General features: G+C 33.9%; 19 protein-coding genes, 1 long non-coding RNA gene and 7 pseudogenes across 33 annotated transcripts; 13 read left to right on the top strand and 14 right to left on the bottom strand.

Moving 5' to 3' along the window:
• Positions 1-255: 255 nt before the first annotated feature.
• LOC120214907 (beta carbonic anhydrase 5, chloroplastic-like) lies at positions 256-2,668 on the bottom strand. Of its 4 annotated transcripts, none has more exons than XM_039212710.1 (9): positions 2,438-2,668; positions 2,270-2,337; positions 1,608-1,757; positions 1,476-1,524; positions 1,299-1,412; positions 1,139-1,192; positions 938-1,020; positions 716-818; positions 256-627 (listed from the first exon to the last, which is right to left on the bottom strand). In XM_039212710.1, the coding sequence occupies exons 1-9, from the start codon at positions 2,492-2,494 to the stop codon at positions 427-429; spliced, it is 879 nt and encodes a 292-aa protein (XP_039068641.1). In that variant the 5' UTR covers positions 2,495-2,668; the 3' UTR covers positions 256-426. The 4 variants fall into 4 exon arrangements, with proteins under 4 accessions (XP_039068641.1, XP_039068639.1, XP_039068643.1 ...); XM_039212708.1 differs by having other exon boundaries at positions 716-821; positions 2,438-2,666; XM_039212712.1 differs by lacking the exon at positions 2,438-2,668 and adding an exon at positions 1,881-1,942 and having other exon boundaries at positions 716-821; positions 1,608-1,780; positions 2,270-2,323.
• Positions 2,669-5,199: 2,531 nt separating this feature from the next.
• Positions 5,200-8,023, top strand: LOC120215033 (annotated as a pseudogene).
• Positions 8,024-9,782: 1,759 nt separating this feature from the next.
• LOC120214906 (GATA transcription factor 28-like) lies at positions 9,783-12,463 on the top strand. 2 transcript variants are annotated; one of them, XM_039212706.1, is made up of 7 exons: positions 9,783-10,192; positions 10,535-10,618; positions 10,720-10,853; positions 10,941-11,057; positions 11,227-11,332; positions 11,897-11,968; positions 12,081-12,463. In XM_039212706.1, exons 1-7 carry the CDS (start codon positions 9,857-9,859, stop codon positions 12,189-12,191), a joined length of 960 nt encoding a protein of 319 aa, XP_039068637.1. In that variant the 5' UTR covers positions 9,783-9,856; the 3' UTR covers positions 12,192-12,463. The 2 variants fall into 2 exon arrangements, with proteins under 2 accessions (XP_039068637.1, XP_039068638.1); XM_039212707.1 differs by having other exon boundaries at positions 12,093-12,463.
• Positions 12,464-13,746: 1,283 nt separating this feature from the next.
• Positions 13,747-18,876, top strand: LOC120214901 (synaptotagmin-1-like). 2 transcript variants are annotated; one of them, XM_039212700.1, is made up of 12 exons: positions 13,754-14,089; positions 14,835-14,933; positions 15,044-15,094; positions 15,201-15,324; positions 15,876-15,994; positions 16,107-16,208; positions 16,442-16,516; positions 16,863-16,939; positions 17,036-17,282; positions 17,373-17,723; positions 18,205-18,336; positions 18,699-18,876. In XM_039212700.1, exons 1-12 carry the CDS (start codon positions 13,979-13,981, stop codon positions 18,825-18,827), a joined length of 1,617 nt encoding a protein of 538 aa, XP_039068631.1. In that variant the 5' UTR covers positions 13,754-13,978; the 3' UTR covers positions 18,828-18,876. The 2 variants fall into 2 exon arrangements, with proteins under 2 accessions (XP_039068630.1, XP_039068631.1); XM_039212699.1 differs by having other exon boundaries at positions 13,747-14,089; positions 17,036-17,723.
• A 577-nt stretch (positions 18,877-19,453) lies between these two features.
• Positions 19,454-20,986, top strand: LOC120214911 (coiled-coil-helix-coiled-coil-helix domain-containing protein 10, mitochondrial-like). Of its 2 annotated transcripts, XM_039212718.1 has the most exons (5): positions 19,454-19,576; positions 20,003-20,065; positions 20,172-20,255; positions 20,359-20,540; positions 20,732-20,986. In XM_039212718.1, exons 1-5 carry the CDS (start codon positions 19,558-19,560, stop codon positions 20,828-20,830), a joined length of 447 nt encoding a protein of 148 aa, XP_039068649.1. In that variant the 5' UTR covers positions 19,454-19,557; the 3' UTR covers positions 20,831-20,986. The 2 variants fall into 2 exon arrangements, with proteins under 2 accessions (XP_039068649.1, XP_039068648.1); XM_039212717.1 differs by lacking the exon at positions 19,454-19,576 and having other exon boundaries at positions 19,957-20,065.
• Positions 20,987-21,282: 296 nt separating this feature from the next.
• LOC120214909 (gamma-glutamyl peptidase 5-like) lies at positions 21,283-23,882 on the bottom strand. The gene is made up of 4 exons (XM_039212713.1): positions 23,510-23,882; positions 21,808-21,963; positions 21,558-21,725; positions 21,283-21,466 (listed from the first exon to the last, which is right to left on the bottom strand). The coding sequence occupies exons 1-4, from the start codon at positions 23,819-23,821 to the stop codon at positions 21,365-21,367; spliced, it is 738 nt and encodes a 245-aa protein (XP_039068644.1). The 5' UTR covers positions 23,822-23,882; the 3' UTR covers positions 21,283-21,364.
• A 4,081-nt stretch (positions 23,883-27,963) lies between these two features.
• LOC120214902 (methylmalonate-semialdehyde dehydrogenase [acylating], mitochondrial-like) lies at positions 27,964-33,838 on the bottom strand. The gene is made up of 19 exons (XM_039212702.1): positions 33,731-33,838; positions 33,535-33,632; positions 33,300-33,371; positions 33,024-33,185; positions 32,843-32,921; positions 32,567-32,721; positions 31,916-31,979; positions 31,667-31,746; positions 31,272-31,337; positions 30,709-30,759; positions 30,329-30,480; positions 30,164-30,254; positions 29,504-29,584; positions 29,061-29,138; positions 28,897-28,932; positions 28,761-28,804; positions 28,595-28,673; positions 28,344-28,434; positions 27,964-28,241 (listed from the first exon to the last, which is right to left on the bottom strand). The coding sequence occupies exons 1-19, from the start codon at positions 33,834-33,836 to the stop codon at positions 28,135-28,137; spliced, it is 1,692 nt and encodes a 563-aa protein (XP_039068633.1). The 5' UTR covers positions 33,837-33,838; the 3' UTR covers positions 27,964-28,134.
• A 4,647-nt stretch (positions 33,839-38,485) lies between these two features.
• LOC120215034 lies at positions 38,486-39,240 on the bottom strand (annotated as a pseudogene).
• A 3,129-nt stretch (positions 39,241-42,369) lies between these two features.
• Positions 42,370-53,423, bottom strand: LOC120214910 (MADS-box transcription factor 23-like). Of its 3 annotated transcripts, none has more exons than XM_039212714.1 (9): positions 53,346-53,423; positions 52,894-53,131; positions 48,783-48,858; positions 44,899-44,960; positions 43,288-43,387; positions 43,147-43,188; positions 42,976-43,059; positions 42,702-42,850; positions 42,370-42,588 (listed from the first exon to the last, which is right to left on the bottom strand). In XM_039212714.1, the coding sequence occupies exons 2-9, from the start codon at positions 53,073-53,075 to the stop codon at positions 42,576-42,578; spliced, it is 708 nt and encodes a 235-aa protein (XP_039068645.1). In that variant the 5' UTR covers positions 53,076-53,131; positions 53,346-53,423; the 3' UTR covers positions 42,370-42,575. The 3 variants fall into 3 exon arrangements, with proteins under 3 accessions (XP_039068645.1, XP_039068646.1, XP_039068647.1); XM_039212715.1 differs by having other exon boundaries at positions 52,894-53,109; positions 53,346-53,393; XM_039212716.1 differs by lacking the exon at positions 43,147-43,188.
• On the top strand, positions 43,100-48,872 carry LOC120214915. 2 transcript variants are annotated; one of them, XR_005524910.1, is made up of 2 exons: positions 43,100-43,435; positions 48,335-48,872. It is a non-coding gene; the product is annotated as an uncharacterized LOC120214915 (long non-coding RNA). The 2 variants fall into 2 exon arrangements; XR_005524911.1 differs by having other exon boundaries at positions 48,366-48,872.
• Positions 53,424-57,439: 4,016 nt separating the features above from the next.
• On the bottom strand, positions 57,440-59,345 carry LOC120214917 (oligopeptide transporter 4-like). Its single transcript, XM_039212721.1, has 5 exons — positions 59,171-59,345; positions 58,821-59,073; positions 58,543-58,725; positions 58,179-58,432; positions 57,440-57,864 (listed from the first exon to the last, which is right to left on the bottom strand). The coding sequence occupies exons 1-5, from the start codon at positions 59,248-59,250 to the stop codon at positions 57,504-57,506; spliced, it is 1,131 nt and encodes a 376-aa protein (XP_039068652.1). The 5' UTR covers positions 59,251-59,345; the 3' UTR covers positions 57,440-57,503.
• A 4,153-nt stretch (positions 59,346-63,498) lies between these two features.
• LOC120214918 lies at positions 63,499-66,504 on the top strand. Its single transcript, XM_039212722.1, has 5 exons — positions 63,499-63,562; positions 63,656-64,674; positions 65,195-65,274; positions 65,588-65,852; positions 65,951-66,504. The coding sequence occupies exons 2-5, from the start codon at positions 63,918-63,920 to the stop codon at positions 66,208-66,210; spliced, it is 1,362 nt and encodes a 453-aa protein (XP_039068653.1). The 5' UTR covers positions 63,499-63,562; positions 63,656-63,917; the 3' UTR covers positions 66,211-66,504.
• A 1,693-nt stretch (positions 66,505-68,197) lies between these two features.
• LOC120214919 (heat shock 70 kDa protein, mitochondrial) lies at positions 68,198-71,554 on the top strand. Of its 2 annotated transcripts, XM_039212723.1 has the most exons (6): positions 68,198-68,405; positions 68,977-69,038; positions 69,133-69,211; positions 69,315-69,881; positions 69,952-70,572; positions 70,727-71,554. In XM_039212723.1, exons 1-6 carry the CDS (start codon positions 68,331-68,333, stop codon positions 71,351-71,353), a joined length of 2,031 nt encoding a protein of 676 aa, XP_039068654.1. In that variant the 5' UTR covers positions 68,198-68,330; the 3' UTR covers positions 71,354-71,554. The 2 variants fall into 2 exon arrangements, with proteins under 2 accessions (XP_039068654.1, XP_039068655.1); XM_039212724.1 differs by lacking the exon at positions 68,198-68,405 and having other exon boundaries at positions 69,023-69,038; positions 69,128-69,211.
• A 1,551-nt stretch (positions 71,555-73,105) lies between these two features.
• LOC120214920 lies at positions 73,106-74,758 on the bottom strand (annotated as a pseudogene).
• Positions 74,759-75,690: 932 nt separating this feature from the next.
• LOC120215035 lies at positions 75,691-77,341 on the bottom strand (annotated as a pseudogene).
• A 1,786-nt stretch (positions 77,342-79,127) lies between these two features.
• LOC120214921 lies at positions 79,128-82,360 on the top strand (annotated as a pseudogene).
• Positions 82,361-95,425: 13,065 nt separating this feature from the next.
• Positions 95,426-97,029, top strand: LOC120214835 (phosphatidylinositol 4-kinase alpha 2-like). Its single transcript, XM_039212637.1, has 2 exons — positions 95,426-95,818; positions 96,746-97,029. Exons 1-2 carry the CDS (start codon positions 95,757-95,759, stop codon positions 97,002-97,004), a joined length of 321 nt encoding a protein of 106 aa, XP_039068568.1. The 5' UTR covers positions 95,426-95,756; the 3' UTR covers positions 97,005-97,029.
• A 2,829-nt stretch (positions 97,030-99,858) lies between these two features.
• LOC120214923 (polyol transporter 5-like) lies at positions 99,859-101,832 on the bottom strand. The gene is made up of 3 exons (XM_039212726.1): positions 101,589-101,832; positions 101,150-101,496; positions 99,859-101,059 (listed from the first exon to the last, which is right to left on the bottom strand). Exons 1-3 carry the CDS (start codon positions 101,728-101,730, stop codon positions 99,944-99,946), a joined length of 1,605 nt encoding a protein of 534 aa, XP_039068657.1. The 5' UTR covers positions 101,731-101,832; the 3' UTR covers positions 99,859-99,943.
• A 5,014-nt stretch (positions 101,833-106,846) lies between these two features.
• Positions 106,847-109,847, bottom strand: LOC120214922 (urea-proton symporter DUR3). Its single transcript, XM_039212725.1, has 8 exons — positions 109,513-109,847; positions 109,288-109,395; positions 109,117-109,212; positions 108,968-109,050; positions 108,673-108,893; positions 108,331-108,593; positions 108,017-108,255; positions 106,847-107,864 (listed from the first exon to the last, which is right to left on the bottom strand). The coding sequence occupies exons 1-8, from the start codon at positions 109,687-109,689 to the stop codon at positions 106,958-106,960; spliced, it is 2,094 nt and encodes a 697-aa protein (XP_039068656.1). The 5' UTR covers positions 109,690-109,847; the 3' UTR covers positions 106,847-106,957.
• A 695-nt stretch (positions 109,848-110,542) lies between these two features.
• Positions 110,543-112,697, bottom strand: LOC120214833. 3 transcript variants are annotated; one of them, XR_005524904.1, is made up of 3 exons: positions 112,516-112,697; positions 111,374-111,984; positions 110,543-110,757 (listed from the first exon to the last, which is right to left on the bottom strand). XR_005524904.1 is itself a non-coding variant. In XM_039212634.1 (2 exons), exons 1-2 carry the CDS (start codon positions 111,961-111,963, stop codon positions 111,419-111,421), a joined length of 321 nt encoding a protein of 106 aa, XP_039068565.1. In that variant the 5' UTR covers positions 111,964-112,695; the 3' UTR covers positions 111,357-111,418. The 3 variants fall into 3 exon arrangements, 1 of the variants encoding a protein (XP_039068565.1); XR_005524905.1 differs by having other exon boundaries at positions 111,374-111,636; positions 112,516-112,694; XM_039212634.1 differs by lacking the exon at positions 110,543-110,757 and having other exon boundaries at positions 111,357-111,636; positions 111,861-112,695.
• On the bottom strand, positions 112,404-112,540 carry LOC120215051 (annotated as a pseudogene).
• A 2,444-nt stretch (positions 112,698-115,141) lies between the features above and the next one.
• On the top strand, positions 115,142-116,310 carry LOC120214827 (UPF0496 protein At4g34320-like). Its single transcript, XM_039212628.1, has one exon. The coding sequence runs from the start codon at positions 115,165-115,167 to the stop codon at positions 116,308-116,310; it is 1,146 nt and encodes a 381-aa protein (XP_039068559.1). The 5' UTR covers positions 115,142-115,164.
• Positions 116,311-118,015: 1,705 nt separating this feature from the next.
• Positions 118,016-121,143, top strand: LOC120214924 (annotated as a pseudogene).
• A 153-nt stretch (positions 121,144-121,296) lies between these two features.
• On the bottom strand, positions 121,297-123,958 carry LOC120214925 (4-hydroxy-3-methylbut-2-enyl diphosphate reductase, chloroplastic-like). The gene is made up of 10 exons (XM_039212727.1): positions 123,602-123,958; positions 123,328-123,524; positions 123,030-123,209; positions 122,759-122,890; positions 122,580-122,654; positions 122,391-122,496; positions 122,207-122,301; positions 121,850-122,035; positions 121,646-121,732; positions 121,297-121,563 (listed from the first exon to the last, which is right to left on the bottom strand). The coding sequence occupies exons 1-10, from the start codon at positions 123,855-123,857 to the stop codon at positions 121,498-121,500; spliced, it is 1,380 nt and encodes a 459-aa protein (XP_039068658.1). The 5' UTR covers positions 123,858-123,958; the 3' UTR covers positions 121,297-121,497.
• A 1,032-nt stretch (positions 123,959-124,990) lies between these two features.
• On the top strand, positions 124,991-128,507 carry LOC120214927 (protein TIC 62, chloroplastic-like). Of its 2 annotated transcripts, XM_039212728.1 has the most exons (13): positions 124,991-125,200; positions 125,614-125,731; positions 125,817-125,889; positions 125,975-126,014; positions 126,172-126,348; positions 126,443-126,524; positions 126,653-126,725; positions 126,824-126,934; positions 127,012-127,164; positions 127,236-127,363; positions 127,597-127,782; positions 128,067-128,154; positions 128,240-128,501. In XM_039212728.1, exons 1-12 carry the CDS (start codon positions 125,026-125,028, stop codon positions 128,122-128,124), a joined length of 1,374 nt encoding a protein of 457 aa, XP_039068659.1. In that variant the 5' UTR covers positions 124,991-125,025; the 3' UTR covers positions 128,125-128,154; positions 128,240-128,501. The 2 variants fall into 2 exon arrangements, with proteins under 2 accessions (XP_039068659.1, XP_039068660.1); XM_039212729.1 differs by lacking the exon at positions 127,597-127,782 and having other exon boundaries at positions 128,240-128,507.
• A 1,760-nt stretch (positions 128,508-130,267) lies between these two features.
• Positions 130,268-134,333, top strand: LOC120214928. The gene is made up of 4 exons (XM_039212730.1): positions 130,268-130,459; positions 131,141-131,838; positions 131,977-134,006; positions 134,095-134,333. Exons 1-3 carry the CDS (start codon positions 130,279-130,281, stop codon positions 133,474-133,476), a joined length of 2,379 nt encoding a protein of 792 aa, XP_039068661.1. The 5' UTR covers positions 130,268-130,278; the 3' UTR covers positions 133,477-134,006; positions 134,095-134,333.
• A 150-nt stretch (positions 134,334-134,483) lies between these two features.
• On the bottom strand, positions 134,484-137,973 carry LOC120214929 (inositol-tetrakisphosphate 1-kinase 2-like). Its single transcript, XM_039212731.1, is given in 11 exon segments — positions 134,484-134,798; positions 134,905-134,989; positions 135,085-135,140; positions 135,245-135,421; positions 135,515-135,532; positions 135,535-135,638; positions 135,867-135,954; positions 136,038-136,158; positions 136,763-136,795; positions 136,962-137,043; positions 137,513-137,973. Coding segments are annotated over 11 exon segments (984 nt in total). The 5' UTR covers positions 137,644-137,973; the 3' UTR covers positions 134,484-134,709.
• Positions 137,974-138,456: the final 483 nt, after the last annotated feature.

Here is a 138,456-nt window from a genome sequence, read left to right on the forward strand (position 1 = left end):
TTAATCCAATACTGTAAAAAGATATTATATCAATTATAATAATAATAATAATATTATTATTATTATTAAATCGTATTGAATTATAAAATTTTCACCATAAACTCGATCCCACTCCTTTATAGCATAGGCAAAACTGTTGAAGGCAACATACTAAACTTTATATATGTATAATCAAATATCATATTGTTACCAAGTGAATTAAAATTACAATATGCAAACATATTATTACAGCTAAGTACATATTGTTACCAAGTGGATTAAAATTACAACATGCAAACATATTATTACAGCTAAGTAATTATTCCTTGGTATTACAAGGAATAAACATTATTATCTAACGTGGACGATTACGAATCAAGCAAGTTCTACAGAGAACGGAAAATGTCAAAAGCAAAAGATTAAAAGTTGAGATGGATCGAGAAAGTTTTAGCACCAAAATGATCGGTCCTTCACCACGGCTCTGTTTTTTCCATCGGTAATGCTTCGCTTGTAATCCAATGTCCATTTCTCGAACGTACAGTCGACAAAGTCGTAGTATCCGCCGTGCAGAGAAAGCACCCCTTTCTTCACCTTTTCTTCTATCCATGGATAAGTTAGCAGGTTCAACAGTGAGTTGTTGATTGATGCCTGAAAAAAAGAAGAATATCATCGAATCCCGAAGCGGAATACTCGTGTTGGATGGAACATGATCGAACTAAAAGAGAGTAAGAAATACCTTCTCACAGTGTGTGCATTGCTGGTCAAAATCGAGGTTCGAAGCAGTGGCCTTTGTGCTTAGCTTTGCGTTCTTTCCGACGATAACCCAACTTCGGATAAAGCTACTGAAACAAGTGAGTTTATGTAAGTAAGCAATGCATACGGAATTACTTGCTCGTATCTGAAGATGTTAATGGTAGATTAGATTGCTACATAAAAGGTGTTCTTTTTTTAACTAAACCTTGAATCTGCTTCATCTTGCAGGCTCATGAGGGCACGAATGCCGCCACAGCAGCTATGACCGATGATTAAAATGTTTTCAACCTGCAAAAGTGATATCGTTAGATGTCATTATACTTCCAGAGGTGGCATAACACAGAAATATAAAGATTAAAAAACCGTAAAAATGGGGCAGGGAGGGAGATGGGGAGGACAGAATTACCTCGAGCGTATTCACGGCAAACTCCAATGCAGCATTAGTTTCTGTTGGTCCACTCTGCGCAAAACAGAAAAGGAATGAAAGATGAAAAGAGAATTTACAATATCAATTCCCAAGTGCAGATACCGTAGAACTGAAAAGCAAAAAAATTCATTATGTATACCTCAAACGTGGGCACCATATTCGCAACATTGCGAACCGTGAAGGCTTCTCCTGGCTCGAACCCCAAGATGTTAGAAGGGCATACCCTTGAATCTGCACAAGCAATCACCATGAACTGTTCTAGAAATGGTTAGCAAATAACAACCACAATGAATCACTGGAGAAAAAACATCATTACTTTAGGAGCTTGACCCTCGGAGAGTGCTTGATAGTGTTCCGAGTTTTCCCTGCTCAAACATAACATCCGATCAACGGACATTCCAACTTGTAATTCAAAGCTAAAACAACTTGTTCGAGATTTGCAGCTTACATATACTTCTGCCTTTTGAAGCTAAGGAATCCATCTTTCAATTTGTCAAACAACTCACATCCACTTTCCATTTCCACTAAGCTCTCTGGTTTGTCACGAGTTAGTGCCGGAGGCTCTGCCGAGGCCTTCAATCTCACACCTGTGTTGCTCCTACAAATGTCCGGGAAAGACATTTGTGGCAGCATAAAACGGATTTATCAGTCAAACCGAATCAACAAGAAACCATACCGGCATACAGCAGATGAGTTAGAAACAAATCGGAAATCAGCTTATCTCTTAAGAGTCAATCCAGAAACTTGCATTGTAGTCGTAATCTTAAATTTGTATAACTTGTCCTATAACAAATCATCAAACAAGACGAAATCAGAGCTCGAATCAACTCACACGAGATTTTATCGAATCCTTCACTAATTTAACTTAGGCATGAATGAATAACATACAATTGTAGCTTAAGTGACGAAATCATTTGAATCCATTCAGATCCACAACCTTAATCCCCAATCCCCAAATCAATTCTTAACTTAATTGATTAACTTATCAACAATTCAACACCATACCTATGAACATAGAACAATATTAAGCATTCGGAGCTACATATCTCCAAGAAACACAACAAATCTGCGATTTTAAACAATGGGAAAACGATTAAAACAATCCCTAACCTGAAAGTAGTCCGAAATCTAAACCAGGTCGGTTGAATCTCCCCACTTTGGACCCTGGAATCAAAGATCTGCTAACAAAGAAAGTAAACCCAGATTCAAGAACATGCACCTTCAGAATTTAAACGATTCAAGAGAGGGGAAATGGAGATAATGAGTGAAGGAAATTACCTTCGGTGAACTTGATAAAGGGTGTTTTGAAAGAGAGGTAGGTGCGAGAGCTGCCATTGAAATCTGATGGATCTTAAAAAAGCTAAAGAAAAAGATGAGAGAGATCCCTTAAAAGGGTAAAGAAGAGTGCTTTGATGTTGAAAAAAAAAAGAAGGAACTAGAGGAAGAAACAGTGAAGAATTAGCAGAGAGTCATTCAAAGTATATAGCAAACAACAAGGAAAAAGCTTGAGATTGATCCAACTGTCCTAACCTCCAAGAAAGACGGAGAAACCTATGTGAAAATAACTATAGTTGTAGTAATAAATATGAATTAATAAAAAAGTAATGGAAAGCATGTTTTTTCAGATATCACCAAAGACGTTTATTTTTTATAATATTATTCATACTTATTTTATTAATCACAATTATGTGACGGAGAAAACTATGTGAAAATTTAAACTTTTAATTTTAATATTTTAATAAATTTAAAAATTATTTTATAAATTTAATAATCAAAATAATTATTTAGTGCACCTATGACCTACCTTACCCAAAATATCGTTGGATTTGGTACTACTTCCCAATTTGGAACACTACCTGACCGATCCTGACTCTACTGTTTGGATTTACTACTATTTGAATCGGTGAAATATTGACACGTGACAAAAATTATTCACTTATAAATACCTAATTTATTATAAATAATAATATTTTTTTGATTTTGTCATAAGAAATTATGAGTCCTCGATCTTTTAATCAGAAATAGATAAAAAAAAATTATGTCAACAGATGCAAATTTATAAAATTATAAAAATATTTAATTAATAAATATATTTAATTTATATGCAAATTTAAATTTTTTAAAGATATTATTGCACTATTCAATCTATCCTTATGTCTTGAACTAATTAATGCTGGACTTAGTTTACAACTCGACTTCAAAAAACATCCGATTTCTCATTTTAGGAACTAAATTTATTTTATTCTAATTTAATATTTATATTAAAATTTGCATTTTATCTATGTTTATAAAAATAATAATAATACAAACATGTAAGTGACACATTTTGATTATATGTCAATAAATATTTATACTTATAAAGAAAATTGATAGTAAAAAATGTACACATGACATATTTTGATTAGATGTTAATAAATTTTAAAATGATGACATCTGTTTTTTGTATTTTATATTTTTGTTTATTTAATTCTTTTTTCATCTTATCAAATAAAATAGAAACTTCTTTCTTTATTTGTTGTAATTCCGGACTTCGTATTGATTAATTCGGATCGACCTGCGTGGTACACGATATCAAATTACTTACCATTTGAGCTAAAATAAAAACTTCTTTCAATATAAAGAAATAAAATACATTCCATCATATAGAATGAAATGCCTTTTTTATTTTTACTTTTTTTTTCTTCCTTTATATATAAAGAATGGTTAGAATAATTGATGTATTGGCCGCCCAATAAGCATCAACCTTGAGTTTTTAATTTATTGATGGTTATTAATTCTCAATTTATATGTCTCAGTTGTTGATAAATTATTAAAAAAATTACTAAAATGATTAAGAAAATAAATTTAATATTAGTTTAGGGGGTAATTAACTCATTTCCTTACTACACATCCTATTTATATTTCCTTTTTATTTATTTTAATATTTCTTAATATTTTCTTCAAATTTATAAATATTTATATATAATTTCATTAAGATTTATATATAAATTATTAACACGAAAATCATAGAAAATTATAACACTTTAAATACATGGAAACACACAAACACAATATGGATATATACATGTTTTTTTCCAAATTATATTTGAGACCCTTAATTTTTTTTTTTAAAAAAAATAATGTGATTCATGAATTTTTTTACACTCAAGATGATTCTTAAACAGTTAAATTACAAAAAGAAATTAATTTGACTTTTGATCAACACAACCAAACATTGACTGTTATGATATCGACGTGACACTTTACGGTGGATGATACATGATATAAGAATTAAATTATAATTTTTTGATCGAATTTAATGGTCAAATGTTCGAGAATTAATTTAATTTTTTAGAAAAAAAATTAAAAATCGCTGTTATTTTATATAATGATAATAGTTAGTTCATATGAAAATTATTTAGTATGTTACCGTAGATTTGTAATAGCGTGAGACAAATCATTTAAGATAGATAGATATATAAAAAGAAATGATTTATTTATTAAGTGAAATTTTATAATTTTTTTAGATTGTTAAATTAATAAAGTCTGATGACTGTGATTAAAATTTTAAAAAAATTGAGGATAATTCACTTGCTTTTTATAAAAAGTTACTCACGTTAATTTCCACAATTTATTTTCAGTCCTTCAACCTTAATGATTATATATATATATATATATATATATATATATATATATAAAACAAAGATTAATAAATTTTATATTAATTTATAATCATTAGATTAAGAGAGACGGTAATTCAACTTATTAATAAGTGAATTAATCTGTAAAACCCCAACCTAGGACGTGTTGGTCTCAAAACTGTTCATGCATTGCATCCCACGTGGCTGAAATAGCGTGAATTTAGTAACTTTCCGAAAGCTCTGCTCTCTCGTTAATTTCCCGCTAAAGACCTGTTCCTCAACACTAGCAAGAAGAAAACACTTCTGTCTATCTCTCTCAAACATACATACACAGTACAGAAGAACATAATTCAAAAGAAGAAAGCCTGAAATCTCAGAAAACGAAAAACAATAGAGATCAAGTTATTCAGCCATGGATGAATTGAAGAGTACGATGTGATAGTTCTAGGGACCGGCCTTAAGGAATGCATTCTCAGTGGCGTTCTCTCCGTTGATGGACTCAAAGTACATGCCCTTCGATTTAATCAATTTTTCATCACTTTCTTCGTCTCATTTCTATCTTCTGTTTGGTTCGAAAGAAAATATGCAATCTGGGTTTTCCTTTTACGAATCAGTTCTTCGTATTATATTCTACATGTTCTTTTTGCCTATGACAGGTACTGCACATGGATAGGAATGACTATTATGGTGGAGAGTCGACTTCTCTTAATCTTGTGCAGGTCATTGTTCTTTGATGAATGAAACCTTTGGTTTTTTGTCTGACGTTTTCCTTTACTGTACTTCAGAATCTTGTCTTTCTTTCTTTCTTTTGATATGGCGTAGCTTTGGAAACATTTCAAGGGAGATGATAAGCCATCAGAAAAACTGGGAGCAAGCAGGGATTATAATGTTGATATGATGCCCTAGGCATGTATGCATGCATGCATGCATGTATGTACGTACGTAATGAAAATGCTTTCATTGATTGGTTTCACAGTTCATGATGGCCAATGGAAGTTTGGTTCGTATTTTGATCCATACCAATGTCACCAAGTATCTTAACTTCAAGGTTGTGGATGGTAGTTATGTGTACAATAAGAAAAAAGTAAGAGTATTGTATGTATGTATGTATGTATGCATGTATATATCTTAACATTGTTCTATTGCCTGCAACAAGCTAAAGGAATTACCATAACTTATAGGTCTACAAAGTTCCGGCGACCGATGTTGAAGCACTGAAATCACCGATGATGGGGATGTTCGAGAAGCGCCGAGCCAGAAAGTTCTTCATTTATGTGCAAGACTATGATGAAAATGATCCAAAATCTCATGAAAAAATGGACCTGAATAAAGTTACAGCCAGAGAACTTATCTCGTGTGTATCTCATCCTTGTTTCCCTCTACATAGAATGTTTGGGATTTCATTTTCCCTTTTGAGAAGGGGTGTTTTCCCTCTAATTTTATGCTGTTCGAACTCGGGTATCCTACACGGATATGTTAATCTTTAGAGGGCGAATCCTCGTAACAATGTCCGAGTAAATGTTCGACACATGGTGTCGGACATAGGTACCTAAGAATATTCTTACGTATCTGCTCATATTGTAAGCTAATTTTTGCACTGCAGAAAGTATGGGCTTAAAGATGACACAATTGACTTCATTGGTTATGCCTTAGCACTCCATAAGGATGATAGTTACTTAGATCAACCAGCTCTGAGTTTTGTCAAGAGAATGAAGGTAAAAAAAGTTTCTTTTGCATCATAGTTTCGTCTTGGATCTACAGTCGATGGTCGATTCTTTAGTTTATGCCCATATCGTTCCGTTTTAGCATTATATTCAGTGTATTTTTGCGTTTGTTTTGTGAAGCTTTATGCAGAGTCGTTATATCTATCCACCATATGAACTCGGCGAATTGTCTCAGGTGAGTCTTATCTGTCGTTTATGCTTTGAGTTTCATAGAAAACTTGTTACCGTGTCTCTATCGGCAGACATTTGCGCGTTTAAGTGCTGTTTATGGTAGTACTTACATGCTCAACAAACCAGAGTGTAAGGTGAAGCATTTCGAAAACTCGAATTTCGAACTCAGTGGACATCATTCTTAACGTTGGCTACATGAACCGAGAACCGAGTTAAGCTCTTCGGGTTCTGCAGGTAGAATTCGATGCTGATGGGAAAGCTGTTGGTGTGACTTCTGAAGGATAAATTGCTAAGTGCAAGAAAGTTGTTTGTGATCCATCTTATTTGCCTGATAGGGTAACCTCTAATGAAACCCTGCCCTTTCTCTGTTTTTCTTTCATGGACAAGTATGCATCCTCGAATGTCGATCATGTCGCCTTTCTTCGTTCATTTGTTTTCCAATGCAACAGGTTAATAAGGTCGGGAAAGTTGCTCGTGCCATCTGTATAATGAGACACCCTATACCTGATACCAACGAATCACACTCGGCTCAGGTTATTCTGCCTCAGAAGCAAATCGGTCGTAAATCGGACATATGCTACTAACTTCCTCAGCCAATTTCTAGTCCTTTTGGTTATAAGTCCTCAAACAAGTGTTATAAGCCCGTGATCTCTGCTGGTACCTTTTCTTCTGCTCATATGCTCATAATGTAGCTCCTGAAGGAAAGTACATTGCTTTCGTCTCAGAAGAAGCCGAGATCGACAACCCCGAGGTGGAGTTGAAGCCCGGTGTCGACCTTCTGGGAACCGTCAATGAGATATTCTACAACACTTACAACAGATACGTTCCGACCAACTATCATTCAGCCGACAACTGCTTCATTTCTTCTGTAAGAAAACTTCTATATATAACTCTATTACACCATATGACATGCAAAAGAACCTTAGGACTACTCAATCTTATTGATTCCAAGTCTTGAAAATTTCTTGCAGAGTTATGACTCAACGACTCACTTTGAAACCACTGTGAATGATGTGATAGAGATGTATAGTAAGATTACTGGAAAGGTACATGTTGTTGAGTTCATATATATATACACACACACAATATACGTATATGTTCGATTATATCATTCTGATCAGGGACGGAGTTAAAATTAGACAAACGAGAGGGACTAAATCGCCCAACTTCAACCGTTTCAAGAGACACATTCCTATGCTCTCATGTGGGGTGGAAGATGAGTCAAGAAACCACCTTTTCTTTGAGTTTGTTTTTTCAGGAAAAATTTGGAAGTGGATCCTAGAGCTTTGTGGCAAGGACAAGATGGTGCTGTCTTGGGAGTTCAAGCTCTCTATTTATCTGCTTTCTAATATATTTAAATTAATTTGTAAAATAATTGTTGAATTGACACGTGAAAGCATGGAGTAATTATACAAAAATATATCAATTTGATATTTGATATTTTTTAATTAAAATACTTTTATAATAAAATTTATTATTGTTTAAAGGTGGTCTTGTGCCATTAACTTATAGTGTTGGCTATACTGGTAAAATATATTGTATACTTAAAAAAAGATTGATGTATCAAACGTTGAAATGGGCAAATTTGGTTAGACAATGTGATGAAAAATTTCCTTTGTTATATAAGTGGGGGAGAATTATTATTTTTAGATAATATGATTGTTACAATGTATGTCGGAGGATGTTCGGATGACATAACGATTTTGAGAAGACGTCTGAATGATATGACGATTTTCCTCTAACTGCATATATGTTCGAAAATTTACAATGCTATAGTCTTGCCAAAGATGACATCTTCTAAAAGTCGCCGTATCGTTTGAGTGTCTTCTAACGTATACTATAACAATTAAATTATCTGATAAAATAATTCCTCACACACCTCTACATAATTCTTTTATCAAATTATTTGACTGATTGTGTTGGTTGAAATAATATTGTTGAAAAAGATAATTATAAATTTTGAATATAAATTAAAATACAAATATAAAAAATATTTGATTGGACTAAAAAAATAATTCAAATAAAATTAAAGTCGAGTTAGTCAAAAAGAAGTTTCGACTCAAATTTAATTAAAGTAAATAAATTAAGCAATGTTTGATAATTAATGGGAAGCCCGTTGACTTGACTTTTTTTTTCAATTTTTTTAATTATATTTAGAGTAGTAAATGAATCGAGTCTGATCAAATATATATTTATTTATGATATTTTTATTTAATTTTAATTTTATTTATATTTTTTTTTGAAAATTAATTTTATTTATATTTGATTGTGGTTGTTAATAATTTTATAATATTATTCATATCCGTTTAATTTTTTATGAATTCCAATAAAAATATATTATTCATTTAACACATTCGTAAATATACATATATTGGTGTAGTTTATTTTTACATACTTAGGGGATGTTTGTTTACTTCAGAATGATTAAACGCTAAATGATTCAGAGACTCTGAATGGTTTGACTCTGAATGTGACATGCTGTTTGATAACTGGCTCTGAATGATTCAGAATGTACTTCTGTGCTGAATCATTCTACACTGTTTTGCTGAATAAGTCAGCATTGAATCATTCAGAGGTACGAAACAAACGCGCTGAATGATAAACGGTTCAACATTTAGAACTGAATCAAATTTTGAATATAAATTCACTTTGTGACATAACAGATTCGTAATTTATAAAATTAAAGGTTATCTTTTAACGGATTCGTAATTTAAAAGTTAAAGATTATTTTCTAAAATAATAGATAAAGTATTTTTCTTGAATAATTATCTGGATCAAATTGGGAAAAAAAAGGTGTCACTCCTTGGTTGCTCTATCATAACCCGTCCCTTTCCTAAAGTGTAGAAATTGATCACCACTCTACGTCAGTGTGACCTATTCAGGTGCCCTTCCACGTGTCTTCTAGTGGTACAAACCGTAAATATCATCATGCCATTGGCTTTTCCTTAACATACCCCATTCTCCTCCTTCCTCTCCCAATCTCTTTCTTTCATCTTTCTCCTCTCGCTTCAATTGAAATAATTTTCCTTTAACAGAAACTTTTTAAATTATAATAAATTTATTGTTTTTCAAGAAGGTATTTTCGCCGAAGTTTTCAGTTCTGTCCCATGTTTTTTAATTATTGTTTCCCCCTTTTTGATATTTTATAGTCAAAAGTTTGTGATAATTCGGATGCACAGGGAATGGCGAATTTGAACCACCAGCAGATATCCATGTACGATTCAGGTGCCATGAACTTACAACAGAACCTGGAAGAAGAGCAAGATGATGACGTTCCTAGAGGCGGCGGCGAGGGAGGCGGTGGAGGTGAAGAATCGGTGGATAACCCTCAGATCGGATACCAAGAAAGCAGCGACGTTCTTACTGTTGTGAATAATGGCATGGAAGAACCTTCTCATGTCCATATTTATGGTAAAGGATCTGATTTAGCCGGTGGTTCCGGTAATGCTGGCGCTGATCAGCTCGCCCTCTCATTTCAGGGGGAAGTCTATGTGTTTGATTCGGTTTCTCCTGATAAGGTTCGTTACCTTTTCGCATCTGGGTTAAGGTTGATTGCGTTTATTAATGAGATTATTCGTTAATTTGGTGAACTATTTAGCCATTTTTTTTGTGTTTTAGTGATAATAATTTAGCTGAAAATCATTGGTTTTTGCATCTTTGTTATGAGGAGGTATAATAATTCCCTTTACTCAAATGATGAAAGGTCCTGTTCCATTTCGCCTCAATTTATATACAGTTTCTTATAAGTCATGTTTAGCTTGTCTGACTGTTATGCTGTGCGTTTGTTTATGATGTTTCAACATCGAGTCGTGTTCTTATGTTGCATTGATGGTCTAATTCTTTGTATTTGGTCTTTTCAGGTACAGGCGGTATTGTTACTTCTAGGTGGATATGAAATCCCTTCAGGCATTCCTGCAACGGGGGCAGTTCCTGTTAATCAAAGGGTATGCCGTAGACTAATGGTTTCTGTTATCTTGTAATGAATTTGTTTAGGAGGGTTCTGTTTCGTTTCATGGTTTGTACTTCTTTTATTGCGTTATCCTAGGGCATGGGTGACTTTCCGGGGAGGTCGGTTCAACCACAGAGAGCTGCTTCTTTAAATCGGTTCAGGCAGAAGAGGAAAGAGCGGTGCTTTGATAAGAAAATCCGCTATACTGTGCGGAAAGAAGTGGCTCTCAGGTATTCAGATGATCAGTTTCTCTACTTTCTCCACTTGGAGCTTGTTTTTTCAAGCCATTTTCTAACATGCTAGATGTGGTTTGTCAGGATGCAGCGCAACAAGGGGCAGTTCACATCAGCCAAGGCAGTTTCCGATGAAGGAGCGTCAGCCTCTTCAGGCTCAAATGGGACGCCAGGTTCTGGACAAGATGAGCAAGAAACCTTGTGAGTAGCTTTTCCTATGATCGGATTTTTCTTTCAGTCTATAACTGGACTGGTGTTAGACCTCACTTAACGATCGTACTCCAGGCCAGGTGATTATGTTGCTAATATAAGGGAGTTTTGTAGATATCTTCTTTAATTTCCTATTGTTTGGCATAAATTTTCTGTGTAGATGTAGGCACTGTGGAATCAGTTCTAAGTCCACCCCTATGATGCGGCGCGGACCTGCTGGTCCAAGGACGCTTTGTAATGCCTGTGGACTCAAGTGGGCAAATAAGGTTTGTGAAATCACAAAATAGTTTTTTTATAAGTCTGTTCCTCGTTTGACTGCATGCAGGCTCGAGAGATCATACAACGAGATGGTTGAGACAATCCACTCACTTTTCGATAATCATGTGTTCTTTGTGATTATAATGATATTTACTTGCACAAGGTTATGATAAATCCTTGTGATTGTTAGAACAACATATCTCTGAAGTATGACCTGTAGTGAGGGTAAGCCATGGACCCTCTTCGGCCCTATAGGTTTGCTATTAGTGGCTCGAGTTTCTTCGCTCGGAACTATAGGAAAAGCATCTTTATTGGGTGCATAATCAAGCAAACCTTAAAAGTTTGTCAAAAGCCTAAGTTTCTTACTCAATGATCTATCATAACAATCTCGGTTCTTAGACGAGAACAGGCAATAAAATCAAAATTTTAAAAGATTTTAACATCGAGATTCTCGTTTCGTACTTGAAGTCTAGTAACTTGCAGAAAACAACCCATCTCTTAGAAAGTGATAAATCTTCCATAATCTTTTGTAATTTCTTTGGTTTAGTCAATTGGGAACTATTGATTTGCAGGGTGTTTTGAGAGACCTTTCAAAGGTCTCCACTGCAGCAATCCAGGATGCGACTGCGAAGACCACCGAGCAGGTATTGCCAACTCATAAACCAATATTGATCATAGCTATTCATTACTCATTTTCATCTAGTTTTTGTTCCCCAAAGTAGTCTATAAATCTTATTAAATCGTGTTACTTAACGGGGTGTTTATCAGAGCGATGCTGAAGCTAATGACGCGGAGGCTGTAACTGCAACTACAGATGTTGTATCTTCATCGAACGGAGATAACTCCACCGTCACCACCGAAAGATGAGCGGCCAGTTCACTCGTTTACAGTGAGTGTTATGTTACTTACTGGTTGGTAGGCAGATGTCAAACTTTGTTGTAAAAAACGGGTTGGTTTGACAACTGTATATATATGGTTTTTCATTGTTTCGCTCATTCTGTAAAGAATTGCGGAATCGTGAGATAGCGAGATACAGCCTAATCAGTGTCTGTAACTTAGGAGTAAGAAAAACAGAACACCGAGTGTTCATGTTAGAAATTGTTCTTCCATGTCTGCTGAAATGGCAGCTTGTTTTGATCTTTTCCTTTCTCTTGTCCACACAATTCTCTGCTCATCGTCTTCTCGACAACTATAAATGGTCAAATCGTATCGGATCATGGCCGATTCGGTTCATTATCAGTCATGTCGGGTTCGTTAGCGTTCATTAGGGGTTTAATTGTTAATGACCGAAATGAAAGTTTTTCTTTCTAATGGCAATAATTAAATTGAAAGATTGTTTTTGCACAAATGCATTCTTCTCTCTAAGAAGAAAATTTAGTCTCTACGACTTCAATTTTTTTTTTAAATTTTATATGATTTTGATTAATATAATAATAAATTTAACTTATAATGTTCACATATTATGTTAATTTAATTATGATTTTATAAAATTCAACATATGATTTACACATTTGTAAATATAAGACTAAAGTTATTAAAATTTTTAGAACTAGGATCAAAGTAACATAATATAGAAACGTGAAAGGTTATTTTCTTTTAAAAAACTAATTTATTTAATTTTAAAATTAAAAGAACCTAATAAATTTTTTTATTCGAGAAAAATTCAAATTGTTCATGATTATAAGATATTAATATGTTGAGTTGACTAATATGAATAGATATGTGTCTGCACATCTGATTTTGGTGGGCGAGTTTCCTAACAGAGATTTTTTATACACAAGAATTCGAACTTGAGACCTTACTTAAGCGATATCAAACTACTTACCACTTAAATCAACCCCTGTTAGTGATTAATTATATTCTAATATAAGGATATCTCAAGCTTAATACATATTTTCAATTAATTTATTTTTAGGTTATATAATATATATAATGATAATTATACTTATTTTTCATTTCTTTTACTTTACTCTTTTTAATATTTATATACAAATGTTGGTGGAATCCTAATTCGGCTTGTATACTTTGATTTTAAGTGCAATTATATGTAATTTAGAGGTTCAAAAGAAATAGATAATTTAAGTATTGTGTAAAAATAATTTTATATAAATACATGTTAAATATCGTAAATTTTATTTTTTTTAATTTAAATATATATTAATTTTGAGATGAATTATTTTTATTTTATTTTTCATTTTTATAATATTTAAATATTTTAAATAATGATAGTTAATTAAATTTAAATACAATAATAAAATTTTATCAATATTGACACAATTGTATCAAATACAGGTTTGAAATACATTATAAATGGTAACGTTGATTAACTGCGAGTAGTAAAACGGTCTTATCAGGTTTAATCCAAGTTTAATTACCCGGTTCCTTAGTGAATCCCAAGAACCGTTTTCTTCATGGAATCCATCGTCTCCAACAAGAGCACTCAACCGATAGATCTTTCTCTTTTTGCCGTTTTGCATCATTTTTGAACTTCCATTTTTCCCTAAAGAAAAACCCATCAAAAGTCACTGATCGCTTTCACCGCCAGCGAACTCGCGAGTTGTTCTCGTTGAAGTTGGAGAAACTTTTGTGATTTAGGGATTGTTTGGTATACAGGGGAGACTTAAAAAGGAAGTTAAGTGTTTGTGTTGGAACTGATGGGGTTTTTAAGTACTATTTTGGGTTTATGTGGTTTTGGAGTTGGGATTTCAGCGGGTCTTGTTATCGGTTACTATCTCTTCATCTTCTTTCAGCCTAGCGATGTCAAGGTACTCTTTGATCTCTCTCTCTCTCTCTCAATATATATTGTGTTAAATTTAGTATAGAACGTATTTATGCTTTCCCCTCTTTATTAGATTCAGTTCTTAATTGTTTTTCAGCATCTTTCTTTGTTCTGTATCAAGTTGATTTGTTGTGAATGTTTGATGCCTATTATTGTTGCTGATTGACGGTGCTAGGAATTGTTTCTTTTAGTCACTTTGCATACCTTGAAAGGCTGTCGTAACTGGTGGAAGCTGTAGCAATCAAATGCAAGTGAAATAATATGGGATTAGTCACATATGCACTTTCATTGTTTGAAATATTACTTAGTTATGATTCTAGTAGCAGGGTCCCTAGAGTGTAGCTTAACAATAATAGACAAAGTTTCGGATGACTTGGACATTATTTTTCTCGAAGTATCCATTTCTGTCACCCAAGTTTGATCATGGCTGAATTTGGGTACGATGATATAATCCTCCTAAGAACTAAATACGTGAAATCTAGGGGAAAACTGAACATACTCGTGTTAGGCGCAACTGTGTTCGACACTTGCACCCAAGTTTGAGTAAAATTGCCTCACCTACTCATTCTTTTTTCATTTGTTCATGGTTAATGAGGAAAAAACAACATACACGGAGAGCTGAAGGAAAGAATTTATATCATATATGTGCTGCGTTTTGTCAATATTTTATACCTGCTAGCTTTATTTGCAATTTTTTTGGAGTTCATTTAGGCCCATGTTTGCTTTATCAGGATCCTGAAATCCGTCCATTGGTTGAGCAAGACTCGGAGACTTTACAAAGGATGCTTCCAGAGATACCGCTATGGGTAAAAAACCCAGATTATGATCGTGTACGTCAATGTTATTAGTCTCTGTCACATTCTTCCAGGCCCTTCTACGTATGCTTTACTGTCTTGTATCATGTTAACTGCATTTTCTTTATGTTATGGTGTATGTGAAGGTTGACTGGGTAAACAAGTTTTTGGAATATATGTGGCCTTATCTTGACAAGGTTTGACTCCTGGTCCAAACAAACTTTTATTTTAATGGCATCTTCTTACTTCTTTACATGTTTGTTCTCGGGTCTTTTCCCATATACTTTTTCTTACTCCTTGTAGGCCATTTGCATGACTGCCAAGAATATTGCCAAACCCATAATAGAGGAGCAAATTCCCAAGTACAAAATTGATGCTGTCGAATTTGAAAAGCTTTCATTAGGATCTTTGCCGCCAACTTTCCAAGGTTAGTCAATCAATTACTTCTCAATTTTAATTCCACCTCTTGCAAAGTTGCTCTGTTTGTCCTTTTATTTAGAAAGGTATTAGCAAGAGAAACTGGACTGTAATATGCATGAATAATCATTCGAAATGTCGCTTTCTAGGATCAATTGCTATGATGTTTGCTAAATTGTTGAATATCTCAGTTTTTCAGAGACAAAAAAAGTGGTCATTATTTTTTTTATAGAAAAAAAGTGGTCGTTATCTGTGCTAATCCAAATAATATGATCCGCGTACTGAGATAAGTTTTGTCTCAGTTAAAGTAAAAGGTATCCCCCCTCCCCAACAGAATACCCCAACTCATGCACACACACAAAAACTATAGTTTTTTTTTCCAGAATGTTTATAGGTTAGAGCAACATACTCTTAGAAAACCTTGTTGCTTAATTCTTGGACCAGTGAGCCTAGATTTTAAGGTCCAAAACTAAATTTTGCAGCTTTTACATAATTTCTTCTTTCCTTTTTTTTCCCCCACAGATTTTTCGCTGACCTTGTTGCTCTTCTTCCCCTTGATAGGTATGAAGGTGTATGTCACAGAAGAAAAGGAGTTAATTATGGAACCATTAATAAAGTGGGCTGCAAATCCTGATGTTACTCTTGCTGTAAAAGCATTTGGCCTAAAGGCAACTGTCCAGGTTGTTATTTTGTCCTATCATCTAGGAGAATATTTTTTTGACAGTTACTACTTGTGTTAAGAGAGGATAGAGTAGGTTGTTTGTTAATTGTGTGTTGCTTAGATGATTTCAGGTTGTGGATTTGCAAGTGTTCGCTCTACCACGTATTACCTTAAAGCCTTTGGTTCCAAGCTTTCCTTGTTTTGCAAATATCTTCGTGTCCTTGATGGAGAAGGTTTGAGATCATGGTTGGAATTAAATTCTATTTCTATTGTTTAGATCTTTGATGCATCTGATATTTTCATTTGACTGAGTATTTTTAACTGCAAATTCTGTGCCCATGTCAGATTTGCCTGTTATTAAACGTAATTAGTCTGTACAAGGAAATTAATGTGACAGTATTTTTAACTTTTTGATGAATCATGATTAGTTCCCTTTTCTCTTAATCATTTGTCTTCTAACCTGCAGCCATATATTGACTTTGGATTGAAGCTTATCGGGGCTGATCTCATGTCCATACCTGGTCTTTACAGGTTTGTCCAGGTAAAATGCCTTATGATGTTCCCTCTAAATCTCATTTCCTAGTTTCTTACTCGAGTACTTGATATACATGGCTTTATTATATGTTTGAAAGTGTGTTTCTTTTACCAAAAGTTCAATCTGTTTAAGGCATATTTTTTCTTTTCCCTTTAGATGCACAATTTTTAGCATAGAAGTTGGACCTTTCGTTAGTGATGAATACATTTGTGCTAACTTTTTCAAGGATGACATTATATTTTGTAGAGATAGGGAAAACATCTTTCCAAGGCCTCAGCTGTCGACTGTTGTTATCTATATGATCTTATAGTTTATTGCTTTGGATTTTACAAAAGGGATGCATGTGATGCAGGAACTCATCAAAGATCAGGTTGCAAACATGTATCTTTGGCCTAAAACCCTGCAAGTACCAGTTCTGGATCCATCAAAGTATGTTTCAAGGATGCTCTCCTATTCTATTATGACTTATTCGGTCATTTGTTTCTTTCACTCCATTGGTCTTGGCTTATAAATTTGAACTTGCAGAGCTTTTAAGAGGCCTGTAGGAATTCTCCATGTGAAAGTTATAAGGGCAATGAAGCTAAAGAAAAAAGATATTTTGGGTGCATCAGACCCTTATGTTAAAATAAAGCTAACTGAGGATAAGCTTACATCTAAGAAAACTGCTGTGAAGCATAAGAACCTGAACCCTGAATGGAATGAGGAACATAATATGATTGTCAAAGATCCCCAGACCCAGGCCTTGGAGCTTCATGTTTATGACTGGGAGCGGGTAAGATTTACAATTTTTTTTCTTTTTAGTTTATTTGAAGTTCTATCATTTGTTTCTATTGTTACCTTAACTATTTATTCTTGTTCTCAGGTTGGGAAGCATGACAAGATGGGAATGAATGTGGTTCCTTTGAAAGAACTTACTCCTGATGAGCCCAAAGTTTTGACCCTTGAACTTCTTAAAAATATGGACTTAAATGATGCTGAAAACAAGAAGTCGCATGGGCAGCTTGAGGTGGAGCTAACATATAAACCCTTCAAAGAAGATGAAATACCAAAATCTTTTGATGAGTCAAAATCACTGCAGAGGGCTCCTGATACTACACCTGATGGTGGAGGAGTGCTTGTAGTCGTTATCCACGAGGCGCAAGATGTTGAAGGAAAGCACCACACGAATCCATATGTGACAGTTCTTTTTAGAGGCGAGAAGAAAAAGACTAAGGTATATTATTGACAGTAGCATTTAAAATTACCTTCTTTTTAGAAATTAGTATCTCCCTTTTGCTTGCTAAATTTATTTGCAAAGTTCAAGAGTTATTTTAAAAGGAACTTCATAGTTCATACCTATAAAACATTATGCGACATTGTCTTTACCTTTACCCTAATTTTAATATCCATTATTTGTTCCATATTCATCTGTTATTTTAAGTTCATGCAAGGGTGCTCACTGGTTCCTTCATAATTACATCCATTCTTGTAGAATTATGTTTATTTGAAAAAGAATCAAAGATGGTCGGTAAGCTTTTAAAGATCGATTCAACTGGATGAAAATAGATGACGATTGTAGGAGGATCTTTTTAGATATTCATGGTCTTCTAAGATAGAATAATCGCAATACTGAGACCATATAATAAAATGTTCTGAGATTTTTGTCAGTTTGTATTTCCTATAAATGACATGTTTTTCAAATTTTATTGGTACAGCATGTAAAGAAAAACAGAGATCCAAGATGGGAAGAGGAATTCACATTTATGCTGGATGAGCCTCCCGTTAACGATAAATTGCACGTGGAAGTTCTCAGCAGTTCGTCAGGGATTGGCCTGCTGCATCCGAAGGTGAGATTTTGCATCATTGCGGGCATGCTTCATAGCAATCAATTTATTATGTTTCAAAATTTCAGTTTAGCATTCTATAGGCATGATTATTGTTGTCCGGGTGTTGATATTTCATCTTTGTTTTCCTTTTATTGAGATTTGGAAGATCATATGTCGGATGTGTGATACGTGAATGAGCTGTACTGAGATTTATGTGGTTCGAACACCGAATACATATAAATAAAATTATAGTTGATATTTTACACAGAGACATGCTCATGTATACATGTATTTGTTTCTACTGTTTTTGACATTTGCAGGTTTTGTTTTCCCCGGTTTCGCAATTACGTGACTGACGGGATTAATTTTTTGTATTGCAACAGGAAACACTAGGTTATGTCGATATAAATCTTTCCGACGTTGTTAACAACAAAAGAATCAATGAGAGGTACCATCTGATAGACTCGAAGAACGGACGGATCCAGATCGAGTTGCAATGGAGAACTAAATGATTCCATTTCTTGAATTCAGGATTACACCATACATACATACAGACAGACACAGAGAAAACCCATATCTTAAAAATCTTAGATTTGTATTTGAGATTAGGCTTCATTGTTACTTGTTTGTTTTCTGTACATCAAATGAATGTAACAGTGATAATACTACTCACAATAGCACCAAAAATGGAAAGACTGGACCGTAATTTGTTTGTGCTTTTGCTTTTCCCTTCTCATTTGAGCTTTGTTTTGCCTTTATTTGACTACCTCTATCTAATGGTCATGGGTCAGATTGGGATTTTGACCCACTTATAAAACTAAATAAAAATTTATTGAATTTGAATTAAATATTCATCCTTAATTTCAACCGTCAACATAAAAAAAATTATATGAATAATTATACGTCATTTATTTTTATTATTCATATATCAAATTGAATAATAAAATATCTAAAAATATAATATTTGTTATTATTTTTATATTTATGATATAATAAATTAATCTCATTAAATTATAAATAATTATTATATCAAATATTAAAGTAATATAAAATAAAGTTTTAAATCTGCAATTTATATATAGTATAATGACTAATAACATAATATGACCTAAGTGCATTTCCGGGGCTTTTGGGCAATCAACAGTTATCGTTCTCTTATATAATAGAAGCCCCTAACCAGCTAAACCCTCATTCCTTATAAAACCCCGAACTCGCCGCCGCCTACATTTGACAACGGCCACCATGCCTCGCCGAAGCTCCGGTTAGTTTCTCCTCTCCATTCTTTCAGATCTATGCTTAATTTGAACATTTTCTTTGCGTCTTTATCTCTAATTTATTTGTATTTATGTGCTAGCTTCCTGTTCCACCTGTGTTCTAGGGTTTTCTGCATTCCTTGATTTTTGCTTATTGGGTTATTTGGTATTGTTTTCATTTTGATACGTTGCCAAATTATCTAGTTTTTTTTCTTTAAAACTGAGCTTGCTATAGAGTAGTTTCTTATCCTTCTGTGATTATTTCATGTTTGAGCTTGTTATTTGAACATTTCATTGTTATACAAATGAAGTACCTTGGATTTGGAGGTGATAAATGATTGTTGATTAATATGTTAATGTTGTATCTGTTATTTGTGGAATTTCTGTATTCCCCCCTTGTCTTATGTTCCCATTTTGTTCATGCTGTTTTGCAGGAAGGTCTGCTTCTCGCCCAGCCCCTCGTCCTGCTCCGGCACGCAGCCCACCACCTCAACCAGGTAACTATTCTTATTATATTTAGTGTATGATTTACATTGTACACTCGATAAGTGGTTCTCCGATTGAGTTTCATGTTTAATTCTGTTTAATAATCTTCCGTTGCAGCTCAACATGCACCTCCTCCAGCCCCTGGTCAAAGTGGAGGTGGGGGATCCCTTCTTGGAGGCATAGGCTCAACCATAGCTCAGGGTATGTGAATAGATCTCCTTCTGAGATGCTGGGCTATTTGCTCTTACGCGTTTAATGATTCATCGTTCTCATTTTAGTTGATTATTTTCTTAATCTTTTCCAGGCATGGCTTTTGGCACTGGAAGTGCTGTGGCCCACAGGGCTGTCGATGCTGTTATGGGTCCTCGTACTATTCAACATGAAACTGTGGTTTCTGAGGCTGCCACCGCCCCTGCACCAGTGGCCACTGCCAATAGTTTTACTGGGTCTGATGCATGCGGCACACACTCTAAGGCTTTCCAAGACGTATGTGAAACTTCACCCTCAATTACTCAGTTACTTGATAATTCTATTGTTCATAAGACTAGAAGTTTTTGCATGCGCTGGCTCACCAGAACTTTGAATCGAAATCAGGGTTTTGATTCCGAGTTTTAACAGCTTCGGAACGTCTGGCAACACAAAATGTACTGATATACGACCGTTTGTGTTTCTTGTAGTGCCTGAACAGCTCTGGAAACGAAATCAGCAAGTGCCAATTCTACATGGATATGCTGTCCGAGTGCAGGAGGAACTCAGGATCAATGTTGGGTGCCTAAATTTATGCCCACATTTATTGCTCATTCAATGGGATGTTAGATCTGGACTTCACTTTTGTTCATCTATGTTTCCCTTTTGTTGATGATAAAGCTGAACAACTCCCCTCAATGATTCAATAATATCTATGAATACTCTTAAGTGAATACTTATTTTTACAGCTTTAACCTTGATTTTACTATTGAAAGCATCTCAAGTATGATATTATTTTACAGGTTCAACCATGAGATTATTATATAGACTTGGGTTACTAGTCTATAGTTTATTTTTAGAGATAAAATTAATAACTCATCTTACTTTATTAAATGGAATAAATATAGTATTCACATATTATTTTGAAAGTAAATAGTAAAACCTGCAAATTTTATTAACTTAGAGAACAAACCAAAATCAAAGTTTGAAACTAAGCACAGCTCTTTGTTTTCTAAGCGTATATCCGTGCCAAATCTCAGACTCCCTAAACTTGTTAAAACTTCTCAAAAAAGGGTTCCTATTTACAATTCATCTCTCTGAAACTGAATTTTTCAAAGTATAAATCATAACCTACCCTTGAGGAAACTGGTGCACAGTTTCTTCCATGCTTCCTTATCAGGCTCCACTTTCACCAGCCTCGCCTTCAGTACTTCAGCATACGATTCCTGCATTATATATACAGATTGTCAATACTTTCATTCAAATCACTAAAACCATCAAGGAGCTTGGAATTGATCGGATGGCGGATGTACATACTTCGATAAAACTACGCTGCAATAGACGGTCAATCAGGTGGAGAAGAATGTCTTTGGTGTACTCGGGGTGGCCTTGGATGCCTAGCATATGATCACCGTACCTAAACATCTCGACACCTGTCTTCTCGGACCATGCTATCACCTCCGCCTTCGGTGGAAGTTCTCTAACCTATAAGCATATTAACAACAAAGATGTTTCAAACACATGTAGACATGTTTCAAACATAACATGAAACAAAGATGTTTCAGACCTCGTCACGGTGGCACTCGATCACCGAAAGAGTGGTCGGAATTTTCAGAGATGAGAAGAGCTTCGATGAAGACGATGACAAATGAATAGATGTCAACCCAATGTCCCACCCTGAGATGGCTCGGCCTGTTTTTCCTCCCAATGCTCGACTAAGAATCTGAATCAAATAGCAAAAACTAAAGTTAACAACCACAAGCATACACACATTTTCGTTGATCTTATCAATGAATTAAACAAGGAACAAAACTGAAAAAAAAGGATAACAATTCCATGAACAAGACAGAAAAAAGAACACAAGGAAGTGGCAAACACGTTTTTTGCACGAGTTGAAACTTATTCTGCCGACATTGTAATCTGCTATGTGCATATTTTTGTAAGGCAAATATTAAATGCAGAAGCCCCACACCTTTAAATCAGCCATTGTCATACATCATTAAAGAATTAAACAAGGAAGTCTGATATTAAAATGGTGGAAACTAGTGGCTGAGAATGCCCAACCAGCATCTGAGTAGTCAGTATTATCAAGAGTATTTTCAATTATATATTCCTTTAGGAAATGCTGAACTTACAAAACTATAGAATCCAGAGTTCTTCGGGATTACGAAAAGATTTGATTGATTCCACATTTATACGATAAAAACAGTAAATTATATACCTAACCCAAAGGAAAAACAAACAATGTATTTTTTTTAATAAATTTGAGTTGAATATAAGATAATATATGTTTAAAGTGTTTCAATCATTTGACAATGAAGATTCATATGCCTCCATACATTGTGTTCGAACTTAAAATCTCAAAGAATAAAAATAAATCTCTTTACTACTGAAATCACTTAGTTCGTGTTGAAACAAGCAATGTCTCATGTGCAACAAATGGCTCATATTTAAGTGCAGGCTATTAAATTACCTTCCCTCCACCTAAGCTTTGGTCCCCTTGTGGAAATAAAAGCTAACCTCTACTCATCTTGCAGAGGATCTTTCCAATAAAACAAAAAATAGAATTCACATGATGCACAGTATAAAATTCATTAATTATATAAAACCTACAATAAAATTTGTATGTCAGTATTATTTTTAAAAAAATTCATAAAAGAATAAAGAGTTTATTTTAATCAAGACCAGCCATTTAGATTTATTGATTATAATTTATACAAAATTAATGAATTTTATACTGTGTAAGTATATTCTACTTATAAAATTTCATGAATGCAGCAGAATATTGATCTAATTATATAAATATAATATAACAAAATACATGCATATAGTGTTCACAAAGCAACTAACATTACATGCAAGTTAAATTTAATTTTATATATTTAATTTCTGTTTAAAATATTAAAAGAAATTATCCAAATTTCTATATTTTATATATTATATTTTATTATATTCTAAATTTTGTATTATGTTTGAATTTGGATTTAAAATCAAAGACACTTCTACTAATATCAAGTTAATAAAAATCTCTAATTTAGAAAACTACTAAATCTATCGCATAATAATAAAAATATCACAAATTTAAGTTAAAACTATTAAATCTATCAAGAATTTAAGCTAATAATAAAAATATTAAGTCCATCGCAAATTAGCTGACTGATTTTCATCCATACAATCTGAAACTGTCGATTTCGATTCATTTACAGCTAAGATTTCCCCGAGAAGATCACCAAAGAAAATCACGAATCCGAAGGGAGGAAAAAAAATACCTGATGACCAAAGCAAATCCCGAGAACTTTTTTATTCAACGAATCCAATTTGTTCAAAAGAGCAATCAACTTGCAGATCCAAACATCGTTCCCGTGCGCATCATTGCAACTCCCGGTTATAACGAATCCATCAAAATCAGCGATCCCATCATCATCGGGGAACTCTCCATTGGCCACCTTGAAAACCTCCCAAGTCTCGCCTTCCTCCGCCAGCATTTCGACGAAAACGCCGTAATAACCACCGTACCTCTTTTTGACGTAATCGGAATCCTCCGCGCATAGAAGAACAGCAAATCTCTTCCCACCACCCATGATAATTTCAAAAACAAAACAAAAATCAAAATCAAATCAAAATCAAGCTCCCTCTCCTTCTCTTGATAAATATATATATTGAAGGCTTAAAGGTTTAGCCTATATAGAGAGAGGAAGAGATCAAAATTTTCTCTCTTATAATCTTCAGAGTGGAGGTGTTAAAGACTGAGATTCACTGTTCTTCTTCGTGTTCTTTTATAGGATTGTTGAGACTTTGAGCGTTTTGGAACTTTAATATAGCAAGGTTTAGGTCACGTTAATTACAAATATGACCTCGCTGGATTGTTCACTTCCACGAGTATTTTACATTATAGATTATTGAATTTAATTTTAGTACTATATAAATTATAAAATATAAAATCCTGTTATTAAAAAATTAAATCATTTTTTATTAACCTAAAAGTGAGTACAAAATAATATATGTTCTAAATACTCTCAATTATTTGATAATAAACGTTCAATCACCTATTAATCATTGAGGTAAGTTGATTCGTGTATTAAATCATATATTCTAATATCATTAAATAATTACCAAAAAAAATGAATTGACATTTCTCTTTAACATATATTTTACGTATCATCTTCAAATATTTTTAAATTTAAGTGAATTGATGATGATTCATTATCAAAATTAAATTTAAGTGAATTTAGTTTTTTAAATTAGCTGACCTTATTCCCATATGTAATGGGGTAAGGGAAGGTAGAATAGTAGGCTGCTTCCAACGTCAGGTTGAGAGTAGCTTCCGTGGGAGACCTCCGGCAGTCAAAATTATGGATTACCCACCGTAGGACTCGATCCACAACCACAAGTTTAAGAGCCTTGCCCTTCCAGCTCAGTTGGTAGAACGCGAGGCTCTTAACCTTGTGGTTGTGGGATCAAGTCCCATGGTGGGTAATTTCATAATTGCCGGAGGTCTTTCACGAAAGTTGCTCTCAACCTAGCGTTGGTAGTAGCCTACTACCCTACCTTCCCTTACCCCATTACATATGAGAATATGGTCATCTTAGTTTTTTAAAATTTTACGTTGATGTATTATCTTTAATTCGTTAATGGTAAATAGAGTAAATATATTAAACATCAAGTAAAAACACGTTTTAGATTAGGGTTACTAAAACCTTTTTATTAACTTAATTAATACTTTATTAATTTTAAAATAAATGTTTAATAATAAGAAAAGGTTCAAATAATTCATTACTCATTTGAGGCACAAGAGTTATTATTTTTCGAGAGAAACCAGAGAGAAATGAGTGAGGAAAATTATTCTGTTTTGTGGGGAAAATTGGATTTAGGGTTTGAAATTATTTTATTTAACTAAAATTGGGTCAGATTGACCTATGGTTCCATGAAATCACACTGTAGTGTTGTTACACGGTTTGCTTTGATAGGTTAGAGTTTTCCTTCGTAAAATTGAGTGATTCAACAGATTGAATGGTGATGGAAAGAAAGAGGAGATGGTGATCAGGATTGTAAATGAGATAGAGATGGGTCATGACTTACTATAGACTGATTCGGTCAAAGTTTGGTCAACTCTCTAATTGAATTGACTCGACTCGAATTCTTAACGAACCGAAGCGAGCTACTTGATATCCGACTCGAAAACCTCATGAGAAACTTGAATAAATAATATATTAAAATTTTAGATTTTTAAATTAAACTATTGTTAATATTAACATTCGTATGTTGTTATTTTTTAAAGTATAATATAAGACTTTCATATACTTAAGGTTTAGGTTCGAGTTTGAGCATTAATTGAGGTAAATTTAATAATATTCAGAGTTTGACTTGGCTTGTTTACAGTCGTATTGATGATTAAAAAATTCACATTAATCAACAATCATTTGTCAGGTAGCGATGGAGGAGATCTCGTGGTTGAAATAGAGAAGGTAAGGGGAAAATGAAAGAAATAAAGGAAAACTAAAAGGAAATGAAAGAAGAGAATGAAGAGAGATGATAAGACGAAGAAGATGAGGGAAGGTCGATGAGATGTCTCTAGTCATGAATGAGTCTATCATCGTCGACATACATCTTGTAGACATTATTATTTGAATTTGAAATTTCTAAAATGGACAATATTTAATTTATGATTGAGATTGATTGAAGAGTTTATTAGTAATTGATAATCAGGGTTCGTCATATGGAAGTCAATGGGAATTACAATATCAATATCTAATTCAATCATGTCCATCGCTCTTGACAATTAAATTAATTAAATAATTAAGTCGTAGATTAAATTATTTGGGGCATCGATTATGTGTTGAGTAATGATCTTTCATAGAATCCAAGAGCACTGCTTAATTTTCGTTTTTTTTAATTTTCAGTCCATTATTTTTCTTTGTACCGGTTGAATATTATAACATATCATATGAAAATAAAATCTTTAAAAAAATATTTAAATTTAACAGTCAAAATTGATTAAAAGATTTGTATACCCATTTCCCCCCCAAAAGTATAACATATTTTATAAACCAAAACCATTTTAATGAGTAATAATCTTTTAATCTAATGATAATATATTTTTGTGTTTTGTGACATAGGAAACGGTTCAATCACTAATCAACCCTTTCTATTTTCTCCCATTTTTTTTATAAATAAAATGCCATTTTTATGAATAATAATTTGTAAACCCCTTTAATTTAAAAACTCGTATACCCATTTTACATTTTAAAATATACCAATAGTCACTTGCAATCGTTGAATATAGATTATGATTGAGTTACGGTAAAGACAATTTATCAATGATTCATTATTATTATATGTATTTTTATTTTTTTTAATTTTTTTTTGAAAGGGAGCTTTGTATGTATTAGTAAGGGCTATATACAAAAACAACCGTACGGGTTTCATTAAAAAATCTCCCTAAACATAAGTAGAAGATCGAAAAGTTTCTCTCCCACAGGAGCAAGATCAACGATGTTTATTTTTTTACCGTTGATAATAATGTTTATATATCGTTTATCTGAATTGTTTGATTGAAATTTTAGCGTTTTTCTTATATGTTCATGTTATTTTCTTCAATGGCTAATTTGTACACATCGATAATATACAAAAATATTCGACTTAAAAATTAATTTTTCATTTCAATTATTTGTATTATTTGGTATTGATTTCTATTAAGTGACAAATAAAGGGGGAAACACCCCACAATGCAATTTGGTAAACCTTCAAATCCCATTCACATGGCTTGGCTGGCTTCATCCTATCTACTTGCATTCTTTCTATCTAAACAAACAAATTAAAATATTGATATTTTTCTTATCTTAAATTGGAAAGAGTTCTTTTCCATTTTCTCTCCCAAGCTATTGTATTTTTTTATATTTTTATAAAATAATAAATTAAACAATGATAATACAACGTAATAATTTATAGTGATAACATAAAAAATAATTCATGAATTAACTCAGTTGGCTAGCACAGCTTAGAGGTTAACAAAGAACCAGCCCTGCGAAGGCAATGTTGGTTCAGGTTCGGCGGTTAAGGAACATCGGAAACATGGTTCAAGAAGTAATACTCAGGGAAGCCAAAAGAAGCAAAACCTCCCAAATGCCAAGTATCTGATGCTTCTTCAGTGGCGCCTATGAACTCTGACCCTCCCGGAAATAATGCATCCACATGCTACAGGGCAGTGAATCCTGAACCCGAGACAGGCGAATGTCATCTGCCGAAAGAGGAATTGGGGAAGTCGTTACCAACAACTAATATGACGGGAAATCCAGTAAAATCAAGTGAAAATGTACGAGGTCAGCAACAGGTTGGAAAGGAAGATGGTGAGACTAAAATTCCTCAGTTCCGGTGCACCATATGCAACATAACCTGCACTCGATCAGAGGACTTGAACTGTCATCTCTTGGGAAGGAAGCACTTGGCCCGGATTCAGAAGCTAAATAATCTTCAAAAAAGGTAACTTACTTGAGTCGAGCTTCAAATCTCCACAGCCGTGAAACTTGAGAAACAGGTCATCTCGATTAAAGTTCTTTTTCTACTTTAGCGGTTTCTTAGTTTTCAACGAGTGATGTAGACATTTATCATCCAGAAGTAGTTTTTATAATAGTTTAAAATGAAAATGCTTTATCCCCAACCACTATAAACGTGGTGAGACCAAAAATGTGTCCGCAACCATAATTTAAATGCTTCGGCCTTACATAAACGAAGAGAAGCTCAGCAAACTATTGTTTTTTCTGAAGGTACTAGTTTTACTTCAACATTAAGAAACATTATTTCCGCCCTAAAACGATTTTCAGCATTTGTCCCCATTTATCTGGACATTAGTTCATAGCAGACAGGGAACTCCTGAAAGAACAATCCGACATCATGATTACAACTTCTGCGACGTTGGCATCGCTAGGGAAACTCCGCTAGGTAAATCCTTCCATTGTTGAGTCACTGTTTTAATCTGCGTGAAAAAGTTAACGCCAGCCTTCCCTGCAATTAAAGATGAGTTTCCAAGTCATAAAGTCAGGTAAAAATGGAGAGGGTATCAGCGGATGTTGAGTTGAACCGTGTTAGTGATCATGTATATAATACCGTAAAAGTTAAGGTCACCCGCGAAAGATGCCTTGCTGCCAGTAAATGAGAAAAACGGCAAGGGAACTGGTATGGGAACATTGATGCCAACCTGAATATAATCAAAGCAACTTAATGATATGAACTTTTACAGCAACAAAGCAATGATCTTCAATCCTATCATGTTTCGAAACAAGTACTTCTATAGGTTATCTACTTGTAGCTCTGAACAATTTTAGATATATCCTACTATATTTCACCTATAGTTTTACCTGCCCAGCCTCGATCTCTGTCTGGAATTTCCTTGCTACAGCACCGGAAGTAGTGAATATAGAAGCACCATTACCATATCTGAAACAGAGCACAACTCACAAGTAAAACAAATATGAACATGTAACTTAAAGAAGATCAAAAGAGGGAGTCTGATTCAGGATGTACTTGTTTCGATTAACAATGCTTATCGCGTCGTCCAAGCTGTCAGCCTGGACATGGGGAGTGAAAGAAGAAATAGTTGGCAATAGTTAAAAAAGGAAAAAGTATGATTAGTGAAGAAATAGGAAGGGAAGTAACTCACCTTCATGCAAATAAGAACTGGGCCAAAGATTTCCTCCTGCACAGGCCGAAATAGAGTGGTCAGGTATCTTCTATGAATGTCGGTCATTTTACCCACCCACTCCTGGTATTTTTATGGATCACAAACTAAACAATGCATTACAAGTCAAAAACAGAAATGAATACCTTATAACACTCCATGTCAGCTGTGACATCAGATAAAATTGTAGGACCAATAAAATTGCCTTTCTCATATCCCGGAACCTATTTTGTCACTCATAAATAGTTAGTAACATGTTTTCGTTGAAAAGTGTGAAAATCTAGTTAGCAACAGGGAAACAAAGTACGAACGATCTCTGGATCATTTGAAAAACTTTGGTAAACCAGAAAATCATTTGGATTGTTGTAATAATTCAAACTTTTTGGATTATTTCAATTCTATAAATTATTTTCAATCCCTACTGCGAACAGGCCCAAGACAAATCAATTTTTAAGTGGTTCAAAATATCCAACGATTTTATGCGCTTTTGAAGGATTATTCAATCTTGAAGATAGAATATGCTACCATCTATATGATGCCAAAAGTGAAAAGTTGTTGAGAAAATGAATATGGTAGAAACATTAAATACCACAATATTTCTCCCATCAAGCAGTAGTTTGGCTCCACTATCAACTCCTGATTGAACTAATCTGCATATTCGTTCTTTAGCCTGCAAATGTGAAAGAATTCCAACGAAAAAAAATTCAAGGATCCAAACAAATAGAAGAATGAATTGAAGGCATTAAAAAGGGCATCATAATTGGTTTGATTAGCTCCCATCCCCCTAGATAAATTCAAGTTGGCTCAGGCTCCAACTTTTTGCTGGAATTCCCAGCTTCTAGTCAGTGTTTTTGATTCTTCTAATAATATATTATACCGGTCGCCTTCAATAACCTGATCATGATGAGTGGTCTGAGCTCATCCTTGCATAGTCTGTACTTGAAAGTTCTTAGTGTGTCATTTCTTGGAGATATCTGGATTACTCTCTCTCTCTCTTTTGGCAATAAAAAAGGTGTATGGATGAAAGATAAGATAAAAGGGAAGAAAGATCTGTGCTACGAAAATAGGCAACCCTGTGACGGACCTGACACCTTGATACAGGTAGGCCTAGGATAAATAATAGATTTTATATTGTCCTCCCAGAGAAATAGGGCATTTCAATTTGTCAGAAAAAAAGTTTAGGAATGATATCTAGTATTGTGCTAGCGGTAGTACAGAAAAGGTGGGAAATATCTGAAACACACATTACCTCTTTGCTAATAACTGGACCGAGGTCTGCATCAGGTTCGATTCCAGCATTCACTTTAAGACCTTTGGCATGTTCTACCAGGTCATTCACCCTGGAAAAGGTCAGGATCCCCCTTAATCATAGCTTCAAAAAGTTACCAGCAAGATGGGAGGAAAAAAACAATACCAAGTTTCTGAGTCACCAACAAAGACTACTGTGCTAAGTGCCATGCACCTTTGCCCGGCAGCACCAAAACCAGCAGCAAGTAGAGCATTTAGTGTAGCTTCCTTGTTTGAATCCGGCATGACAATTCCATGATTTTTGGCCCCCATGTTGGACTGAGAAGAATAATTATTAAGATTTAAGTTTAGTTCAACTTTAGATAGTCATAGAATTTGTTAAGCATCCAAACTGTTATCAATCGGATAGTTGAATGCCAACCTTGTATAAGGAAATTGCAAATTGTAAACTTAACTGATGCCAGATATGGTAGCTTAACAGAAGTAATCCTGTCACTAGGAGATATATTGTGTAGTGCTTACCAATGCAAGTTAAATGCACTTTACCTGTACACGTTTTCCTTTAGCAGAAGCTCTTCCGTATATGTGCATGCCAGCCTTCCGAAAATAAAAAAAACATCAAGAATAATATAACCAACATAATGAACTGCTTTGTGAAACATCAATGACCTTTCACGAATTGCAATAAGAAGTCAAGGACAGAAACTAGACATCATAACAGTCATATCACAACAGAAATAGGCATGATAACTTTCCTACCAAGTACAAAAAAAATACAATTTATGCAAAGGCAGATGGGGCCGAAGAAAATTAACATAATAAATAGTTGATATCTTGAAAAAACCTAGGGAATCATCAGAAAGGGAAAAGTCAAAATTTAGCCATCCAAAGTGCAGAACATGTGAAGAGCAGATCCTAGGAGAACCAAACAGTAACACCTACTTCATTGAAGACATAAAATGTTTAACAAAAGAAGCCAAGAAATGGAAATCGGTAAAATAAAACATCAGTTTTTCATATTGGTTACTGCATTCACCAAAGACAATGATCAATTAGATCCCAAGGAAATATACCCATCTGAGTGCTTTGGATACAAAAGGCATACTTACAGTATTGGAACCAACAAATGATATGGCTCTGATATTGTCATCGTCACAAATAGCATTAACAATGTCCTGCCACAACAAAATATATTGGAATATGTAAGGTAAAATTAACTCAATGGAACATTAAACATTTATACCATCCATACAGCCATCAAGAAATATATATATATATATATATATATATATATATATATATATATTATGTGTGTGATTGTGTGTATTTATAGATATTGACTGCAGAGGGTAATGCACACTGTGAATTAACAGAAAAATTATTCCTTTGATATTCATAGCGGCGTTTAACGGATTGTAGCTTGCAAACCCATGCATTTATCAGGAAAGAAAAAGGATAAACAGAACTGTTGGATATCATAAAATCAAGTTACTGAAGAACATACATTGGTGCCATGAACTATATTTAAGACACCACGGGGCAGACCAGCTTCCATTGCCAACTCAGCCAGCATTATGGATGCCCCTGGAAAGCATAAAAATAACATTTTAATCAAAGAATTAAAGAGAAAAGTGAAGTCATGTAAGAACAAAAAAAATAAACGAAGTTGTCCTCTAAGAATTAACACATCACAACAAAATGAGTAAAAGCAAAGTCCCGGATTATACTCCATAACAGTTATTGTAGCACTCACCAGGATCTTTTTCTGATGGCTTTAAAATAAAGGTATTACCACATGTAACTGCGACAGGGAACATCTGCAGTAAAATAATAACACCTATGACAGTTTTTCTCTTTTAGGGAGTTGATAAAGCAGGTAAGAAACTGAACAAACTCGGAAGAAGCATCATCATTAAGAACCAAACCACATGTTATGAGTTCCTATGTTTATGAAGAAATACGATTCCACTAAAATGTGAGAAATAAAAATCCAATAAGGTTCATAAGCCTGAAATTAAATATGGGGACAAACAAGTACCACTAGAAATAGATACAACTTAATCAAGTAAAATTATCTCAACTATCAACCTAGCTTTGGGACCTGTGTGCTAGCCAACTGTGTTACCTAGCTATGAGATCATGTGATTGTTTGCAGTGTGTGTCTAATTGTTAACTCTTCTGAGCTGTGTTTTGTTATGTTCTCTACAAGTTCAATTATTTTTTGCAATGCCCTGCTGCTTGAACTTGTGTGCCTGTTGTAATTTCCTTCTAAGGAAATCCATTAGTCAGAATATTAAAAAAAAAAAAACCCTTAACCAGCGACCTTACCTTACTAGATTTAGCAGTAGATAGTCTACAATGGCTATGCCATGTTGAAACTACTAGGTGTAAAATCAAGACTTACCCATAAGGGAATCATTGCAGGAAAGTTGAAGGGGCAAATCCCAGCACAAACACCAAGTGGCTCTCTAAGACTATACGTATCAATTCCATTAGCTACATTGGGCACATACTCCCCCATTTGCAGGGTTGCCATTCCACAACTGTGTTCCACCACCTCTATATGAAAAAGTCCACAATATTTAAAAAGAAGGAAACAAAATATTAATCTTTACCACTGTTATGGTTGAAAATTTTCGCAATCAACTCAATCAATACATTGAAGAATACAGATACCAACCAAGCCCCCGAAAGACATCCCCATGAGCATCCTTCAATGTCTTGCCCTGTTCAGTTGTAATATTCTTGGCAAGTTTATCCTGAAAAGAAAATACAGCTTGAGCAGGTTAATTAGCTAAAATGCATATATATAACAATTTTCTTACTAGACAAAGAAAAACCTGAACTGAGCTCATGCGTACCATGTCCCTACGAATAAGCTCTTGTAGTTTGAGCATAATACGCTGACGAGTTGTAATTGGGGTATTTCGCCATGAAAGGAAAGCTTGCTTTGCAGCAGCCACTGCAGCTTTAAACTCTTCATTTGTAGTTAAAGGAACTTGACAAACAACTTCTTGTGTCGCCTATTTAGTTTTCCAAATAACATAAATTACCAACTAATCCAATAAACTCCACGAGCTAAATCTTCTGATACACGCTCGCGCGCGCACACACACACACACAAATTAGATACTCACAGGGTTTAAAACATCAATGGTTGATGTTGATTTTGAATCAACAAAAGCACCTCCTATAAGATTAGGAACCCTCTGCATAAAATCCAGTCCGATCAATACATAAAAACATTGAACAAATACCATTCAAAAAGTCTCCTACTGATTGCACTAGAGAAATGAATCTCCATCTAATTTTAAAAAAGAACAAAAATATACATATGATTTGCAAACAGATAATGAAACAAAGGCGCTATACCGGAGGAGTACGGCGATTAAAAGAAGATTCAGTCGCAGTAGAGAAACGAGAGTTCACAGAAGCAAAAGCCAGATGCCTTGAAGCCGTTAAATTCCTCACTGCAACAAAAAGGATACAGCGAAATAATCAAAATTAAACAAACAAATCAATCAAAACGCTTTTTTCGATTGATTTTGTTTTATCAGTTTCTGATTACCTCTTTGAAGTGAAAATCGCTTCATCATTTTCGTTTGTGAATGAACTAACCGGATCCTAAGATCAATAATAGAGTGAAACTTACAGTTTCGTAATACAGTGAACATGCTTGTTTCAGTATATATAATACACGAACCGAAACGGATATTCTTTTATGGAAAATATTATTGATTTGTGCATTCTGACCTTTTATGTAAAAAAAATTAAATAATTTTATATATTATTAATAAAAATAATTTTAAATAAGGGTAAATTACACCTAAAATCACTTAATTATAGATTTGGTAATAGATATGTTATTTTAAAAAAATTACAAACAAATCACTTAATTAAAATATTGTTATAAACAGATACCGTTAAATTAAAATTAATTTTTAAAGTGGTCTGATTTAATAATATTTTTAGTCTAAAGATTTATATAATTCTATCAATTTTATCTTAATCTAAAACAATTCAATAAATTTAGATCTTTATATTTAAAAAATTTATTAAAACTTCTTTTTTTATGCTATGAAACCAAGAGAATCTATTGAATTAAAATAATAGTTGAATAGTTGTATTTTGTCATAGAGTAATAATAAGTTTAATATGTTATTATAACATGAAAGTAATATAATATTTTTATATTAATGAAAAATAATTTTAGAGAATACCAAAAACTAAAATGATTTTTTTTAAATATTGAAGGTCAAATCTATTGAATTGTATGAAATTAATATCAAATTGTTAAATCATATTAGTTTAAAGATTAAAATTAATAATATTTAAATTGAATGACTTGTTTATAATTTTATAAAAATAACATATTTATTATAAAAATATAATTAAGTTACCTTGACCATAATTTACCCGATAATTAATTATTATATGAGGAATTTTGTTAGCTATTTCCTATTTGGCCAATTACTGCCCGCTTCTCTTATTTGCACATATCATGTGAGTGCGCTGACTCATGCATGCGTCATGTTCTTATCTGCTAATATAACAATAATAAATAATTTGATGTACTAACAATAAAGTTTTTAATTATAATTTGATTTTAGGCCGTATTTGGAGTTTCGGTGGCAGGGATATCTGTCCAAAATTCAAAATTTATATAATGTATTATATTTAATTAAAAAATATTTTTTACAAATGATATTTTATTCATTTAAAGCAACTAACTTTATACGGGAAAAACTCACGTACGTCAGTCTTATTATAAGTCTAAAATAAGGTGTTATTGATTTTGTTATTGTTTAAATAATAAAATCGGTAAAAAATGATCGAAAATATTATTAGGCGTTAAAAATGATCGATTTTATTATTATTAGGCGTTTTAATCGGATTTTCAAAAAAATAACCGGAAATTAGACGTTAAAAAAATGACCGAAAATATTAAAAAATGATATTTTAAGTAAAAAATAATAATATCACCCGTAACTTTTTACCGATTTTATTATTTAAATAATAATAAAATCAATAACATCTTATTTTAATCTTAAATTAAAATATCGCACTAAAGAAGTGTCCTCTTTTTACAAACAAATACAATTAATGGAATCCCAACAACCTATCAATAGACATCACTTCTCCCAAAATAAGAACAAAGCAAGTGAACAATCTATAGTAATCCCACCCTGCATCAAAAGCAGAGGAGGAAACAGCGACCTTAGATCATCTCCGGTTATTATATCTACTCTAGCGTATTTTTATCTCTATTCTAAAGATGAAACAATAATTCATCTCCAGCGTTATCTCTACATTACCACTAACTCTACTTTATTCATAATATTTAACTATTATAATATTAATTTTACAAATATAAAAAAATCAGAAAAAATACAAAAAAAAATCCAAAAAATTACAAAAAAAATAATATGATTATTTATTTAATTTTAATATATTTTTATTTATTTTATAATTTAATATATTTTAAGTAAAAAAAAAGTAAATGTAGCGTAAACTACAATGCCGCGCTAGATGTAGCGCGGCACTGTAGCACATCTTTACTGTGGCGCAGGATGTGGCGCAGCACCGGAGATGCTACAGTGTCAAAAAAATGTTATGGTAGAGTAGCGTTGGAGATGGTCTTGGTACACTCTGACTCGATTTATGAATTTTTTTCCATGCCCAGCTATAGATGTCCTACATAGGCGCCTGTCATAGAGGGCACCCCTTCAAGATGTACTTCTCAATCCAAGCCGCCCAAAGCAATCCCGATTACGCAAGAAGAAGCCACAACCATCTTATCATACAAGCTCTATCTCAAACTAAAAAAATTATTTATCTTCAGGCCCCTTTCACATTTGAGATGACACAACCTCTCTCAACTGACCTGAACGCCTACAGTTGAACCATCTGAACCCTTCCAAAGAAAAGCATTACACAATCTTTCAGTCTGGTTCAGCACTTTGGAAGGCAATAGAGAAACTCTAGTCCAAAAATTTTGAACACTGAAAATAACCGCTTGAATGACTTGCAATCTTTCGGCAAAGGAAAAGCATTTAGAAGGCTAGTTTCGAATTTTCCTAACAAATTTTCCCACTAATCTCTCACAATCCAAGTAAGAAAGGCTCTTAAAGATAAGTAGGACACTATTGTTAATACTCGTTATTAAGGGTTTATTTTTTTCTCGATATTTATTATTATGGGTTCAATTTTTTTTATAATATTTATTATTAAGGACTTACTCTTATAATTTATTTTTTCTGATATTTGTATAAGCGTCTAATCGTTTACCAATATTTTTTTAACATTTGTTATTAGGAGCCCGGTTTTTTCAATACTTGTTATCAAAGGCTTAATTTTTTTTCAAGATTTGTTATTAGGGTATACTTTTAAGATTCAATTTCTTTTCTAATATTTATTTGTTATTATAAGTCCAATTTTTCAGTACTTTTTATTAGATGTCTAATTTTTTAAATATTTTTATTATGAGCATACTCTTAATTTTTTTTTTTAATATTTGTTATTAGGTATCTATTTTTTCGATACTTATTTTGGTACAAAATCATCTCCAGGGGCAATACCTATTTAATATAATGGAGTTACCTTTAAAATTTATTTTTTCAACACTTGTTATTAGGAACAATTACTTAAATAACGGTCTATAATGACAACAACTATTATGTAGAGGTAACGACATCGTCCGAAATCGTGATATCCACAACTATTATGCCTACAAAAATATATGTTTATTAAAAATTCACAACTACAAATCATCAATTATGTCCGCAACAGAAATAGATACAACACGACTGAAGACACAAATACAAATTGTAATCATAAGTTTAAATTTTTTTTTGTTATTCTGAGGACTACTAAAATCTTAGAAACGGACCTATTTGATGTATTAAAGATATATAACTTTCCTCAAGTGATTTAATTTCTTTAAATACTAATTAAAGATACGTTATTATATTAAAACTATTATTAACAAATCTGACCCTCAATATTCTAAATAATTATTTAATTATTATTATTAAATTATAATAATGGAATATAAAATCTAGCACGGATAAATAATTAGTAGCAAGAACTTATTTTAGTGTGCGACACTTGTTCTCTAAATTCAGAGTATTCCTCGATGATATTATGGGAAGCATGCCATAATTATAAAAAGGGTAAAGTATATAATAGGATATGTTTTGTTATTATAAGATGTTGTTTTGTTAAGTATATCGACTATTAAATATTATAAAATGATCAATCGACTATAAGACGATACTTTGTCGAGTCCATCGACTATTAAAAGTTGCAAAATGGTCACTTGATTGTTTATATGTTCTAAACTATTCATTTTATGTTAAAAATCGACGACCGTCTGAGTTGGACGTTAACCTACTCTATAAGATATAATAAAAAAAATTGATCTCATAATTGTTTGGGTTGTATTTTGTGGATCGAGTTTCTATTTATATTATTCCCTCGAGTCAATGCTTAAAACGTTATGTCGTCAAGCCAATGCTTGAAAGCAACGACTGTGCCTCTAGGCATCATTAAAAATATGATTTTATCATATCACATTTAGCAGGTTAACATTTATTTCAAATGATTGTCAATTTTAACAAAAAAAACGAGTTTAGAATATATGAATAATTGGGTGATCATTTCGTAACTTTTAATAATCGAAGACTTAATAAAGCAACAACTTATAGTCGATGACCATTTTTAACTTTTAATAACTGAAATACTCAATAAAACAGTACTCTATAATCAAGAGATATTTTGTCTACTTTACCCTTATAAGTATTAAAACTAGTCTTTTTATTATATAAAAAAACTTATAAAGAACATTAAATGGTCAAAACGCCTTTTTTTATGGGTTAGATGATCCAAGCAAGGTTTCAAATAGCGATTGAATAGCGGTATGAGGTTGTTATACCGTATTTACGGTAGTATCCGAAATCACTATTACGAAAAATAATGGTGTAAAGTGGGATCACATCAATAGTGGCGGATCGTGGCCGCAATTTAACGGATCGCAGTCAATCGAGACAATAGCGGACCGCTATTATGTTATTATTCCGTCATTTTAATTTTTTTATTATAAAAAACATGTTTTTTATTTAAAAAAATCAGCTCATTCGAAAAAAATCACTATCGCAATATCCGCAATGACCGCAATAGCAATTGTTATATCCGCAACAGTGATAAACGCGACCCGACCGAAAACGTGACCGCGAACTCTATTTAAAACCTTAGATCCAAGTATGATTTTATGGTGTATTTTATATTTATGATGTATTCTATACAAGTATCGAGTATGTTACATTCATACTATGTTGAAACCTCTGTCTGGGACTTCACGTTTCGAGAACAAAAGCAAGAATGTTTGAACGAACTAATTGAGCCTTGCTACAATCATGACAGGGTGATATGTCTAGCGTTGGTAACTGGTTAAGAATATCGCAAAAGGGTCGAAACTTAACTTCCTTCCATAAAAGCTAGATGCGATTGAAGTGAAGAAACGTGAGGAGATGAGCAAACCGGGATGTGTCAGAGATCGTGATCGTGACCCAGGGACCAGGCTGTTGCAGGCAATGTGATGAGCATCGTGAGTCCGTTTTTACCAGGCAATGTTAATCCCGCTTAAACAATTCCTATAAATCATTTGGGCAACCTTGTTGTAGCCACGATTGGACATTACTTGATAATGGCCAGAACCGTGGGCTGACATATGCGCTTTGCATCCAAAGCAAGCCCAACAACATGGCTAAACCTGGATGCGCCCACACGCTGTGGCATCTCAAAACACCATAAAGAACAACGAGAAACGTTAGAGCTACAAATGTGAGTGGGGAAATGGCTGCATGCCATATCTTTCCGAACATTCCAGCTTCAGCAAACTCCGAGACCAGTTTCCTGTAATCTCTGGAAACTTCCGAAACCTTAAAGTCTCGGGTGATTTTAACAAGAATCTGGAATTTCAATTTGATTTTGATCTAAAAACTTACTTCCTCAATCTCACCCCCCATGTTCTATATTCATGCAGCGGTCAACAGGCCATGTAAGCTTTTTGTCATTCATGTTAACGGCGATCAACGTTCGAATGATTAATTTATTTATAAATTAATAATGTTAATGACCAAAATATTAATTTTAAAACTTCAATAGGATAAATGAAAAGTTATTCAAATATTAATGATCATTTGTGTTTTATTAAATTTTTTTAGATAACGGGGGCAATTAAAGAAGCGACACCTGTACAAGTACACATAATGCACTTAATTATGTGTGCAGAGAATATAAAAGGGGCTGTCATGTTTACATGATAAACAAGGATTTGTCATTCGTGTAAGTTGGCGAAGATATTTTATTCTCTCTCTAAGTTTATGATTAACGAGCACAGTACCTTTCGATTTTGGATCGAAAATCAGATCTATCTCCTTATCATTTGTATTTTCACTGATTCCTCGTTGTTTTCGTCTTCACTTTGACGATGGTTCCGCTATTTGTTTTTTGTAGTTTCGTCCGTACAGATGCTTTTCATTGAGAACTTTCATGGCGACATCGCTGTACGGTAATGGTTGTATGACATCGTCTATAGTTGTGAGTTTTGCATGTTTTCATCACTTAATCGTCTCGAATGAATGAAATTACACATTATTGTAAACGTATTTTTTTCAGTTTGCTACTGTTTTGTTGGATTACCCCCTGTTTTAATCCTTCTTTTAGGAAGAGTTCTAATTGCTATTGTTAGCTATGCTCTACTATGTTTTTTCCTGACACTGGAATTGCACCCTAGAAACTAAAACTCATCATGAAAGAGTGTTTGTTTTATTGGTTTTGATAAACATTGATTCTTTTTAATTAGTGGAAGGGAAATGTTGTGAATTTTGTGTATTGAAGCCGTTGGTCTTGGCTGTTAGAATGCGGTTGTGAATTAGGGCTTTTCTCTATGAAAGACACATGGTTTTATTGTATGGTCAATTTGTCAGGGGTAGTATTTATATGATGTAAGTGAGTTGGAATTAGCGAAAGTATTCTCGTATTAATGAAAAGAAAAGAGTAAGGAAATTGATTATGCTTTCAAATGACAAATGAAAAAACATTTTAGATAGGGAGTTGCTGTTTATAGACTTGCTATCTGTGATTATCTTGTTAGATCATAATGTCTTCGTTTTTAAGTGGCATAGAATAGTGGATGTAAAATCAAAATAGCTGGTCTTTGATTATATTCTTTGTATATGAGTAGCTGAATTGATTTAGGTTGTTGTTTGTTATGGTTATTGTATTTGAAACTAATTTTAACCGGGTTCCTGCAATGTTATTATTTGCATTGTCAATCTATGTAATTGTTAATTGAATTTCTAACCTATATTAATGCTGCTGCTTTCTAAAGCTTTTTGTTTGAATTATTTTTAATTGGAGTACCATCTTTAAGTAAAATGGTGTTGTTGTGGTTTTCTTGGATAAGTAGTCATTGTTTGTGAGTTATGTTTTACTGTCATAGTGTGCTTGCTTCCTGTGGAGGGGGTAATAGATTTGTATTGATTGATTTTTTGGTATGTAAACATTTGAGGGGAACTTTAATAAATTTTATCAATGAACTCTTAAGTTATTCCATCAGTAGCAATTTGCTTCTTCTTCTTCTTCTTTTCGTTTTAGTTTAGCAATTGGAATTTATCATTTTTCTTCTTTGATAAGTCTTTTGGGTTCTTAGTAAAGTATTGCTATCAGTAAGAGTAGCACTCAAATAAATTCCTAAACATTAATGGAAGTATTAGTTCAATTATATAGGATTGTCAATAAAATTTTTCTGCTTATTGGTAAGTCTGTTGGAAATTATACAGGTTTGCATCGTTTATACTTGGGGTTCTGGTGTTAGAAAAGGTGTGTGTAACAAATACCTTCAATCTTCTTAAACTTTTACTTGGAAGACCTTTAACAACATAAAATCTTTGAGTTGTGCAATACGGGCCTGCTAGGAAAGAGAGTTACAACTTTACCTGGATTTTTAAGGTTAAAATTTCCTATACTTTTTGTTTCTTTTTTTTTTTTATTTTTATAAATATAAAGCATTCCTGAAGTGGAATGATAATTAATAGATAGCTTTGGGTTTAATTTACTTCATTGTTACCTAAAATATAAGCCGTGTAATTCTCATACAGCGTGTACCCAATTCATCAATTCCTTATCACTTGAAGAAAACTGGATTGAACTCCATTAAAATTTTCATTTATGTTATTTTTATATTTTTGCATCCGATTAGTTCCTAAAAGACTATATCATTTGTCTCAAATATGATTACTTAATTATGGCTTCTATAAATAAATTGTGCAAATGAATGCAACAGGATAAACTCGGAATAGTAAATACTTGGTTGCCTATTTTATTGAAAATTCTAGTTGTGCTATGTCTCTGGATTGAAGTTTGATTCATTTCAAAAAGAAGCTTCAACAATAAACAAGAAGGTAGAGTGATTAAATTATGGTACTTAAAGACTGTAGGTCAATAGACCCAAAAGGACACTCCATGCTTAGAATTTTGGATGAATTTTTCACATTTACAGCTAGTATTAATTGGGACGTTGAACTCAATAAACTTGATTCCAAAGTAACTTTTAAATGCTCATATCTTATACATCCCCTTAAATAGAAAGGTAAAAACATATCTTATACATCCCCTCAAATATGGTTCGTAGTTGATCGCAATATTTTTCTAAACTGTAGTCAATACAATTACTGTTGAAGAGATAATGAGTGGAATGGAGTATCTAGTGAAATGTTGACCGTCCGTTCAAGATAGTGTGCTTAGAAAACTTTTGGCCTGTCTAAAGCAGTTACTAATTATTCAAGCATGGTTTTAGTAATGCAATGGATTGCCCAAGTTATTTCTGATTATGAAATTGCATTGCTTGTTGCATTGTTAGTGCCCTATTATATTTATATAAATAAGCAGTAATTTATTTGGTCCTCCCTGCCTCTCATTTTTTTCAGCTTTAAAATATTTTAATATATATATCAATAATGTGAAGCTATTAGAAGAAACGAAAACCAAAACGAGAAATTGTTTTTATTGGATAACACTAGTACAATTGCAATTTGCAGTCAGTAAATCAATACCGTCAAACACAAGTTAACAAGGCAGTTGACTCTAGAGTAACATCAGACACAAGCAGTGCATTCTAATTATTTCGTAAATTTACATCCAATAATGTATTTCTCTATTCATTACAGAACCCTAAAGTTTGTTTCATGAAATATTTAAGATAATTTTCTTTTCTTTTGTATGCTGAAGTACATACTTTATCTAATTGATGGAACATGAAGGCCACTGGGAGAAGCTTTAGTTTTAACCGCAGGATGGTTTTTGAGAGGGTACTGATGATGTCCATCCATAGTTGTCCGACAAGTTTGCTATTACAGTTGTAATCTGTTGGAAATTTGAGAAGTTACTTTTAGGATTGATATTGAAAAAAAAATATGCTTTCTTACTTGGATTCTGTTTGCTGTAGCTTTTAAAACTGTATTGAGTGGAAGAATTACCCCAACTTCATTGATTTTTCTGGTGCATCATTCTTAAGAGGTAGGGGCTGGCTTAACTGGAGATGAACAGGTGCATGCAGATCATATCCATTGTTGAAAGTGTCTGTGTGGGGGCTTCTGCTAGCTTCATTTGCTTGTGTTCCATAAACCTAAGACCCAAAAATTGTGCTATTTAGGACTGATTATCGTGAGGAAAATCTTCATTTGCTTATAACTCAAGAATATTTCATGGGACTCATGGCATAATGGTATTATAAATGATCTAATCCGGTACCTTGTTTTTAAGTTCAGTATTTTCTTGGCACATGAGGTCTAACTTCTTATGCAGTTCTAGACTCTCCTGATGAATGAGGTGTCCCTGCAATCCAATAACTGAATGTTACCTAACAAGAAAATTTCAAACATGAAAACTTGAATAGAAATGCAACAAAAGTTTATGTTAAACCTTGTGGTTTAGCTCTTTGATTTCGTCGCTTAGCATTTGATCCTGCAAGCAGAAAATAGCATAGGAGTAATTGCATAAATATTATCATTTGATCTTGAATGTGGTTGGTGAAAATTTCATCCAATTCATATGGTGTCATACCTTTTTCATGCGGACACCTTTCAAACTCATTTCAAGTTGGTTTTCCAGTTTTTGTAGATCATTGATGCTTAAGCCAGATAGTTCTTCTCCCATCAATTGCCTGCAACCCATCAAAGTGGAATTTATGTATGCTATTCCTCATCACATGGTATGGAAAATCTCACCGTATCATTTTTTAAAGGTTCTTATCAACTATTAATGCTTTCTTGTTATTTCAAGTGATCTTTGCTATTTCTAATATCATGTTATGGATGTCATGCAATATATACTAACATTTCTTGAAATCTCCATGGCAAGAGTTGCTTTGCTTATTTAAATTATATGCAAGATCTGTATTATAGGATGCCTAAATCACCAGTGTTGAAAAATGGAGATAGTTTTGGGAGTTTTAGTTTTCCTTAAAGTTGGTATTTTTCTTATGTTGAAGACTATTCTTATCCATGTTCATCTAAAGTTTGAGAATAGTTGTGTTCAAATAGCTAAGAAGATGATTTAGGTGTACATATGACAAGCATGATCATGAAGGAAAATGTTATCTATAAGCAAAGCGTGGTGATTTTTATATATTTGTTTAGGAAAATATTGTAGTCGTTTTAGGAATTAGAAAGCTCAATTTGATAGTTGGCAGTTAAACTCCTAGAACATTTTGTCATGAACAATGAGACTACGGGAGTTAATTAGAAGGTGAAATGATTTCTTCAACAAATTTCAATTGTTAATCACCCTTTGTTTATATTATAAAAGTACTCTAAAAATTAAAGGTCATATTTCACCCTATGGAAATTAACAAAATATTAAAATATTTATCTCACATCATTTTAATATTGAAAATAATAAACATTTCTATAATAAAAGATGACCTCGAAAAATAATAGGATATCATATGAAACTTTGAAGGAACTTTGAGTTTATTGATATTGGACCCTTCAAAGCTTTGAAAAACTATAAAACAACACAGAGTAAACCAAAAACTTGTTTTCTACCTCTCTTGTTTTTCATTCAAAAAATAATATAAAACATGACAAAAGTAAACATTGAACCAACCATTAATAAAAATAACAGGGACCAATATAGAAAAGAACTTAGAAAAGTGACTTTGTGAAAGAAATGCCAAATAAACAAAGGGGTTGTACCATAGTTTTCTTCTGTATATACAAAATAATTTGATGTAGACTATAGCCAAAGAACCTTTCGAAGAAAATGTCCATTTTGAATGGAGATTCTTGAGTGAATGATTATATATGTAGAAAAAATTGTTATTGGTATTGAAACTTTAAAATTTTCATTAGGCTTCGAAACTATCAAAGCCATGGAGAAATTTTGTAATGTACTATAGTGATGTAAGAAACTTTTTATATATTAATTTTCCCCTTTGAACAAAAATCTTGGATCCATCCTTGTTCTTCACTGTACTTCTCCCGTTAAGATACGCAAACATGATCATAAAATTTAGTTTTGGAAACTATGTAGTTGATGCATTTGTTACTACAAAAATATTTTGAGGCATGATTTTTACATTTTATAGAAGTTTCTAGCTTCTTGCTTTAGATTTACAAATCCAAAGATTCTTAAATATTGTTTTAGTGGTGATGAAATAGAGGCTTTTAGTACCTGTGGTATTCTTGCAAGTACTGTAGTTGTTGTCTCAAGCTTGCTACCTCCCTCTGCCAAAACTATCAAGTACAAAGTCAATTAGTATTAAGTAAGGATCATATTCTTGAATCTGAAATATTTTATTTTTAAACTAATGTAAAAAGAGATTTAAAAATTGAAGTACATGTCAAAGAACTTGGTAGAATAGTCTTTATTCAATGTCAATGCAATGTCAACTACTTGTGAGTTACATGGATTTAACCTATGACTCAACATACTTTTTTGTTGGGTTCACATATTTTGCAACTTTAATGCATCCAAGTGATTTATTACTCAAACTGAAGTTATTTGCAAGCTTAAACTACCTTTTGACAAGTTTGAGTTAGATTCTTCTTTCCTGGCTTTTTTGCAATTCTTAATATAGAGACGTGTCCTTCAACCTATCACCAATTGATTTTGGGTTGGATGTATAACATGGCAGCGAATCTCAGGTTGTTTTTCATTGTTCCTCTTTACCTCGTGTTAGGTTGATGGCCTTGGTGATGTTGTTCTTGAAGAGGAGTCTTGAGTGGTGTTACCACACACATCTATTAAGTCTTGGGTTTGTTGTAACAATTATTAAAGACTAATTTGCCACAAGCAATAAAGAACAAGATATTTTGAGATGAAAAGTCTTTTCAAACATACTTTCCAATAAAAAGCGCGTCACATAGGTCACTCTATCCATTTCTCGAAATTTAAATTTGTTTGTTGAGTGGACGTGTCACGTAGGACAAAGGCATGGCTAACAAGGCACGCCTTTGCCCTATTTTGCGCTTCCGATCATCTAAAAGGGTGCCATCAGGGGAGAGTACTAAATCCATAAATAATTTTTGGAAGGGTATTTTTGAGTAAAAAAGCGTTTGCCTAAGGCATAATAAAATTGCTCAGGTGAAGAGAGGAAGGCATAATAAAGTACCTTTAAAAGAACTTAAGTCAGGCCAACTTTTTTAACTCCTATTGTTTTACAAAAAGCTAGCCTAGCTGCCTAGATGCACCTAGTAATGCACTTCATTAAACGTTTCTTGCCTAAAGGTGTTCAAAACACTTCTATTATCTTGTAGTAGCGCTCTATTGATAGCATGACCTTGAACGCTATTAGAATGTAATGTACCAAAGGGGACTAAGAGTACAAAATTGATACGGATAGCTTTTATTTGGAGACATCTTCTAATGTTCTTTGGGGAGAGTTTATTTCTAAGACAGTAAAAGTCATTTATCTTCATTAGTTATCGAAGTCACTCTTAACCCCAATTCTAGTTTTTATGCTTAAGTGTGTGGTGGTCAACCTTGGTGCATTCTGAGGAAAACATATGTTCCTTTCATTATATCTGTAGATATGGAGGTATTATTTTGTCTAATTTTCAGAGTTTCATTCTAGTGTTGGGTCTGTGTCTGATCGGCATCTTTTGACATTTGCATATCGATGCCTTCTCTCTCTCTCTCTCTCTCTCTCTCTCGTCTGTCATTTTCCCTCACTAGTAATAAGTTTTCTATTTGATTTTCTTCTTGAATGTGAAGATGGACATGCATAAACTTTTTATGCTTGAGAGTAAATCTCTAGTTCACCAGGCACACGAGTTAGAAATCAACCCTAGATGTTGGTCGGGCCCAATTTTTCAAATCACCTCCTGGTTTGCTTGGAAATTCCTTTTCACTAGCCATGTTTATGCATGTTTCATGAAGCCATGTAGGAATAGGAGGTCTCGTTAAAAACCTCCCTCATCGTTGCCTCTTAAGAAGAGACAACTAACTGAAGGAGGAAAAGAGTACCTCAATTTATTAATATACCTCAATTTATTAATACCCCAGAATTACATAAGATACTTGAGGTTGCAAATGGTGGATATTGCTGACTGTATGATAGGATTGTTGCTTTAGAGTTTGAGCAGAGGGTGGCATCATACAGTTAGGAAATACAGTTGTTTGGCAGAAGTAGTTATGTTGGAGTCTTATTGAACATAAACCTGCAGATGCAGTGGAAAGAAAAACAGTTGTAAGTTACTCTGGACACTGAAGGAGGTTATGATTCTTGAATTGCGAAGTCACTTCTGAGAGTATATGAACACTTGAGGATTGCAGTGGGGAAAAGGATACATGGTGCACTTTAAACAGAGGACGTTTTACTTGAAGATGTTTTACTCATCTAACACCTTCAATAGTTTGATAAAAACGATCTGTCTGCAACCTTCAAGCACTGAAGGCATCCAGTTGTTTTTTTTTTTATAGGAATAGGAGGTCTCGTTAAAAACCTCCGTCATCGTTGCCTCTTAAAAAGAGGCAACAACCTGAAGGAGGAAAAGAGTACCTCAATTTTATTAATAAACCGAATTACATAAGATACACTTTACACTGACAAATCCTAACAGAAACACAACATACCAACGATGACACTCAAAACGTTCAACCTATCCCCTCCTTAGCTAGCTTGTCCGCCTCACAATTATAGCTCCTAGGGACCCATCTAACCAAAATGTCCTTAGCAGAAACTAGGGCAGCAATGTCCCCGACCAAAGTTCTGAAAAAAGAGGGGGTCAAAATAGGCCTCAAGATCCAATCCACTACCTTAGAACAATCACTCTCTATCACTAATCTACCTTTCCCCGCCCAATGAGATGAAAGAAAAACAACAATTCCCTCTTTGATTGCTTTCAACTCAGCAAACAACGGCGGACCAGGACCCACAGCAGTAGAGAAGGAGATAAGCTTAGAGCCGTTCGAGTCTCTCAGAATTCCCCCTATTCCTCCTTGTAAACCATCAGACCTTACCGCCCCACCCACATTGAACTTAAAGAAATCTGGTGGAGGGGGGTGCCAACACGTATCCTTCCTCAGCTTAGGAGGGCACACTCCAATAGTGTCAGCAAGCCTTGGATCCCCTACCTCCCAACACGTATCCTTGTATCCTTCCAGTTGTTGGTTGCTGTAAATTTTACCTCTTGACTTTAAATATAGGTGTGCAACATCTGTCTAGAAGATTATAGTATGAATGTCTACTTTTGGTTCATTGCTGAGATTTCAACAAGCATTTTTCTGTTGTACGCAAAAAAGGAAAAGAAAAAGGAAAGAGGGTTCTTCTCATGCTATTTGGCAGAATATAATGGCTAATGCGGTGGGAATTCATTTCTATAGTAGACTCGATACTAGCATGGAGACTTTAATAAGAGGGCTTCTAGGGTTTAGCCTTGTAAAGCTTTTGTTCTGATGGTTTCTAAAATCTTCAAAGTTACCTTCAACTGACAAGGAATACTACGATGGTTTTGCTTAAAGGAATATACTCTTAGACTTGGTTGGATTTCATTTTCTACTATGTTGAACATTTCATGGTATAGAAGTCCTAGAAGCTCCATGCTTAAGCTGATATCTGTGTAGCCGAAGCTTGCATTGTTTTTGAGATCTTAAACTCTACATGTAGTGGGAAACATGATATAATTTCCCATTGTCAGGCAACATGGGTTTCCATCGCATGGCTCCGTCTCTCAAAGTAAAGCCAGGTTCTTTCTCCGCTTCTCTTTCTTTCTGTCGATGGTCCTCATTTTGAAAGAAAGCTGAAGATGAATAGTCAAAGTGATAAAAGCACGGTTGCTGTTTTGGTTCCTCAAATTGATGCGGATATATATTTGTAGTTGTCCATGTTCTTATTACTATCTTACTAAGAAAGTTGGAGACTGAAAGGAATATGCCTTTAAAAGAGGAAGATGTAACGTTGGAAGGTAGATGTTTTTTTTTGAGCAAGTGGAAGGTAGATGCTTATATGGCTTTAAAGAAGTGATAGACAATGATATGAATGGTTCTTGCAAACAATTGTGTCCAACAGGGATAATTTTTATGGATTAAATGGAAGCAGTTAATATATAATTTACCTTGACTTCTGAAGCAGGATTCCTCACTTGATGTTCTTCTTTTACCCTCTTGTAGCGTTCTATTACAGATTTCATGCTGATAACATGATACAAATAGAATCAGTTCTCTTATTTATGTTCCGCGTTTACATTGAACGGTAATTTCTAAATGCATTGTACATTTTTGAAATCAATGTTTCTAATTGGAAGAAGCTAATATAAAAGAGAAGAAATCTGAAAACAACCTTACATTTACTATGTTATTAAAATGGTATTTTAATTAAGATGTATTAAAAATATTTTTTATACTTGTTTTTTAAGGTATAAATTTTAACAATAATAAAGAATTATGAAATAGATGCGATAAATGGATGGTTTCATTTTGAAATTATATTATATATATATATATACAATAGTGGATGTACTAAGCCCCATAAGAGGTAAATGTATTATCATTATTTTGAGAAAAAAAATAGTTAAATTTAGTTTAAATGTTAAAGAAAAAAATTAAAAAAAAATCATACTTACAGAAAAGAATATTAAAATTTTAGACCTCATTCTTAAATTTATAGATCCGTTAATATATGTAAATTTAAAGAGATGTTAATAACTTATGGAATGCAAAAAAAATACTCCCTTCCACCCTATAGATAACATTGTGTTCAAATTTTTAGCTAACCCAAAATAAAGTTTCATTTGAAATATACAAAGAAAAAAAATCTTGTTTTCCTTTATTATCTCTCAATTCACTTCTCATTTAAAAGGCAACTCATGAAAATCTTTTAAAAAGTGTTAAACTGAATTAATACAAATCTATGGTATGTTTTTAAGGATTTTTTTTTCTAAAGATAAATACTTTATAAAAGCATTGTATTACCAATACAGGTAAAAGTATAACTCATGAAAATCTTTTAAAAAATGTTAAACTGAATTAATACAAACCTATGGTATGTTTTTAAAGGTTTACTGTCTTAAAGTTGACATCATTGTGGATTACATATGAATGTATGTGGGAGTGCAGTTGCGGGTGTAGTTGTGTTTCAAAGTATGTGTTCGTTTTGAAATCTAAATTATTTTATGATAATTGTTTATTTTACTAATAAAAATTTTGTTTATACTTTTTTCATATAAAAATTTATATTATTAATATATATATGTTCACTTTTAAAAATATCTTTAGATTCGTCACGTGAAAATAAGAAGTATTTTTATGATTTAAGTTTCTAAAATAAGGCTATAAGGGGTTAATGAAGTCAAAATGTAGCCTAACTGGTTCAAACAATCATTCCTTAAAGTGATATTCAATTAGTGAAAGATTTCAAGTGAACCTTAATTTATATCTCATCCTATACCTACAACCCCTCTTTTATTAATAACAATGATAATAACAATAATAATAAATAGTATAATATTTCAACTTTTTTATTCTTATTTTTCTTTAGAGATAATTGCACCAGAGATCTTCAAATCATGACATTCATTTTAAATTAGTATCTAAATTTTAAAATATTTTATATAAGTTCTCAAATTACAACCGTGTTCTAATTGATATTTAAATTCATAATATTCTATATCAATTCTTAAATCATCATTATTGTTTCATTTTAATCTACTCATTAATGTATCATTAAATTTATTGGTTAAAAAATTAACATATTTTTAAGGTCCTAGAAATTGAACCATTGAACTAAATTTAAAATAAATCAAAAATAAATAAAATTTTAAAGGATATATTAAGATAAGAATCAAAATAGAATAATAATGATAGTTTGAAGATTGATAAACAAATTAAATTTTTTAAAAGGTTGTGGATTCAATGCTTAAGACATTTGAAAATATATTATTTTTTAACCAGAAGAGTTAATAACACACGATAATAGAATGATGAAATATAATGATATTGTTTAAAGATTGGTATTTAATGTTTTAAATTTAAAGTTTATTTAAAATGAAAATTATAATTTGAGGAGTAATATAAAATTTTTTAAAGTTCAATGATTCGCTTAAAATGTAGTCATAAGTTTGATGATTTCCTGAACTAAATTATTCAAAAATTTATTTGATTTTCTTAATATAAAAATGTTTGGGTGTCTCAGAGTTAAGGTTTTGTGCATAACCAGGGATGGAGCCAGAATTAAATATTGGCAGGGGTCGAAATATTAGACTATTTAAGAAAAATATAAAGACTTATTAGGTATTTAAACTCGAAATTCAGCATGAACCAAGCGACCTTAGTGATTAAGGGATTGTTATTATCCTTGAGGTCTCGAGTTTAAGCACGTATGTAGGGGTATGAGTGTTCATTGTCAAATAGTTGAAAATATTTGTACAAATATTACCTTATATTCACCCTAAATTAAAAAAAAACTCAAAAGACAACTTCTAATTTGTCTAATATAACTTTCAATGACTTAAATTGTAATTAGACCAAAAATTTGAGAACACGGACTTATAATTCTTTAGTTCGACCCCTACTTGATTAAATATTTAATAAAATTTTATATTTTATATTTTTTAAATTTAAATATTTATTTTTACTTGAACCAAAATACTATTAAACCAAAATTATATTGAATATATAAATTTTAACAGGGCCAAGCCCCCTTGAGCCCTAAGGGAGCTTCGTACCTACGCATAACTAATAATATTGTTATAAATTTAAAGGAATATTAACATTTTAAAAAATAAGAAAAAGAAAAGAATGGAAGAAAATACTCAATAGAATGAACCTCCAAGCACATCGGAACCATTGCTCATTAAATATTTTATGGTAAATGATAAAAGCAAGCACGCATGCATGCATGATGATACTGACATTTATATGCACAAATCCGATCGGACTTGACAGAAATGATAAAAGCAAGCACGCATGCATGCATGATGCATCAACCTCTCCAAGCCAATGAAAAATGGTGTAATTTATGCAAGATTACGCTTACACGTTCTTAATTTTCTTTCTATTCTCATCTGCATACATACATACTACATATATTATTATCCAAGTTATAACTTTTTTTTCTAAATACAAATCATAATCTGATTAAAAAATAAACAAAACATGCATGCATGGATGTATGTATGCGCATCAAACCAGAACCCTCAAAGCAAATGAAAAATGGAGTGATTAAGCCAAGACTACTCTTAACCATTCTTAATTTTCTTTATATTCTCATATTCATACATACAAATAAACAGACAGCCATGCATGCATCATAGCAGAAATCAACAAAATTGCATAGACACATAACGGATTTTTAAACCAATTAACTTAGATAATTAAAAAAAATTATCACCAGTATAGAAGATAATAATGCCGTATATAAAAATATATTTATATGTATATTGTTTAGAAAGTAATAGCAAGTGTTTTCAGGATGGTACATCCTAACATAAGTCTATAAGTACTCAAGATTTAACCTAATTGCTTCAAATAACCATCCTTAAAATAACAGTATTCAAAATAACCTTCCCTTGTTAACATTTCTAAGAAGAGAAACAACAGTAATCAAAACAAATAAGGTTGAACAAACGAATTCGAAATAAGATCAAGCTCAAGAAAAATATGGGATTAAAGATAATACTATTTAGTTTTGTTTTAATTAAAAGAAAATAATCATGACGAGTTGTGGCTGTATATCCAAAACTGTTAGCATGTATTTGGATTTTTAAATGCTCTGCTAAAGAAGAGAAAAGGGAAGTTTATTCCGCAACTAAAAACTATGTTAATCAGGTTTTTTATTTCATTCGAAAATATTTCATACTATTCTTCATATATAATTTCTTTTAACAAAAAGTATATATTCACACTTACCATCTTATATTCAAATAACATAAACAAAAACTTCTGGTACTTGCCATCAATAAAAGAAACTTCAATGGCTTTTAGTTTCTTCTTCATTATTTATATAATTTCAAACATGTTCATGTTCAAACTTAGAATTTGCATGCATGTTTCAAGGGGGAAGACCCAATAATACCTTATACATAATTATCATTTATGTTTCCTTGTAAATCTAAACAAGCAACAGCTTTCAGGTAACAAAATTATTAAATATATATAAATAAATATGTAAGAAATAAATAAAAAAAACCCAAAAAAATAAAAATAAAAAGTAAAGAAGGAGAAACTGACCTAGTGCTGGCATAATCGTAAAGCCTGCCGGTGCTGGAAAAGATGATTAATCCAACTTCAGCATCGCAAAGGATCGATAACTCCCTCGCTTTCTTCAACAATCCATTTCTTCTCTTTGAGAAAGTCACTTGCCTGCTTGTCGAATTGTCAATTCTTCGAATCACTAATTTTCCTCTTCCCATTGAAATCTAAGGGGTTTTCAACTGTTTCTCTCGCCTAGATCTCCCCCAATTTAGCCCTAGAAAATCTTAAATCAATGTCCAAAACAAAAATCCAAGCCCAACACGCATAATTACATACTAAGAAAAACGAAATTAATCGGAAAATAAAGTAAATTATGACACAAAATATGATTTCGAGCTGCCAAAAAATATTTAGCCATTTAGGGATATATATATAGAGAGAGAGAGATATAGAGAGAGAGAGATATAGAGAGAGAGAGGAAAGCTTACTTGTTTTGAAGCTAATTATGAAGAGACGCAAGTGCTTTTCGTGTATTTTTATTTTTCCCTTCTCTTTGGAAGACAACTTTCGAGAGAGAAATGAACTGATTGAGAGAAGAAATTGTATTTATGCTGTAAATGGAAAACGCTGTAAGCGGTTTTCAAACATCACAGGAAAAACCACCTTTTAGCGCTTAAACCACTGAGCCCAAACAGCTTAGCGGTTTTATTATAGACCTACTCTCGCGAGTATGTGCATAAGATACTTACCCGCTTAATTTGAGCGACATCTGTCGCGGTGAATCAAACAAAGCTCTGTTGACATAAGGGAGAGGATTGGGAGAACTGTTGAAGTTTTAGTGTTGCATAGGTAGATTTTGAAAGGACACGCGTCGGAAGGCGAAAGCGAGTAGACTAATGATGCACTCGAAGGTGATTTGGAGAAGTTAGTAATCTATGAACTCTCAGTGCTCTCAGCATTCGTGGGTTGCCTGACGTGGAATTACTGATAAAAGTGGCAGTGGAAAAGTGAAAGCACTGTAACATTGACGTATAGATGATTGACACGTTAGCTAACAAATCGAGGAGATCCAATGATTATTTATTCAAGTTTTATAATTAATAATTAAAATGAAAATGCAAATGTAATTAAATACTAATTGTTTGAAAGGATATCATATTTTATTGTTTAATAATAAATAAGATAAATTATCCGTTTAGTACTCAACTATCGCTTTTATTCTGTTTTGATCATCTAACCATTTTTATTTCCTATAATGATAAAATTAATACCTAACGTTTGCACAAATGATCACTTAACCCTCTATCATTTTGGAGCCTTTTAGCCCTCCCAAAGTTTCATTTTCTTAGTCAAAATAACCGTTGTTGGATGAAAATTGTTAGTTGATTAATGGTTAACATATGTTGTTAACGTGTCATTTTTACATATATTCAATTAATAACATGACATTTATCACATCATCATTTTGGTGATGTGACACATATCATGTCATCACTTTGTGTGACATGACACATGTCATCATTTTGTATGACAGGACACAATGTCACATCATTAATTAAACACATATTAAAATATCATATCAATAATATGAGTTGATCAGTAGTCAACTAATGGTTTTTACCCAACAAAGGCAATTTTGATAAAAAAATTGAAATATTGGGGGCTAAAATGCTCAAAAAAAGAATAGGAGTAAAGTGGCCATTTATACAAACATTGGGAACTAATTTTGTCATTATGCCTTTTTGTTTCAAAATCATACCTAACACTTACTTTTGATTTTTTTGTCATCCATAGTTAAAAATTAACAATGACCAAAATACATGTTAGCAATTTTGTTAATTTTTTAGTGAAGGGTGACCAAAAAGAAACTAAAACTAAACGTTAGGTATGATTTTGAAAATATAGATGACCAAAATTGAACAGAAGTGATAGTTAGATACTAAATGTATAGTTTACTCTAATAAATAATTTGGAATAACCCGGTGTTTTTTTCATCTGTAAATTTGTTATAGTCGCCACAAATTATTTAAAAATATAATCAAATATTTTATTAGACTCTATTAATCAAATTTTTATTTTTAATATAATAATAAAGATAATAATTTAATTTATACTTAAATAAATATTTGATACTTGAACTATGTAATTTCTCTTAAGTTGGTGTCTAAAGAATTTTTGCCATCAATTTAGTAATTGACTATGTAATTTACAATGAAGGTAAAATTTGAGATGATACAAGTGCATTTATAATATTAGTTATTCATAGGAATATAAGTAAGATTTTATGTTATGGGAGCGAACTTATAAAATTTTAAGGGAGATAAATTTATAAAAATTTTAGGGGGAAAAACAAACTTTCAATAGAAAATACAAAGAAAATATATAAAATATATAGAAATTTAAAATTTTTAGGAAGGTGACCGCCTCCACCCGTCCCCACCTAAGTCCATCCATGATTACTTGAAATTTACATTTTAAAAGAAAATAATATTTTTAAAAACGATAGAAAAATTAAGGGTAAATTATCTATATGGTCAGTCACATATTAATTAGCTTTTGTTTTAGTCGTTAAACTATTATCATTTTAAAGCATATATAAAATTACGTTTTGACCATCCGTCGTTAAGAAAATTATTAGTGATGCTGACATGATATTATTATTATTATTTTCAACAGTGATGCAACATTAACTTATGATGACATGTCAACATTGCCATTTATTTGTTAACGGCGGATGATCAAAACATAATCAAAATGTAACGTTAATTATAATTTTGAAAAGATAATAGTTATGTAACCAAAATAGAATCTAGGTGAATGACCAACTAAGTAGTTTACCCAAAATTAATATGATTAAGTGTAAATGTTTGTTGAGAAAGCTTGTGATTGGTCAGACCCATGTGACAGTGTCAAGCCGAGATACGATGTTTCCTCGTATAAATCAAACCTAGAGTACTAAAGTTTTAAAACTTTAATAACGCTTAACAGCTCATTAAATTAATAGGGATAATACTAAGTTTCCGATGCCTTGAAACACGGAGATAGGCCAAGTGCGAAACATTAATAAACCATATATTAATAATAATTTTTGACCAAAGTACATAAAAAAAGGTGACACCATACCTTACGGCTCTAATAATAATATTCTACAATTAAGCTCGGTTTCCCAACAGTGCAAAAAACCATCGTTTTTATTGATTATTATTTTACTCAATCGGGTGAATCACACCACATTTAATATAAGAAAAACCATAAAAAAAACATAGTTTTGGTTTAAGTGGTAAATATCTTGATATCGTTTAGGCAATGTTTTAAGTTCGAGTCCTTGTATATACAGAAAATCCCTATTGAGAGACTCATCCACCAAAGCTAGATATGCGACGCGGGACGGTTCGAATTAGTCAAGATGAAGCGTTGAAGAGATATATATATATATATATATGAGAAATTATAGTAAATTAGACACAATTTATGAATCTATACGATTGAAACAAGCTCAAAAGTCTTTTAAGAGTTGATGGTAAAATTCTTAAGCTAAAACTGTCCATAGACACTTCCAAAGAATAATATACAATCAGTTATTAAGATTTAGCCCGAACTAAACAATTTCGATAGTTAAGGGATTTGTTGTTATCTCTTGATGTTTTGGGTTCGAGCACTGCGGTGTATGAGCTTTCATTATTAAAAAGATTGAAAGTTTTTTAACATTTATTATCTTGTATTCACCCCATAAGGTAATCTCATGTCATCATTATTATTTTTTTTTAAATACATCAATAGTTCTGTTATTTTTTAACAGCGGGTGACCAAAATGTAACTTTAGGTATAATTAAAAAAAATAATAGTTAGATGACCAAAACATAACAAAAGTAATAATTATAATACTAAACTTATAATTTATATTTTATATAAGATTATATTATTATACACGTAGGGATGGACATGGATCTGGTTTGGTCGAGTTTTTGGTCCACCCGACTCGACCCGAGAACAAGGAGTCCTCCACCCGAGACCCGACCCGACATATAACTTAAAAACCCGACCCAAAATAATAAAAAATTATTTTTATTTAATAAAAACAATGACTTAATTGAAAATATATATAGAGGGGTATTATTGTAATTATTTTTAAATATATAAGTTAAAATTATATATTATTTTCGGGTCGGTCGGGTATTTTTCATCTTAAACCCGACCCCGACCCGACCCTAATTTTTTTTTTAAAAAATCCGACCAAATTGAGTCGGAACCCGTCGGATTCGGGGTCCCATGCCCACCCCTATATATACTATCCGACTAATAACTAGAATATATCTTTAACTTAAATTAAAATAAACTATATAACGTTCACACAATCGTTCACACAATCATATAATCGGACTTAAACGAAAATCAGATTTAATTGAGAATCTCGACATGATCTTAAATTTACCATTAAACTAAGATCTTATCGACAATCTCTCTTGCAAGCCCGAAAACAAACCTTTATATTTAAACCAAAACCAAACATTTTTCACAAAGGATGTAAAATTCTGTTGAAATATACAACACATCTTTACAACAATAACACGTCAATTTTATCTATATTCCTTGGTAATTGTATGGTGTGCAGGTCTTGAAAGATTTCTAACAGAGGAGTGCATCCATTAGTTCACTGGACAGCCATCAACCATTATTCCCTTGGCTGTTGGACAAGTTGCCAAATCACAGTGTTCACCTTCCGTTCCCCACCATGTCACACTTCTGTTCTCTATTCTCTCCGAAAAGTACAGCACTATTGCCATGAAAGCTACCCCCGCGTCTAGAGCCGCCGAAAGAATGTAATTGTACCTTTTCCACCACTGCTTTTTGTACCGGAAGACGAAGAAGTTGAAAACGGTTCCGACTAAAATCCAGGCGTTGTAGTTTACTGGTGTTGCTGGTGGCATCGTTCCTGTTGCTCCTAGAAGAACTGGGAGGTTGATCAGGGGGATCCAAGTTCGTTTGGGAAATGTCTTGTGCAAGAGCCTGTTGAAGTATGATGAAGGAGCACGTTGCATGTTGAGGAAGCATGCTGATGTGTTCGTACGTGATTGATCAATGGCTAGCATACACGAGCTGTTAGAGCCACGAGTGCAACAGGCTGCAGCCTCTGTAGATGCAGCAGTTAATGCTGTTAATCAGTTTTGAGTCTTGTTAGAGCAGTTACAATTAGTTGAGTTCTTGTAATCTTTATTGCTATATAAGGAGTGTATGTGATTAATGAAAGCAGTGAAAAAGTATTATCATTTTCTAAAACTGTTCTTGTCAAATACGAGAGTGTTGAGCTCTCTCAACAGAGCCACACAACGACGGGTCCTAATGCTCCTTTGACGAAAAACCAATTCATCGATCGATAGTTTCCTAGAGATCCGAAGATCCGTTTGGGGCCAACCAAACCCCATATGACCGATGCGTCGAAGAAGACTCGATCACTAGGGCATGTCCAGGGACTGTCGGCTGGAAGGAGATCATCCTGGCATGTGTTCTCAACAGAGTTCTGCAACCACCATGCCACTGCAATGTTGATGGTTCCAGCGAGAACTGTTCCTATGAACTAGGTAAGCACAGGGAAACGCAACATAAGTGCTGTGAACTACTACTGGCCATCTTTTTCAGTTTTCATCGAGATATATGTCGATGCATCGTAGATAGAAGAAAAAGTACCAGAACTAAGAACATTGATCTTGGAGGTATCTTCATGTAGTGTCCTAGCTTGAAATCGTTGAGGAAGGAGACTGCTTGAGCCATACTCATATAACCATAGGTTTTGAAGCACACATTTGCCATCGGTCGTCCGTGATAGATGAGACCCGTGACATACTCTGTGATAATGTTCAAGCCTGGTGTCTGCATGATAAGTGGAAATGAAATCAGTGAAATAGGCGATTCTCTACAGTTTTACCTAGTGTAGGATCTTATCATGGAAGAGTGAATTGATTTACCTGGTTCGTCGTGGCGGTTACGATACTAATCGGAAGAGTGAAGATGAAGGCCATTGCACCAGCAAAGAGGAGTCCCCACCACGGCATCTTCACTTGGTCATTCAAGAAGATGCAGAGCACCAGTGACACTACAAATGTTGCAGCAAGCAAAGCGTAAAACGACCAGGAAGGTATGTCCTTGTATCTTTTCATCAACCTTGTGTGAATATCCTCCTTCCCCGAGTAAGAAGCACGATACCGATCATATATCTCCCTGTTGATAACAGTTTGACAATAGTTAAGTTCAGTTATGTTAACTTATTAATAGTCTCATGTGAAGAAGCATCTAAGAAAGATGGATATAAACTTACCTTCCATAGAAGAGGGCCACATGTGTTATTGTCGATGCAATCCTGGCGAAACCGAATCCATACGTGAGAGAGAAGAACATGCTTAGATTAATTCGACCCTGCTCTTCGTACTTTGCTAAATCGATCTCGAACTATTCATTAAAGATCGCGGTTATGTTGTACTTTTGTCCTTGGGCAGTAAACAACTGAGAGGAGAATATGGGGAATCTACTAGCGTTGTACAAGTCTAGACCCCAGAAGATACCGTAATCACTATGTAGATTATCAATACATAGCCTACAAAAATGTTGACAATGGCAAAGAAAGGGCTGATGAGCGGACTGAACAAGAAAGATGCCACAATAGACCAATCAAGTGTGAATGCTCCTAGTCCGAGTCCCCTAAGACCCGAACCAATTTGCTGGGCGGTAACGGACTTGTAGAAAATCCAGCAGACCCATGAGATGCTGGTAAGAGTTGTGAAGAGGTAGCCCGGGAACAGGTACCACATAAGAAGCTGCAAATTAGTACAATGAGGAAGAACTTTGCCCTTGTTATTTGTCGATCATTTTTATCATCTTTCTCATGCAAAGCCCTGCAATTCAGACCAGAGAACTTACAAATCAAAGTACTGCAGTTTTTGCTTGTATTATGCATTCTTTTCTCTTCGTAGATCGAATTTATAGACATGTATGAAAATATGAAACTGTTGCATATCGTAGTTACGTATATTTTTGTTATGTTCGTAATAAATATATGTTATATGTTAGCGGATCCAATAGACATCTGGTCCGTTAACATCAGCAGTCACCATGTATCTAAGGCACCCTTCTGGCTTTCCAAATATACCCGCAAAGCTCAAGGCTTCATATCATCATGTCTCGTGACTCTCCGTCCAAGTTAGAAGGAGTAAACCATCAATTGATGGCCACAACCACCGTCCTCTGATGTTATACATCAATAATTTTGATAGATACTTCTATTTTAATTGCTAGAATTTAGAAGCTAGTACAATAGGCCCGAGTCCTGTTTTATGACGGTACGAGTATAAAATTTGTACATGTTTGGGGAGATACTCCAGTAGAGCTGATGCAACTTGTTTTAAGGCTTTGCTACTGGCTAGTAAAGAGTGACCTGAACCAACCATGGCTGGCCCTCCCATCACTAATTTTAGGTGCTAAGTTTCATTCACAGGATGGCCCTCCTACTAAAGCTTAATTAGACGTTTACCAATTAGCCGGTTGCCAACCATGTCTCGGGCGTTTCCCTTTTAACCCACTGACATCGAAAATTTAAATTTATATTATAATATATTAATATAATAATAATAATAATAGTTTAATTTATCATTATTATAATATAAATGTATAATGAAATTGAAATAAATATATAATGTGATATATCATAATAATACATTTAGTACTTAAAATTATGCATTCTATTAATTTTATCTTGATTTAAAATTATTTAATAAATTTAACTCTTCATATTAAAAAAATTAACAAATTATTTTTTCATAATACTGTCAAAAGAAACGAATTCATCGAATCAAAGTAACATTCGGATAATTACATTATACCATAAAACAATAATAATTTTTTTAAGTTATTATTATATCATTAAAGTTTATACACTTTTAGTAAAGAGGGTACCTGATAGAACGAGTGGATTATTATTTTTCTTTGATTTTAATCTTTAATATTTATTGTTTAAGTTTACTATGGAACTCATTTAGAATTTACTGTGATCATACCAACGCCAACATCAAATCTTGAAGTCATGCACTCGAGCAAAAACTAAGCAATTCAGGGAAGTTCTTTCACACAAATGCATTCATGCAGTTCATATATTTAGTGAGTTTAAGTCCTCTCATCACCCCTTTATTAAGTTTATAAGGACTGGAGCTATACTCTTTAGTATAGTTTCTTCTTTAACTTAAGATACTACTCCTTTATCATCTTCCATTATCATTCTTTCAACCATCTTCCGTTGTCGTTCATACAACAATATCGAGTCATTTTCATCATCAACATCCACTGAAGACCACCATTACTTCTATCAACTTCCACAACAACTCTACTTCTATCCTTTCTTTGTTTCATTTCATTTTCATTTCCATTCTATCATTATTTATCATGTACTAATCATATTTCATTATTTTCTTATTTGCAATCATACTTATCAATTCAGGGGCAATACTTGCTATCAACTTCCACAACAACTCTACTTCTATCCTTTCTTTGTTTCATTTCATTTTCATTTCCATTCTATCATTATTTATCATGTACTAATCATATTTCATTATTTTCTTATTTGCAATCATACTTATCAATTCAGGGGCAATACTTGCTATCAACTTCCACAACAACTCTACTTCTATCCTTTCTTTGTTTCATTTCATTTTCATTTCCATTCTATCATTATTTATCATGTACTAATCATATTTCATTATTTTCTTATTTGCAATCATACTTATCAATTCAGGGGCAATACTTGCTATCATTTCCTAAGCTGGAACAACACAATAAGACTATCTATTATCTTCTCCATTGAAGGTTGTGGATAGACTTACATCAGTAAAGTATATAAATGGTCTCCCTACTATAAGATATTGCTTTATTAAGTTACTGACTATTAAAAGTTGAAAAATGATCACCTGACTATTCGTATGTTCCAAACTTATCATTTTTCATTAAAAAATTGACGACAATCTAAGTTGGACGTTAACCTGTTGACTGAGATATGATAAAATATATAATCTCATAATCTTAAATGATTATCGTATCTCAGTCAACATTAACGTCCAGCTCAGATGACCGTTAATCTTTTAATGAAAAATGATGAGTCTGGAACATAATGAATAGTCGAGTGACCATTTTATAACTTTTAATAGTCTAGGGACTCGACAAAACAATACCCTATAATCAAAGGACCATTTTGTATCTTTTAACAGTCGAGGGATTCAATAAAATAGTTCCTATAGTTCGAACCGGACCTGATCTATGGATATCTCCTATACTCGATCCAACGGTTAAGAGCTCAAAAAGGGACTCGTGAAGACTGGCTTGGACTGCAAAAAGTAGCCCAATAAAATATATCTACGACCCGTAATCTCCATTTGGGCTCTAATTGTGAACTGGGTCTGATGATATCTACTCATTTACCTGTTCTTTTAAGTTTATGGATACAATCTAATTATATTATGTAAAATTATTTTAATTTTATACATATTTAATAATATTAAATTAATGAAAATGGATTAATAATATTAATAATAAGAAATGAGAATATATTCACTAGAAAAAATAAAGAGTTAATCTCATCCAATGGTCTTAAATCTGTGTAAAATTAAAAGAGTTTTACACATTGCAATTGATTCCTAACTCATGTATATATAATCTACAAAATTAAAAAGGGTAAACTACATTATTTAGTCATCCAACTATCATTTTGATTATTCAACTATATTTTTAAAATCATATGCGTCTTGTTTTGGTCACCCGTGGCTAAAAAATAAACATAACTACTAGCATGACAGTTTCTTTTATTTTTAAATTATGACATGGTATTATCTTATGGTGACACGTCAATATTATTGTTAATTTTTTTAACAAAGAGTGACTTAAACAAAACCTAGTTTTAGTTATGATTTAAAAAAAAATAGTCGAATGATCAAAACAAAACCAAAGTAATAATTTGATGACTAAATCCATAGTTTACCAAATTAAAAATAATATATATAAAATTAAAGTTAAAATATTATAAGCTAAAATAAAATAGTTAAATATGAACTAAATCAATCATGAATCATTATCATTACAAATATAAGCAATGCAAAGTTAAATGTTAATATATATATATATATATATATATATATATATATATATATATATATATATTCATGATAGAATCGTGGATATTTGTTTTAATAATATTATTTATATTATTATTTTCTTTAATATTAAATTTTATTTTTTTAAAAATAATATATCTTATCATTGATTAAAATGATTAAACGATTAATTTTTATTCATTTATATCACGTTATTTAGTCACTTGGCTCATAATATAACCCTTTGACTTTCACAAAATCTACAAGGTTTAAAAGTTCCTTTGGTTCTCCTTAAAGCAAATCCTTTGGTTGTGAAGCAGAAGATCATGAGAAACTAGCGTCCATTATAAATTCAAAAGAGGAGTCTTCATTTGTCTTTAATCATAACCCTCATAATAATTATATTGTTTTAGTTTTCATTTACGATAGTTTTATATTAAAAATTTCGTAACCCGAATGGTTCAATATTTGTGTTAATATCGTAATGTCTGGTTAGTTCAAAGTACAATTGAATAGAGCTCGGATCTTTGACCTTGCCTTTTCCGGGTAGATGCAACAGCCTTTTGCTTATTCTGATCTGGGTTTTCTTCTTGTTTAGGTAAGCAATAAATCTTGGAGTTTCTGGCTATTGGGATTTCTAAATTTATACAATCTTGGATCTTTGTGGTTTGCAGGGGAAACATCAGTTGGATTTGTTTCAAGTTTTCGGCGATTAATTCTGATTTGGGCATCTATCTTTTGGATCTCTAGGGTTGGTTCATCTTTCTTTTGAAGCCATTCATTTTCATTTCATATAGTGGAACTTTGGGTTGATGAAAAAAGGATTTTTCCCGTTGAAATTTTACAATTTACCTCTAATACCCAGTTTTTCTTTGCAGTATCCAAAATCCCATTGTATTTTGTTAACTTAATTAGCCAAAGATTGTTGAAAAAGTTATGGATTTAGCTCAAGAAGAACCTGCTGGGGATGGGGAAATGGAGGAATTGGTTAGATTATCATCTGCCAATATTCCTCGCGTGGAAAATCATCTCCACAGAACACATTTTCCGGGTATTGTGAGGAAGAAAGCATACATATTCGATGGTCTCGGAAATTATTATAACAAGGAATGGGATCTTGCTGAAGGTAGTGGCCAAGAGTTTTGTTGGTACCATGTAGAACTTCCAAAAGGGAAGCAAAAGCTTTCTCAATCTGCACAATACCTTATAGATGTTCTCTGTCCACCATTAAAGCTTCAAGACATTCTCTCTCTTGTTAGTAATGGACCGTTTTGCGGACATGTCGATGGAGCCCTCGTCTTTCGGGTGAATTCAGCTGGCCCTCCCTCAAGTAACTTTACATTTAGATTAGCTGCAAGGGTTACCATGAATTCGGTGATTACCATTTCGTTGGGACGAGTTCCGAGATTAGGTTTCTCGCCTGTTGGACAATCCCTTCTCTCGGAGATTCCTAGTGTCGAAAGTCCATCTTATCATAGAGGAGAGAGGAAGGAAGGGAGTGGATTTGTTATTAGAGAACATGTTCTTGAGTTCTTGTTGACAATGAATCACTCTGAGGAAGCTGACAATCCCGTTCCAAAGTCTGTCTCGAACCTCGTTGTTCACATCCTCGATACACACGTGGATCATCTACAAGATGTTGTTACTAAACTCGAAATGGAGTTGGATTCTGTGGAGCTTGAATTGGATGGAGGTAAATTTCATCAATCACAATTTTGTTTAGCTTCTATCTGAGTAAATACTTGCCTTATTCCCTGTAGCTGTATGTTAACTTGGTTTATAGCTTTTTGAGTGCTAAAGAATGAAATAGTGTCAAATTTCTTTTTTCAAGTTGGTTTACAGATCCTCATTGACATGGAATGAGATTGTGAATATTTGAACTGCAAATGCCAGTGACCGGTAAATGTTTCTATGAACTTATAGGGCATTATACTGTCTGAATACTTAGGATCACTACCATTTATGTACATTTTCCATCAAACCATCCGTGATAGTTCTTGAAACCTATTTGAACCGCATTGGTAAGGATGCTTTTCATATATTTTTCACTCGAGATAACTTAAAAAAATGGTATTTCTGAATTTTGTTGTCTCATGCCTTCTTTGCTCATTATTCGAGTTTATATCACACACTTCCTTTTAAAGTTGCATGTTTTTATTCTGGCAATGAAGTGTCTGTAGATGAAGCTGTAATTGTTCAGCTTAATCTCTCAGGTGGATTTGCTTTAAAGAAAGAGATGCTAGATGAGAGAAGATTCCCCAAAATGCATCTAAATTTGCAACGTCTACTGCAGGTAATTTATCTTTCCAACTTTGTTTATAAATGTCCAAGAGAGTGGAAAACAAACTAGCAGAAAGATATGAGGACATGTTGGGCAGGGTTGAAGGAGGTCCCTTTAGCGTGTCATAGCTATTATAGATTTCTCATTTGGAGGTTACTGAAAATCTGGTGATAGCTTGCATTTGCACTCGTTTTTTTTGCTGATTCATCCTCCAGGATGTGACTTGGTCGAAATTCACACTTATTTAAGGTTTGGTTTATTGTCTGTGCAATTAAAACCATGAGGATTAAACCGTCTTTGCTTTTATGTATTTTGTGAAATGAAGGTGATTGCCCATGGGGAGCAAGTATTTCCCCGAGTAAAGGAAAAATGCTCTTCGAAACATTGGTTTGCTGACGAAGACATCAGCTCCCTTGAAGAGCTGATTGGACGGTTAAGGAGGCTGAAAGAGAACGTAGGGTTTCTAGCAAATCGTGTCACCGCAATTCAGGCCGGTTTGGATAGCTGGCAGTCTGAGCAAATTAACAGAAAACTCTATTATCTCTCTTTTCTTTCTATAATATTCCTTCCTTTATCCGTCATCACCGGAGGTAATACTTTGATATTTGATTACCGATCCCTTATCATGCAAGGTCTTGTTTATTGATATTTCTTTGGTGGCATCATTGGACTCTTTTTTTTATCTCAGTGTTCGGAATGAATGTGGGTGGAGTTCCATGGACCGTGCAAAAGGACCCTGCTCTAAAAGATGGTTTCCGCAATGTCTTGGCTCTTTGTGTAGCGATGCTGCTTCTAGTGTTGCTATGCTTCATTTTCCCTGCTCTTTATACTCGGTTGACTGCCTGGCATCGGAGGAGGTCTTTGAGAAGAAGTTGGTCCCATAACCAGAGATCATTCCTCAAGAGAACAATCGGAACTCAAGAAAGAGGTGGTTACCTCAGGATTTGACAAGGTTAAAGAAATTCATTTCCAGGGTATTTCCGTTTGCTGTTTCCTCAATCACGCATGCAAACTGTACTATTTTCCGATAACATCATTCGACTGTTCTAAAAATATAAATAACGTTGATCACTTCCTCTTATTTAGGCTAGAGGCATCGAAGGCTCTCCGTTAGAGGTGAGTCTTGTTCGTTCACCCGTTTTGTTGTATGTTGTATCATCTTTTCTGAAAGATTCAACTGTGCAGGTGGTTCCATTAAAGTTTGACAGTACAAAGACTTTTTTTGTGTGTGTTTTATTGCGATCTCGGTTTCAAGGATGTTTTTCTTTTTTCGATAATGTCCTTGTCCAGCATCCGAGTCTGAAATTTTCAACGTAGTATAAGAAATTGCTTGTGAAAGTGTTAGAACTGAAGTGAAATCACGGATCCGTTTTCGGCATATTTACGAGGATCCAGTGCACAATTGGTATCATTCGAGCACGTCGCTCGTAAGCTGTTGATTTGTAAATTGTAATCCAAGGTAAGTTGTCACTAAGAATGCAGCCACCATACTCCGGAGAACGGGATAGTTTTCTGTCACATGAACTTTTCTGTTGTTGAGAAAAGACATCAGCCATTGTTGAGAGCTTCAAACAGAAGGAAACTGCAAAGGAAAAAGCACCCAAACCCAACAAATTTCATGTGAGCAGCTATATATAGATTTGGTGGTTGTGAATGGATTCAAAAGTAGAGGGTTCACCCCAATCTAAACTAGAAGGGTTCATGGTCGGGGTTTTAGCTTTGGACGTGGTTTATATATATGGTATTAATTAATTTAATTCAATATGAAAAAAAGAAACAAAAAAGTTTAAAATGTGAAGAAAAATAATCTTCGAATTATGCCAAAAATAAGAAATGTGCACTATATGAGATGCTACAAGTATCAGTTAGGTCAAGTGATAGACGACATGCATGCGTATTGTTTTCAATTATTTAATAAATATATTTTAAGAGACTATATTTAAACTTTTAAAATTTAATATTTAAATAACGTATGATTTTAAAAAAATAATTCATTTTCGTTTCGTTTATTTTGATTATGTCCGATCATGACTTAAGACCTAATAATCGCACTTCAACCTCAATTTCATTCTTGGAGATCTATAAATACGGTCAATCACTAGATTCAAATTTATCATTCAATCGGGGATGGATCGAAGGAGAGGCGGGTGAAGATAATTGTCCCCTCTGAAAAATTTAAAATTATCATATATTTCAATTTTTTCTATGTATTTTTCATTAAAAATACGTTTTTATCCCCTGAATTTTTTTAAATTTATTTCCTCTTAAAATTTTAAAAGTTCATCATCTAACATAGAATTTTACGTCTGTCCCTGCATTTAATTGAATAACAACAAATATAATAAATTACCTAATAGTTAATATTAAGTAAGTTGAGAGATTTATCACTAATATTTAAATAATATAGAGTTTAATAACTTCATGGCTGAAACGATTAATTTTGGACCGTGAAAAATGTTCTAAATTTTACTAGATTCATGCCCATAATTAAAAGAAATTCTGGATGCAAATGTTTAGAAGATAACAATTAACAGAGAGATCTAATATATATTTATTTAATACGATTTTATTTAAATTTTTGTTTGAATCTCATATTATTCAAATATTTAAATATAACCTTCTAAATGTGAAAATAAAACTCACTCATACATGTTGTTATTGTTGTTTGGGTCATACTGGTGCTAACATGAATCTACACACATACTATGTACATTTATTTTTTCTTAGAAAAATTCGCACAATTTTTTTTTAAAATTTTTGATATATTATTTTTGGGTATGATTTCGTTAAATAGTTTAAAAATATTTTTTAGATAAAAAAATTCTAAAATTTAGGAGTAAACGTGGCGTTGCACTAACCATTAGATGGAGTTTTTGTTAACGTGGCATATATTCAGCCGTGAACCGAAGAACAGGCTAAAATGCGGCTGTTAGCTTTGTAAGGCAAATCCTTGAACCCTAAAAACCTCCTCTGACCTCTCCTCGAATTTCAATTTTTCATATTAACTCACACGGTTCCCTAATTTTCATCTCTGTTCGATCCTTCCCTGCTCTTTCCAAGTTATAGCTATGGCTACGGCCGCTCTTCTCCGTTCATTTCGACGCCGTGACGTTGCCTCTGCACCTCTCACAGCCTATAGATGCGTAAGTTTCAACTTTTCTTTTCCTATTTTCTTTTAAAGCCTTTAGAGTTAATTTTTGGTGATTTCTTGGTTGCTCTGTGCTCCGTGGCGTTATCTTCTGTTTCCTTGTTGGGAAATTCCAGGAAAAGGAAAATTTATCTAGATATTCGCATCGGTCTGCAGGTTACTAAAAGTAGTAGATATATTTCATTCGTTTAATTTAAGTTTAGCCGGAAATTCTGCGACTAAAATTTATTTATCTGGAAGCGGTGATATATAAAATAGTCGATAAATGATAAACGTACTTTTTTAGATAATTAAAAATAAGATGGATAGTCCATCCCTAAACATCTATGGGAATTAAAAGAATGGTATATTGATTTCTTTAGTATTTTTCTTAGTTTAATTAGCTTATCTAAAATCAAGGTACTGGTTGTAGCGGACTGTATTTTCGGATCAAATTTGTCTAATATTTTTTACTGGGTTTTCTCGAATTTTGTTCTAGATTTGGTTGTATCTGTATGAGATTGGTTATTGCAGTCTGTTGTTAAGTGCTTAAATGCTTCCGTCATGCCTAATTGGTTGTTGTGCAGCTTACTAGCAACGGCAAGACCTCAGTCGGTATTAATTGGACGAGTTTTACTAGAGCTTTCAGGTAACCGTGGTTTGGGTTATAGTTTCATTATTGTTTATTTGTTGTAAATTTGTGATATCTTAATGTAACTGTTCTTTCTTTCCCTTTAGAGCAGTTCTAAGCCGGTTGGAAATGATGTCATTGGTATTGATTTGGGTACAACCAACTCTTGTGTTGCTGTCATGGAGGGAAAGGTAAGAATCAGACTTGTAGACAGATGTTCTTAACAGTTGTTTGGTTTGGAAGTTAAAAATATTATTGTGATCATTCTCTGATTGAATCTGTGACTGATTTCAGAATCCTAAAGTTATTGAGAACTCTGAAGGTGCACGGACCACACCATCTGTTGTTGCCTTCAACCAAAAGGGGGAGTTACTTGTGGGAACCCCTGCAAAACGTCAGGCTGTGACCAATCCTACTAATACAATTTTTGGAACCAAGCGTCTGATTGGTAGGCGTTTTGATGATCCCCAGACACAAAAAGAGATGGGGATGGTTCCTTACAAGATTGTCAAGGCTCCCAACGGAGATGCCTGGGTTGAAGCAAATGGACAACAATATTCTCCTAGCCAGGTTGGGGCATTTGTTTTGACCAAGATGAAAGAAACTGCAGAGGCTTTCCTTGGAAAGGGTGTTTCTCAAGCAGTTATAACTGTTCCAGCTTATTTCAATGATGCTCAGAGGCAAGCAACTAAGGATGCTGGTAGAATTGCAGGTCTTGATGTTCAGAGGATTATAAATGAGCCTACTGCTGCTGCTCTTTCATACGGAATGAACAATAAGGAGGGTCTCATTGCAGTCTTTGATCTTGGTGGTGGCACATTTGATATTTCAATTTTGGAGATTTCTAACGGCGTCTTTGAGGTATGCATCTTTTTCTTTGCAAAGAGGGTTTGTTTTGGCATTGATTTGTACTATTAACTAATATATTCAGGTCAAAGCAACGAATGGTGATACTTTCTTGGGAGGAGAGGATTTTGACAATGCCTTGCTAGATTTCTTGGTGAGTGAATTTAAGAAAACTGAGGGGATTGATCTCTCAAAGGATAGGCTTGCACTCCAGAGGCTTCGTGAAGCTGCTGAGAAGGCTAAAATCGAACTCTCATCGACATCGCAGACCGATATTAACCTGCCATTCATAACAGCTGATTCTTCTGGGGCAAAACACTTGAATATCACATTGACCAGATCAAAGTTTGAATCCTTGGTAAATCACTTGATTGAGAGGACCAAGGCTCCTTGTAAGAATTGTTTGAAGGATGCTGCCATTTCAACGAAGGATGTTGATGAGGTTCTTCTAGTTGGAGGCATGACACGAGTACCTAAAGTACAAGAAGTGGTTTCCGGGATCTTTGGCAAGAGTCCAAGCAAAGGAGTTAATCCTGATGAAGCAGTTGCTATGGGAGCTGCAATTCAGGGTGGTATACTTCGTGGGGATGTTAAAGAGTTGCTTCTGCTTGACGTCACTCCTTTGTCCCTTGGTATTGAGACACTAGGTGGTGTATTCACAAGGCTAATCAGCCGCAACACGACCATTCCAACAAAGAAGAGTCAGGTGTGTCTTTGGCATAATTTTTTAGCATTTTTTTTAATTTTGTTGGCTTTTAATTTCAAATAAGCTCAAGTTTAGCCTGTTTGGTTGCTTCCACCCATATGTTATATGAATATTGTTTTTGTTTCATGTTTGATGGAGTCTCCTTGGTTTTCAGGTGTTCTCTACAGCAGCTGATAATCAGACTCAAGTAGGTATCAAGGTGCATCAAGGAGAGCGTGAAATGGCTGCCGACAACAAAATGTTGGGTGAGTTTGATTTGGTAGGAATCCCTCCTGCTCCGAGAGGTATGCCTCAGATTGAGGTGACATTCGACATTGATGCGAATGGTATTGTCACGGTGTCTGCCAAGGACAAGGCCACTGGTAAAGAACAGCAAATCACCATCCGTTCATCCGGTGGTCTCTCAGATGATGAGATCGAGAAGATGGTTAGGGAAGCTGAGTTGCATGCCCAGAAGGACCAACAAAGAAAAGCTTTGATCGATACCAAAAACAATGCAGACACCACTATTTATAGCGTGGAAAAGAGCTTGAACGAGTACAGAGAGAAGATTCCTAGTGAAGTTGCGAAAGCGGTCGAGGATGCTGTTGCAGATTTGAGGAAGGCAATGGAAGGAGAGGACGTTGACGAGATCAAGGCCAAGATTGATGCAGCAAATAAAGCTGTCTCAAAGATCGGTGAACACATGGCTGGCGGTGGTTCCCAAGGCAGCTCTTCCGGAGGTGCTCAAGGCGGTGAGCAGCCCCAAGAGGGAGAGCATGAGGAAGGGAAGAAGCAGTGATTCTGTTACTGATTTTGTTGTGCTGGTAAATGCCACTGAAGATTATCCTTTAGTTTGATTACTATCGTGTTCAAGAGTTTGTATCTAAATAAAGGTTGAATACATTGCTAGCCTCTTACGAATTTGAGTCCAGACCTTCCAAATTTTTCTTAAAAAGTGGAAAATCAACGAGGGAATGTAAATTATGAGTTGGAATTTGAATTTTACTAAAATTTTTAAATTATCCAAATTTCTTTCTATTTAGAATTTTAAATTTTGAAAAAGTAGATAATTTCTAGTCCTCCCCTTACGCTTGAATCCTAAGAAAAATAGCGGTGGTGGGTCTCAAATTTCAATCCATCTTGCTTTAATATTATGGTTTTGATTTGAAATTTTTTATATTTAAATTTTTATAATTTAACTTTTTGTAAATTATATTAAAATATTTAATTTTATTTAAAAAGTTAACATCTTATTAATTTTATAAAGTTTAATTAATTCATATAATTAATTCAGTGGCAAACTGGTCTTTTTCATGCCTTTCTTCATGAAGTATCCAACAAGACACTTTTGATGGCGCCATCTTTTGTCATTAGTTGCTTATTGAAGTTTTATAAAAAAATTATATTAATAAAGTGACAGATATTTCATAGATATTTATAAAACTTTGAGATATTTTTTAAGATAATATATATATTTGAATTAATCACTGATATCTGATCTATTGACCGACTAATATAGATCAGGTACTGCAGAGGATAGGGCGATCCTCCTAACCCAGTTTGCTCCATTCGCAAAAGTCAGGATTCGAACATCTAATATGACTTAACGAACCTAATGTTTCATCTCACTAAACCAACTAGGTATTAGTTAAGATAAAATATATTAAATATCATATAATTATATTTAAATGAATTGTTTTAATTATTAATTATTTAAAAGTTATAAAATACACATTAAATTTATTATTAATACGATTATTAAGTTCTATAAATTATTATAAAATGATCATTAAATTTTATTAATTTTTTTATAATTATTATAGATTATAACTTTTGACTTTCTTGTAAAACTTTAATGAATTTAGTGATTATTACTTTTAAAAATTAAAGATATTTTAATATAATTTAATATTTTTTTAATGCAAATGAGACATTGGTGTGAATTCAAATGTTGGATTAGCATGCTTTGAGAAAAGACGAGGCAACATCCATTGTCAATTATCAACAAGCAAATTGTCGTTTACTAATGATATACATTTGAATTTGAAGATTGCTTGTCAAAAAGGAAATGGCTAAGGTTTAGATTTTATATTCCGAACTTGATTAAAAGTCTCTCCAATCTTATCACTAATTAGTTGATTTAACGAGATAAAAAAATTAAAATTTTAAATAAAATATAATAAATTAAATTAAATTTTTAAATAAAATATAATAAATTAAATTAAATTATAATAAATAAATTAAAAATATAACTCTCATCGTAAATCCTTATAGTAATCGATTAAAATTAATTAGATAAATTAAATACGGATAATTGATTTAACGAGATAAAAATTAAATTTTAGGGGGCATATATTCTTGAACAAAAAAACAAGTGAATCAACATCGACGGTGGCCATTAAAAAGCTTAAGAAAGCAAAGAAGTTGCATAGTTTCTTCAAGCATCGATTCCATGGAAAAGGTATTAAAAAATCAGCGGCTTTTGGATAAGAAAGCAATAGAACAACAGCGGCTGCTTAAAGCCTAAAACTCTGGGTCTGGGTAGACATAATTGAAATTATAATCGCAAATTCATAAGCTTAAAAGGAAAATAACACACTGGCAATAACTTTAAATTATACTCACGAATTCTTCTGATAATTAAATCAAACTGAACCTTGTGAAAGATTATTTGGCACTTTAGCCTCGCCGCCGCCGCTTCTCATTTCCCCACTAACTGCCGCGCCGACGCCTTGATACTGAGGTGGCATCATACCACCTCCCGGCGCAGTATAATAAACCTGTCTGTCGTAGGCCGCCATGTGTGCGTATGCAGCATCTGGTGGTACTCCACCACTCTGCGGCCTCACCATCTGCTGTGTCATGCCGGGCATTGGCGGGTGTTGTTGGGTATGCGGAGGTTGTGCCACCATGTTGTAAACAGGTTGCTCCCTGTAGACTTCGTGTGGGTGTGGCATTCTTTGTACGTTGGTGTAGTAGCCTTGACCGGTTACTGGTCGACCCATTTGTGGCGGTGGTGCTCCAGGTGCAGGAGCCGAAACCGGTGGAGGCGCGTGGTAGACGGTACCCAGACCCGATCCTTGTGCAGGCATCATGTAGACGGGATGTTCAGACGGCGGCGTTGGGTTGGTGTTTGAAGTTACGGTTGCCGGGAAACCTCCAGCGGAAATTGGTTTATCCGACCAGAATCCACCTGTAGCCTGCACATGTTGCTGGAAATTTACCGGTACGTTCACCGGCGGCGCTTTTTCAGGTACCTTCTGTGCGTAATATTCCCCTGCATAAGCCATGGAAGCAGCGTCTTCAGCCTTCTTTCGATACATAGCGAAGCTGTTCTTGATCCCGAATTTGAAGCCTCTGCAATTCTTGTAGCTGCCTCTGAATATCAACCGGATCCAAACCATGATCCGTCCCCACGACTTCCTGTACCGGAAGCGCGTTCACCGGTTCCGCCGCTTGATCGAGGATTTTCATCGGAGAAGTAGGTGGAGGCATCCCTTTTTCAAGTCCAAACAAATAATCCATGTTGTTTGCTTGAACCGCAGCGTGTTTTTCGACACCCGGATTCGGACCGGAATTCAAAGCCTCGACAAACCGGTCGCGCTCCGATCTCGCCCCTTCTGAACCGAAACTCGCAGGACCAGTCGGCGGAAAAATGAAAAGCCGCATCCTCACTGGCTTAGCGGAGGCTCGATAAAGTCGATCGTACTCATGCATCATGTGCTCGAGATCATCATCGTTTGTAACAGAAATAAGGGCGTCGAGATCTTCTCCGGTAAGTTGGTACTTGAAGGAAACCTCACCGTCACCACCGCCGCAGAGAGCGGAAAGTTTAGAAACCATGGAAGAGAATTTGATAGTGCGTTCAACGGCTAGGATCTTGGTCTCTCCGCCGATGTAAGCTAACTGGTTGTCATGAGGACGAGGATGAATCTTACCTCCATAGCTGCACATGAACTTCGCTTTGTAATTTTGACCATGTTGAGGTTGGTCCTCCCATGGCGGTGGATTTTCAAAGTCGATTTCGCGGGATCGCGGCGAAGATTCGCCGGAGTCCGGGTACGAGTTATAAGAGTAATTCTCCATTTTTAATAAAACAAAGTATTTTTGAAGAGAGCTTTGAGAGAGTGTTTTAAGATTTACAATGAATCCATGGAGATATGCAAGACGCTGATATCCTCTGCCTTTGTTGGGGGTTACGTGGCAGGGAAGAGGGTTGGTGGGATATGATGACCAGCAGGTTTATGGGAATTCTGTACTGCCATAAAATGCCAAGGAGAATCCGATGTTTACAGAATTTGTTAAAATAATATTTAATTATTTTTATCCATCTACTCTATTTATTTTTATTTATTCCATCACGTTAGGTGTTAAGCTAAGCCCTTGAAGATAATAAATAAGAAAAATTAAAATTAAAAAAAAAACAGGACTGTTTAAAATGTCATATAGCAAATTAATTTATATATAATTATAGGGTTGTGGTGTTGCATTTTGATAACTTTCAAAATTTGTTAAATTTAAGATATTCAATTCCACCTTTTAACTCTTAAAAAGTAAAAATTGTGTTGTTGATCTCGTCGCTAAACAGATGTGAAAAAAGTTAAGAGGACATTGTATTTCTGTAAAATCCCCCAAAAGAAATAGAGGAGTTGTTATTAGCCGATATAACGGGAAGCTAGGTGCCCTCGTAAACATGTACTCAACCAAAACTAAAAACATGTTATTACACTTTTAAAATCATCAAAATCTACCTTACCTGTGATCGTTCTAAGATTTTAAGGCTCAATATACACATTTGATATATAAAATATAATATTAAAGTGAAGTTCGCATATTGAAATATATGTTTACAATTAGAGGATGTTTAATTCATATAATATGAATTTATCTTTGATGATGAAATTATCAAAATATAATTTTAATTGAAAAGTCAAATTCATATAACTAATTGAAAAAAGGTTAACTACATAAACGGTCACCAAACTTTTAAGGCACTTGAATTTTGGTCACTCAACTTTTAAAACTTGCAATATAATCACTAAACTTTTAGTTCGTTTTCAGTAAAATCCCTAACGTTACATTAGATTAGTTTTATCTAACGTGACATGTTACCTCCCATTAACCCCCTTCTTCTTCTTATTTCTCCAAGCGGTGACTCATCTCATCACTTATCATGTTATTCCAGTCCCCAATAATCCTAGTCCTGAAATATGCATTGTTTCGCATCCCCACCCAAGGATCCACGCCATTTTTGTTTACCTCCAAGTTTTTCAACCTCTCCAAGTTGCACCACCATATACCATATTCAACCTATTTATCATTAACAAATGATTTCCCATGAACGAAGCTAGCTTATTCACCTCTTTAACGAGTTTTCTTTTAATGTATTGGTACTTCAAAACATCACCTTATTGGGGCATTGTAAGCTCTGGTTCCAATGCTGTAAAACGTGGTTGAAGAGCGGCCTGAAATGGGAAACACCATTGATGAACAACTAGAATGCTCTCTCGAATAGGTACAGACCTTGTTGTGTCGTTCTCAGCTTGTTGAAAAAATGCCACATCGAAACTAGTATGTCTTTAGGGTTTCTCGCGATGTAAACAAGCTTGCAGTTGATGGTTTTAATGGAGTCCGACAATGTCGCGTAGGGCAAGTGAGTGTGGAATAGCCTTGGAGATTTCATGGCATGGCAGAAATGACCGACAACGAGTTTAAAGTGTAATTAAACTTGGACTTCAAAGGTTTGAACGTAGACGACGGGGTGGTTTTCGACGAGCGGGTCACGATGGTGGTCTTCGTTTGTCTTGGACAATGTTTCTCTGTCTCCGTTGGAAGTGACAGCATTGGGGATAGAGAAACAAAGGGCTTTGAGCCATGTAGTGTCGGTTTTCATGGGGGATGCTAAGATGATATAGTCGTGTCAGGGGGAGAAATGTGAACGGAGAGCCTTTGTTGCTTGGAGGTGATAAGGTATGTACCAGAAACCTTGCCATTGATACAATGGAATGTCCCAAAAGCTTTTCCAATGGGAGCAAAGCCAGCATTGGCTCAGTTAACTCAAATGAATTGGTCATTGCAGCAACGCAAAATAGAAATTGCTATTTTTACTCATGGGAATGCAAATACAAACCTTTGTTGATAGAAGAAGAAAAAGGGTTAACGAGAGGTAACAAGTCACGCCAGATAAAACTAATGAGAGATAACGTGAGGGACCTTACTAAAATGAAATAAAAGGTTAGTGACTATATTGCAAGTTTTAAAAGTTGGGTGACCAAATGAAGATGCCCTAAAAATTTGGTTATCATTTATATAGTTTACCCTTGAAAAGAAAGATATAAAGTATAATATTAAAGTGAAGTTTTCATATTAGAATATATGTTTACAATTAGAGAATATTTAATTCATATAATATAAAATTATCTATAGGAATGAAATTATGAAAATGTAACATTACTTGTCATATTATTATAAATAACACATCATCTTATTTACCTTCATCTAACTAATATATATATATTTAGTATTAAATTAAAAACATTAATTAAAAACTTAATTAAATTATATCTAATTTTTATATTTATCATATTATTAATATAAATAATATGAGAATTCCAAAAGACACCTTAAGTTTATTAAGTACAAAGGGGGTGAGATGTTGAGTAGGGCGAGATGAAGAGGAGAGTGCGGGGTGTGGGACGATAAGCTTTTGAGGTTGTATTTGTGGGGCCGAGGGTGGAATGCATTAAAACGATGAGTTTTAGAAGACTTTCAACACTCACTTTGCCATTGCTGTTAACTGCCAACTCTGAAGCTGCCACGTCCTGAGTGGGTCCCCAAGCAGTAGTTCAATTTTGGCCGTAGCAACAGGACACGTGTTCCACTCCCACTATTTCCAATCCTCACTTTGAAAATTGAAATAAATAAATATATATATAAAATATTAAAAAAATAATTCAAGGTATGAAAAATCTATAAAAGATTGAATACATAATCTCCCTTGACCTTTTTAACATTTAAAGTTTATAATTTTAAGATGGTGACATTTAAATCTAGGTGAATGACATTGACAAAATATGAAGGTTGAGATATTTTTGATTTTAAATTTAAATTTAATTTAATAAAAATTATACATAAATTCTTTTTAAATGTGTTATATCTTTAACGACACTTTTCAAAATATTTCGATCTATCATATATGATATTTAAGTATTTTATCAATAATTCAGCTTCATATAAATTTATTAGTTTGTTGTAATACCTAAAAGTTCACAGCATAAATCCTCAAGTCAACTACAATGCACAAACGAGAACTAGACAAGATTACTGACATATTCACATGATTTATTAGAATGAAATTTAAGATTTTATCACCAGATATTTTTGTATGATCAGCCTATAAATAATTATCATGATTATACGATTGACACGTACACTAAATATCACAATAGATACATCAAACAAAATTAACTTATGACAAAGCTGAAGTTTTCAATAACTGCGCTCTTATTATTTCAACGCCATTAATGAGGTTCATGCACCTGACCTAATAATTGGGACTCTTTGGTGGGATTGGACTGGTTTAAACGTGGCCATACTCTCATTTGACGATTATGCGTACGTGCCACACATCACACAACAGGAATTACATCATCGAAATTTGACCTAATATTGATGGATTCGAAAATATTTTTAAGAACATTTATATATATATAAATAATATAAAATTTTTAAATAAATAAATATAAATAAAATTTTAAAATAAACATAATTAATAAAATAAATAATTAATCGAGAAAAAAACTGAATTTTACAATAGCCACATGCCCCACTGTAAATTAAGGATAGATCCGTCTGTGTCTCCCGCCAATCATGTTCTCCATCTCTCATCTCATGCTTGTAGTCTCCACAATTTCGAACACTGTGACCTTTAGGTCCCACTTGCACCTCCTAACAACATCGATAAATGTAAAATTTTATATTAAAAGATGATTTTATAAAATTATAAGAGGTAAAAATAAATTATTAATAAAATTATAAAGAATATATTTAAATTATACGAGAATTTAAATTTTTTAGGAGAAATATCATACTCGCCAACACTCTTGATCCATTCATGTCCACAAATATGAACAACATATTTTTCCGTAGGTTTTGAGGCTCCTGACTGCATTCTTTCTCATGATCCCCTGAAGATTTCAAATCCTTATATAAATTAGGTAATTTATTTATATTTTTTATTAATTATATATTTTTATTTCTCTAAAATTTCATAAGTTATTCATCAATATAAAAAAATATATATATTTTTAACTTGAAAGCGATGCAAATAATTAAAAATTTTAATAAAAAATTAAATTGAATCAAAATTAATCAAATTTAACTAAAATCTAACTACCATGAACAACAAAATATATACTAAAAATGAGAGAATGATCAAAATGATGTTGACGCTAACTAGTATTTCGGCAAAAGGCCCATGTAGAACAATAGAATTTGAGGGAGAAATTGATTGGTCCAACTATCCAAGAAAGAAGATTTCAGGCTGTTAGCAAGAAAAAGGCTATGGGTCAAGCCATAACCCAGTACACAAAGCAATTGTATTTCTCGTCCCCTGAAAAACAATCTCTCATTCCCTAAAAAATTTCTCTGAAAATATCAAATTCGCGTCTTTGGGTTGATAAAATCAACAAGAATGGTAGCTTCGGCCCTTTCAGCTTCTCTGAGTCTCTCTATCTCTACTCGAACCAGACCCACTTCTATTTCATCCATTTCTCCAAGGTACATGCTTTCTCCTGCTGTTTTTCCACTGAATTTGGAATCTGTTTTTTTTGTACTTTTGAATTCTTTTAATCATCAGAAACTTGAGGAGGTTGACAGTCTCTGCGTTTCCATCCCCTTATGGAGATACTTCTACAATTGGTAACTTCCCATTTCTTCAATTTTAATCAATTTGAGTTGCACCCTTTTGATTCTTTAAAATTCTGCTTTATCTTTGGTTAAAACTTAAAATCTTTCAAGTGTAAGAAGATAAAGATTCAAATATACTTTTGATTTTATGAAAGCGTTGTTATGTTTAACTCATCTTGTGCTTGTTTGCCAGTGTCTTTGTAGAGCTATAATTTTGTGTTAGTCATGCTCAAGCTTTTGTTTTTGGATATTCTAAATTGCATATGGTATCTGCTTGTGTACATATAAATTGGATTGTTATGTTTCAGGGTTATCTAGTAGAACTTCTGGTCTACCCATGGAGATCAATAAGAAGGGCTCCCATGAGTCAATCCAAGGTTTCTTACTCTTTATCTTTTTGCTTCAATTTCATATTACTGCTTCATGTCATTGATGTATATGAACGATGCATACGGAGTTTGTCGAGAATAAACTACCGTTGACATCTAGTTTTGGACTTCTAGTCATCTGTTTTAGTAGGATAAATCCGTTGATGGTTTAGGTATGAAGTTGGAATGTTTTCCGTATACTGCGTTAGGAAGGAAAATCCTTTGATGTAATTGTTAGGTTTTGCTACCTTCCGACCTATAGTGTATGTTCGCTATTGGATGAGACAATGTTTGCACCTGTCTTCTAAACATGCCATCAGTTTCAGTGTATATGATAGACATCATGATACCTCTTATGTACAGCTATGATGCAATACAAGCTAAAACGGGGAATCCACCTGTGATGCCAGCAGTAATGACTCCGGGAGGGCCTTTGGACCTTTCAACTGTGTTATTCCGGAATCGTATCATTTTATTGGTCAACCAGTCAATTCACAGGTTGCTCAAAGAGTTATATCACAGCTTGTGACTCTGGCAGCTATTGACGAGGATGCAGATATTTGGTGTGGTCATATTTTTAGTAATTCTCTCTTTATATCCAGATTTTCAAACCTGTTTGAGTTTATAACTTTAACCTATATCATGGCAGGTGTATTTGAACTGCCCGGGCGGAAGCACCTATTCAGTGTTGGCAATTATGATTGCATGTCTTGGGTGAGAGTTTAATCTTCATTTAGCCCATTGTTTTATTTCCCCCTATAATACTTCATGTTATGAATATTAGTTGCTATTTTGATGAAATGCTGCTGCATACTTTATTCAAGTGTCTTATTTTGCAAGCATCGATTCATCATTATTTCAGATAAAGCCAAAGGTGGGTACAGTTTGTTTCGGAGTAGCTGCAAGCCAAGGAGCACTCCTCCTTGCTGGTGGAGAGAAGGGGATGCGTTATGCAATGCCAAATGCACGTATAATGATACACCAACCGCAAAGTGGATGTGGGGTATGATTTCGCTTCTTCGTTTACATTCTAGTTGCCGCATTTAGAAAACCAAACTTGGTAAAGGTGGATTAAAAGATTTGAAATGGATAGTACATATCTGCTTAAGTTGTTCAAGAGGAATGGCTATTACTATAGCAGAAGTATTAATTTCGGAATATTCATGCGAAAACTATAATTCAATCATCACTTGTAAGTGAAAAAATTTCATTTCTCAATTGATTGCATATTATGTGATTTTACAACAACTAATGTGCCTGGAGAAATTTCCTTCTGGATCTTCTGGTTCTTGTTAGATTGATGATAAAGCCTTAAATTTAAAAGATTGTGAATTTCTTTTTATAGATGACATTTTAGATGGTAGTGGTACCGAATGCTTTCTCATGACAATAATTTTAACAGAATATTCTATGTTATTTATTCCAATTGAAGCTTTGAACTTTTCTTTTCCTTGTCTATGATATCCTGGGTAGACGATGTGGTTAGCCTAGATCATTACTTGGATATCCTGGCTTTTCGTATACCAACACAGACTCCTGATTCCTCTTTGATTTTGTTGATTGGTTTTCACCTTTCCCTGTTGGTATTTAGGTTCATGTTTTGCTGTAGACGATAAGCTCATGCATTTTGTGACAAATTTCATGATGCTACTAAACGATTTTGAAGTTCTTGAACTCTCTGTAACAAGCTTGAAATACGATCAAATTATTGATTTACTTATTGAATTCGGTCAGGGCATGACATTAATTCATATTGAATTGATTTTGCCATATGTTATTTCATTTTGAAGGGCCATGTTGAAGATGTCCGACGTCAAGTGAATGAAGCGGTTCAATCTCGCCATGTAATTTCCTCTTCCTTTTATTCTGCATTTTTTTATGAGTAAGGTATAAGCTACCAATGGATCAAGTAGATCAAACTCCTTGTTATGGTTTCTGAATTTCCCTGTTCAGATGAACAGCTTTAGCCATAAATTTCTTTCCCTCCGCTACTTTCGTTTGCAGAAAATCGATAAAATGTATGCAGCTTTCACCGGCCAATCACTCGAGAAAGTGCAACAATACACAGAGAGGGACCGCTTCTTATCTGTATCTGAGGTAATGCTGTTTTCTGGTTTTTCGAAAACACTATACACGACACTTGTTCTTACTTCGTTCGAGTAGGAGGAAAAGATCATACCGCCATGGTTGATTACCCTTTGTATTAAAATTGCTATGGCATGGAACTTTCAACAAATGAAAGAAAAGACTGACCAGTGAGCTTTATCTTAACAGGCTTTGGAGTTTGGACTCGTAGATGGTGTGCTTGAAACAGAATATTGAACTCAGTTTGGGGTTCAAGTCCTCCATTACTTTCATGTTAATGGAGGAATGGGCTTAGTTCATAGCTAAGATGTTTGTATAACAGTTGTAAGTCAAAGTGATGCATATTTTCAGTACAAAACTTATTATGCATTATATGATTGTGGGGGTCATCGTTGGATCGATTCAAAATATTTCGAGTTATTCGAGTTAACGATTCTATTTTATAACTCAAGTTTTATTTGAAATTTTTTCGAGCCACGTCTATAAAATTCGATGAACATCTACGACGAAGGAACGTAGTAAAGAAGGAATTCATATTGTACGCCTGTGCTAGCTAGCCTTTTCATGATCCCCTCCTATTACCACTCGTTTTAAGATGGGTTCCTAGCTTGATGAAGAATCATCCGTGAAGGATCTTGGCAAAGATAAACGTGTGCCAGTGCATCAAATTGACCATCAAGGATTTAGGATGAACAAAGTTATTTCATACATTCATTAGCAGCTGGGTGCTTCTATCATGGGAGGACACTTTGAATGTCTTCGTTTTCTTGTTCCACAGATTAGTTCGATTGTCGTAACATCAAGATTGTTGTTTTTTACACGGATAGTGATTACTGTTCTTAATTTCCTGCAAAAAATACTTGAAAGGAAAATCAAAGGTGAAAACTTACCCGTAAGTTGCATAAGTTTTCATTGCGATGAACATATATAAAACATCCTACTATTCAATATGATCATTGGTTTGGAAAGACGTTGCTAAACCAGCCTGGTTTCGATCTTAAATACAACCACCCTCGAGTTTCACACCTTTAGAAAAGTTCTGCAAGTGCTTGCCAACGCAACAGATGAGGTCGATGCTCAGACTAGAACAATTGAGGAAGAACCTAAACAAGGAAACTTAAAATCTCAACTCAGAAATGAAAGCAAAAACAACCCCACTACCACTTCCTCAAAAATGTAGCAGTTCATTTTACGTCACCCATAATCGAGAAAAAAAAGGTCATAACTGATGTCAAGTTTTCCTATTGAGAAAAAAAGAAGAGAGAATTGAAACTGGATGATTTTAGTATTAATTAAGCCACGTAGTAAGAAAACAGTCAAGAGATTAAAAAAAATGTATAAATTTCAGTGATTAAATTAAAAACACTTAAAATGTAGTGAGAAATAGAAAAGAAAGTAAAGTTCAGTGAGTAAATTTATAATTTACCCTTCATTTATTTATAAGGACCGCAATAATGATATAATAGGGAAGATGAGAGAAATTGTACATATATTGATAAAGAAATTAGAAATTAACTTAATTAAATTTATCAAACTCAAAGAATATCTTTAGTTCAATAACATTTTAAAAAATAAAGTTCAACATAAAATTTTACTAAAATCAACAATTCAATTCGATGGAATCGACAAATTTCATTATTTGCTAACAGTTCATATTAAAACTTTGGGTAAATTATACATTTAGTATCTAAATTATCAGTTTTATTTTATTTTAGTACTTAAACTTTAATTTATTTCAAAATCATATCCAACATTTATTTTTTATTTCATTTTAGTACTCATACTTAAAAACTTGACGAAATTGTTGAAAGTGTCATTTTTAATGGGTAAATTATATCATTTATCACTTAACTATCTTCTCACTTCTATTTTAGTCACTAAAGTTTAAAAAATTTCAATTTAACTACTCAACTTTCAAATTGCTCATGTTTTAATCACTCTAATTTATTTTATTAATAATTTTTGTGACATGAAATTTATTATTATTATTATTATTTGATTAACATATAATTGAAATAAAAAATTTTGAAAGTTAGAGTGATCAAATTAAGAGTAATTTAAAAATTAAGTAATTAAATGATAAAATTTATCAATAAAAAGTGTCTGTTGTAACAATATCGCTCAATTTTTAACGATGAGGTATCAAAACAAAACAAAAAGTAAACATTAGGTATAATTTTGAAATAAATGAAAGCTTATGTATTAAAACGAAACAAAATGGATAGTTTAGGTACTAAACATGCAATTTACCCTAAATTTTTTTCAAAGTTTAATTTTTTGATATTACACTCGTTTTGATTTAATTTATTAACAGTTGACATCAATTTTATTCAAAGTTTAAGGGTCAAACACAATAGATATTGACGAAAAGAAAAGGAACAAAGTTGAGCATTTTTTTTAAATTATCAAAATCAACGATGGAATTATCGAAGATATCGATCATGTCTCCGTTAACAAGGAAAGCGGTGTTTGCTGTTATCATTTGTTTGGTAGAATCCACCAACTCGTCCGCTTGATCACAAGCGACTTCGAATGCTTCCCATTTCTTCCTGAAGTTTTCCAAGGCAGCATCTGTTGCCACCGTCGGAAGCCACCTTTGATTCCGAACACGGTGGCGGCAGCCGTAACGAACTCTTGGTAAGCATTCTCTAAGCAATCCACGACCTTGTCCATCACTCTTTGAAATCAAACTACGGAAATCAAATAAAAAAATATTATAATGATTTATTTATGTATTTTTATCTGCTAATTTAAAACGAAACATAATTTCTATGTTTCTAATAGAACGAGAAATCAAACCGAAAAATAAAATCTCTAAACCCTAATTTAAACAATGATTAGGTCGAAGGAAGACGAAAGAGAAGATAAAATTGAAGTATAGAAATGAAATCAGTGGGAGAGGAAGGAGCAAAATATTGTTACAACCTTTGGCAATATTTAGATTTTTCCTTTTCTTCATATATGGTAATTATTCATAAATTAAATAAAATTTGAGTAAAGTATATCAGATAAAATTAATTTTTATTTTATTTCATCAGATAAATTTAGATTTTTATTTTATTTTCATCAGATAAAATTAATTTTTAAAAAATGAATATGATTTAGAAAATAAATAGAACAATGCTAATCTTTAGGAAAAATCATTATTCATTTCTCATAGCATTTTGAAAATAAAAAAGAATTTCGTTATCATCCAATTTATTATTCAAAATTTTATCTGAACCTAATAAATTTAATAGTTTATTCCTCTCATGAAATTGTTAATAATCATTTTTATTTCATCTCTACACTTTTTTAAAGTAATAGAACTTTTTTGGCCATTGAAAGTTTATAAGAGAAGTATGATTTTATTAGATATAGCATAATAAATAATAAATTATTTAAACTATAATGTTTAAATTATCTATAATTTAAACCTTTAAATGTAATTTTTTAATTGTAATTTTCTATTTAAGAATATTTGATGTTTGCTCACGCCACGCTTAACTGCTCAAGTTTTTTTTTAAAGAAGAGGGGAAATTTATATGAATTTATTGAAACGGCATTGTAGCAAAACATGAGTTTCGTTAAAAAATTCCTAATTCTAACCAGAGGAAAAAGAGTACACCATGTTCGCCTACACAAGGAAACCAGCTGCTTTCACAGTCACACACACAACACTCAAGAAAATAATAGCCAATAGAGACCACACTTGCAAACAAAGCATCCAGGGGCAACGCCACCAAACTGCACAGATCACCCGTAGCTAAAGCTTCTACAAAGCCAAAGAAACAACCTGAGAACCTGGAACACCCCAAGCACAACAGAACTATCCAACAACACAGGCTCCAACCAAAAACATGAGCACCCATCTAGCTAGGAAACCACAAGGAAAAACGGCATACAGTGCTCAAGTTGATTATCCCTTTAATTTTCTTAAAATAAATTTTATATAGTTAATTAAATTTTAAACTATACATTTTATTTATTTTATACAATGCACGTTAACAAATTATATTATTTATTTTATTGATCAAGATGCACCATATTAATAGTCAACTAATTATCATCGAAAATTTTGTATTTTAATTCTAAAAAATTATAAAAAGTAATTATTAAATGCAAAATCATATTCAGTTTACGAAAAATCATTAAATTTAAATAATTATTTTTATTCTAATTTCACACAATTTTAATAGGTGAATAATTTTTTTAAAAGAAAAATAATATGATTTGGAGAATCTGTATCATCCTAACCTAAACATTTGAAGATATCAAAAGATATCATTACTCATCTTTCATAACATTTTGAAAATTCAAAAATAAAAATCTAGTATCATCCAATTTACTATTTAAATTTCTTATCTTCTATATTTCTTGGTCTCTTATACACTCATTTTTTATACAATATCACTCTAATTAATTTAAAGATTGAATTTTACTGTTTATCACTCTTAATAATATCTATATATACATAATAAGAGATTTGAAAACTAATTCATAAACTACGTACTACTAATTTATTTATGTATTTATTTTTTAATTAATCTAGAATAATTATAAGATAATATATATTCGAAAGAGTTTTAATGTATTGACAATGAATGCTTAAATATTCATGCAAATGTTGTGTCCGTACCTAGAACCTAAAAAAATAATAATTATTGCTTTAATCACTAAATTCGCTTGAAATATACTACTACTTATTAATGAATTTGCACAAAGTTAGAAATAGCACAATTTATTTGACATGTGGTGGACTCTTCACTCGACATGTATTAGGCTTCTCTTATATATATAAAAAATTTATTGACGTGCTTAAGAACATTTATATGTATTATATTTATTTTATGCTGATTTTTGCACATATTTTCAATTTGCTCAAATTGTTTTTATTGTTTGTGTATTATAATTTTTAATTGTAATATTCTATTTAAAAATATTTTATCGTTTGCCTACGTTGGAGTTGATTATCCCTTTGATTTTCTTAAAATAAGGCTTATTTCTTTTATACAATGCAAATTAACAAATTATATTATATATTTTATTAATTAAGATGCACCACATTAACAATCAACACATTATCATCGAAGATTTTATATTTTAATTTTGAAAAATTACAAAAAGTAATTATTAAATATAAAAACTTATTTAGTTTACGAAAAAATGCTAAATTTAAATAATTATTTTTATGCTAATTTCACACAGTTTTCATAGTTAAATATTTAAAAAAAAACAATATGATTTGGAGAATATGGAGTATCCTAACCCTAAACATTTGAAGATATCAAAAGATATCATTACTCACTTTTTATAACATTTTGAAAATTAAAAAAAAAATCTAATATCAACCAATCTACTATTTGAATTTCTTATCTCTTATACGTTTTGGTCTCTTATACACTCTGTCTTTTGAATACAATATAACTGTTAAAGTAACATTGAATTTCAATGTTTATCACTCCTATCATCTTATGAAATAATGACAGGAAAAAGAAAGAACATTCATGATTGTGATAAAGAACATGATCAAGTTTCGAAGAAGTTAGAAGAATTCGATGAAGATGAAGATTTATTAGAATTAAATTTATGTAATGGGTCATTTAGGAATGTAGAGCCACCGTAAAAAAACTCTCATACTTCATCGCCTCCGATTTTCCCACTTCAACTGTCATATCAACAAATAATTTTTCCAACTTTACCATTATCAAGTCAAACATCGCTGTAACAACCATCGCCATCCCAAGAAATAGTTTCTCTAATTTTATCTCTGTCAAGGCAAATACTGCCGCCACAACAACCACCATCACCTCCTCCACCTTTGCCAAGGTAAATACTACCTTATCAACCACCGTTAACCCAACAAATGATTTCTTCTTCGTTTGCTCTCAACCTATCCAATTCTCATCATCTTTTTAACATTGAAACTTTTGTGTCCCAGTCTTCCTCTTCTTCTCCTCATATGAACAATCATTTTGCATCTTAATCTTCGTCCTCGACCCCTCTCTTTTATCCACAGGAGTTAGTTTCTCCGTCGTCTCCAGCAGCGGTTGAATCTGTTCCCATCTTGAATACTTGTGTAATCACCATTTTCTACCGGGCCTCAAGCCCAAACCAAATCAAAATATAACCCGAACCAACCCTAAAATTATACATGATCTAGGTTTAACCCTAACCCCTAGGATAGCCGCCTAATCCCCCCAACCAAAGGCCACCCTCCTCTGCCCCAATACCCGAAGAGCACTCCAACACGCCACCACCTCCACCAGTACTTCATGCCACTGCATCAGACAAAGCTAATAAGACAAAATTTATCATTTCTTTTTTCCCCTGTAAAAGGGTATAAGACCCAAACAAAATTCTGTAAAAATGGCTCTCAGTCGAAAAAATACTGTAACTTTTTTCAAAGCAATAATATTAAAGTTCCAAGGTTATTACTTTTTTTGTTTTTTTTCAGTTTCGAGTCAATTTTCTTGTTGTTGTTTTTTGTGTGTGTTTTTACTGCTTTCAGTTTTGAATATAGGTAAAAAAAGAAATTTTTTTAGTTTTCGAAATAAAAACCCCCGAGTCAGTACCGGTCTTTCCTCGCCCGAGTGAAAATGGTGTCGACAGCTTGGCGACTCCATTGGGAAAGTTTTGTTTTTTAAACAACTTGAGAGTCGAGCCATGAGTTGGTTACCCTATATTTAGGATTCCAGAAATTACAAGTTAGATATTTTTTTAATATACGATTCATTGCGTTATTTCAAAAGAAAAAGAGATTTTCTCTCTGGTTAATGCTTACACTTCCGTGAAATTATTTAAGACTGTTGTATATCATAGCTCTAAATCCGAGCTTAATCTCTATTTACCTAAGTAGGGAAAACGTCACACCTCATGAGGAGCATTGGGCTTCCTTGTGTAGGTCTGATAAAGTATCTCTGGAAAGCATCCTAAGTTGCCTATCCGAATATCAGATCCGAGGTATGCTTTTAGCAGTGTGATCCCCTGAGCCGAATTCGATTCATAAGTCTGTAATGGGCCAGAATCGGAATCAACCTTAGCAGATTATAAAGATGGCTTGATAACCCTTTGCTAGACCCTAGCCTCATTTAGAGAATTTAATAAACCTACCCGCTAGAGCCAGGTGGATAGCCTAGGAGAACTAGAATGTATGCAGTTAGGGTTTTAATTTTATCTGTATGATGTATATTCATGGTTTATTTACAGATTGAATTTAGTCATTTGAGCTTTTTTTTAAACGTATATTTCTTTTATTTGATCACTATTTCACTAACTTGATTTCCGGCTGACTTGTTGTGTGCTTTGTTGTGTTTTATTTTTGGGATCAATATCCTTTGCATACATTCATTTGGCATGACATTTGTATTGCTTAATATATTTACAAATCATGCATTAAAACATTCATTCATTAAAATAAAAATAATGAGGTAAGGTTTCCAATCGCAGTGATCCTGGTTTATACTAGTAGCAAGAACGCTTAGCATCTGTACTACACAATAAAAATGCCTAAAGAAACAGAGGATAAACTAGCCAAAATTGAGAGAGAGCATAAAGAGATGCAAGAAGAAATGAGGAGCAAGTTGGCACAAATTGAAGCTAATATCGCAAACTCTCAGCTCGATCTGCTGAACAAGGTGAAAGAAATATTTAGGAGACATTCGACTGTTGGAAAGACTTATATGGAAGACCCCACGCATCCTCTGGGTTTTACGCCTGTTCACATTCCTGAGTATACCTCTGCATATCAAGGAATCCTGTCACCAGTATGCCTCACTATCGAGAACCCACACTATCAGACTGGAGCTTCATTCCCCGCTGACTGTCCTGCTACATCAGGGTTGAAGCCAGGTGAACGTTGTATTGATAATGAGATCCCTTACCTAAATGAATTAACTTAGAGGGAAAATTTTATCCAACAACTGAAAAGTGTAGAAGAGGTGATAAAATATAGGGAGGTGGTCGAGTCATTCTATGGGTTTGACGCCAAAGTACTAACTTTAGTTCCCAATATGGTTCTCCCACCAAAGCGCGGGTGAAACTTGATTATGAAAATAAGATCAAGTGTTTCAGAACAAATAATGGAGGAGAATACACAAGTGAAGAATTTGGTGACTTTTTCAGGAAAGAAGGCATCAAAAGACAATTCACAGTGGCAAACACTTCTCAACAAAATGGAGTAGTGGAGCGGATGAACAAAACCTTGTTAGAAAGAACAAGAGCAATGTTGAGGGCTGTAGGCCAAGAAAAATCATTTTGGGCAGAATCAGTCAATACCGCCTGTTATTTGGTGAATCAAGCTCCATCAACTGCAATGGAGCTGAAGACACCAATGGAGATGTGGACTGGTTGATTATTCAAACCTCAATGTATTTGGAAGTATTATGTACGTGATGTATAACTCCCAATAAATTTCAATGTTGGATCCAAAATTCATGAAATACAAATTCTTGGGGCATGCTGATGGAGTAAAGGGGTATCGTTTGTGGGATCCCACTGCCCGCAAAGTGATCATTAGCAGAGATGTTATCTTTGTAGATGATAAATTACAAAGAAAAGAAGAAGATAGTAGCGCTGAAAAGTCAGAGACTACACAAATATATGTGAAAGGGGTTTGAACAATGAGATTCTTCTGAAGCAGAACCAGCACATGATAAACAAGAACCAGAGAGTTCTGAAGCTCCAACAACTTGTCAACCAGATCGTGTGAGAAGACGTCCCAATTGACATTCAGATAATGTTATAGAAGGAAATATTGCATACTGCCTTTTAACAAAGGACAGTGAGCCATCAACATTCCAGGAGGTAATAAACAACTCAGATGTTTCATTATGGATGATGGCAATGCAAGAAGAAATTGAATCCCTTCATAAAAATAATACATGGGACCTCGTGCCACTACCACAAGGAAGGAAGCCAATTGGTAACAAATGGGTCTTAAAAATCAAGCGAAATGGTGACGATCAAGTGGAGAGGTATCGTGCAAGACTGGTGGTCAAAGAATATGCTAAAAAAGAATGTATTGATTTCAATGAAATCTTTTTTCTTGTGGTTCGACTAATAATAATTCGAGTAGTTTTGACAATGTGTGCTACATTGAACTTACATCTAGAGCAGCTAGATGTTAAAACCACTTTTCTTCATGGAAATCTTGAAGAAGAGATTTATATGCTCCGATCTAAAGGTTTTGAAGAAAAAGAAAAGAAGAATTTGGTTTACAGGTTGAAAAATCTATGTATAGTCTAAAGCAGGCGCCGAGGTGTTGGTATGAGAGATTTGATTCCTTCATTATATGCCTTGGATACAACATACTTAATGCAAACCATTGTGCTTATTTCAAGAGGGTTGGTGATAACGATTTTGTTATATTGTTGTTGTATGTGGATGACATGTTGGTTGCAGGACCCAACAAAGATTATATTGAAGAATTGAAGGCACAACTGGCTAGAGAATTTGAAATGAAGGACTTGAGATCATCAAACAAGATTCTAGGGATGTAAATTCACCGAGACAGAAGTAGTAGGAATATTTTTCTTTCATAAAAGAATTACTTGAAGAAGATCTTGTCAATATTCAACATGCAAGATTGTAAGTCAATTTCTACCCCTCTTCCTATTAACTTCAAATTATCCTCCAGTATGAGTCCTAGCAGTGAAGAAGAGAGGATGAAGATGTCTCGAGTGTCGTATGCATTGGCAATGGGAAGTTTAATGTTCTATATGATATGCAAAAGACTAGACATTGCACAAGCGGTGGGAGTGGTTAGTCGATACATGGCGAATCCAGACAAAGAGCATTGGAATACAGTAAATAGGATCCTGAGATACATCAAAGGGACCTCAAATGTTGCATTATGTTACAGAGGATCAAACTTACTTATCAATGGGTATGTCGATTCTGACTATGCAGGGGATTTGGATAAAAGCAAATATACTACATGATATGTGTTCAAAATTGTTGGTGGAGCTGTAAGCTGGGTTTCAAAATTGTAGTCAGTTGTGGCTACATCCACAACAGAGGCAGAATATGTAGCAGCTACACAAGCCAGTAAAGAAGCAATTTGGTTGAAGATATTATTGGAGGAGCTTAGGCACAATCAAGAGTACGTCTCTCTGTTTTGTGACAGTCAAAGCGCCTTACATCTAGCAAGGAATCCAACATTTCATTCAAGGACAAAGCGCATACGAGTTCAATACCATTTCATTCGTGAAAAGGTGGAAGAAGGAACGGTAGATATGCAGAAAATCCATACCAAAGACAACATAGCAGATTTCATGACGAAGGCGGTAAATGTTGATAAATTTACTTGGTGTCGATCCTCTTGTGGTCTGTCAGAAACGTAAGCAACATGAAGGTACAAGGTAGAAAGAATGGTGTGAAGATATGATTGTTCCAATCAAATCTTCAAGTGGAAGATTGTTGAAAGTCAAAAATTTTGGCAACATGGGCGGCTGATTTAAGTAAAAAAATATTGGCAACATGGGCGGTTGATTTTGGTGCAAAATTAGCAGCAATTGTTGAAAAATTAAATGGGATAATTACACATTTAGTCTCTAAACTTTAGGATATTTACAAGATTAGTCCTTAAGCTTCAACTATAAATACCCTAACTCATTTAGCTTCAAAATCATCCCAAATCATTCTAGCTTTATCCCAATACTAGAGAATTTATAGAGTTTTCTTGAGAGTTGTTTTCTCCTTTTTATCAAGAGAGAGTTGTTATTGTTTTCTCCTTGTTAGATCGAGAGAAGTTGTAATTCCTATTTTCTCATAGTAAAATTCTTCTATCTTTGCCCGTAGTTTTTACACTATATTATTTATGGGTTTTCCACGTAAAATTTGTGTCTTCTTTATCTTCATTTTTGTTTTCTCAAATTATCATTTGCGATTTTACTCTATCTGATAGCCGTATTCCTCAACAGTTGTTACTGTTGCAATATTACATCCGCAATTTAGTATTATGATCGTGCATGTAATATTGAAGCAGCTTAGCAGGGTGAGCGGTGACTTTACAAGAACAGCTGCTTAACTTGGTCGATTATTTTAGTCGTGGTTTTCTTCTATAATCCAGATGTTTAGGAACCAGGTTGTCTTTTTTAGCATTCCAAGTCTTCTGATCATAACTATTTCTACTGCTATTACATGAACTTCACTGTTTTCTTTTTTATTGGAAACATCATTATTCTTTTTTTATGGATGTTTTATGTGAATCATAGATGTAACGTGGGTGTTTTCTTGTTCCATAAATGCATGCAGGCACGTAGACAATTTATTAGAATATGTCATCATTGTTTTTAGAAAAAAAATAATTTAGTTTTATATAATTTATGCCTATATGATTACGAGTGAGTATTCAATCGAGCTTAATAAAAAAATTAAATTATTTAAGTTAACGACTTATATTTTATCATTCAAAATATATTTGAAATTTTTACAGAGTATAAAATTTGAGTCGAGTTGTTCGAGTTTCTATATAAATTTAGTTGTAATTATTTATAATATTATGATACAAGTGGTTCCAATTTATCAATTTTCTCTAAGCATATAATTATATATATATATTCATGTTCTTTTTCACATTGTAATACTATTTATTAAACAAATACAATATAAAATTATAAAGGAGTCAAGAAATTGATTGGAAGAAAGTATTTATAAAAAACGATAGTTAGAAGATCAAATTGAATAAAATGAAAAGTGAAGGGACTAAATTGTTATAAATGCTTGAATCCATGACCCATGTTTTCATATAATTTGGAAAACATTTTTAACAATTTACATTGCTTCAGTGTTTTAGCATTACTAAATGCTTATGAGTTCCATTTGTGAGACATAGAGGAACCGGTGGTGCAGATTCGGAAAGAAATAGTATTGAAGATGGAATTTGTATTGTGAATATCTTGGGTTTCTTTCATCTCCAAAGCAATCAAGGAGTTTGGGGTTTTGGTATTAAGGGGTGAGAGTAGTTTGATTAAATTAAGGAGGATCCAACAACCCAGGCTTGGTGTAGTGGTTGTACTTGTAACCGTCTCAAGGCTCAAAACCTCCTTTCTCCCTTTGCTTCCTAATATGCACCTAAAGAAATTGAGCTGAGTTCCAACATTTATATGCAATGATGCTCTGTGTACGTTTGTGTTCCAATTTTCAGTTAACCCTACTCACCTTTCCATTTGTATTTAAACTTGTTTTTTTTCTAAATGAAGGGCCTGTTTGGGCTGGTTTGCCTATGATCCTCAGTTTTATGACATAAACAATATGAATTTTGCACAGAGCGAGGCTCAAGCTGTTCAGTACGTATGGTTTCTGTTCCTATGTCAATTTTGATTCTAGGTGCTGAGCAATACAAGCCAATTTGAGCATGATATATCCTTGGTGCTAGAAGTGATTAATCAGCACTTCCTACATGAGTGGAATTAACCATCATTGCATACAGCAGCATTGTGTATTTATCAGCATTTGGTCTAAAACTGACTTTCTATTCCTTGTTCCCAAACACAACCTAAATGATATGAATCTGGTTAGCAATGTGTAATTTGATATATGTTTCAAAAACGATCAGGAACTTGAGTTGTTGGATACACAAGTGTTTCATCATGGGGTTGAAGGTTGGGGTTATCCTGCTTGTCCCTAATGGCCTGGATTGTAGACCCCAATTACCTTGTTGCTTACAGTCTCCTACTTTATTTTTTTTTTCATTTTTCTTAAGTTCGGCATTAATGATTGTTCCTTTTTGCAGAGGTTAGAAGGATATTTGGTTAGAGCAACTAAAAAAAGTGACATGTTTGCACATATTTTAATATGGCATCTCCAGGTGTGAAAAAAATTATAAACTTAAGGAGATAGTTCCCTTTTTAAAGAGAGCTTGTGACCATCTTCACTTTTCGTTACATCAGTTTATTATCACCTGAGCCTTAATTTGTGATTGCAGGGCGAGGAACTTGAAGAGGGGTCATAGGCAGAAATATTAGCAGGACCGCCCAATGAAAGGGTTTGTCCATCTCAGACTTCTCTTTCTCTTGAAAGCATGTTGGAACTTGCTTTAATGCCTTGAAAAAATGGCTGGCTTGTGGCACATCGGTGGGCAGATTGCTACACAAATCTGCTTGTTAGGGGTATTAAACTTGATAGTGGAATACCATTACAATGGGCGGCAAAAGTTCCTATGATGATCACATTCTATGTCATTGATCGGGATGGTGAGGAGAATGACGTAAAGTCTCAGGCTTGTATTTTCAAGGTAAACTGTATGAGTTGTTCAAATTGACTTCCCAAATTTCATCTTCTACCATTAAGTTATAGAAACCTAAAGCCCTATTAAATTCTTTGTCCACCCTTCTGGGGTTGCTATGTTACTAATTCTGCAGAGCCGGATACGCTGTGAGCATCCTCCAGCACGGGAAGACACAAACCCCAACTCTCTTTCTTATTGTTAAATGATCCAAGCTAAAGCCAGTTGGTGATAAACGGAGGTCTCAACTTGAATATAAGATGTTCCTTCTCTCCAAGTCATAGCTCAACTAAGAGACATATCCAGAGAGAGTTGAGTAGCATTTGTGCATGTGCCGTGTTGCCGGAAAAGATCTCGACGACCATTCCTAATGTACTGTAATGAAGTCTTGACTGAATGAGTTGTAGTTTTTCTCCCTTGGTGTAGGTCGTGCCTAACACGCGAAGCAGAAGCCAAATGGGTGAAACAACTGATGGTGGTCTGCATGAGATTTTTCAACATGATTTTGGACCCGTTGGCTCTCCTAGCTTTGAAGCTGCTCGCAGTTCTGGGAGGCTTGTTCATATTGATTTTGGTTTCATCTTTGAAATATCACATGGTGGAAAGAGAGTGCACATTTCAAGTTGAGCCACGAGATGACTCAATTACTCGATCCATCCGGAATTATGAAAAGTGAAACATGGGATCACTTTGCAAGGTAAATTACTTCTATGCATATGATTCTTATCCCCTCTTTTATTTAGGTATTATGTTAAAATTAACCCCCATATTTGTCAAAATAGTCATTTCCGTTCCTAATTTTTTTAATAGATTAGCTCTCAATATTTCATTTTTTTTAATTGAAATAATCTATGTGGGATGGAAATCACAAATTGAATAACGATCAACAAATGTTGTTGTCGTGATGTTTTCACATGCGATTAATTATACAAACTGGGACGGAGCCAGGATTAAATATTAGTAGAGGTCGAAATATTGAATTTTTTAAGAAAAATATAATGACTTATTATGTATTTAAACTCAAAATTCTGAAGACAATGCCTATTTGTCTAATATTTAAACTTGCAATCACCTAAATTATTATTAAACTAAAAGGGTTGACAATCTTTAGTTTGGTTCTTACTTAATTAAATATTTAATAAATCATTTTATTTTTAATTGAATATTTATATTTACATAAACCAAAATAATAATAGACCAAAATTTATTGAATATAATAAATTGTTATAGGGGTCGGGCCCTTTTGGTCCTAAGGGAGCTTCATCCCTTATAACATATACTACATCATCACTTTAGTTGATACGATGCATGTCGCGTAATCACTTTAGGTGATATGACGTATATCATGTTATCTCCTTCGATGACGTGACACATATTATATCATCAATTAAGTACATGTGAAAATATTACATTAGTGAAATATGTTGATTGTTAGTCAATTAGCGGTTTCTATCTATAAAAACTATTTTAACTAAAAACTAAAATGTTAAGGACTAAAATACAAAAAGAAAATTAAAATAATTATTTTTGACAAAAATTAGAGACTAATTTTAACATCGTGCCCTTTTATCTATCACTCACGTCAATATGAATTTCGAGTTTGTTTGTGAAAACGCCTGAGCAGTTTGTGTATAAAGGGATACCTCGCCTCCCGTCGATACACGAACGGGATAATCAACACGGTGTTGCTAATGCTCGACAGTGGATTGCTATGCTTCAGCAGGGGCGATCCCACGGGGAATCTTCGCAAGAGATTTCATCCCGAGATGTCGGAGCAGGAGGCTGCCAATTTCATGAAAAGTGTGTGCGTAGATGCCTGCAATAAGTGGACCACTGCTGGCCATGACCTTATACAGTATCTACAGCAAGGTATTGAGAAGTAGAATGGTAAAAGTAAAACTTTACCGCTGACACTGATAATAACAATAATATTAATGGAGTTAATGTTGAATTAGCATAATAAAATAATATCTACATATACATAACAAGAGATTTGAAGACTAATTCATAGGCTCCATAGTATTAATTTATTAATTAATTAATTTATTTATTTTAATTAATCTGAGATGATTATAATATAATATATGTTCGAAAGACTCAATCATTTGAAAATGAATGTTTAAACACTCATACAGGCATTGTACTCTTATCTAAAATTTAAAAAAAATAACAATCATGCCTTTAATCATAAATGTCGCTCGATATGTGCTACTACTTATTAAAAAATTTATACAAAGCTAGAAAACGTACAATTTGTTTTACATGTGATCTCTTCACTCGACATGTATTAGGCTTATTATATATATAAAAATTTATTGATGTACTTAAGAACATTTATGTATTATATTATTTTATGTTGATTTTTGCATATATTATCAATTTTCTAAAATTGTTTTTTTTATTTTTTGTGTATTATAAATTTTAATTGTAATTTTCTATTTAAATATATTTGATCGTTTGTCCACGTTCAACTGCTCTAGTTGATTATCCCTTTGGTTTTCTTAAAATAAAATTTATTTGATTAATTAAATCTTAAACTATACATTTTATTTCTTTTATACCATGTACGTTAACAAATTATATTATATATTTTATTAATTAAGATGCACCATATTAATATTCAACTAATTATATTTTTAAAAACAACTAATTATCATCGAAGATTTTATATTTTAATTCTAAAAAAATATAAAAATAATTATTAAATATAAAGAACCTAGTTAGTTTACGGAAAATCATTAAATTTAAATAATTAATTTTATTCTAATTTCACACAATTTTACTAGCTAAATAAAACTTTTTAAAAAGAAAAATAATCTGATTTGAAGAATTTGCTGTATCCTAACCATAAACATTTGAAGATATAAAAAAAATATCATTACTCATCTTTCATAACATTTTGAAAATTCAAAAAAAAAGCTAACATCATCCAATCTACTATTTATATTTTTATCTCTTATATGTATTGTCCTCTTATACACTCATTTTTTTACATTACTCTATTAATTTAAAGGTTGAATTTTATTGTTTATCACTCTTATATCTTATGAAATCATGACAAGAAAAAGAAACAATATTCATGATTGTGATGAAAAATATGAACATATTTCGAAGAAGTTTGAAGAATTCAATGAAGAAGAAGAATATTTATTAGAATTAATTTTATGTAATGGGTCATTTAGGAATGCAGAGCCACTGTCAAAACAGTCTCCTACTCCGCCTTCAGTTTTACCACTACAGTCTTCCTCTTCTTCTCCTCATATAGGCAGGCATTTTGCATCCCAATCTTCGTCCTCGGCCCCTCTCTTTTATCTCTGACAGCGACTGAAATCGTCCCTATCTTGGCATATCAAGTACTGGCACTGGCATTACCTGTGCCCTACGTACATGGAGGAACCCTACACAAGCTCCACGAGAAGGAAAAAACGAGACGATAAACCCTCCATTTCCATGGGCCACTGAGTATCTAGCCACGGTTCAAACCCTCAGCCATTTGTTGTCCCAAGACATCTTCACCGTCGCCGATGAGGTTCAATGCAAGAGGTGCGAGAGAAAGTTCGAGATTGCTTATGATTTGGAACAAAAGTTCAATGAATTTGAGACCTTCATAGCGTAAAACAGGAACTCCATCAGGAGTTATGAAAAGTGAAACATGGAACCACTTTATAAGGTAAATTACTTCTATGCGTATGATTCTTCTCCCTATTTTATCTAGATATAATGTTAAAATTAGCCTTTAAAGTTTGTCAAAATAATCATTTTCGTCCCCTTTTTATTAATATATTAGCCCTCAATTTTTCATTTTGTTTATATTAAAATAATCCATATGGGATGAAAACCACTAAATAAGTAACAACCACTGTAGATTGTTGTTTTTATGTTTCCACATATAATTAATTATTGACATAACATATGTAACATAATTATTTTAGTTGATATGATACATATTATGTGATCACTTTAGATGATATAATATATATCATGTCAAATAATGACACATGTCATGTCATCAGTTAAGTATATGTAAAAATATTACGATATCAAAATATGTAGATTGTTAGTCAACTAACAATTTTCATCAAGACTATTTTGACTAAAAATTAAAACGTTAAGGGTTAAAATATACAAAAAGAAAAAAAGAAAAATATAATTTAAAATAATTATTTTTTACCTAAATTAGGGACTAATTTTAACATAATTCCCTTTTATCTACCACCCTCGTCAATATGAATTTCGAGTTTGTTTGTGAAAATGTATGCGCGGCTTGTCTAAAAAAATATAATATATGAAATTATGAATACATAGGTCCAAAAAGAATATAATATTATATTTTGAAATAATTATATTAAAATTCTTTGTTAATATTATCGCTCTGTCTTGAATATAATATCATTTGGTAAAAGAAATTGTCTCTGTATTTTTCCCAATTATTGGAATTTCCTCAAATAAAGGTATGCCTCAAAATATATCCGACAATAATTTACTTATTAATCTATTAATTTAAATAGAATATTATAAAATTTATTATGTTTTTTCTCAATTCAGTTTTTTAATTTATAACATTAAAATTAAAAATATTTAAATTTTATTTAAAAAATTTAATGTTTCATTTCATAAAATTAACAATTATATTAATTTTGAATATGTTTAAATTTATTTATTTTTTCTCAAAATCACATCCTTACATTTCCCATCCCAAACTTCGTTTCCACGGGGATATTCTTATGAAAAAGGAAAATTAAAAATAATTTAGAAAAAAAAACTATTTTCCCCCACCTCCTAATCTAAAGCTTAACGACGTTTGTATTTACGAAACTACCCCTTACATAGTAACAGTGTTCCCTAGCTGAATCTGACCGTTACTCGTTCCATCATCACCGTTAACATCCTTCGTCTTTTTCTTCATCTCCTCCAGCTTCCTAGCCTCTTTCCTCCACCCAATAAATTTACCAAAGAGCCCTTCCATTTCCTCCAACGTTTTACCCTGCGTCTCCGGATAACACGTGTAGAAAAACAACGTCGCCGCCGTCGAAATCCCGGCGAACAAGAAGAACACACCGCCGATCGATATCGCATTGTACAACGATATGAACGACATGGATATCACACCGCTGGTCACCCTGTTAACCGCCACTCCGATACTTGCTCCCTGCGCGCGTAGCCTCAACGGGAAGATCTCCGAGCTGTAAACCCACGTGATCGGCCCCATACCTATGGAGAACATCGCCACGTAGGCCAAAACCATCGTGATGCATAAACCAATTGCCCATGTGACTTTCTTGTCGGAATGACTGATTACGGTTAACGAGAATCCGAGCGTTGTCAGTGACGCCACCATGCCGATTATGCTACTGAGGAGCAACGGTCGCCGTCCGATTCTGTCGAGTAAAAACGTGGCTACCAAAATGAAGATCGTTTTCACGAATCCGACGGCTACGGTGGCGAGTAGCTTCTGGTCGGAAGAAGTGATCCCCACTTTCTCGAAGATCCTTGGACTGTATAAAACGACGGCGTCTATGCCGGAAGCTTGCTGGAAGAAATGAATCCCTATGCCGCAAATTAAGACGTGGCGAACGGCGGGTGTGGGGTATAAAAGTAATTCTTTCCACACGCCTTCGCCGTGGGATTGTTTTTGGATCTGAACGACGTCGTCGGTGCAGTCTTGTGGGATTCCGGCTGCTTGTTTGATGTCACTGAGTCTAAGCTCGGCTTCTTCAATGGTGTCCGATGTCTTGTCGAGGACTTTCTTGGCTTCACCGAGTCGGCCTTGCATAACGAGCCAACGCGGCGACTCGGGCATCGCTAAAACGCCGACGGCCAAGAAAACCGATGGGATTGCTCCGACGCCCAGCATCAGCCGCCACCCTAAGTCAGTTCTCAGCTTTGAAAATGCGTAGTTCGAAACGTAACCCAGTAATATTCCGCCATTAATGAACACCTACAAAACAAAATTTCATAAGTATACGCATACATACATATATATATATATATATATATATATATATATGAAAGACCAGAGTTTTAGTACCTCGGGGAATGAGGTGAGGAAGCCACGAGAGGAAGCGGGAGAGACTTCGGCGGTATAAACGGGGGCAATCATGAGAGCAAATCCGACGCCGATTCCGGCAACGAAACGACCCACCATTAAGAAAGCGTAGTTCGTAGCGAATCCCATGAGGAGTGCTCCCACGAAGAAAATGGCACCGGCGACGATTATAGTGTAACGACGACCTATCCAATCGGAGGTCCGACCGGCAGCGCATGAACCCACTAAACAGTACAGGTTGAGAATACCCGTAACGATTTCGGCTTGAACGTCGCTGATTTTGAGGTCCTTTTGTATGTAGATAATAGCTCCACTCATTACACCAATATCTACACACACATCATCCAAAAAAATCAAAAATCAAAACATAAAAGTTACCCAGATTTTTTCCATTCTTAATTAAGCTATGAACTTAACTTACCATAACCGAGTAAGATTGAAGTTAAAGAAGCAAGTATGGCGCAAGCGAAAGCATACTTGTTTCTTTTAGGTTTGTTTGCAGGCTCAAAATCTGCAAGAGTTTTGATGTTTGCTACAGCTGGTTGAGTTGAAAGGCCAGCCATGTTTGATAGCCTAGAAAAAGGAAAGGAAAATGGAAGAGAAAACTGAGCTGGTGATGGAAGGAAATATAGTAAAATTAGAGATTCAGAGGAGCCATTAATCTACTGTGCAGAGCCCAGTGTTGAGATGCGCAGAGTTTGCTTAAATAGACCACAAGGTTATTTCGTGAACCACCAAGTTGATTTTTTTGGTGAAGTTTCATTAAATTTTCTAAAATTATAGTACTAAATTTATTAAACTATTACTACATAATTATTACAACCTTATAATAATAATTAATAAGTTTAATTTTTATTTTATTTTTTCTTAAATTATTCTCTTAATAAACCATTAATACTGCTGTCTTATGTATGATATAAGACTCTTGCGCAAGCTAGCTGTGTTTATAATATTGGTACGATTGGATAATTTTCATTGTTCATTGTTTGGGCAAAACGTGAGATTTAGTTTTTAAAAAAAATAAAATTAAATTAAATTTTTTTAACAATTTCTACTTAAGGTGGAGGAGAATAACTTTGCTTTTAATAAGTATCGGACTCAAAATCTAAAAAAATATCAACTAAGAGCTTTTCGCTATTTATTTTAAAATTTGTTGACAATAAAATTTAATTTATTATTTGTTGATTGTTGTTAAACTAATTGTATTTTAAGCATGTGGTTGGGCTTATAAATTTATTATTGATTAAATATAAATGATGAAATTTTTATGTGGTCCTAAATGTATAATAGAATAACAATAAAAAAAATTTAATGTCATCATTTAATAATATCATCTAATGGTATTATTAATTTGTATATATTAATATAATAATAAAATATCAAATTATATAAAAAAATAAAACACTAGTAAAACTTTAAACATACTAAAAAGAATTAAAATCATAAATAAACGTGCATTTCTTTAAAATTTCATAAAAATTAGAATATCTAATGCCAATATCAATTATATCCTTTAAATACATATAAAATAAATATGTAAATTAAAAGTAAACAATTATGATTTTTGGGACAACTTTTGTTGACTGGTATAGACATGGACGAAGCTAAGTAGAGAATGGAAAATGTTTTTTTCCCTTAAAATTTATAGTCTTATGACATTTTAGATTAATTTTAAATTAAATTAAATATTATAATAATAAATATTTGATAAATTTTTATTATTTTAAACTTAAACAATAAATTTCATTTAATAATTAATCTTAATTATGTTTTTATATATATAATTAAGATTTTTTTTCCATCTTTCTTTATTTTAGGTCAATCAAGTCAACCTCAACCAGCAGCTTATCGAAGTGATCTCCACCAATTTGTCCAATTGTGAATCCATAATTATTGTTCCTGATTTCTCGGTCACAAAGTCAAGACAGCCTAATATATATAGGTTAAAGTATATAAATAGTCCTTTGAATATACAATACTATTTTATTTGGTTATTGAACTATTATAAATTATAAAATGATCCCTAAATTATAGAAAGTTATTTTGTTAAATCCACAAAATCATGACAGCATAATACATATAATATGATAGTGAAAGGCACCTTTATTGCAAATTGCTTACTTATTACATCAATAATTGAGTCTATTTTATTCATATTCTTCACAATATTGAATTAATTATTAAAAATCTAAAACAACAAATATTTCGCAATTGTTTTTACAAGTTTGCACGTATACTTTTCTTGTTTCTTCAACGTCAAGGAATTATATATATATATATATATATATTTGAAAAGAAAAATCAAATTTTATGTTTAAAAATTATAATTATATATCTATTACTATTATTTTAATATTTAATATTTAAATAAAGTGATATTGAAAAAAATGAGACAAAAATTAAAGTTGATAAAGTAAATATAAATATAATTTTATACTCATCTCTTTTGATTCCTCTTAATTTTGTATCATCTTCGCTCACCTAATATACATAATAAACGTATTTAAAAAATAATTTTGATAATGTTTGTGTTGCATATATTGATTGATTTCTGAAACTTTTGAAATTATGTTTCATTTAAAGATATATGGTATATTTGAAACATTATTTGTATTTAGATATTATGTAATAATTTTATTTTTTTAATCTTTTTAACTTGTGTTAGAGTTATATTTTAATTTATCAATTAAAAGATAATGATGATTTTTTATTATTATTTTAATATTTAATTAAAAATAAGTATATAAACTACACATTTTATTCACTTTAAATGCCTAAAGTACTTTTTCCTCGAGATATATTTTCTATTTTTATTTTAAATGTTTGATCCGTCATGACCGTTAAAAAACTATTAATCACTCAAATCTATGATTTGTGTCACGTTTTATGAAATTACGACTGTTACACACAGCAGGTGTTCTCTTAGGGTTTGAAGTTTGGTTGTCCGTGGCTAACGTAGTAGTATGGGAGCCGTTAAAGTAGATTTGAAGAATTAGGAATCCTTTGGGATATTTTTTGGTATCCATCTCTTATCTTATTCCTTAAAACGGGGTTTATACTTTATAGGAAGGAATAGTCGGGAGTTAGAATTATATATATATATATATATATATATATTATATATAATATATATATATATTAGTATGATCATCCATTTTAATTTATTGATCTTTTAATTTAAATAGGGTACTACAAAGGCGATAATGACTCTTTCAATCCAATTTATTTCATTCACAAACGTTAAGATTCGAATTTTTAGCCTTGCTTAAGTGATCTAGTGCCAAATTCTACTACGCCAACGGATTGTTGGTGAGTTAGAATTAAATATTAAAAGAGATAAGATTATTTTATACAAAAAATAAAATTTTATTGATTTAAATTTAAAACTAGGAGGAACAAATATTATTTAACTAATATTTAAATTTAAAAACCTAAAATATTATCATCGGATCCGTCGGTTATTCGTGTCATATTATTGCATGATTTTATTATAAAAAGAGTTAAACGAGATATTTTATTTTATTTTAAAAAGTTTGATATTGTTAAAAATGTTTAAATATTACATTAAAAATATTAAATTTATATAATGATAATAAAAATTATATATTTAATGGGTTTTGATATGATTTGATCTAAGTTTAGATATTTTAATTGGGAGCGAAACGGTGTCGTAATACTCTAAAAAGAGAGTAATAGAATTACAAATGAAATTTGCCTTGTGAAATTTTGGTGTTTTGCTTGGTGAATCCAACTCAAGTGCCTTCGAATTTTGCTTCGCTGCCAATATATCTCTGCAAATCTATTTGCAAAAAAGTCTTTCCTCAACTGCCGACTCCAATATTTGTCCTTTTATTATTTATGGTAATATTATGTATTTAGTCATTTAATTATTTTTATAGTTTTATTTTAACTATTTAATTATTTTTAAAAACTATATTTAAAATTAAGTTTGAGTCATTTACAGCTAAAAATTTAACGATGATATTAATATGTAACCATAAAATAATATCATGTCATCGTTGAAAAAATTAAAAAAAATTATCATGTCAGTAATTTTGTTCTTTTTTAACGACGAATTACTAAAACAAAACTTTAAATATAATTTTAAAAAAAATTACTCAAATGTCCAAAACAAAACTATAAAAATAATTAGATGACTAAATATGAAGTTTACCCTATTTATTAACCCCATTCATTTGTGGCCTTTGATATAAAAAAAATTAATTTCATTTTTTATATTCTCGTTTGATCATGTGGTCGGAACTTGGAAGTTCGACTTTTGTTCATAGAAATAAAATAGAAGTATATTTTACAATTAATTATTTATCTCTTCGAAAGAAATATGAACCAAACGACTTCGATAGTAAAGAAATAGTTGTTATTCCTTAAGATTTTGGGTTCGAATACCACGAGTGCGATAGGTGTGAGTGTTCAATGTCAAATAATTGAGAGTTATCTTTGAAAAAATATCTTGTACTTACTCTATATTAAAAAAAATTCTTCGAAAGGACGTCTATAATAATAAAAACCATTTATTATAAATAATTATTACTACGTTGTTACAATAAATGTATTTTTTTAATAAATTTATTGATCATTTTATAATAATATAAAAAATTGATAATTATTTTATAACCATTCAATAAAATTTAAGTCATTTCAAAAAATTTAAAAATTTAAGGGTAAACTACACAAATAGTCCTTCGACTATAGGATGATGCTTTGTTGAGTCTCTTGACTATTAAAAGTTATAAAATGATCCCTCGACTATAGACTATTGCTTTATTGAGTCCCCAACTATTAAAAGTTACAAAATGGTCACCTGACTATTTAGTATGTTCCAAACTCATAATTTTCTGTTAAAAAATTAACAACAATCTAAGATGAATATTAACTTGTTGACTGAGATATAATAGTTTTTTTTAGATTATGAATCAGATTTTATCATATCTCAGTCATCAAGTTAACATTCAGCTCAGACTATCGTCATTTTTTTTAACATAAAGGACAAGTTTGAAATACACTAAATAGTTGAGTGAACATTTTGTAACTTTTAATAGTCGGGAGACTCAACAAAGTAATACCCTATAGTCGAGTGACCATTTTATAACTTTTAATAATCAAGAGACTTAACAAAATCATCATCCTATAGTCGGGTGATTATTTGTATACTTTATCCAAAATTTAATAATTATTTTATAACTTTTAAAGACAACAAGACGTTTGCTCACTAATGAGTAATGACTACCACAAGAGAAGAACTATGAAAGCAAAGTTGTAGTTTGAAATTTATTGTTAATTTTCTACCCTCTCAAAATCATATGTTAGAATTCTAATTATATATTTATATAAATTTTAATATATTAAAAGTTTATATTTATAATTAATATATTTAAATTTAATCGTTATATTTTAGTTTAATTATTCTTAATCTTTATATTTTTAGATTCTGAAATTTAAATCCTAACTATTATAGTGAGAGTTAAAATAAAATTCGTAGTCTTTATAATCTTTTAGATTTAGATTATATAGTCGAAGTTTTTTAAAGATGTTATAAAAATAATTTGAGATACATCAGATTTTGATATGATATATATGATATCATGTATTTATAATTTTCATGATTATTATGTTTATAATAAATTATTATTATTATTTTAATTGGTGAAAATAAATAAAATTACATCTCAACTTTTGTGCTATTCTTTTACCGTGATATCGGATTTATGATGACAGCATAAGAGTTTGTTTGGAGAACATAAATGGGTGTATTTATAGATCCAATGTCTTCTACTTCTTCTTGTTTTCTTTGTCCATTAAATATGCTTTCTCGGCTTCAGGAATTGCCAGCATGATAGTATTCAGCTTGAAGTTCATCTCCTCCACCTTCTCCAATAACCTATCGTTTGTAAACATGCCACTGCATACACTTTTTATTGTTCCCCAGCTTTCGATTAACGGCAAACCAATTATAACTGCCGATCCCAAGCTGCCCCATGCCATGGCAACCACGGCCCACAATGTGAAATACCTCACACCGAACTCCCCTGCAGGAATGGTGAGTAGAGGCCAGAGGATGACGATGACAATCGTTAAACCAACACCCCATTTCACTATCCATGATTTGGCTTTCTTCAGTTTCTCCTCTTTGAACTCTTCTTCATGCAGTTCAGTTGCTTCCTTCTCCACCATTGTTATCTGCCTGGTGGTGTCCCAGGTATAGTTTTGAGGCCATAAAAGACTGCACACGCCGTGAATGGCTCCACCTGTAAGTATGGAAACCAGGTTTCCGGCGAGCATCGGTGCGTTCCGACCAGTCGTGTCGAGGTTTACTCGGCCATATTCGACGCTTGCCACTGATAACCAAGTGATGATTCCGAATATGCAACCGATGATTGCTCCTAGGATGGCTCCAATGGCGTTTGCTTTCCTCCAGAGAAGCATGAAAGCAATGGGGAGAACTGCTGAGCCGATGAGAACTCCCATGGCGAGATACATCCAACCCAGTGAAACTCCGGCCTTGTTTAATATTACAGCGAACAATCCCATGAAACAGCCGAAGCCTAAGACGACAGCTCTGGAAACACGGAGGATTTTTGTCCCGTCGGCGTCTGGGTTTATGTAGGTACGGTAGATGTCGTATGTGCATAATGAGGAAACAGCGATTAGCTCAGAGGAACCAGCAGATGTCACAGCCCTATTCATGATCAATGTAACATCATGTCACATGTTGAAACAAAAAAAAAAAGAGAAGAGAAAGAGATGGTATTTAACCATCATCATTCTCTTCACTTATCGATGCGGGATTTAATTTTCCATATTGTTTTAGCATTTCTAACTGTAACTTACATGAATAGCATTGTAAGGAGAAGAAGAGACCCTCCTTTTCCCATCAAAGCTATAGCAGTGGCAGGAGGAACCAGTCCACGGCTTGCTTCATCCATTGTTATTGGTAGATCAAGTGCCAGTGCTCCAAGGCCCAATGATGTTGCCAATGAGAATGGCACCGCAAACCAAACAAGCCCTCCCAATAAGTACCCTTTATGTGTCGATGAAGGTCGAGCAGCAATGGCACTCACCCAGTATCCCTAAACAAAATTTCACATTGACCAAATGTAAATTGAGACACTTCTGATTTGTAAACCACAGTTGATGAAACTTACATTGTCAACAAAAACAGTGCCAAAATTGCCAACAATGTTTATAATCCCAAAAACAAGACCCCCTGAGCTCATGATTGTGAGATAAGACCCTCTGTAGTTCCCGGAAATCGGACCACAAGACTGTCCGTCGTGCGAAATCGGCTCCGTGCATGCTCGTAACTTGCTGGCAACTTCCTGCAGATGGTGGTGTATGATGCTGGGGCTACCGAGCTTATCGCTAGCCGTATACACTAGGTATACGAAGATAACTAATACCACGTGAACTAGCATCGATCAAATAACAAAGGGTCAATTTTTATACGCCTAAAAATGAATGTCTAATGAATTGAGAGCCATGCATACCGATGACAGAGTGTATGTAGCTAGCCAAGAAGGTGGCTTTAAGCCCTCCTGCTAATGTATAAACAATTACCCCAAGTGGTATTAAGAAGCTAGCGGCGTACATGTTCACCCCTGTAAGTGCATTCACCACGGCGGAACCACCGAGTAGCAACATCGCCGTCACGATGATGTTCGTCATGAAGCAGAACGTAAGGAAGACGATATGTGCAGCTTTTCCCCATCTGAGGTATGTCAGGAAAAAAAGGAAGTGATAAGTAAAGATGTTGTATCGGTGTGTGATAACGATAGTGCTTACCGAGCTTTTACGATCTCGCAAACCGTATGTGCGTAGGGAGCCTTCCGTTTGATCTCAATGGCCATAACTCCGAACAGTAGTACCTATTGATCAGCACTGGTTTAAATATACTAGAGATCTTTGTGCTATTTCGAAATTATGGAACTTGCCTGGATTGTAGCACCACTAGCGTACCAAAAAGGACCACTGATTCCATACTGCCAAGCAACATTGGAACTTTGCAAAATGGTAGCAGCCCACGTCCACTAGAGACATACAAGCATTAGAAAAAAAGGGTCTATCTCAGTTTGCAGATACAACAGACGATACCGATAGCTTACCTGTGATACGATCACACTGGCGATAAGCCCTGTTTTGACACTCCTTCCGGCTGTGTTGAACCACTCGGACGTGTGGCGTGAACCAACATATCGTTTCTCTAACCACACCTGATCATGTCAATCATCATATGATGAAGTCAACAGCAGATGGCATTCAGAAAGGTTGTTGAATGATTGATGATTCAAAGTCACCATGAAACCACAAGCTATCAGCAACTGACTTACCAAGAAGGAAGTGAAAAAGGCGAAAAAGGCACCGAAGGCGAGGATGACGGCGTAGCCGAGGCCTTGATTCAGCACTGCTTTTCCTTGGAAGAAACTACTCTGCCTCACACACCCTATTCCCTGTTGGAAATCATAGTAGCTGCCTGAGAACTCCAATGGAGGACACTTTTCACTCATACTTGAATATTCTTCAGATCTATCAATATTTCAAACATCATTAGGCTTAGTGCTATACAAGAAACTTCGAAAAAGATGCCCAAGAGACTACAAGACAAGATGAACAACCAACCACAGCTTTGCCTTGTTTCGTCCGGAATCTGCCCAAGTCAAACTAAAACACTGATACCTTAACCACATGTTATATTCGGTATATATATATATATATTTGAAAATATCTCAACTTAAATAATTTACTCCTCTATTGATTTTTTTATTATTATCAAAACATGCAGTTGGTCCTTGTATTTCAGCAATGTTTGAGATTTAGTCCTTGTATTTTACAGTCCTTTCGCTTACTTGTATAGCAGAGTGTTATGAGCCTTAGTGTAGGATCTAGTCACGAGTCTAGACGTCGAAGATTTTCTACTCCGACCTATGGTTAATCAGAGAGACAGATCCGTCCTTGACTAAACTCCCTCTAGGAATAACTTTTTAATTGAGTAGTTGCTTCTTTTCTTTATTCAATATTGACAGCCTTTAATAGGCCTTTAGTGACAAAGGAAATAATCCTAATGGAAATAAAATAAAGATCCCTAACATATAGAATCTTGATTAGCAAGATCTAATGTAATAGAGGAAACAAAAAAACTCTAATTTACTGCCCTCTATATATTTATCGTCTTCCTTCTCTGACATTGCTTTGAAATAAGGCATCCACATCACAGAGCAATCTTTTTAGCGTTGGGATTGCAGACAAAATGTTGAAAAGCTGGGTTCTTAATGTACTCACAAAGGCATGGCTGCTGCTCGTTCAGCTTGCTGCAACAATTGGCCAATGGAGCCACCCAAATGAGCGCCGGCATGCAGGGGCTAAGCTGTAGGGAATCACATCCACTGTCTCTGCCATGATAGTTTCACCGGAAAACAGCGCCACAATGAGTGCCACCACACACAAGGCAACAAAGGACCCTCTTCATCTTTGATTTTTTTCATGCACATCATGGTAATATAAAGGAAGCATTGTGAAGTTGAATGGTATTTGGTGCATTTTGGGCACGGATTGTGGCAACGGAGCTGGATTGGAAACTGTCATCAGCATTTTGACAAGGAATCAGAATTACGATACATTTGATCAATAAATACTGTCCCACACTTGGGACCTCTAGTGTCGAAGTCTAGATTTTATTATTAATGGAAGTAAAATAAATTTACTTTTTATTTGATTTAATTAAATTAAAGAATAAAATATTAATAATTTATGTTAATATTATTTATTTTTTTAATTTTTAAATCTACATTATAAAACATTTGGTATCATATACATATTATTTGTGAAATTTAGCTACTTTCATTTTCTGTCACCATCTAATTAAAAATTATTTTTAAAAAATCGCAATTAAATGGTGACCAAATTGATTAAAGAATTAAAATTTTCAAATTAAATTAAATTAAATTAAATTAAATTAAAAATATAACCATATTAATAAAATAGGTAACTAACAAAGACAAATATATAAAAATATACCAAATTTTTTAATTGCTACATCACCCTTTCCTTGAATGAGAGTGTCATCATTGAAATAGTTAAATGATATGATTGACAAAATTAAAAGATTGATGATGATCATATTATAATCTCCAATAACTATGCGGTCATATTTACAATTAATCCTTGAAAAATCAATAAGTATTGTTATTTTACCAGGGGTGCTTTTTCCTTTAATGGAGGTGGCCAACCATCACTGAATTAGCCCACCGTAGGATAGTGTATTTTCCCATGGGCTACAGTCTTCGTGCTGGAATGTTCAAAATGGACTAGATCAGAAGTTCCACAAACAGCGTCGGCGTTTATTCCGGCAACAGCACAAGGACACCATGCGAAACAAAGCTGGCTCTTGCAAAGTATCAAGGGAAATACAGGACTGCAATGGTCAAAAGGTTTGCCCCTGGCCCTCAGTGGGATTGCTGCATGCACAAATGGACTAAGTAAAGACGCAAATCAATTTGTGAAAGAAAAATCAATACCGTAAAGATATGAAACAGTCCATAAATGATTATCAAAGACTACATGTGCTGTTAAAGAACATTATACCATCCAAACTGGCATTACAAGCAAACATTAGCAGCCATTAATCTTCATTCTAATACACCAATACTCTATCTTGAAACCTGGAAATTCATCAACTCACCTCTGCCATTGGGAAAACAAAATGCACTAGGGAAGATCAAAGCAACATTGAGCCAATAAGCCACACGTCTATGTTTTATAGAGCAGAAAGCACTAATACACATATCACACAAACTTTTTCAACGCTGTAATGGGTAATAAAAAAAATCAGAGCATGCCCAAAAGCAAAACTTTCGAAGCGGATCAGCAGAAATCCAAACAAAAATGGAAAACAGATACACAAAATAGCTAAGCATGTAACTAACAGAGACAAAAGCAAACAAAGAAAGAGATTATCTGATAAAATAATCCCCGAAACAGTCCCAAGATACACAAACATAATCAAAATCCAAAAGCCATCTTCGTAAATCTGGGGATGCAGCTTCAGATTTTTTTAGCTTTTTTCCCCTTTTTTGAGAAATGTGCAGAGGCACAAAACCAAATCATCCATTGCAAAATGGTCTTGCAGCCTGCATATCTCTCTAAAAAGAAATGCTAACACCATCGATCTCTAATTCATTCAATAAAATAAACTATTCAAAAGAAAAAAGGAAAAAAAAACAGTAAATGTCTGAGGAAGTTACTAATAGACGCCTTCGAAAAAAAGAAGAAGGCGTCATCAGCGAGACCCTCAGAAATTGATTTTGATTTCGGCCTCCCATGAATCAAATAAGCACCTTTAATCTTCAGCTCATTTGGGATTAATGAAGGCCACCCCCAATCCGCCAAAAATACAAATGAAAGACAATAAAGAAGAATCTGGGCTTATGTTTTCACTGTTTTCGTCTATGGTTGGAGGGTTTGGGAAGTTCTTATAGTGTGTATTCCGTGGAGGAGGGGGAGGGGGGGTTTCAAAAACCCTAGATCTCTCTTCGCTTAACCTTTCCTTTTTTTATGTTTCAGCCCTTCATTTACTTCGATTTTAGACTTTTGCTCTTTTAGCTCTTTTCTTTTCATGTTTTTGCCCCTAAATTTGCGATTAATATATGTATGATTATTTTAATAATTTAATTAATTGAGTCGATAATTGATAATTTAATTTAAATTGATTGAGAAATACATTATTCGAACTGTTTTTGTAAATAATAAGATTTAACTAAATTCATACACACGTGTAAATAAAATTGTTTAAGTATATATCATCTTTGAAAAAGAATTTTATCTTTTATAACTAAGATCACTCCTTGAATGCATTATTGGGATTGGTTTAGGGTTTGAAATAAACGGCTGTTGCAAAGTATATGTTAGGGTTCATTAAGAAAGGGCTAATGGTGGTGTCCTTTCAGTTTCATTTACAAGGAAGAGATGCCTAAAATTGGCTCAATAAAGTATATGGATTTTTTATTTAGCCTAATATAGTAACTGATTTATGATATTTTTTATAGTGGCGTGGAATTCGTCACATCGAGTTGATAATATAAAAAAATATTTTTTATTTTAATTTTTTACTTTGATGTGATAGATTTTAATAAAAAATTATATTTTATTAAAACTCATCACCTCAACGTTACGAGTTCCAATATATTTATAAAAAAATGTTGTGAATCTCAAAATATAAACAGAGATGCCTTAGGCTAAATAAAAAATATGTTATCCTTATTGGGGGAAAAAACCATGCCCCAAAAGAAGAAAGGAAAGAGAGAAGCAAAGCAAACTCAAACTTCGAGGGCTACTATGTTTATATTTTAATTAAATAGACATATCCACTCAATAACAATACTTATTTAAATACATATCAAAAATTTTAAAGTTATTATAAAAATAATAATAAAAACTTGTGGTAAATGAATTGTTGTTATTTATTAAGGTTTCGAGTTCGAACATCATGAATGTGAGTGGTACGAATCTTCAATATCAAAAGATTGAGAGTTATCTTTGAACATATATTATCTTATTCTTATATCAAATTATCAAAATAATAATAATAATTAAATATTAATTGATTGAGTTAATATTTATTTATAATTTTACATAAAGGAACAACTATATATGAATGAGTAAATTGTTTTCCAACAAACACATTTATTTTTCGGGTACAAGTACAATCATGAATACAAAACAATATCACAAAAATTAAAGATTAATAATTATAATTTAATTAATTAATCAATCTAAATCAAATACCGTTAATATTTATTATGAGTATGTTTTTAATTTAATTTATTTATAAAATTAAAATTTAATTTTAAATATTATTTTTAAAAATTAACATATTATTTTATTAAATTAAACTGATAGATTAATTTATTTCTCTTGATCAAGAAGGAAGTACTCCGACAAATAAAAGTGAGTAGTTGTATTTGACCCCAAAAATCAGGGGTTAACCCACCTTTGGTTCACAAAATTATGACAAAAGTTTATAATTTTCAAAAGAGTAAATTTCACAAATGCCCTCAAATTATGGACTTTATTTTAATTTTGTCTCTAAAGTTTTAAATATTCTACTTTAATCTCTAAACTAAGACTATCATTCTAAATTAGTCATCAAACTTTTTAAATATTCTAATTTCATCCCCAAACTATACGTATATATTAATCAAATCCCTTGTTAATATAATCGTTAAGCCAGGTCATATTTTTTTTTTTCAAATAAAACAAAAATTAGGTTAAACTGTTGAAATTAATTATATATTTGGATGAATTTGGGAATAAAATTGAAATATTAAAAAGTTTAAAGACTGATTTAAAATGAGAGTTATAGTTTAGGGACATATGATGCATTTAACTCTTTCAAAATAAAAAGACTTGAAGTGTCGCCTTCAAGCTTGGAGCATAAGATTCAGTCAGTCGGCACTCGCAAGATTTCTCAGTTATCCAAACCACATCTCAGATTGACTTTTAACCATGCCAAAGCTCCCTTATTTTCTTCGGGACTGTACCTTTTGCGCGTGAAAACTGTAAAGTGAAAACTAGGGAAGTTCTACCATAAAGAACACATTGCTTCCTGCGTTTTCCATGTCCCAGTTTTCATTTTTCTCATGCGTGCAAGCTATTCTCTCAGTTGCCTCTTAACCGTTTAAGGTTCTTCATTCATCAATCCACTTCACCATATAATCCCATCACTGATTGCTTTCTTCTTCCCAAACGCAAATCTTCTTTCTTTTCTGTTTAGGGTTTCTAGATTTTCTCCTTTTCTGTATTTCTGGGGTTTTTTCTTTTCTTTTGAAAAACATTAAAAAATCTGTTCAAAATCCCTTTTTTTCTTCTGATTTTGTCTAGTTTGGTTAAGTAGAGAGCTTGTTCCGATTTAGTAGCTAATAAAGAAGTGATTTTTTTTTTTGGTCATAAAAGAACGGATATTTGTTTGGTTTTGATCCGACAAAGCTATGGGAAATCGTACGAGCAAGAAGACAACTGAAACATCGTCATCGTCCGCTATCAATGTTAGCAGCAGCTTGCATTGCTCGACCGAACTAACTTCCTACGAAGCTGCTTGCAAACTCAACACGGAGCTGCAAACGTTCGACACGAACGTCCAAGCTCGAACGAATCAAGTCATCGACTCACTCGCGGTCGGCGTCGAGGTCCGAGCGCTTTCGTTCGATTCGCTAAGAGATGTGACCGAATGCCTTTTGGAAATGAATCAAGAGGTCATCCGGGTTATCTTGGAATGCAAGAAAGACATATGGAAGAGCCTTGAATTGTTCGAGCTCGTCGAGGAATACTTCGAGAACAGCTTGAAGGCACTCGACTTTTGTTCGTCATTGGAGAAGTGCTTAAAACGCGTTCGTGATAGGCAGTTGCTTATCCTCGTCGCATTGCAACAGTTCAACCAGGAAAGCGTAAATGGTGGCGGTGACGGCGGTGAAATTAAATACACAAGGACATTGGAAGAATTGAAGAATTTCAAGGAGGCCGGCGATCCGTTCACCGAGGAATTCTTTCGAATATTTCAATCTGTTTATAGACAACAAATGACAATGCTTGAGAAATATCAGCTTCGGAAGAACAAGCTCAATAAGAAGATTAAGTACATTCATGCATGGCGGAAGATAACGAGTATGATATTTGTCACTACATTCGCTGCGGTTTTGATCTGTTCGATCGTGGCGACAGCTATGGCTGCTCCACCGGTTGCAGCGGCTCTGGCAGCTGCAACCTCGATCCCGTTAGGTTCGACGGGGAAATGGATCGATTCCCTATGGAAAAACTACCAAAACACTTTGAAAGGACAAAAGGAAGTGATTAGCTTGATGCAAGTAGGGACTTATGTGGCCATTAAAGACTTGAATAGCATCAGGGTTCTCGTCGATCGGCTTGAGATCGAGATCGAGTCGATGTTGAAAACAGCGGATTTCGCAGTACAAGAAGAAGCTGTGAAAATCAGGGTGGATGAAATCAAGAAGAAACTGGAGATTTTTATGAAGAACGTGGAGAAAGTGGGGCAACAAGCTGATATTTGTAGCCGAGACATTAGGAGAGCGAGGACTGTGGTTCTTCAAAGGATCATAAACCATCCCAACAACTCATAAAATTTCAGCCTTCATTTCGATGAATGTTGTCGAAAATAACGACGATAACGATAATGATGACAACGATAATAACGACCACGACAACACAAAAACAATGATATTGATTGATTTCCAACGTTTCTGGAATAATACATGTTTGTTTCAGGTTAATGTTTTTTAAGACAATATTTTATTTTGTTCATAGTTGAGGTTTTTTTATTATCATTTAGGAAATGTTCTTTTATTCCATGTAATTATTGAATATTTTCAATAGTATATAGTTTCACACTTCCATTATTGTTTTTGTTATAGGACTCGGAATAGGTTTCCGATAATTTGTCAAACGACGTTCTTTTACTTTGATTTTTTTAATAAAAAAATACGAATCAAGTGATATCGATAGTAAAATAAATATTGTTATTCTTTGAAATTTCAGATTCAAGCACTGAATAGTAAAAGTATGAACGTTTAATGTCAAATAATTTAAAGCTATCTTTGAATATATATACTACGTTGTACTTACGATCTAGAATAATAAAAAAAATCACTCCTCTAAACGGCCTTCTATTTCTTTTATCTCAAATGCAGGATACAAAAGCGTTCCTAGCTATCTTAAGGATAAGGGAAAGTAAGGATTTACCCTTAAGATAGGTCGAGGCCCATTCAAGCTCCGCATCCTACCCCATTGCTCGTTTGGCAATGCTACACCTAATCAAAATAACCTCCCAAATACTCCTAAAAAAGGAGCACACTGAAAGAAAATGTAGGTCCTGGTCTCAAGGCCATCACAAAACACACACTTATTATCCACAACAAGTCGCATATGCGATAATTTATCTTTGGCGGGAAGCCTCCCCAAGATGGTCAATCACCCAATGATCGCGTGTTTAGGGATATGGAAAGGGAACCGCAAAGTCCTATGCCAAGGCACCTTTGGACTCTCCACTCTAATTTTAGACCAGATCCAGCTGACATTGATGGAAGCAAGATTAGGAGTAGCTGCAAAGAGAGGACGAGCTTCATCCCTCATGTCCAACAGCTTTCGAATGCTCCAACTGGCATTAGGCTTCCTCTTAACGTGCCATAAATCAACTCCTCTAAAAACATAGGCATTAAGCCAAGTCACCCACAAGGAACCCTCCTCAGCCAAAATCTTTCGAAGAAAAAAGAAAGAACATGCCTTATTCCAGCTTTTAGTGTCCCTAAGCCCAAGACCACCCTCAGATCTTAGTGTACAAACCTGCCCCCAGCTAACTCGAGCTTTAGTGAAAGCAGTGTCCTCCCTCTTAGAAATATCTAGAGCATAATTAATCATTTTATTAAAAATAAAGGTGTTTATGGGTCGAGTTTTGAATATCAGGTTGGATTTTGAATTTATCCGAATAATCTATTTTTTTACAACTCTAATTGATAATATATTTTTATAAAATATAAAAAAACTAATATAAAGTACGCATGAAGAACACGTAAATTATTGTGTCCGTATCATTAAAAGTTTATTGATTATATAAATATTTTATTTAAAATAATCATTTTATCATTTTTAGAAATATTGGCAGTTAAATTTAACTCTTTTGATAGTTTGAGGATTAAATTTAGCATGAAGGGCTAAATTAACAAAAGAATAAATATTGAGGGTTTAATATATTATTATACATATTTCAGAAAAGGGGAAGATAATAAAACATACCGCTTAGGATAAGCAAACAGCAACGGTCGTTATTATTACACGACCAAAAGGAAAAACAATATCTTCTAACTAACACTTCCTGCCCCAAAAATGAAACACACAGACAGGTACTAGAGTTCTCAAAAATTCATCAATGGAAACTCTGTTAAACCCATCAAAAACCTCAATACTCTTTGTACCCAAAACCCATCTCTTTAAACCCTCTCTTCTCCATTCTAGCTTCAATCCTCGACCCCATGCTTCCTTCAACAGGAGACCACTCTCAGTAGCCATAATTTGCAAAGTGAAAACCACTCCGAATCGTAAAAACGATGAGAAGAACAACAACGTATCCAAGAAGATTCTGTTGTCGGATTCTGCTCCGGAACTGAGTAATGAAGAAGGCAAGGCGAATCCAAAGAGTGGAAACAAAGCTTGGAAGGTTATTACAAAGTTGCCCAAAAGAGTTTTGGCTGTCTTGTCGAACTTGCCTTTGGCTATTGGAGAAATGTTCACTGTTGCTGCACTTATGGCTCTCGGTACAAATTTGTGATTTTTAATCTCTCTTGGTGTGAATTTGATGCCAGAAATATGTTTAAAGGTAATAAATTGATGTTAGTAAACTGTTTTGTTAATGCAATTCTTCTTTAGGTACTGCAATTGATCAAGGGGAAGCCCCGGAATACTATTTCCAAAAGTACCCTGAAGAGAATCCAGTTTTAGGGTTCTTCACTTGGAGATGGGTTCTAACCCTTGGATTTGACCACATGTTTTCATCTCCAATCTTCCTTGGAACTCTGGTTCTTCTTGCCACATCATTAATGGCATGTACCTACACAACACAGATCCCCCTTGTTAAAGTTGCAAGAAGGTTTGATGTTTTTAGTAACTTCTTGTCTTGTTCTTGAATAAGTTGGAGATGTTTAATACTTTGGGAAATCCCATTTTTGCAGATGGAGCTTTCTGCAGTCAGCCGATGGTATCCGAAAGCAGGAATTCTCGGATACTCTTCCTCGAGCATCGGTTAAAGATTTAGGTGTTATTCTCATGGGAGCTGGATATGAGGTTGTGTTTTCTTACTTCAATAATCATTGCTGTGTAACATGTAAAGAAGGATCCGATTACGATGTCGATCCACATCATCAAATTGCAGAAATCTAAGCGGTGTTGCCTCTGTGTACATGGTTTGATCAATACAGGTTTTCCTGAAAGGGCCTTCATTGTATGCTTTTAAGGGGCTGGCTGGTCGATTTGCACCGATTGGAGTACATTTAGCAATGCTGCTGATAATGGCTGGTGCAACTCTTAGTGCAACCGGGAGCTTCCGAGGGTCGGTCACCGTTCCGCAGGGACTGAATTTTGTAATGGGAGATGTACTCGGTCCAACGGGGTTTCTTTCCACCCCTACCGATGCTTTCAATACTGAAGTTCATGTGAACAGATTCTACATGGACTACTATGATAGCGGAGAGGTAAAATGTTTATTTCCTTTGTTGTTTGAAGATCCATAAAGTAGAGCCTTTTCATTTTGAAAGGCAATATAGTTTCGTTTCATTAGTAGAAGAGATAAGTAGACAGACCCCGAACCCACCACACTTGAACTCAACGATCTTCGACTCCCCCAAAGCAGACCCCGGCTTGACGATTTTAAGGCATAACGGAAAGTTTGTTGCGACATAACACGACACGGATTAAAGTCGAGATTTAGAAGTGCCTGAATCTTGCATAGATACAAAGCATGTAAAACGATCAACGCTTAAGATTACTGTGTATGCCTTTTGTTTTTGGAATTTTTTATGTTAGTTAATAGCTGCCTAGATTTTTTCTTGCTTAATTATGCTTAATATTATTCATTGTTACTTTATTTAACGATCTCTTCTTTTAATTTATGTGTCCATTGTTGCAGGTTTCACAGTTTCATACCGACCTATCGCTATTCGATATCAACGGGAAGGAAGTAACGAGGAAAACGCTTAGTGTAAATGACCCCTTAAGGTACGGTGGGATCACCATATACCAGACAGATTGGAGTTTTTCAGCACTGCAGATACTTAAGGACGATGAAGGACCATTCAATTTGGCAATGGCACCTCTAACGGTCAATGGCGACAAGAAGCTTTTCGGACCTTTCTACCAGTAGGGGACACCGATTCTCCTAACGTCAAGGGAATGTACGTATACGTCTTTTACAGCTTCATTTTCATGCGTGCAAACTTGTTATATGAAAAGCTCCTTACTGATACTTTCAAGATCTACTTTACCGAGTTAAACAAATTAAAGCCTGAATGTGATTTATCTTTTATCTCGAAATCACATCTTTAGATTATCATCTCAGGCCGAAACAGGTTTCGGGTGATTTGTGAATGGTCAATGGCTGCATTTCTTCCCCCTTTATGCTAGTTGAATTTTTCTGATCTTGTTCCCTTTTGATCAACTGAAACTTCAGATCAATGCTCGCTCGTGATCTGCAGTCTATTGTCCTATATGATAAACAAGGGAAATTTGCCGGAGTGCGACGACCTAACTCTAAGCTTCCTATAGAGATTGACGGAACAAAAATCGTCATCGTCGATGCAATTGGCAGTAGTGGTCTTGACTTGAAGGTAATAACTTAAACGATTTCATGTAGTACATCTTCTGAAATTTTCATCTTTTACAAAATAAAATCATATTTTGTTCAGACTGATCCAGGGGTCCCTACAGTCTATGCTGGTTTTGGAGCTCTGATGCTCACAACTTGCATCAGTTACTTATCTCATGCACAGGTGAAACACACACACACACTCATATATATATATACGTCTATTATCAGCTTATCCATTGAGAAAGAAAATCCGAAAATCATCAATGTGATCATCATGCGTTTATGTATTCAGTATCTTTTTCTTTGTGCATATAAGATATGGGCATTGCAAGATGGGACAACAATAATAGTTGGGGGAAAGACAAATCGAGCCAAGGCTGAATTTCCAGACGAGATGAACCGTTTGCTCGATCGGGTTCCTGAGATAGTTGAGTCTTCCATTTCCAAGCAACCCGATAGCATTGGTGGCTAGTTTTCGAGGTGTTGGATGAGTGAAAATATGAGCATTCAAGCTTGCTACAGTTTTGAAGTTTCAGGTAAAATCAAGATATTGTTCCATTTCGATTTCATACAAATCCGGTGAGATGTTATGCGCCCTAGCCATGGACAACACCAAATTCACAACTTGTGCAGCAGTGTGAGCAAAAATTGAACGAAATGTATAGTTCACAAAGAATCCAATACCATTCTCTCATAACGAACATCATATGTTATTCTTGGTTTGACATGTACTAATTTGTCTATTTATATATGCTTTTGCTTAAACCATTACTTCTGCAATTATATGCCAAATATATATATTCAGCAATGGCATTTATAAAAGTATGATACATTACTGTTCTCCCAGGTAAGCATATGAAACTGTGAGCTTACATCGATCCCTAAATATCGATTCCGCTATCAGATTCTAGGAGGCCCCCATCGTGGGGAGATGCACACCTGTGTGAACCTATACTTATGCTACTTGCAAGGCCTCTTCGCGTTTTATGTCGAACACCTTGATTAGGGCATCTTCCACAACCTGATTAATACAGACGGGCAATATATATTACTTCGCATGATATAAGCACCTTGATCAAGAAATAGCATGATATATACATTACCTTATCTGGTGTAGAGGCACCAGATGTAACACCAATTGTGATCGGACCCTCCGGTAGCCAATTTTCTGTCTCAACCAGCTCCCCGTGCTGGTACAACACAGCATTCGCGCAATTAGAACAAGAAATAGCAATGATAACCCCTTTTCTAGGCTTAAAAATTGTAGAAGTTAATCAAGAATTGGATTCCTTTGCATTTGAACTTACTTTCAATTTGTGAGCTATTCTGTTTCCTGGACCAATTCTCTGCTCACTGTCGATCCAAAATGAAGGGATCCCACGGTCCTCCGAAATTTCTTCAAGGTGTGACGTGTTGCTTGAATTCCACCCACCGACCACTAACATGAGATCCAGATCTTCTTCAACCAACTTATACATTGCATCTTGTCGCTCCTGAAAAAGACAACGGACCAGTTTTTAAATCAACAAATAACACAAAGATCGATATGCAATCAGTTGAGGCAAAGAATGTAAGGACGACTAGCTAATGCTGTAAATTCTTCCATAAGAAAACATATCACAGTTCATGATAAAAACCAAACTATCACAAAACATTCAACTTACTTGTGTTGCATCACAAATTGTGTTAAAACTTAAGAAGTGATCGGCAACATTTGTTACTCCATATTTTTGCATCATTGTCCTCTCAACTAGTTTCCCTGTTAACCGAAAACGTAATGTGTGTCTCAAGTAACAATTCCTTACAAAAAAGAAGTGATATATAAATACGTGAAAAATTGCTACTAACCGATTTCCTCCGTCTCTCCCTTCAGCATTGTAGTTTGATTTGCAATCCCAACTTTTACTAGATCACGATCCGGATCAAATCCCTCTGATGTAGCATTCTTAAATTTCTGCAAAAGAACAAAAGCCAAAGATATTTATACAATACTCAGTACATTTTACATACGAAGAAGATAAACGACAAAGATTATACCTCCATAAACGCCTCCTTAGTGGAGCTAGATCCATTAAGTTCACCTCCAAGAATGTAGTCGCAAACATACATCGCCTTTGAAATTCAGACGGCATTAAATCAAACAAGTTTAATTTAATAAAATATAAAGCTCGAATGAAAACAACGAAAACTGAATGATTCATCACTTCAGGAGATACCTCCTTCATATCCTTCACAATGATATAAGTTCCAGCAAAAGATGCAGTTGCGATTGTCTCCTCGTGAGCATATTTACCATGGATGATGGAAGTGTAGTCTCCTCTCTTGTGCTTATCTACTACATTCCATACCTGCATAGAAATAATATTTCATTGTCAAAAGATTCATTCAGGTGTCGGATGCAGGCATGAACTCGAGATATGAGTCCGGATAACATAGATCGTGAGGAATTAGTTGTGATGACAGCAAACCAGTTTTAGCAGAAGATACCTTAGATACCCAAGGACAAGTTGTATCAACAATTTGAACATTTTTGTCATTCAAAACCACCATCTCATCGACTGCAGCTCCGAAAGCAGGCAAAACCACGACATCGCCCTTATTCACCACATCGAAATCTTTTGTCCCTCCTTCAACCGGAATGTTCTTAACTTCCATCTCCTCTAACCGCTGCAGCAAAGGAAAGAAAACTAACAAACCAGTAATTATTTGATCTCCTAAAACATTTTATCATATATATTATATGATCTCTATGGAAAAAATACAACTAGCAGAGAAAAGATAAGACCTTATTAACAGTAGGGTTGTGGATAATTTCATTGGTAATCCAAATTCTTTCATCTGTAAACTGTTTTCTTGCTTCATAAGCAATCTGGACGGCTCTCTCAACTCCCCAGCAAAAACCGTAAGCTTCGGCCAATTTTACCGTTACGTTTCCCCATGTATACTCGTTTCCACTTTCCTTCAATTTCTTAATAATATCACCTGAAAATTTTTATCCCCTCAATTAAAATTCAAATTAAATATATGGTTTTATTTGTGAAGAGCAAAGAAAAGCTTACTTGTGTACTCTCTGTTCATGAGTTCGAGAGTTTCCTCCTTGTGCCCGAAACCTTTCCGATTATAATTCTGACTCTTCGACAAGTTCCGTCGGAAAGACTTCGCGTCGAAGTTATCAGTGTCCGCGGCAACATGAGCCGAATCGCCGGAGCATCGGACGGAGAAAGGCTTCCGGTAAGGAATAGCTACTGATCTTCCGGCGAAGTTATCGGAACCTGTACGGATGCATAAACGGAATAGTTGAAGTGTAGTCGCCATTAGAGAGAGAGAGAGAGGAGTTAGGGGTGTATTGGCGCACGTTAGCGGAGAGAGTAAACAGAAATTTGTGAGGCTGGATGGGAAGTGCGCAATTTATCCTTCGACAAGTGTGATGCTGGTTTTCTTGTTTGCTTCTCGGGCTTTGTCGTTTTATTTGCAATGAATGGTCGTTTTGGATTAGCTCCCCTGTCGACGCGACACGTTTCCATGATTTGTTGTTTGGAAAGACAATCATCTTTCCAAATTATTACTATTATTCTATTTATTATTAGTGAGGTTTGTTTATGATAATTTAATTTATTTTTAAATTAAACTTACATCCTAAGCATATGTTAAACATGTTTTTTTAACAAGAATGAATAATTCTTGTTTATTTTTTAATCTTTTAACAATATATTATATAAATATATGTTAAATATTTTATATTTATTTTTAATTCAATTTTATATATTAATTTTGAGATTATATTATTTTTATTTTTAATTAATTTATTGTATCTTGATTAATATAGTCTTATATGTTTATTTTTATAATAAATATTAAAAAAGGATAAACTTTGTGAATAGTCCCCCATGTTTTCGGTCTGATCTACTTTGGTCACCAATTTAAAAATTAAGGGGAAATGGTCCTAACGTTATCAATCCGTTCAATTTTAATCCATAATGTTATCCATTCGTTCGATTTTAGTCCCTTAATCATTAACTCCCGCTCAATTTTAATCTCTCAACCATGTTAGGGACTTAAACAAAAGGGAGTTAATAAAAAATAATAGCAGAAGGACTTAAATGGGATAGATTGATAATGTGAGGGACCATTTATCTTTCACTTTTTAAATTGATGATTAAAGTCAATTGAACCCTACACAAAAACAACAATTTACATAATTTACCCTTAAAAAAATTGAAACCACAATAAAAGAAATAAAAGAAATCAATATTGAATATATGGTTTGCCAATGGGAGCAACAAGAAATAGGCAGCTCGCAATCCCGAGGGACCCATCATATCAAGATGGAGTGGCAGCTGCTGCCTCAAATCTCAATAATAAAGAAAAATCGAAACTTGATCCTGATGAACTTACAAAGTTTCCCAGAAAGCTTTGGCTTTTGTTCTATTATTACTAATATTATTGTTATTATTATTTGAATTAGAATTATTTTGCTTCAACAATGGAGAGTTGCTCTCTTCACTCACCAGCCATTACCATAGTGCCTTCATCTCTTTCCAGAGGTGGGTTCATTGAGAAACCTCTTGGATATGGTCGAATTCTCAAGCTTCCCGCTTCTAAAAGATTCCCAATTTCCAGAAAGTTCAGAACTTTCGATTTCAGGGTTCAAGCTTCAGGTAAATAAAGTTCCAAAATTTCCCATTTTTTGTTGGCAATTTCAAGCTCAAGCTTGTGCAATTTTGGTAGGACGTGAACAATGAACGTATAGCTGTTTGAATTGAATCATAGGTAACAATGCAGACTAGAGAACAACATCTATGATTGCATATGTAAACAATTAAGTGTATAGAATGTTTTCTGCTGTCTTTTTATCGAAAAAATCTGGATTAGACTATAATTGTAGCCAAATGAAAGAAGGGTTTTCAGTAGAATTGTGCCGGTAAAGCGATTTGCGTAGTAATGAACTTAAGTAGTCCTTGGATATGAGCTTGTTCGTTATGATTGATTCTTAGCTGGTAAATCAGATATAGTTGTGCTCACCCCCCTAACATTTATTCGTTGCCATATGGTTGTACATTTTCATTACTAGGAACAACGAAAATCGGCTCGGAGGTAGCTGGAACAATCTCGAACAAAACAGATTCAAAAGATGAGGATCTTGCTTTTGTTGCTGGTGCAACTGGCAGGGTAGGATCTCGAACAGTCAGGTTAAAAATTCTCTGGCAGCTTCACTTGAAATTTAAACAACCGGATGTGCAGTTTCTAAAATGTGCTAAGTTCATGATTCTTCAGGGAGCTTTTGAAACTTGGTTTTCGAGTTAGAGCGGGAGTTAGGAGTGCTCAGAGAGCTGAAAGTCTTGTGCAGGTTTCTGTTATTCTTGTTTAAGTATTGATCTTTTATTGTCTCTATTTCTAAGTTATGCTTATATTGAAGAGAAACTTGTATGCAGAGTGTCAAGCAGATGAAGCTCGATGCTGAAGGAACTACACGTAAGGAAAAGAGAGCCTAGGAACATCGATTCTTCGTACACTAAGATCTATTGTTTAAACCATATAGAAGGATAGTATTATAGCAACACTATAACCTTGCAATTCGATAATCATGCTCTCATAGCTAGTAACAGGCAATCTTTGTTCTTTAGACCAGCTGTAGAAAAGCTTGAAATTGTGGAAGTTGACTTGGAGAAACAAGATAGGATTGTACCAGCCATAGGCAATGCATCAGTGGTCATATGCAGCATCGGTGCCAGTGAGAAGGAAGTTTTCGATATTACTGGGCCATATCGCATCGACTACCAGGCCACGAAGAATCTTATTGATGCAGGTAAACAAAATGGATAACCGTTAGCATATCTGATAGTTTGCTTCTATTCTTGATATTGAGCTGAATCTTCTTCTATCTTTCCCTGGCGGAGCAGCAACTGTGGCAAAGGTTAACCACTTTATTTTGGTTTCATCTTTGGGAACAAATAAAGTTGGATTTCCTGCAGCTATTCTCAAGTGAGTCCCTTCTTTTTAAGGTTTACTTGCATAAAATTTTGACCTTATATATGCTTTATTTGAAATAGGTTGGAGCCAAGATTTTAGTGTTTTAAATTTTCCTTTTTTCCTTTTCTTTCGCATTTAAGTTTGTTTTGGGGCGTCCTTGTCTGGAAGAGGAAAGCAGAAGAAGCACTCATCGCAAGTGGTCTTCCCTACACTGTAAGCGCATCTAGAAATACCTGCAAATTTAGTAGATCACAAGCAGTGGAGAGGAATCATATCTGGATTTTATTACTCATCTTGAAGTGCCTGTTCAGATAGTTAGACCGGGAGGAATGGAGCGTCCCACTGATGCTTTCAAGGAAACTCATAATATCACACTATCCACTGAAGACACTTTATTTGGAGGCCTGGTTTCAAATCTTCAGGTGCATATACAAATGTTTAATATTAATTCTCCTATTGTGATTTTTTAAGCCTTTCTCACAATATCGATGAATTGAAGGTGGCTGAACTCATGGCCTGCATGGCCAAAAACCGTAACCTTTCATACTGTAAGGTGGTGGAAGTTGTTGCAGAAACAACTGCTCCGTTGAGACCTATGGAGGAACTTCTTGCAAAGATACCATCTAAGCGCGACTACATTTCCTTGACTAAGGTACTGTTACTCCTTTTCCTATACACAAACTACCTTAGTGTCTAATTAACTCTCCACCCTGATGTAAGCAGGAATCTGATACTCCCACTTCAGGACCAGCTAAGAGCATCGTAACTGAGAAACCAGCGGTAACAGATAAACCAAGTGCTGAACAGTTTGATACCAAACCAACACCAAGACCACTTTCACCTTTTGCAATGTGAGTTCCCCGGGTTTTCTTCTTTGTTTCTCTTTTGTTTAAATATGATTTCATGAATCCATTGACTACATAACAATGCCATATTGTTTCTCTGTGTGTGTGCGCGCGTGTGGTGACTTTATAGTCACTTATTTACCTTGTTGAACAACAGTCCTGCTACAGTTTTGGTTTGATTTCGTGTATGGACAGTTCTTCTTACCATGTCATTCATTGTGGCCCTCCAACTTTTGCAGGTATCCCGATCTTAAGCCCCCTTCATCACCATCTCCTAGAGCGCCGGCAACTGCACCGACGGACAGTGAGTCCAAAGGTGCTACATTGTCAGGAAACAGCACACCTCAACCTCCAGTAGCGGATAAACCAATTGATGAACAGCATGATACCAAACCAACACCAAGACCACTTTCACCTTTTGCAATGTGAGTTCCCTGGTTTTATGAATCCATTGACCTCATGACAATGCCATTAAAGTACGTTTCTATAATAGGAATATGCATAATACCAAACCCAAGATCATTGTGGTAATCGGATCTTCTCATGTAAATATAAGTGGCATTTTTTGTGATTTGAGTTTCTTGATGTATGTATCGTGTATGTACGTATGTAAATGTATATTAGACCTGCTAGCTTGCATACTCCAGAGCCATGGGACTCTCGAGTTGCCATCTTGATTTTTCTTTATTTCCTTCAATAAAATTACCAGGTACGAGGACTTGAAGCCTCCAACATCGCCGATTCCATCATCCCCAAGGAAATCTTAAGAGAAGAAACGACCAGTCAACTCCAATAAGGTTTGAGTTCAAATTCCTTGACATTTCGGTTTTCTTGAGGAACTTTAGTTGCATGGAAGTAATGATAAGTATATGATTGTAACAGAACCACGAAAGCAAATCGGAACTCACCACTCTAATCATGTGAAGCAAGCAAGCAATTTAACCTGCGGCAGTATTTTATGGAATTTTTCTTGTTATATGATGCTGAGATTGTGACACTATATTCTATATATATGTATATGCATTTGTTCCTTTCCTCCTTTGCCAATACTTTTGGACATTGCTTTATACATTTGTACCAATGTTCCGAAAACATATTAAGTTTGATACGAATGTATTTTATCTAAGGATGTTTCGAATTAGATGTTTTCCGACATCAGATGTTTTCCTTTTTCAAAGGCATATTTTTTTGTTCGAGGTAGCTTAGAAACCGAAAAAACAAAGTATGCACGTTACTTCCTATTTGCAATTCCCGCTCTCTATTTGAGAAAGGAAATCGGAGTCTGGATGCTGGGACTTGAGAAGATCTGTAGAAACTATATGAAGTGGTGATGTTGCATCTTTGATCGGGGAATACTGGGTTGGAATAGTGAGAAAATTTCAGTTAAACAGAAAGAAGAAAGCATTACGGTCTCAAACAACTCTAGCATACTTGTTCATCAAGAAAAGGAGCATATATGAACGTCTAGAACCAAGATCATCCTAACAGAACGAACCAGACCTGTATACATGTCCGATCATCGAACTTGTAGTTCTATCCGAGGGTATGATCATCGGACTTGTAGTTCCATCGGAGGGTATGATCATCGGACTTGTAGTTCCGTCCGAGGGTATGTCATTAGCTACTGTAAGTTATCGATGGATATCTGGATTACGCAGTCAGTCGGAAGTCCCAATAATCAGATACTAATCTTCGGGATGGCACTACGTGGAATTTCCAGAGTTTTGTATCCCTATTCTTAGTTTGTATTATAAAACTCTTTTTTAAAATAAATAATTTCAAATTTCTTTTTATAATTTTAAGTTTTTTAAATGGATAAACTACACATTTAGTACATAAATTATTACTTGTGTTTCGTTTTAATACCTAAGCTTTATTTTGTTTTAAAATCATATATAACGTTTAGTTTAGGTTTCATTTTGGTCCCCGATGTTAAAAAATTAATGGAACTGTTGCACTGTGACATTTTTATGGGAAAACTACGTCATTCATCACTCAATTATTTTCTCACTCTTATTTTGGTCGCTAAAATTTAAAAATTTCAATTTAACAACTCAACTTTTAAATTGCTCATATTTTAATTACTCTAATTTATTTTATTAGTAATTTTTTGACATAACATTTTTATTATATTTTATTAATATATAATTAAAATAAAAAAATAAATTTGAAAGTTAGAGTGACTAAATCAGGAGTAATTTGAAAGTTAAGTAATTAATTTGAAAAATGTAAACTTTAATGACCAGAATAGGAGTGAGAAGATAGTTAAGTGATAAATGATGTAATTTATCCATAAAAAAAGTGTCACTTCCGTTAAATTTTTAACGACAAGGTACTAAAACGAAACAAAAGTAAACGTAATATATGATTTTGAAAAAAAATGAAAGTTTAGGTATCAAAACGAGACAAAAGTAATAGTTTAGATACTAATATTTAGTTTAATTTTTTTAAAATTTAGGGTAAATTACATATTTAGTATCATAACTATCACTTTTTTTTCTGTTTTGGTCACTCAATTATTGTTGTTAAAAAAATTAATGTTTCTAACGATGATGTTGATGTGTGACTAGAAATTAATGTCACGTTATCATTGGAAAAAAAATTTAAAAATGTTACGTCAGTAGTTCTATTAACTTTTTAATGGCATGTGATCAAAATGAAATAAAAACATAACGTTAGATATGATTTTGAAAAAATTTGTTAGGTGACCAAAACAGAATAAAAGTGATAGTTGAGGGTACTAAACTTATAGTTTAGCCTTATATTTAAATACAAAGTCAAGTTCAACGACTCTATCCTCAATGATTACCCTTTTATCCTAAGCAAACGGTCGAAATCCCAGTCTTTTCTTTTAAATATACAAACTAGCCGTTATATTGTTTTTCATTGTAAAACCCCCCAAAACCTCATTCACTTTCACAATGGCATCACCGGCCAAGATTTCTTCTTCTCCGTCATCGTGTAAAATGAACTCTCATCTGAAAAAATCTGAACTCAACGATCCTACGAGAAGGAGTTTCAGTGGAAACCCTTTTGCGAAGCCGTCCGTCATCACGAATCGCAGAGCATTTAACCCGAGCACTCCGGCTAATAGTCCTTCAGGTTCCGTTTTCTTTTCTGGTTTCTTGCTTTCTTTCTTGGGTTTTATTTAGAAAAGTATTCATCTGCGTTTTCTAGGGCTCTAAACATTTTGGGTACGAAATAAAGGGGAATCGGTGCATTATTTGGTTGTTTATGTGGTTTGGGTTTTGAAGGAATTCAATTTTGGCCATGAATTTTTGTTAGAAGTATTAATCGTCAGGTACGAGAATCAGTAGGTTAAAAGAAATTTGTGTTGGGAACCGAAATAAAATTATAAAATTGTAGAGCCAAAGCTAAAAACTTTTTGTTAAAAGAGCTTAGATTGATTTTGAAAGGGGCTAGATATGTTATTTTTCCGTTTAACCAAGGTGTTGAAAAGACTTGCCTTGAGTTGTTAATTTTTAAAAGGGGCTAAAATTACAATTTTCCATTTTAACGAGAGTTACAGGGGCTTAAAATTTTAAATTTTGATTTTGAGGGATTGAGATTTGCAGTTTTCCCATCTAACCAAAGGGCCCCTGCATGTTTGGAAAATACACATTTTGAAGTTTGAACCATGATAGCTGATTCAAATTTAATTGAGTTCTAGTAGGAAGTTAGCAAGAATCATTGTTGGAGAAGTTGCAATGGAGATTTTCCTGGAAAACAAACAGTGCTAGTTATGGTTCTGACATACTGATGCTTTGTTTGTTTTACTTCCAGATTTTCCTCGAAGACATTCCACTAGCCGAGAAAGTGCAGCTTCTTTGCCTGATCATGGCAAGGAGAACGCTCGAGACTCGAATCTGAAACCGACGAGCATCAAATCACCTGCTCTTTCCAAGGGTAAGAAGAATTTCATGTCGCCAACGATCTCTGCTGCTTCTAAGATCAACACATCACCAAGAAAGCAAATTTTAGTCGAGAGAAATGAGCCAGTTCGATCTTCTTTTTCATTCTCCAATGTAAAAATCATAGCCATGGAAGATAATGAGTCAAAACCGGAGATTGGTCCGAACCAGAAGAAGGATTCGTTCTCTGATGTTGAAAGCATAATCATTGAAAGCCCTGAATCAACCCCAGATATTAGTTTGAACCAGGTCTCATTCTCTGATGTTAAAAGTGCCATTATGGAAGACACCAAGCCGAAACCGGAGATTGGTCCGAACCAGAAGAAGGTTTCGTTCTCTGATGTTGAAAGCATAATCATTGAAGGCACTGAATCAACCCCAGAGATTAGTTTGAACCAGAAGGTCTCATTCTCTGATGTTAAAAGTGTCGTTACAGAAGATACCGAGTCAAAGCCGGAGATTGGTCGGAACCAGAAGAAGGTTTCGTTCTCTGATGTTGAAAGCATAATCATTGAAGGCACTGAATCAACCCCAGAGATTAGTTTGAACCAGAAGGTCTCATTCTCTGATGTTAAAAGTGTCATTAGAGAAGATACCGAGTCAAAATCGGAGATTTTTTCCAACCAGAAGATGGTTTTGTTCTCCGATGTTGAAAGCACTGAATCAACCCCAGAGATTAGTTTGAACCAGAAAGTGACATTTGCTTTCAACAATTCAACTCTACCAAACTTGACTCATGATTCACAAATTAGTCACCATGAAAACAAGGAACCTTTGAAAAGCGACGAAGATTTTGATTATAAGGAGACTGAGAATGATTCTGATTCGGTACCAGAGACCGTTACAGAAGAAAAGGATTCAGTTAAAGTGGATCCGACCTTCAAGATTAGTCCTAGAGATCCAATCTCACCTTCTTCTCCTGTTTCAGCCCCATGTGGTCTGGAACCATTGATGGTTCCTTATGACCCTAAAACCAACTACCTTTCTCCGAGGCCTCAGTTTCTTCATTATAGACCGAATCCTCGAATCGAGCTTTATCGGGAAAGAGAAAGCATGCAGTTCGATGAACTCTTTGCATCTGAAAGCTATTCAGACACTGATGCTACTGCAGAAACACCGACCGAAGGTTCACGAAGTGATTCGGAGGATATTTCTTCAGGAGAAACAATGGAAGAAGAAGAAGACGAGGAGGAGCTTCATGTATCTGATCCAAACCCGAGTTTGAAGGCTAAAAGAAAGTCTAAGCCACGTTTTCCCACCGAACCAAAGTTCATTACTTTGCTTCTGTTTCTGGGTTTTGCTTGCTTTTCAGTTCTAGTGGTTAATTATCCAGCCTTTACTCGTGGAATAGAAGAAATAAGCAACTATCAGGTCCCGCAAGAAGTTTCAGAATTTGCGAAAGCCAACTTCGGTCGTTTCACTCAGAATCTACAGCACTGGTCAGCTAGCTTTTTGTCTTATGTTTCAGACATCGATTCCGGTTCAAGAAAAGTGCACAAACTGGGTACCATTCAGTATGCTAATTTGAGCCAGTTGATGGAGGATCATATAGTTGAGGGGCAACTAATGTTTGACTCCAGTTCATTGGAGCCGATATGGGAGAGAGATGCTGGAACCGAACTACTTGATGACAAGCACTATCAAGAGATTGAAGCATATGAGGTAGTAGATGAAGATGATAATGAACAAGAAGACGAGAGTGAAGCTTCTGAAACCCCAAAACTAGTTACGGAACAACCTGATGCAGTGCAACAAGGGGTTGGGTCTGAAATTATTGAATCGGATCATTTAGAGGTAGAAGAAAGCAAAGAAGCTGAATTTGCTGGTCAGATGGAAGCGGAACATCAGAGCAATGTTGAGAATGAAAACCAGCAACGCGTAATCACACCGCAGGCTACTGAAATTCAACATGATAAACCTGAAACTGATGACCCCGAGGGTGGCTTGAACATCGTTGAAACGTTGTTCCCCGAAGAAGTGAAGTCTGAGGATCTCAAAACTGAAGATTCCATCGATGACTCTCAAAGTTCTGGAGATGTAGATATTACAATTAATGGGCAGGCTACTGAAATTCAACATGATAAACCCAAAACTGGTGACCCTGAGGGTGGCTTGAACATCGTTGAAGCGTTTTTCCCCGAAGAAGTGAAGTCTGAGGATCTCAAACTGAAGATAACACCGACGATTCTCAAAGTTCTGGAGCTGTAGATATTACAATTAATGGACAGGAAGAACAATTTCTCTCAAATAATGTGATGGGTTTTGCTTTACTTGTGTTGTGTCTATTAGTAACTTCAGCTTTCATCTACACAAAGAGAGGAAAGCCCTCCATGCCAAATGCTTCTGTTCTGTGTCAGAAATCCGAATACAGACCGGTTTTGGTTGACTCCAAGGATACAATCCTCGAAAAGGTATCCTCCAGGAATTGGCAGACAGAAGTAGATATGGCTGATGAATCATGCCCATCAGAAATGATGAGTAGCTATGCAAAGACCTCATCATATTACAGTAACAGACTCAAGGAATCAAACGAGCCATGCCGATCGGAAATGAGTAGCTCTGAGAGGACCTCGTCATCTTACAGCAACAAGGGAGGCAAGGAATCAAATCAATATCAGAGCCAAGAAAGGAAAACTAGGAAGACCTACAGGAGAGAATCTCTTGCTTCATCAGATTACTCTATGGGTTCACCTTCCTACGGCAGTTTTACCACGTACGAGAAGAAACCTAGCAAGCACGTAAGTACATCATAGCTATCTTTGTTATTCTTGTTCAAAAATAAGTTTCGGTTTCTTACACTTTCTGGATATATTTTTTGTTTTGAAGGGTGGAAGAGATGACGAGATAGTTACTCCGGTTCGACGTTCAAGCAGAATCCGAAACCAGGTTACATCTCCATGATGATGATTGAAAAATTATATCTTATGTTTGTAACAGTTGCACTGCTTTGCAATTCTAGTGTGACTGCTCCACTGTCATTAGATGCTGACATAGATTAGATTAGAGGTTAATCGTACTGTGAACAAATCTCATTCTTCTTTAATCAAAACCAAATTAGGCTTTCACCAACAGTCATCGAGACATCAACTTAACGTATCGAAACTATTAAAACGAGCTCGTATCAGCACTTTCTTAAAGAAATATATATAGTACTTGGATTGTATAATCCATAACAAGAAGCCTGTAATCCAATCATTTATGATGAAAAGAACTAAGAGAACTGATTCAGCAGCCTGTAATTTGCTTTATATCAAAATTTAATGGCAACTAAAAGCACCCATACATACACATTAGTGACTTGAGCAAAGGACAATCGTACCAGTCAGTAACTATGGAGGTTAAAAACTATTTTCAGTTTTTGTCAGTTCATCCATACTCCGAGCCACACTTTGAGTCGGTACTTCTTGTATGATAAATGTTTGTTTCGAAACTAGTTATCAACTAATTCACGAGCTTCCTGTACTTGCTCTTCATGAAAGTCAGCAGAAAATCCGTAAAAATGGCCTCATAATCTGGTATTTTGCCGTACCCTGAAAGAGCACATGAAAAGAAAAGTGATTAAACTCAATGCATCACATTAACGGTCGCAAAACCAGCCAAAAGTTGCAAAAATGTCCTCCATCTCCATCTACTGACCAGGGAAGTAGTTAATGTCGATTACATAAAAGATGTCTCTTGTCCCATGCTCCCGGATCATATCTATATTGAACAATCGAAGACCCTGTGAAAGTACAAAAATGTATAATTAACTACATGCACTGATTAAAATCATACAACTCCTCTGCCTAGCTTGATATCATGAAGTAAATAACTTGCCAGCCGGTGACGGAGCTCCTTTGAAAGTCTCTCCAGCAATGGCAGAGGAGGAAGTTCTGCAACAAAAATGAAGAATAATTATACAAGGTATGAAGGAAATTTGAATTCGAGTTCCATATACGGAACATGTATACATGCTTATCGTATAATAGTCACATACCAGCAATGTGAGGGTCCAAATCTGCATCATCAGCAGAAGCAGCAGCCGATGAAACCCGCGGAAAAGGAAAAATACCAGGAACTTTTGCAAGCTGACATTTGGTGACGTTGGGAAGAGAAAACCGCCTTACGACCTTAATGGCATCCCCAACTATGTAAATTTTAAAAAGAATACCGCCTGTGATGAGACAACATATTATATTCGAATAACTAGTAAAAATAAGGCTAAAGAGATAACAGTGAGGTTCACGAATCCACTGTGACAATGTACCATGGTTCACAAACTCTGTAGAACCAATGGAGGCTCGAGTTTAGACAGAGAGGACCAATCATACAAAAGAAACAGCTCGTGGGACTTGGCACTTCCATCCACTAGTAGCGGTTTAGCAACTGAAAGGATGAAATAAAACATGTATAGACAGAACAAACAATTAGAAATAATTCCCCCTGTAGTTCATGTGTTAAGTTCATTAGTATCCATGAATATACAGCTGTTCTTATCTAACAACGTGGCGGTTGCAAGCCGATTTCATATTATTTAAGGGGAAATGGTGTCTGAACATTAAAACCAGATACAGAGGCTAACCACCAAAACCAAAAAATAGAAAACAGAAGATACCTAAGGTAACTTAAAGCCAGCTTTAGCAACTTCATCGGGGATGGATAGTGGATCTTTCATGATAACCATTTGTCTCGGAACACAAACTCTCCCTACAACAACAAAACAGCCATGATTACCAAGCAACCATGTTTCCTACAAGTGCTATAGTTCGATGCAGTAATACCGCAATTACCATAGAAGTCTGACAAGTTTAAATCAACCACATTCTGGAGCATTGAGTGGCGATTGTATACATGCTGTATAGCATCTGGAGGATCAATAACAGCTACTTCTGGATGTGTTTGTCGGTAATCCTTCAAGAATAAAAATATATATCATAAAAACTCGGCCATGTTTTACAGCAAGCCATAAATCCGAAAACTTTTCCTGTTTTTCAGCAGTTTCATGTGACAAACAAAGGAACTACAGGAAGATGAATGGCTCCGTCAAAGTGTCAGATCAAATTTAACCGATTTCCTCCAAACAGAGATGAAATTGCCGGCTCTAAGACATGCATCAAGTGTCGTGAAGGATAATATTTGTAAAACATATCTACCAGCATCATCATTAGAATGCTGTGTTTGAATAGCTCGGTGCATCGAGCAACATGAACTAAATGAATGTGCTCACTAGAAATCAAGGATGAACACCCAAAAGCTTCTTAAGATTTCGAAACTTCAAGAAACGAAGCAATTGTTGAGAGCAAGAATTATGCATACTATCAGGAAAAAAAAGGTTTTAAGGCTAAGGGGATTTGTTGTTGAACCAAAAACGTGGCAGCTTCCACATTTAATCTCCGAGGAATGTGTTGCATCAATTCACAGCAACAGTTGTAACTCAAGGAAATGCATCACTGCATATTCAATTCTTTGTCTAATCCAAAATGAATGAATGGAGAATGATCTTGGAAGGACAAACCTCGACAATATCGATCCACTCCTTCCCCGACAACTGGAGGAAGCATAAAAGCCATCAGTCATTTACTCAAGGTTTGAGATAAACGAAAGACACTCAAAATATTAACCTATAATCTGCCTACAAAACCAGAATCATTGCTGATAGGAAGACCTATAAAACTGCTTCAACCGTTTCATAAATAGTCAGAAGTTACACTAACCTTGTGTAAAATAATGTCAAAAGGACCCTGATCCGACAGTGGTCGGTTCACATCGATGGCGACGAACGATATCCCCTTTTTGCTGCACCAACCATAAAGATATTCTAATGAGCATTCTTGAACGTCAATGCAGAAATAACCAATTCAGTAAGTTCCTTGCTAGTTAAATGAATAAAGGTCATCCATGTGAGACTCTCGACCTCATTCGACATGTATACTCCTAGCTAAGAAACAAAGAAAATCTGGGACTAGTTTGATCTTGGCCTGGTTTTTCAAGTATCAAAGATAAAAGAAAAGCTCAATTTATAAATTATGCATACATGTTCACACAAAGGGATACAATAACATAGATACACTACAGAGATAACTAAAGCCAAATGCAATACTAGGGGGACCATGCAACTCAAATCAGACATGTTAAAGCCATTTTCTACATCTATACGCATAAAAACAAAGTCATCAATTCAATAGACATACATACATTCATATATATATATATATATATATATATATGGAAAGTGAAGTGGAAATTGGAGTAATGAGTAATATACCATGCCAAGCGCTCAAACTCTGGTTGCAAGAAACTCTTTTTCTTCTTCAATGTCAAAGCATACCCAACAACAAGCTTCTGCTCTTCTTCCTCCTCACCTTCTGCATCAAAGTGTTCCCCCTTTAACCTCATATCTTTTCTCTTTTCTTCTTCTTTTTTTTTGGTTTCTGGGTTCTTCTTCCCTTTGCCAACCTCTTTCTCTGGGGATTGCTCTCCAAGAAATGACACAATCCCTTTCTCCTTAGAATTCTCTGCAACTAAATATGTACAAGTCTCTCTGAAATGGGAGTTTCAGAACCAAGAACACAAGGAAACAAATTTGGGTATTAGATTGTTGAAAAAAATATTCAGTTTTTTTTGCAGAAACAAAGATAAGGAAAGATTGGGTTTTTGGGGGAAAGAATAGAACTTTGAGTGTAAAATACTGAGATAAACAAAACTCTAGCACTAGGATTTGATGCACAAGCATTGCTTTTTGTTGATTATATATATAGAAAGAGGACAGGTTAGCAGCAGATGAAGGTTTGGAAAGTATAATATTCCCATTTTACCCTTACCATCTCCATCACTTGCGGGAAAATTTCAACCATGTTGCAGTTTGGCTCAAGTAATCATCATAATCAACACTAATTATTCCCATATTCTTAATACATTATATTCTACGCTTATTCCATTAACAAAAAAGAACATACCATGAGCATTAGATATCAAAATTATTATTATCATATGCACTCTGATAGGAGATTTAAATAATTATCTTTATATAATAATAAATGTATCATCCAAAATCATTATTGCACGACTGTTATATTCGTGATAACTACAATAACATTTATTATTATTACAATCGCGATAAACACAACCGTAATTTAAATCATCGATTCTGACCAATTCCTTTGTTCCCATCAACTCTTTTCAAGTGGGGTATTAGGTTTGGAATTTCTG

Source organism: Hibiscus syriacus, unplaced genomic scaffold, assembly GCF_006381635.1.
Source record: "Hibiscus syriacus cultivar Baekdansim isolate YM2019G1 unplaced genomic scaffold, ASM638163v2 tig00110109_pilon, whole genome shotgun sequence".
NCBI classification, from domain to species: Eukaryota; Viridiplantae; Streptophyta; class Magnoliopsida; order Malvales; family Malvaceae; genus Hibiscus; species Hibiscus syriacus.

Excerpts from the sequence above, each read along its gene's own strand:
- LOC120214907 (XM_039212708.1), bottom strand. The coding sequence starts at position 2,494 with ATGGCAGCTCTCGCACCTACCTCTCTTTCAAAACACCCTTTATCAAGT. Across the intron at positions 1,021-1,138 it reads TTGCCGTGAATACGCTCGAG|GTTGAAAACATTTTAATCAT; the intron begins GTAATTCTGTCC and ends TCACTTTTGCAG. Across the intron at positions 628-715 it reads AATGCACACACTGTGAGAAG|GCATCAATCAACAACTCACT; the intron begins GTATTTCTTACT and ends TCTTTTTTTCAG.
- LOC120214906 (XM_039212706.1), top strand. The coding sequence starts at position 9,857 with ATGGCGAATTTGAACCACCAGCAGATATCCATGTACGATTCAGGTGCC. Across the intron at positions 10,854-10,940 it reads CGGAAAGAAGTGGCTCTCAG|GATGCAGCGCAACAAGGGGC; the intron begins GTATTCAGATGA and ends GTGGTTTGTCAG. Across the intron at positions 11,058-11,226 it reads CAAGATGAGCAAGAAACCTT|ATGTAGGCACTGTGGAATCA; the intron begins GTGAGTAGCTTT and ends TTTTCTGTGTAG.
- LOC120214901 (XM_039212699.1), top strand. The coding sequence starts at position 13,979 with ATGGGGTTTTTAAGTACTATTTTGGGTTTATGTGGTTTTGGAGTTGGG. Across the intron at positions 16,940-17,035 it reads CCAGTTCTGGATCCATCAAA|AGCTTTTAAGAGGCCTGTAG; the intron begins GTATGTTTCAAG and ends TTGAACTTGCAG. Across the intron at positions 17,724-18,204 it reads GCGAGAAGAAAAAGACTAAG|CATGTAAAGAAAAACAGAGA; the intron begins GTATATTATTGA and ends TTATTGGTACAG.
- LOC120214911 (XM_039212717.1), top strand. The coding sequence starts at position 19,972 with ATGTTCCCATTTTGTTCATGCTGTTTTGCAGGAAGGTCTGCTTCTCGC. Across the intron at positions 20,066-20,171 it reads CAGCCCACCACCTCAACCAG|CTCAACATGCACCTCCTCCA; the intron begins GTAACTATTCTT and ends CTTCCGTTGCAG. Across the intron at positions 20,256-20,358 it reads AGGCTCAACCATAGCTCAGG|GCATGGCTTTTGGCACTGGA; the intron begins GTATGTGAATAG and ends AATCTTTTCCAG.
- LOC120214909 (XM_039212713.1), bottom strand. The coding sequence starts at position 23,821 with ATGGGTGGTGGGAAGAGATTTGCTGTTCTTCTATGCGCGGAGGATTCC. Across the intron at positions 21,964-23,509 it reads GGATTTGCTTTGGTCATCAG|ATTCTTAGTCGAGCATTGGG; the intron begins GTATTTTTTTTC and ends TATTTGATTCAG. Across the intron at positions 21,726-21,807 it reads TCGAGTGCCACCGTGACGAG|GTTAGAGAACTTCCACCGAA; the intron begins GTCTGAAACATC and ends ATATGCTTATAG.
- LOC120214902 (XM_039212702.1), bottom strand. The coding sequence starts at position 33,836 with ATGTTCACTGTATTACGAAACTGTAAGTTTCACTCTATTATTGATCTT. Across the intron at positions 33,186-33,299 it reads CCATTGATGTTTTAAACCCT|GCGACACAAGAAGTTGTTTG; the intron begins GTGAGTATCTAA and ends AAAACTAAATAG. Across the intron at positions 30,481-30,708 it reads CTAAAGGAAAACGTGTACAG|TCCAACATGGGGGCCAAAAA; the intron begins GTAAAGTGCATT and ends TATTCTTCTCAG.
- LOC120214910 (XM_039212714.1), bottom strand. The coding sequence starts at position 53,075 with ATGGGAAGAGGAAAATTAGTGATTCGAAGAATTGACAATTCGACAAGC. Across the intron at positions 43,189-43,287 it reads AAGGTGTCCGCATGAAAAAG|GATCAAATGCTAAGCGACGA; the intron begins GTATGACACCAT and ends TTCTGCTTGCAG. Across the intron at positions 42,851-42,975 it reads ATACTGAACTTAAAAACAAG|GTTTATGGAACACAAGCAAA; the intron begins GTACCGGATTAG and ends TTTGGGTCTTAG.
- LOC120214917 (XM_039212721.1), bottom strand. The coding sequence starts at position 59,250 with ATGTTCTTCTCTCTCACGTATGGATTCGGTTTCGCCAGGATTGCATCG. Across the intron at positions 58,726-58,820 it reads TAACCGCCACGACGAACCAG|ACACCAGGCTTGAACATTAT; the intron begins GTAAATCAATTC and ends CTTATCATGCAG. Across the intron at positions 58,433-58,542 it reads GATCAATGTTCTTAGTTCTG|TTCATAGGAACAGTTCTCGC; the intron begins GTACTTTTTCTT and ends GTGCTTACCTAG.
- LOC120214918 (XM_039212722.1), top strand. The coding sequence starts at position 63,918 with ATGGATTTAGCTCAAGAAGAACCTGCTGGGGATGGGGAAATGGAGGAA. Across the intron at positions 65,275-65,587 it reads ATTTGCAACGTCTACTGCAG|GTGATTGCCCATGGGGAGCA; the intron begins GTAATTTATCTT and ends TGTGAAATGAAG. Across the intron at positions 65,853-65,950 it reads TTTATCCGTCATCACCGGAG|TGTTCGGAATGAATGTGGGT; the intron begins GTAATACTTTGA and ends TTTTTATCTCAG.
- LOC120214919 (XM_039212723.1), top strand. The coding sequence starts at position 68,331 with ATGGCTACGGCCGCTCTTCTCCGTTCATTTCGACGCCGTGACGTTGCC. Across the intron at positions 68,406-68,976 it reads CTCTCACAGCCTATAGATGC|CTTACTAGCAACGGCAAGAC; the intron begins GTAAGTTTCAAC and ends GTTGTTGTGCAG. Across the intron at positions 69,212-69,314 it reads TTGCTGTCATGGAGGGAAAG|AATCCTAAAGTTATTGAGAA; the intron begins GTAAGAATCAGA and ends GACTGATTTCAG.
- LOC120214835 (XM_039212637.1), top strand. The coding sequence starts at position 95,757 with ATGACTCAATTACTCGATCCATCCGGAATTATGAAAAGTGAAACATGG. Across the intron at positions 95,819-96,745 it reads ACATGGGATCACTTTGCAAG|TTTGTGTATAAAGGGATACC; the intron begins GTAAATTACTTC and ends ACGCCTGAGCAG.
- LOC120214923 (XM_039212726.1), bottom strand. The coding sequence starts at position 101,730 with ATGGCTGGCCTTTCAACTCAACCAGCTGTAGCAAACATCAAAACTCTT. Across the intron at positions 101,497-101,588 it reads TTCAATCTTACTCGGTTATG|ATATTGGTGTAATGAGTGGA; the intron begins GTAAGTTAAGTT and ends ATGTGTGTGTAG. Across the intron at positions 101,060-101,149 it reads TCCTCACCTCATTCCCCGAG|GTGTTCATTAATGGCGGAAT; the intron begins GTACTAAAACTC and ends TTTGTTTTGTAG.
- LOC120214922 (XM_039212725.1), bottom strand. The coding sequence starts at position 109,689 with ATGAGTGAAAAGTGTCCTCCATTGGAGTTCTCAGGCAGCTACTATGAT. Across the intron at positions 109,213-109,287 it reads CCAGTGTGATCGTATCACAG|TGGACGTGGGCTGCTACCAT; the intron begins GTAAGCTATCGG and ends GTATGTCTCTAG. Across the intron at positions 107,865-108,016 it reads CTCCTTACAATGCTATTCAT|GGCTGTGACATCTGCTGGTT; the intron begins GTAAGTTACAGT and ends GATCATGAATAG.
- LOC120214833 (XM_039212634.1), bottom strand. The coding sequence starts at position 111,963 with ATGTGTATTAGTGCTTTCTGCTCTATAAAACATAGACGTGTGGCTTAT. Across the intron at positions 111,637-111,860 it reads TTGTTTTCCCAATGGCAGAG|CAATCCCACTGAGGGCCAGG; the intron begins GTGAGTTGATGA and ends TTGTGCATGCAG.
- LOC120214827 (XM_039212628.1), top strand. The coding sequence starts at position 115,165 with ATGGGAAATCGTACGAGCAAGAAGACAACTGAAACATCGTCATCGTCC.
- LOC120214925 (XM_039212727.1), bottom strand. The coding sequence starts at position 123,857 with ATGGCGACTACACTTCAACTATTCCGTTTATGCATCCGTACAGGTTCC. Across the intron at positions 122,302-122,390 it reads GGGAGAGACGGAGGAAATCG|GGAAACTAGTTGAGAGGACA; the intron begins GTTAGTAGCAAT and ends TTCGGTTAACAG. Across the intron at positions 122,036-122,206 it reads CAATTTGTGATGCAACACAA|GAGCGACAAGATGCAATGTA; the intron begins GTAAGTTGAATG and ends TGTCTTTTTCAG.
- LOC120214927 (XM_039212728.1), top strand. The coding sequence starts at position 125,026 with ATGGAGAGTTGCTCTCTTCACTCACCAGCCATTACCATAGTGCCTTCA. Across the intron at positions 126,015-126,171 it reads CGATGCTGAAGGAACTACAC|CTGTAGAAAAGCTTGAAATT; the intron begins GTAAGGAAAAGA and ends TCTTTAGACCAG. Across the intron at positions 127,364-127,596 it reads CCACTTTCACCTTTTGCAAT|GTATCCCGATCTTAAGCCCC; the intron begins GTGAGTTCCCCG and ends CAACTTTTGCAG.
- LOC120214928 (XM_039212730.1), top strand. The coding sequence starts at position 130,279 with ATGGCATCACCGGCCAAGATTTCTTCTTCTCCGTCATCGTGTAAAATG. Across the intron at positions 130,460-131,140 it reads TCCGGCTAATAGTCCTTCAG|ATTTTCCTCGAAGACATTCC; the intron begins GTTCCGTTTTCT and ends TTTTACTTCCAG. Across the intron at positions 131,839-131,976 it reads AGAAGGTCTCATTCTCTGAT|AACAATTCAACTCTACCAAA; the intron begins GTTAAAAGTGTC and ends ACATTTGCTTTC.